The sequence below is a fragment of the Scyliorhinus torazame genome, chromosome 20, assembly GCF_047496885.1.
Source record: "Scyliorhinus torazame isolate Kashiwa2021f chromosome 20, sScyTor2.1, whole genome shotgun sequence".
Lineage (NCBI taxonomy): Eukaryota > Metazoa > Chordata > Chondrichthyes > Carcharhiniformes > Scyliorhinidae > Scyliorhinus > Scyliorhinus torazame.
In genome coordinates this window covers 102,248,345-102,392,523 of record NC_092726.1, presented here as the reverse complement: position 1 = coordinate 102,392,523, position 144,179 = coordinate 102,248,345, and positions in this window count along the sequence as shown.

The window sequence follows — 144,179 nt, the reverse complement described above, 5'->3', positions numbered from 1 at the left end:
AAATTCTGGTGGAGAGGAAACCCGAGACACTACAAGTGTAGAGTCTCCCACCCGCCCTCCTCCTCTACCTAATAATAAAACCCATTGGTGTGAGGTAAGTGCCATATTATATTATTATTATTTTTTAATTTAGTTGTTAGCCAGATCCTGGTTGAAAGTTAGAGGGAAGGCAGGGAAGGGAGTGCAACTTTCCTCCTGCAGGATGTTTGAGGTGAGGGATGCCGTTAGTGTCACTGCTGATTTTACCTGCGGGAAGTGCTGCCATCTCCAGCTCTTCCAAGACCGAGTAAGGGAACTGGAGCTGGAATTGGAAGAACTTCGGATCATTCGTGAGGCAGAGGGGGGTCATAGGTAGCTGCTTCAGGGAATTAGTTACAACAAAGATTGGAGATAGATGGTAACTGTTAGAGGGACTGGGAAGAAGAAGTCAGTGCAGGGATCCCCTGCGGTCGATCCCCTGAGTAACACGTATACCGCTTTGGATACTTGTGGGGGGGGGACTTACCAGGGGTAAGCCATGGGGTACGGGCCTCTGGCACGGAGTCTGTCCCTGTTGCTCAGAAGGGAAGGGGGAGAGGAGCAGAGCATTAGTAATTGTGGACTCGATAGTCAGGGGCACAGATAGGAGATTTTGTGGGAGCGTGAAAGACTCACGTTTGGTATGTTGCCTCCCAGGTGCAAGGGTACTTGATGTCTCGGATCGTGTTTTCCGGGTCCTTAAGGGGGAGGGGGAGCAGCCCCAAGTCGTGGTCCACATTGGCACTAACGACATAGGTAGGAAAGGGGACAAGGATGTCAGGCAGGCTTTCAGGGAGCTAGGATGGAAGCTCAGAACGAGAACAAACAGAGTTGTTATCTCTGGGTTGTTGCCCGTGCCACGTCATAATGAGATGAGGAATAGGGAGAGAGAGCAATTAAACACGTGGCGACAGGGATGGTGCAGGCGGGAGGGATTCAGATTTCTGGATAACTGGGGCTCTTTCTGGGGAAGGTGGGACCTCTACAGACAGGATGGTCTACATCTGAACCTGAGGGGCACAAAAGTCCTGGGGGGGGGGGAGATTTGTTAGTGCTCTTTGGGGGGGGGGGTTAAACTAATGCAGTAGGGGCATGGGAACCTGGATTGTAGTTTTAGGGTACGGGAGAATGAGAGTATAGAGGTCAGGAGCACAGATTTGACGTCGCAGGAGGGGTCCAGTGTTCAGGTAGGTGGTTTGAAGTGTGTCTACTTCAATGCCAGGAATGTACGAAATAAGGTAGGGGAACTGGCAGCATGGGTTGATACCTGGGACCACGATGTTGTGGCCATTTCGGAGACATGGATAGAGCAGGGACAGGAATGGATGTTGCAGGTTCCGGGGTTTAGGTGTTTCAGTACGCTCAGAGAAGGAGACAAAAGAGGGGAGGTGTGGCGCTGCTAGTCAAGAGCAGTATTACGGTGGCGGAGAGGATGCTAGATGGGGACTCATCTTCCGAGGTAGTATGGGCTGAGGTTAGAAACAGGAAAGGAGAGGTCACCCTGTTGGGAGTTTTCTATAGGCCTCCAAATAGTTCTATGGATGTAGAGGAAAGGATGGCGAGGATGATCCTGGATAAGAGCGATAGTAACAGGGTAGTTATTATGGGAGGCTTTAACTTTCCAAATATTGACTGGAAAAGATATAGTTCGAGTACATTAGATGGGTCGTTTTTTGTACAGTGTGTGCAGGAGGGTTTCCTGACACAATATGTTGACAGGCCAACAAGAGGCGAGGCCACGTTGGATTTGGTTTTGGGTAGTGAACCTGGCCAGGTGTTGGATTTGGAGGTAGGAGAGCACTTTGGGGACAGTGACCACAATTCGGTGACGTTTATGTGAGTGATGGAAAGGGATAAGTATACACCGCAGGGCAAGAGATATAGCTGGGGGAAGGGCAATTATGATGCCATTAGACGTGACTTGGGGGGGATAGGTTGGAGAAATAGGATGCAAGTGTTGGGTACACTGGATAAGTGGAGCTTGTTCAAGGATCAGCTACTGCGTGTTCTTGATAAGTACGTACCGGTCAGGCAGGGAGGAAGGCGTAGAGCGAGGGAACCGTGGTTTACCAAAGAAGTGGAATCTCTTGTTAAGAGGATGAAGGAGGTCTGTGTGATGATGAGGTGTGACGTTTCAGTTGGGGGCGATGGATAGTTTCAAGGTAGCGAGGAAGGATCTAAAGAGAGAGCTAAGACGAGCAAGGAGGGGACATGAGAAGTATTTGGCAGGTAGGATCAAGGAAAACCCAAAAGCTTTCTATAGGTATGTCAGGAATAAGCGAATGATTAGGGTAAGAGTAGGACCAGTCAAGGACAGGGATGGGAAATTGTGTGTGGAGTCTGAAGAGATAGGCGAGATACTAAATGAATATTTTTCGTCAGTATTCACTCAGGAAAAAGATAATGTTGTGGAGGAGAATGCTGAGCCCCAGGCTAATAGAATAGATGGCATTGAGGTACGTAGGGAAGAGGTGTTGGCAATTCTGGACAGGCTGAAAATAGATAAATCCCCGGGGCCTGATGGGATTTATCCTAGGATTCTCTGGGAGGCCAGGGAAGAGATTGCTGGACCTTTGGCTTTGATTTTTATGTCATAATTGGCTACAGGAATAGTGCCAGAGGACTGGAGGATAGCAAATGTGGTCCCTTCGTTCGAAAAGGGTAGCAGAGACAACCCCGGCAACTATAGACCGGTGAGACTCACGTCTGTAGTGGGTAAAGTCTTGGAGGGGATTATAAGAGACAAGATTTATAATCATCTAGAGAGGAATAATGTGATCAGGGATAGTCAGCATGGCTTTGTAAAGTATAGTTCATGCCTCACAAACCTTATCGAGTTCTTTGAGAAGGTGACTGAACAGGTAGAGCAGTTGATGTGGTGTATATGGATTTCAGTAAAGCGTTTGATAAGGTTTCCCACGGTAGGCTACTGCAGAAAATACGGAGGCTGGGGATTGAGGGTGATTTAGAGATGTGGATCAGAAATTGGCTAGCTGAAAGAAGTCAGAGGGTGGTGGTTGATGAGAAATGTTCAGAATGGAGTTCAGTTACAAGTGGTGTACCACAAGGATCTGTTCTGGGGCCGTTGCTGTTTGTCATTTTTATCAATGACCTAGAGGAAGGCGCAGAAGGGTGGGTGAGTAAATTTGCAGACGACGCTAAAGTCGGTGGTGTTGTCGACAGTGTGGAAGGATGTAGCAGGTTACAGAGGGACAGAGATAAGCGGCAGAGCTGGGCTGAGAGGTGGCAAATGGAGTTTAATGTAGAGAAGTGTGAGGTGATTCACTTTGGAAGAAATAACAGGAATGCGGAATATCTGGCTAATGGTAAAGTTCTTGGAAGTGTGGATGAGCAGAGGGATCTAGGTGTCCATATACATAGATCCCTGAAAGTTGCCACCCAGGTTGATAGGGTTGTGAAGAAGGCCTATGGAGTGTTGGCCTTTATTGGTAGAGGGATTGAATTCCGGAATCAGGAGGTCATGTTGCAGATGTACAAAACTCTGGTACGGCCGCATTTGGAGTATTGCGTACAGTTCTGGTCACCGCATTATAGGAAGGACGTGGAGGCTTTGGAGCGAGTGCAGAGGAGATTTACCAGGATGTTGCCTTGTATGGAGGAAAAATCTAATGAGGAAAGGCTGATGGACTGGAGGTTGTTTTCGGTGGAGAGAAGAAGGTTAAGAGGAGACTTAATAGAGGCATACAAAATGATCAGGGGGTTAGATAGGGTGGACAGTGAGAACCTTCTCCCGCGGATGGAAATGGCTGGCACGAGGGGACATAGCTTTAAACTGAGGGGCAATAGATATAGGACAGAGGTCAGAGGTAGGTTCTTTACGCAAAGAGTCGTGAGGCCGTGGAATGCCCTACCTGCAACAGTATTGAACTCGCCAGCATTGGGGGCATTTAAAAGTTTATTGGGTAAGCAGATGGATGATAATGGCATAGTGTAGGTTAGATGGCTTTTGTTTCGGTGCAACATCGTGGGCCGAAGGGCCTGTACTGCGCTGTATCGTTCTCTGTTTTATAAGCTGGAGTATGGTGAGAACAGTGGGCTCCTCTGGGGGAAGGAGATGGTTAATTGAAATTAAAACATAAGTTTTCGGTTGCTTTTACCACTTGATTTCAGCGCGGGTTGCGACTAACCACAGTTCTAATATTGGTTTACAGTGTCTATTTAGTTAATGTACAAATTCTGTTTCCATTGAAATCTGTGTACATTTGTGCAGGCCTCTGTCTGTGTGGAGGTTTTGCCTTCTCCCATTTCTGAATGGGTTTCCTCCGAGTTCTTTGGTTTTCTCCCACACTCCAAAAATGTGTAGGTTAGGTGGATTGGCAATGCTGTCTTGCCCCTTGCGGCACAGGTTCTGGTTTACGAGGATAGGAAGGCGTGGACGAGGGAGTTTTAATGGATAGAGTGGTCATTCGAAGGGTCGGTGAAGGGCGTGGATGAGGGAGTTTTAATGGATAGAGTGGTCATTCGAAGGGTCGGTGACTACTTGATGGGCCGATTGACATCCTTCTGCGCTGTAGGTATTCTATGATTCTATACTTACGTTGGTCGGCATTTAATTCATTAATTCACTTGCAAGAAACACGTGAAAGCTTGATGTAGAATGTGTTTGTGAAAAATGCGTTTTCTCACTGTTATGTTTTTACATCAAATACTGTAAATATTACTGCATCAATTTAGAATTTTAAATGTTCATGCATTTGAAAAACTAAAACAGAATAACACTTATTAGTTTGATCAATCAGTCAAACGAATCATTTATGTATAAATTGCCTTGATAGATATTTACGCATACCAACTTGTGACCACCTGTATCCATTGACCAATCTCCTCTGAAGTCGCGGCCTCAAAGAATTACTTGCATGTTGTTCTCACACCCAGAGCAATTATCGCCCCACTTGACCCGGAGACACTACACAAGTAAACTTACCAGTAATTCATTCTCAAAGTCGTTCGCCCTTGGCTGCCCAATAAATCAAATCACTAGGTTTATAAATGTTACCACAATTACTGTTTATTTAAAAGGAGAAATATAATGAAATGTGCAGCGAATACAACTGGTTAACTATTATCTAATTCCTAATATCCTACTTTAACTTGCCACCAAGCTCTACACACACACTGGATTCAAACAGAGATGGGTTGAAAGGGGCACAATTACAATAAAATGAAAGCTATTCGTTGTTTCAGATGATAGATTTTAACACGCCTCCCTACTCAGCAAGCTTTAAGGTTACACTTTCTGTTGGTAGACCGTAAATTTCTTCTCTGTAGCTTCCCTCATTCAGGGACTCTGTCGTATCAATTATCAGTACGCCCAGCTTTTCTAGAATGTATTAGAAAGTTCTGGTCTTTGTTTTTACAGCCTGCAATGGTTTTCTTGTTAGTTCAGAAATACAAAGCAGCTGTTCTGTAGGGAGTTGGCAGGCTCTTATCACTGTGCTAGCAGCATTAAAACTGAAAAGCCTCAGGACATTGAAAAGTATTCCAGTGGGGTTGGTACAATCACTAACTGTTACCGGGAAGAACACTGACATTTTTGGGCCATTTCACTTTCCACATTTTTGGGTGTTATTCGAGGCGCCATAAAAATTCACCCCAAGGAGGAGGAAACATGCAAAGCGAAGGGCAAAGCATCCATGGTTGACGAGGGAAGCCAAGGACAGCATAAAAGCAAATTAAAAAGCATAAAAAGTGGAGGGATTAGTGGGAAGCCAGAGGATTGGGAAGCATTTAAAAGCGAGCAGCCAAGAACTAAAAAGGCAATAAGGTGGGAGATCACGAAACATGAGTGCAAGCTAGATAGTAACATAAAATAAAATGTGAAGAGCTTTTTTCCAATATATAAAAGGAAAGATAGAGGCAAAAATAGACATTAGACCACTAGACAATGTGGCTGGAGAAATAATAATAGGAGACCAAGGAATGGCAGAGAAACTGAATGGTTACTTTGCACCAGTCTTCACGGTTGAAGACACCAGTGGAATGTCAGAGCTCCAGGAGAATGAGGGGGCAGAGGTGAGTGCAGCGGCAATCACCAAGGAGAAGATTCTGGGGAAACTGAAAGGTTTGAATGTGGATAAATCACCTGGACCGGATGGGCCACACCCCAGGGTGCTAAAAGCGATAGCTGAGGAGATTATGGAGGCATTGGTGGTGATCTTTCAGGAATCTCTGGAGTCAGGAAGAGTCTCTGGGGACTGAAAAGTGGCTAATGTAAGACCGCTGTTTAAGAAGGGAGGCAGGGAGAACACGGAAAACTATATGCCGGTTAGCCTGACTTCAGTCATTGGCTAGATTTTATAGCCCATTGTTAAAAATGAAATCGGCGAGTACTTGGAAGTACATGGTCAAATAGGATTGATTCAGCAGCGAATTTTCAAAGGGAGATCATGTCTTATACATCTGTTGGAGTTCTATGAGGAGGTAACAAGGACGTTAAAGAAAGCAGAGCCAGTAGACGTGATGTATTTAGATGTCCATAAGGCCTTGGACAAGATGCTGCATAGGAGACTGTAAAATAGTTAAGAGCCCATGTGGTTAAGTGTAAGATTCTGACATAGATAGAGAATTTACTCACTGGAATAACGAGTGGGGATAAAGGGGTATTTTCAATGAGTGCAGTTGGTGACTAATGATGTGCCGCAGCGGTCTGTACTGAGACCACAAACTTTCACAATATAGATGAATGATCTGGAAGAAGGAACTGAAGGCACTGTTGCTAACTTGGCAGATGATTCACAAATCTGTAGAGGGGCAGTTCGTATTGAGGAAGCAAGGGTTCTGCAGAAGTAATTGGATCTTCTGGGAGAGTGGGCAAATAAGTGGCAGATTGAATACAATGTGGAAAAATGTGAGGTTATGCATTTTGGAGGAGCAATGGAGGCATAAACTATTTTCTGATTGGGGAAATCCTTAGGAAATCAGAAGCACAAAGGGACTTTGGAGTTCTTGTTCATGATTGTCTCAAGATTAACGTGCAGGTTTGGTCAGCAGTTAGGAAGACAAATGTGATGTTAGCATTCATGTCGAGAAGGCTAGAATACAAGGCCAGGGATGTACTTTTCAGGCTATATAATACTCTGGCCAGAGCCTATTTGGAGTACTGTGAGCAGTTTACGGCCCGTACCTAAGGAAGGATGTGCTGGCTTTGGAAATGGTCGGGAGGAGATTCACAAGAATGATCACTCGAATGAATCCTTGTGTGGTATGCAAAAGATGCATCAAAAACACATATCCACCTAATCCATCCAAATAATTTACGTTTTCTTGCCAGTCTCTATATTGATAACTAGTAAGGCCTTAAATGCGTACAAAGCATCTACAATTAAATTATCCTTTCCGGAATGTGTTCAATTATAACATTGCACTGTTGTAATAATATGCTCCATCTGTATAATCCTGTGTTCCGGATAATAAATTTGTCTGCAAACGAACGTGCACTATCATAGAATCATAGAAGTTTACAGCATGGAAACAGGCCCTTCGGCCCAACCAGTCCATGCCGCCGAGTTTTTACCATTAAGCTAGTCCAGTTGCCCATAACCCTCTATACCCATCTTACCCATGTAACTATTGAAATGCTTTTTAAAAGACACAATTGTACCCGCCTCTTCTACCTCTGGCAGCACATTCCAGACACTCACTACCCTCTGAGTGAAGACATTGCCCCTCTGGGCCCTTCTGAATCTCTCCCCTCTCACCTTAAACCTATGCCCTCTAGTTTTAGACTCCCCTACCTTTGGGAAAATATGTTGACTATCTACCTTATCTATGCCCCTCATTATTTTATAGACCTCTATAAGGTCACCCCTAAGCCTCCTACGCTCCAGGGAAAAAAGTCCCAGTCTATCCAGCTTCTCCTTATAACTCAAACCATCAAGTCCCGGTAACATCCTAGTAAATCTTTTCTGCATTCTCTCTAGTTTAATAATATGACAGGATAGCTAGGATGAATACGTGGCTTGAGATATGGTGCAAGAGGGAGGGTTTCAAATTCCTGGGACATTGGAACCGGTTCTGGGGGAGGTGGGACCTGTACAAATCGGACGGTCTGCATCTGAGTGGGACAGGAACCAGTGGTCTCGGGGGGGGGGGGGGGGGGGGGTGTTTGCTAGTGCAGTTGGGGAGGGTTTAAACTAATGTGGCAGGGGGGATGGGAACCGATGTAGGAAGTCAGTGGGGACGGAAACAAAAGGCAGGAAGGGAGAGTGTGTAAAGCATGACCAGAGAAAGCAGGGCAGAGATCAAGGAGAGTCTACATTAAACTGAATTTATTTCAATGCAAGGAGCCTGACAGGCAAAGCGGGTGAACTTAGGGCATGGATGGGCACATGGGACTGGGATTTTATATCTATGACTGAAACATGGCTAAGGGAGGGGCATGACTGGCAGCTCAATGTTCCGGGGTACAGCTGCTATAGAAAGGATAGAACAGGAGGTAAGAGAGGTGGGGGAGTGGCGTTTTTGATTAGGGAGAACATCACGGCAGTACTTAGAGGGGATATATCCGAGGGTTCGCCCACTGAGTCTATATGGGTGGAACTAAAAAAATAAGAAGGAAGAGATCACATTGACTGTACTGCAGGCCCCCAAATAGACAGCGGGAAATTGAGGAGCAAATATGTAAGGAGATTACAGATAGCTGCAAGAAAAATAGGGTGGTAATAGTAGGGAAATTTAACTTTCCCAACATTGACTGGGACAGCCATAGCTTTAGGGGCTTGGATGGAGGGAAATGTGTTGAGTGTATTCAGGAGGAATTTCTCATTCAGTATGTGGATGGACCGACTAGAGAGGGGACAAAACTTGACCTCGTCTTGGGAAATAAGGAAGGGCAAGTGACAGAAGTGTTAGTGAGGGATCACTTTGGGACAAGTGACCATAACTCCATTAGTTTTAAGACAGCATGGAGAATGATAGGTCTGGCCCAAGAGTTAAAATTCTTAATTGGGGCAAGGCCAATTTTGATGGTATCAGACAGGAACTTTCAGAGGTAGATTGGGGGAGACTGATGGCAGGCAAAGTGACGGCTGGTAAATGGGAGGCTTTAAAAAATGTGTTAACCAGGGTTCAGGGCAAGCACATTCCCTTTAGAGTGAAGGGCAAGGCTGGTAGAAGTAGGGAACCCTGGATGACTCGAGATATTGAGACTCTGGTCAAAAAGAAGAAGGAGGCATATGACGTACATAAACAACTGGGATCAAGTGGATCCCTTGAAGAGTATAGAGATTGTCGAAATAGAGTTAAGAGGGAAATCAGGAGGGCAAAAAGGGGACATGAAATTGCTTTGGCAAATAATGCAAAGGAGAATCCAAAGAGCTTATACAGATACATAAAGGGGAAAAGAGTAACTAGGGACAGTGCAGGGCCTCTTAAGGATCAACAAGGACATCTATGTGCAGAGCCACAAGAGTTGGATGAGATCCTGAATGAATATTTCTCATCGGTATTCACGGTGGAGAAAGGCATGGATGTTAGGAAACTAAGGAAAATAAATAGTGATGTCTTGAGAAGTGTGCACATTACAGAGGAGGAGGTGCTGGAAGTCTTAAAGCGCATCAAGGTAGATAAATCCCCGGGACCTGATGAAATGTATCCCAGGATGTTGTGGGAGGCTGGGGAGGAAATTGCGAATCCCCTAACAGAGATATTTGAATCATCGGCAGCCACAGGTGAGGTGCCTAAAGATTGGAGAGTAGCGAATGCTGTGCCCTTGTTTAAGAAGGGCAGCAGGGAAAAGCCTGGGAACTACAGACCGGTGAGCCAAACGTCTTTAGTAGGTAAGTTGCTAGAAGGTAATCTGAGAGACAGGATCTACAAGCATTTAGAGAGGCAAGGACTGATTCGGGGCAGTCAGCATGGCTTTGTGCGTGGAAAATCATGTCTCACAAATTTGATTGAGTGTTTTGAGGGGGTGACCAAGAAGGTAGATGAGGGCATTGCAGTAGACGTTGTCTACATGGACTTTAGCAAAGCCTTTGACAAGGTCATATTTGTATCGCCTGTACAAACTAAGCTTTGTCTATTGTCATGTTCGATAGATAATTCAAAGTGCTGAAGGACAATGTTGGATTTGAGGAGTACCTTTCTGGCATGCAGTTAATTCCCTTTCGAAAAGCTCTCCTTTGGCTTCTCTATCACTTCCATCTGTGGCATTTTAAATGATCTATAAAAGTCTGGGGTAGCAAGCACCGGTTCGCACACAAACATCACCTTCAATCTGTCTCTGATTGTGTTTTCGGAATCCTTAAGGGGGGGGGGGGAGCAGCCCCAAGTCGTGGTCCAGATAGTTACCAACGAGATAGGTAGGAAAAGGGATAGGGATGTAAGGCAGGAATTCAGGGAGCTAGGGTGGAAACTTAGATTTAGGACAAACAGAGTTATTATCTCTGCGTTGTTATCCGTGCCACGTGCAAGCGAGTCGAGGAATAGGGAGAGAGAGGAGTTGAACACGTGGCTACAGGGATGGAGCAGGAGTGAGGGTTTCAGATTTCTGGATAATTGGGGCTTATTCTGGGGTCGGTGGGACCTCTACAAACGGGGTGGCCTACACCTGGACCAGAGGGGTGCAAATACCCTGGGGGAGGGGATTTGCTAATGCTCTTCGGGAGGGTTTAAACTAGTTCAGCAGGGGATGGGGAACCTGAATTGTAGCTCCAGTATACAGGAGGTTGAGAGTAGTCAGGTCATGGGTAAGGTTTCAAAGTTGCAGGAGTGTACCGGCAGGCAGGAAGGTGGTTAAAAGTGTGTCTTCTTCAATGCCAGGAGCATCGGGAATAAGGTGGGTGAACTTGCGGAATGGGCTGGTACCTGGGACTTCGATGTTGTGGACATTTCGGACACATGGATAGAGCAGGGAGAGGAATGGTTGTTGCTGGTGCCGGGGTTGAGATACTTCAGTAAGCTCAGGGAAGGTGGTAAAAGAGGGGGAGGGGTGGCATTGTTAGTCTAGGACAGTATTACGGTGGTAGAAAGGACGTCTGATGAGGACTCATCTACTGAGGTAGTATGGACTGAGGTTAGAATCAGGAAAGGAGAGGTCACCCTGTTCGGGGTTTTCTATTGGCAACCGAAAAGTTCCAGAGATGTAGAGGAAAGGATTGCAAAGATGATTCTGGAGAGGAGCGAAAGCAACAGGGTAGTTGTTATGGGGGACTGTAACTTTCCAAATATTGACTGGAAACGCTATAGTTCGAGTACTTTAGATGGGACTGTTTTTGTCCAATGTGTGCAGGTGGGTATCCTGACACAGTATGTAGATATGCCAACGAGAGGCGAGGCCATATTGGATTTGGTATTGGGTAATGAACTAGGACAGGTGATAGATTTGGAGGTAGGTGAGCTCTTTGGTGATAGTGACCACAATTCGATTACGATTACTTTAGTGATGGAAAGGGATATGTATATACCGCAGAGCAAGAGTTGTATCTGGTGGAAAGGCAATTATGATGCGATGAGGCGAGACTTAGAATGCATCGGATGGAGAGGAAAATTGCAGGAGATGCGCACAATGGAAATGTGGAGCTTGTTCAAGGAACAGCTATTGCGTGACCTTGATAAGTATGTACCTGTCAGGCAGGGAGGAAGTGGTCGAGCGAGGGAACCGTGGTTTACTAAAGCAGTCGAAACACTTGTCAAGAGGAAGAAGGAGGCTTATGTAAAGATGAGACAGGAAGGTTCAGTTAGGGCGCTCGAGAGTTACAAGTTAGCTAGGAAGGACCTAAAGCGAGAGCTAAGAAGAGCCGGGGGGGGGGGGGGGCATGAAAAGTATTTGGCAGGTAGGATCAAGGATAACCCTGAAGCTTTCTTCAGCTATGTCAGGAATAAAAGAATGACTAGGATAAGAGTAGGGCCAGTCAAGGACAGTAGCGGGAAGTTGTGCGTGGAGTGCGAGGAGATAGCAGAGGTGCCAAATGAATATTTTTCGTCAGTATTCACACAGCAAAAAGACAATTTGTCGAGGAGAATACTGAGATTCAGGCTACTAGACTAGAAGGGCTTGAGTTTCATAAGGAGGAGATGTTAGCATTTCTGGAAAGTGTGAAAATAGATAAGTCCCCTGGGCCGGATGGTATTTATCCTAGGATTCTCTGGGAAGCTAGGGAGGAGATTGCTGAGCCTTTGGCTTTGATCTTTAAGTCATCTTTGTCTACAGGAATAGTGCCAGAAGACTGGAGGCTAGCAAATGTTGTCCCCTTGTTCAAGAAGGGGAGTAGAGGCAACCCCGGCAAGTATAGACCAGTGAGCCTTGCCTCTGTTGTGGGCAAAGTCTTGGAATGGTTTATAAGAGATAGGATGTATAATCATCTGGAAAGGAAGTATTTAATTAGAGATAGTCAACACGGTTTTGTGAACGGTAGGTCGTGCCTCACAAACCTTATTGAGTTCTTTGAGAAGGTGACCAAACAGTTGGATGAGGATAAAGCAGTTGATGTGGTGTATATGCATTTCAGTAAAGCGTTTGATATGTTCCCCACGGTAGGCTACTGCAGAAAATACGGAGGCATGGGAGTCAGGAAGATTTCGCAGTTTGGATCAGAAATTGGCTAGCTGGAAGACGACAAAGGGTGGTGGTTGATGGGAAATGTTCAGCCTGGAGTCCGGCTATTAGTGGTGTACCACAAGGATCTGTTTTGGGGCCTGTGCTGTTTGTCATTTTTATAAATGACCTGTAGAAGGATGGGTGAGTAAATTTGCAGATGACACGAAAGTCGGTGGAGTTGTGGACAGTGCGGAAGGATGTTACAAGTTACAGAGAGACATAGATAAGCTGCAGCACTGGGCTGAGGGGTGGCAAATGGATTTTAATGCAGAAAAATTGGCTTTGCATGGAGTTTAATGCAGCACGATAGCCTTGTGGATAGCACAATTGCTTCACAGCTCCAGGGTCCCAGGTTCGATTCCGGCTTGGGTCACTGTCTGTGCGGAGTCTGCACATCCTCCCCGTGTGTGCGTGGGTTTCCTCCGGGTGCTTCGGTTTCCTCCCACAGTCCAAAGATGTGCAGGTTAGGTGGATTGGCCTGATAAATTGCCCTTAGGGTCCAAAATTGCCCTTAGTGTTGGGTGGGGTTACTGGGTTATGGGGATAGGGTGGCGGTGTTGACCTTGGGTAGGGTGCTCTTTCCAAGAGCTGGTGCAGACTCGAGGGGCCAAATGGCCTCCTTCTGCTCTGTAAATTCTATGAAGTGTGAGGTGATTCATTTTGGAAGGAATAACAGGAAGACAGAGTACTGGGCTAATGGTAAGATTCTTGGCAGAGTGGATGAGCCGAGAGATCTCGGTGTCCATGTACATAGATCCCTGAGAGTTGCCACCCAGGTTGAGAGGGTTGTTAAGAAGGCGTACGGTGTGTTAGCTTTAATTGGTAGAGGGATTGCGTTTCGGAGCTATGAGGTCATGTTGCAGCTGTACAAATCTCTGGTGCGGCCGCATTTGGAGTATTGCGTGTAATTCTGGTCATGGCAGAATAGGAAGGATGTGGAAGCATTGGAAAGGGTGCAGATGAGATTTACAGAATGTTGCCTGGTATGGAGGGAAGATCTTATGAGGAAAGGCTGAGGGACTTGAGGCTGTTTTCGTTAGAGAGAAGAAGATTAAGAGGTGACTTAATTGAGGCATACAAGATGATCAGAGGACTGGATAGGTGGACAGTGAGAGCCTCTTCCCTCGGATGGTGATGACTAGCACGAGGGAACATAGCTTTAAATTGAGGGGACATAGATATAAGACAGATGTCAGAGGTAGGTTCTTTACTCAGAGAGTAGTAAGAGCGTGGAATGCCCTGCCTGTAACAATAGTGGACTCGCCAACACTAAGGGCATTAACATGGTCATTGGATAGACATATGGACGATAAGGGAATAGTGTTGTTGGGCTTTAGAGTGGTTTCACTGGTCGGCGCAACATCGAGGGCCGAAGGGCCTGTACTGCGCTGTAATGTTATATGTTCTATGTTCTAAATCCTTTTTTCGGGACCTGCCCTAACCGGAGGGGTCATTGCACATGCCTTTGCTATTGCTCTCTATGATTCCTTTGAGTCATTTTTGAAAATTCCACCTCCCAACACTGTCATATCAACATATTTTCCTTCACTATGTCTCAGGACTCCTTCCACATTTCCTTGATTTATTACATGCCCGTCTATCGTGTTATACATTTGTTCAGAATTGTCTAATGATACCACAAGTACCATCATTGTCCCGTGGCTCAGAACCGTGGCACTCGCTGCCCCTTCCTCTAATTCTCTTCTCTCGGTTACCTCCTCATCCATTTTTTGCTGTAGCTCCGGGTTGTATTTATGAGCTAATATGCCTGATATTCCTGCTCCTAATTTCCCATTTCTGTGGCAAGGATTTACTTGCACATCCCCTTGGGCATTTATAAAGTCCCCTTCCACTAAGTGTACTTGCTTTCCTTCCACTTGCAATATTTTTATACTTTTCAAACAAAGAAACAAAGAACAAAGAAATGTACAGCACAGGAACAGGCCCTTCGGCCCTCCAAGCCCGTGCCGACCATGCTGCCCGACTAAACTACAATCTTCTACACTTCCTGGGCCCGTATCCCTCTATTCCCATCCTATTCATGTATTTGTCAAGATGCCCCTTAAATGTCACTATCGTCCCTGCTTTCACTTCCTCCTCCGGTAGCGAGTTCCAGGCACCCAATACCCTCTGCGTAAAAAACTTGCCTCGTACATCTACTGAAAACCTTGCCCCTCTCACATTAAACCTATGCCCCCTAGTAATTGACCCCTCTACTCTGGGGAAAAGCCTCTGACTATCCACTCTGTCTATGCCCCTCATCATTTTGTAGACCTCTATCAGGTCTCCCCTCAACCTCCTTCGTTCCAGTGAGAACAAACCGAGTTTATTCAACCTCTCCTCATCGATAATGCCCTCCATATCCTTCTGATAAATCTCTTCTGCACCCTGTCTAAAGCCTCCACGTCCTTCTGGTAGTGTGGCGACCAGAATTGAACACTATACTCCAAGTTTGGCCTAACTAAGGTTCTATACAGCTGCAACATGACTTGCCAATTCTTATACTCAATGCCCCGGCCAATGAAGGCAAACATGACGTATGCCTTCTTGACTATCTTCTCCACCTGTGTTGCCCCTTTCAATGACCTGTGGACCTGTACTCCTAGATCTCTTTGACTTTCAATACTCTTGAGGGTTCTACCATTCACTGTATATTCCCTACCTGCATTAGACCTTCCAAAATGCATTACCTCACATTTGTCCGGATTAAACTCCATCTGCCATCTCTCCGCCCAAGTCTCCAGACAATCTAAATCCTGCTGTATCCTCCGACAGTCCTCATCGCTATCCGCAATTCCACCAACCTTTGTGTCGTCTGCAAACTTACTAATCAGACCAGTTACATTTTCCGCCAAATCATTTATATATACTACAAAGAGCAAAGGTCCCAGCACTGATCCCTGTGGAACACCATTGGTCACAGCCCTCCTATTAGAAAAAGCATCCTTCCATTGCTACTCTCTGCCTTCTATGGCCTAGCCAGTTCTGTATCCACCTTGCCAGCTCACCCCTGATCCCGTGTGACTTCACCTTTTGTACTAATCTACCATGAGGTACCTTGTCAAAGGCCTTACTGAAGTCCATATAGACAACATCCACTGCCCTACCTGCATCAATCATCTTCGTGACCTCCTCGAAAAACTCTATCAAGTTAGTGAGACACGACCTTCCCTTCACAAAACCGTGCTGCCTCTCACTAATACGTCCATTTGCTTCCAAATGGGAGTAGATCCTGTCTCGAAGAATTCTCTCCAATAATTTCCCTACCACTGAAGTAAGGCTCACCGGCCTGTAGTTCCCGGGATTATCCTTGCTACCCTTCTGAAACAGAGGAACAACATTGGCTATTCTCCAGTCCTCCGGGACATCCCCTGAAGACAGCGACGATCCAAAGATTTGTGTCAAGGCCTCAGCAATTTCCTCTCCAGCTTCCTTCAGTATTCCGGGGTAGATCCCATCAAATCTGGTGCTGGTTAAAGAGGAAATTAACACAGTCGTGAGAAAGGATATTAGCTCTGACAACGTGTAATCTGTATGGGTAGAGTTGAGAAATACCAACGCATAAAAAACATTAGTGGGTGTCATATATAGACCCCCTAACTGCAGTGCTGAGGTTGGGAATTTCAGTGAGCAAACAATTAGATATCCATGGAACAAGGGAATATCGGTGATCATGGGTGATTTTAATCTTCACATAGATTGGGCAAATCAAAATAGCCACATGTCCGTGGAGGAGGAATTCCTGGAGTGTATACGGGATGCTCTTCTTGACCAATATGTGGAGGAGCCAAGTAGAGAGCAGGCCATCTTAGATTGCGTACTGTGTAATGAGAAGGGAACTGTTGCCAATCTGGCTGTACGAGACCCTTTGGGGATGAGCAACCATAACATGTTATAATTTTTAATCAGGATTGTGAGTGAAGCAGTTGATTCGGAGATTAGGTGGTTGAACCTTAATGAAGGGAACTATGAAGACGAGGCTTGAGTTAGCCTTGATGAATTGGGGAGAGCTACTTAAAGGGATGACAGTGGATAGGCAATGGCAAACATTCAAGGAACGCAAGGGGGAATTATAGCAACTCTTCATCCCTTTCTGGCACAAAAGCAAAGGAGGTAAGAGGACCAATCCATTGTTTACAAAGGAAATCAGAAATAGTATCCGATCCAAGGAAGAAGAATACAAATTGGCCAAGAAAAATAATAGGTCTGAGGATTGGGAGCAGTTTATAATTCAGCAAAGAATGACGAAGGGATGGATCAAGAAGGGGAAAGTACTGTCCGAAAGGAAGGTTGCAGGGAACACAAAGATTGATACGAAGACGTTCTGTGGATATGTGAAGAGAAAGAGATTCGTCAATAGACATGTAGGCCCCCTGCAGACAGGAACAGGGGAATGCACAATAAGGGACAAAGAAATGAGTGGGCAATTGAATACATACTTTGGATCTGTCTTCACAAAAGTGGACACACATGAGATACCAGAAATATTTGAGAATGCAAGGTTCATTGAGAGGGAAGAGCTGAAGGAGATCGGCATTAGTAGAGAAATGGTGCTGGGAAAATTGACAGGACTGACGGCGGATAAATCCCCAGGGCCTGAGAATCTGCATCCCAGAGTGCTTATGGAGGTGGCTCTGGAAATAGTGGATGCATTGGTGGTCATCTTCCGGGATACCATAAACTCTGGAACTGTCCCTGCGGATGGGAGGGTAGCTAACGTCTCTCTGATATTCAAAAAGGAAGGTGGCGAGAATGCAGGGAATTATAGTACAGTAAGCCTAACATCGAGAGTGAGGAAAATGTTCGAATCCATTATGAAGGCCTTTATAGCGGAACAAGGACAAATCAGTGGCAGGATCACTCACAGTCAGCATGGATTTATGAAGGGAACATCATGCTTGACAAATTTGTTGGAATTATTGGAAGATGTAACCAGTACAGTTGACAAGGTGTCGCCCGTCGATGTTGTATATTTGGACTATTAAAAGGCATAAGATATTGTTGTGCAAAATGAAAGGGCATGGATTTGGGGGAAACGTATTCAGGTGGCTAGAAAACTGGTTGGCAGAGAGGGAACAAAAAGTAGCGATTAATGGGTCATTTTCAAATTGGCAGGCAGTAATAAGTTGGATACCACAGGGATCGGTGCTGGGACCTCAGCTATTCACAATATATATTCATGATTTGAATGAGGGAACAAAATGTAACATCTGTGCTTGCAGATGATACAAAGTTAGGTGGGAGAGTGAATTGTGACGAGGATGCAGGGATCCTACAGCGTTCTCTGGGCAGGTTGAGCGAGTGGGCAAAGCAATGACAGATGCAGTATAATATGGATAATTGTGAGGCTATTCACTTTGGAAGCAAAAACAGGAGGGAGATTACTACATGAATAGTTGTAAATTTGGAGAGGGGGGGGGGTGCAGCGGGACCTGGGTGTCCCTGTGCACCATTCGCTGAAGGTAAGCGTGCGGGTGCTGCAGGCGTTAAAAATGCGAATGGTCTGTTGACCTTCATTGCGAGAGGTTTCGAGTATAGAAGCAGGGATGTGTTGCTGCGATTGGTGAGGCCGCACCTGGAGTCTTGTGTGCAGGTATTATCTCCTGCTATGAGGAAGGATGTTCTTGCTCTCGAGGCAGGGCAGATAATGTTTCCCAGATTGATTCCAAGGATGGCGGGACTGTCATATGAGGAGAGATTGAGTAGTTTGGGATTGTTCTCGCTGGAGTTCAGAAGAATGAGGGGGGATCTTATAGAGACTTATAAAATTCTAACAGGACTAGACACGGTAGATGCAGGGAAGGTGTTACCAAGGATTGGTGTGTCCCGAACCAGGGGTCACAGTCTGAGGATTCATGGTAAACCATTTCGGAAAGAGAGAAGGAGACATTTCTTCGCACAAAGAGTGGTGAGCCTGTGGAATTAATTGCCAAAGGATGTTGTTGATGCTAAATGGTTGAATATATACAAGAGGCGGCTGGATATATAACTTGGGGAGAATGGGATCAAAGGCTATGGGGAGAATGCAGGATTAAGCTATTGAGTGGGATGATCTGCCATGATCGTGATGAATGCGGAGTCGGCTCGAAGGACCATAATGCCTCCTCCTGCTCCTACCATGTATGTATCTATATATCTATGTATATGACACGTGATCGGCGCAGGCTTGGAGCGCCGAAGGGCCTGTTCCTGTGTTGTCTTGTTCTTTGTTCTTTTTGAACGCAAAATGCCGCCACAGCGCTAACTTGGTCCACTAACCCGGTACTCAGGTGAGTTTTTAAACCTTTTGATTTGCACGGAACTTCGTCAGTCTAGCAGAGGCAGGAGACATCGGCAGGCAATTTTAGGGTTGGTTAATGTTTTAAATTGATGGTGCTTAGCGTTTTTATATTTGTTAAAATGCAAATACAACGTAAGGAATATATATATATATATATGTGTGTATTTGTGTGTATATATGTATCGATGTCACAGAAGATGAATAATTATTTTCTTTAAACTTTGCTTTGGAATAAGTACGTTAATTCCATTTAAGGATCTATATTGGATGTGGTGATCACTCGGTAACGGATACGATTGTCCACCTAAGACACGAGCAAAGACCGTGTTCATGGACACTATGGTGGCACTCATGTCCTCCAAGCTGATTCAACGTTAAAGTACATGTGGATGTTTCAATGCATTTTAACCTGTGTTGCTTATGTACCTTCCTGATGAAATGTTAATCTTTAGAATCTTATAAGACCATAGACCATAAGGCGTTGGAGCAGAATTAGGCCACTTGCCCCATCAAGTCTGCTCTGCCATTCAATCATGGCTGATATTTTCTCACCCCATTCTCCTGCCTTCTCCCCATAACTCCTGATGCCCATATTAATCAAGAACTATCTACGTCTATCTTAAAGACACTCAGAACAACCTTCTGCAGCAAAGTGTTGCACAGATTCACCACCCTCTGGCTGAAGAAATTCCTTCTCATCTCTGTATTTAAGAATCGTCCCTTTAGTCTGCGATGGTGTCGTCTGGTTCTAGTTTTCCTCTAAGTGGACACATCCTCTCCACGTCCACTCTCTCCTGGCCTTGCAGTATCTTGTATGTTTCAATAGGATCCACCTTCATCCTTCTAAGCACCAACGAGTACAGACCCAGAGTCCTCAAACGTTCCTCATACGACAAGTTCTTCATTCCAGGAATTTTCATTACTTAGAATCTTCATGACTTAGAATCGCCGAATTATTGAATACCTACAGTGCAAAAGGTGGCCATTCGGCCCATCGAGTCCGCAACTTCCCTTTGAAAGAGCACTCCACTCAAGTCCATATGCCTGCCGTTGCCCAATAACCCATTAACCTATCATATACATCCCTGGTCACTAAGGGGCAATTTAGCATGGTCAAGCCACCCAAGCCACATATATTTTAACTGTTGACGGAAACCGGAGCATCCGGAGGAAACGCATGCAAACATGGTGAGAATATGGAAACTGCACAGTCAGTCATACAAAGTCAAAATTGAAACGGGGTTCCTGTCGCTGCGATGCAACAGTGCCAACCACTGTGACACCATGGCGCCCATTTTAACTGATTTAACACAGTTTTATGACTTAGTTGATACAAGCAAGCCTTCGGTAAGCTAATGTGAACTATTTGTCTAACAGGTATTGCAGCGAACCAATCACCCACTCCCAAGAGTGCACTGCCAAAGAACATCCCGAAATGATGTCAGAGGAGGGGGGTGTGCCTGTCCTCTGCGCCTCAGCAGCTGCTGTTTCGGATGTTGAGCTTGGAAATTAACAAGTGAAATGTCAAAACTCTCCCCTTCCCTCCCTCACTTTAACCACGCTTCGAGCTCTCTTTCCGACCTCATTTTCTCCCCTTCCCCCTCCCTCCCCTCTTCACTACCTCCCCTTCCTTCCCTCCCTGCCATAAATATACAACGTTTTGTGTTTCAGTGAGTAAATGTGCTTTATTGCAAGAAATTTGTAGAAGTTAAGGTACTTAATCGAATTATTCAGCTGATGAAGTTAAACCTCAAGCTAAGGGTTAACTGGAGTTAAACCTTTGTATTACAACATTATTGTTTTTAATAAATGTTTTGCATTGAAGTTTGCATGCTGACACATCTGAACCACACATTTAATTGAGATGATTATTAGTTAAAATATAATACAGTAAACAAGATAGAAACATATTTAACAAGGTGGCACACTGATTAGCACTGCGGCCACACAGCACCGAGGGACCCGTGTTTAATTTGAACCTTGGGCGATTGTGCAGTGTTTGCACATTCTCCTGTGACTGGCGGTTCCGGGAACCACAGAATGGAACCATAGTATTCCTACACTGCAAAATGAGGCCATTTGCTCCATCAGGTATACACCAACCCTCTCCAAGTACCTAACCTGGGACCACCCACTCACCCTATTCCAGGAACCTAACCTGCGCATTCCTGGACATTATGGGAAACTTAGCTTGACCAATCCACCGCACCTGTGGGAGGAAATCAGAGCACCGGGAGGAAACCCACGTAGACACGGGAGAACATGCAAACTGCACACAGCCAGTCGCAAAAGGCTGGAATTGGACAGAAGTCCCAATGGATGAAATGGCCTTCTTCCGCACTGCAATGATTCGATAAACACTAATGAACAAACAGTTAGATATTGCCAGGGAAGTTTGAGTAAAAAGCCGCGGGGCACTTTTAAAAACGCTTGACCAAATCTAAATGAAAACATTCACTCGTTTCTAAGCATGCAACTAGTAAAGTTAAATAATATTGTTCCGCAGATTGAAATAGTTTCACAGGTTTAAAACAAATAGTTAAATCTATGTTCGTGTATAAATAATCACCTTTAGTCATAAAAATTACTTTAAAAAAATCAACAACATTCTCAATGCCTGTTTACAAGAAAGAATGATGAACAACATGATTTAAAAGGTCTATATATCTTTTAAATACTGACAAATAGTTAGCTGTTACTCTCAATTTAAATCTATTGTTTCAATGACTGCCCTCCTTGGGCGTTCCCAAACTGGCTGCGTCCTAAAGGGGCGGGGCTGTCCCCCTCCTGCCCCGCGCTGGAGCTGCGCAGACCGGGAGCTGGAGGCCCTATGCTGCCGCATGGCAAGGAAGGTTGGACACAGCGTCACAGCGCAGGTGACTGCTTCCAGTTTATTTTTATAATTAGCGCACATGGATTCTCACCACCAGCAGGAGGTTACGGTCCATTGGCAGAGGATTCATGTTCTTTATCCCACCCACAGCGCATTTACGAGGGGGGGGGGGGGGGGGGGGGGGGGGGGGGCACTGCAGCTGGATTTCCCCCCCCCCCCCATCCCCCCATACCGACGCCCCAGTTTATCAGGAACACTGTCGGTGAAATTTGCCCCTTACGCCCCCAACCCACGTTTTATCAGGGACACTGTCGGTGAATTCTGTCCTTCATTCCTCCCTCCCCCTGCTTATCATGGACATTGTCGGTGAACTCTATCCTTCATCACAACCCCCCCCCCCCCCCCGTTTATCAGGGACACTTTCGGTGAGCTCTGATTTCCCCCCCCCCCCCCCCCCCGTTTATCAGGGACACTTTGGTGAACTCTGTCCCTCATCCCCCCCCCCCCGTTCATCAGGGACATTGTTGCTGAATTCTATCCCTCAGTTCACCCCGACCCGTTTGTTACGAACAGTGTCTGTGAACACTCACCGTCATTCCCCCCACCCACCACCCGTTTATGAAGGGCAAGGTGAATGACGAATAGTAGTTGTCACACAACCCACAGAACATTGTCCAAATACGTAAGAGCCAAGGCGAGGCTCTGTAGATACAAACAAAATAAGCACCATTATAGGAAGTAAAATGAGCAACATCTTCTTCGTACCATTGGTCTGTGGAATTCCCATCAGCAGTAAATTGTACAGGCCTGTCGGTGGGGAGGAAACAAGATAATCCTCTATTAGCACTAGAGTATATTTGTATGCCCTACTTACATGAAAATAATGTGTCCCATTTCCTGTCCCTCGGGTGATGACTTGTGAAACATATTGATCAGTTTTCAGAAAAGGTGGTGGTAGATTTATAGGAGGAGGATTCAGGTCCCGATGGTAAATTGGTTGTTACCTCCCTGAAAAGTTAGTCAATGGGTAACATGGAGACCTCCACCACTGAGCCTGCGTTATCACTCAGACAATGATTTTTTTCCGCCTGAATGTATTGGCTACCTGTCGAACTTGGGAAAAACGGGCGATGCTTTGAATAATGTGCCATTCTGCTGATTCAGAAATACAAAAAGCAACTGAATAAAAACATAGATCAAATAATGCAGAAACTGGTCAGAATATAGCGAAAAGCACAAAATATTAACGCATAAAAAAGTATAAATAAATCACTTTTCAACAAAATTAATCTATAGATGTTTCAAAGATTCGGGAAGGCACAAATTCGGCATAAAACCTCGACCACGAGGTCTTACTTTTAAGGAAATCAACATCTGAGCTCTAATCGCTCATTTACTCTCATTGGCTTCCAATTGCCAGTTGAAACCTCCTGATTCGTTCAAATGGACATCTCTACCTAGAGGATGATTTATTGATCAAACATTGGCAAATTCTTATGATTGACAGATGACTATCAAGGTTAGTTGAGGGTAATACCATGAGAATAAGTTTTTCACGCCGCTGCTGAACACAGACCTTGATGTAACGAATTGAATTGATGTATTTTGTTACTAAGTTCCCTAAAAACATGTCGTTTAATTTTTCAGAAACGATCATTGTCACATTATGCACCAGTCAATTATTCACATGGAACATTCTGTGAAACAATGTCTATACTCCTACAGACATGACACCAAAGTTCAATAGTTGAAACAATGACTGTGTTGCCACAATAATTGTCTTGGAAAATCATTTCACATTTTCACCCATGCATTCAATTAGTACCCAAACCCATGAATTAATCAATGAATCTATAAATCAAGAACATATCACAGGTACACTGTCGGTGAATTCTGTCCGTAATACACTCCCCTCCGCCCGCAAACCCCCCCCCCCCCCCCACTTTATCAGGGACACTGTCGGTGATTGCTGTTCTTCTTTCTCCAACCCCCGTCGATCAGGGACACTGTCGTTGAACTCTATCCCTCAACTCATTCTCCCAACCCCCTTTTCTCAGGGACACTGTCGCCGAACTGTCTCTCTCATCCCACCAACACCCATTTATCAAGGACACTGTTGGTGAACTGCGTCCATCACCCCTCACCCACCCACAACCCACCGTTTATCAGGTAAACTCTTTGAGTGGAGGGCATGATCTCAGGCTGCAATTTGTAAATGTGGGGGCAGTTATCAGAAGTTAATCCTATTCAGAATGAGAGTTCGTGGAACCTTTGCTGAAACTCTCTCATTCACTGACACATTCTAAATGTTTTCGTTGTTTTTCAATTCATGAAATTGCTGAGAAGGGAATTATCTTCATTTCACAAACTTGGCTGTGTGAATATGTTTGGAAACATCAAAATACTATTTCTGTCAGTGGATATATATTTTTTGAGATATCTTCCAGTCTTTTCCCCATTGTGGCTGTTGCTGTACCCCCTCTTCCTTCTCCTCTCCCGCCGGCAGGCCCGCTACAGTTCTCGCTGCGTCGGCTGCTACTCCTCTCGGAGTCATCCCTTGGCCACGCACACCTGGCCGTGCCTCCCACACGCACAGAAAATGCAAGATACCGACGACCAACTCTCCGGCAACGCAAGATGACTTCCGACTGTCTCTCCGGCAATGCAGGATGGGCGCCGACTATCTCCCCCGCAATGCAAGGTGGACCCCGACCGACTCCACGGCAACCAACATGGTCATGCCCTTCTCCCCTTGTAACGCAAAATGCCCCCCCCCCTCCCACTGATTCCCCTGGTCATGCAGGATGGCAAATCAGGGTGAGGCTGGCTGTTGATGGCCAGTTCCACCGCAAGTGGGGTGGGGGAGAGGGATGCCGTGTGTGTGTGTTTTCTTCTCAGGATTTAATGAATTGAAGAATTGGATTAAAGGGTAATTTCAGCGCATTCGTCAACTGCTGTCTGAACTGCGTCTGTGTCACGGCATTAATCGCAGTGTTTGTGCAGCAGCTCAGGCGCTGCAACATGAAGCCCAATTCCATAACGTAATAATCTAAAGTTATAGATTTATACCCCAGAAAAGCCATCCGGGTCCATATAGAATAAATCATTATCACTGACCATAACAGGATGAAATTGGCCGAGATAATAAACAGTAAAATTACGGATTTCCTACGACTCTCCATTTCTGGGTCTCTGGGACTCTCCCCACTGCTGAGAGCCCGTAGTCTCCTGCGGGCCCTGCTGCTCACAACAATGTGTCTGACAGTGAAAACATTGAACAGCAGAACCAGGACAAATGGAACACACGGGGTTAGAATGTAGTGAAAGAATTCGATTGTTCCCCAGACCGGAGAGTACTGAACATCCATTGTGGCTTCACAAAACCATGGGTTGTTCCCCAGCCGATAGTCACCTCTGAACATAAAATACCAGAAAATGTTCTTCAAACAGCTCAGCACAGTCACTGTTCCAAGAACCACAGCCGCCGTTTTGCCACTGCAATATTTACTTTTCAGTTTCGGACAACAAATGGCCACAAAACGATCAAATGTGAAAGTGACAGTGAACCAGACAGAACAGTCGGTGGCTGCATAAAGCAGGACGGCGTGACTATTACACACGGGGATGTCCCACAGGAACTGAAAACTTCCAGCATAAACAATAGGAATGTGTCTCAATATCAGGTCGAGTATAACGACCAGCAGATCCCCCACTGCCATGGCCACCAGGTACCAAGAGACACATTCGGACAGTCCACAGTTCTTTCTCTTCAGGATCACAATTGTGAGGAGGTTCAGTGAAAGGAAGGGAAATAAACAATGAAATTATACTTCAGGCTGGGGGAGACATTACCAGGTTGACGGAGGTAGTGCTGACAAAGACAAGAATATACACACAAATTAATACACAAATAGATACACACACATACAGACACTCACAGACACACAGTTACACAAAAACACACTCACAGACACAGGGAAATAAATACACACACTCACAGACATTCAGAGACACAAATATACACACTCACACACACACACACACAGACACAACCACTCACAGACACAGGGAAATAAATACACACACTCACAAACACACAGTGACACAAAAACACTCACAGGCACAGGGAAATACATACACAAACTCACAGAGATTCAGAAACACAAATACACACGCGCACACAGAGACACAACTACACACACTCACAGACACAGAGACACAAGGGCACAGTCGAGACCATAACACACACTCACAATCACAGAGTCACAAAAAACTGCACTCACGGGTACAAGTAGGGAACTCAGCGACACACTTGTAAAGACACATACAAATATTCACAAATACACAGAGACTGATAAACATAATCATTTGACAGAAACACTATTATACACACTCAGACTCAGAGACACATACATTCACACACAGAGAGAAACAGACGCAAATGAACACACACTCTCATACATTGAGACAGAAATACACACACTCAGAGAAACATAATGAGGTAAATATACCCACTTACAGACACAGGGACACAAATACACAACACTCACAGACAAATGTTAACAAAGACACAAATGCACACACTCACACACAGAGACACAACTACACACACTCACAGACACACAGTGACACAAATACACACTCACAGACACACAGTGACACAAAAACACACTCACAGACACAGGGAAATAAATACACACACTCACATACATTCAGAGACACAATTATACACACGCACACACACAGAGACACAACTACACACACTCACAAACACAGGGAAATAAATACACACACTCACAGACATTCAGAGACACAAATATACACACTCTCACACACAGAAACACAACTACACACACTCACAGACACACAGTGACACAGAAACACACTCACAGACACAGGGAAATAAATACACACACTCACAGACATTCAGAGACACAAATATGCACACTCACACACACAGAGACACAACTACACACACTCACAGACACAGGGAAATAAATACACACACTCACAGACATTCAGAGACACAAAAATACACACTCACACACACAGAGACACAACTACACACACTCACAGACACAGGGAAATAAATACACACACTCACAGACACAGTGACACAAAAAGCACTCATAGGCACAGGGAAATAAATACACAAACTCACAGAGATTCAGAAACACAAATACACACGCGCACACAGAGACACAACTACACACACTCACAGACACAGAGACACAAGGGCACAGTCGAGACCCATAACACACACTCACAATCACAGAGTCACAAATAAACGCAATCACGGATACAAGTACGGACTCAGAGACACACTTGCAAAGACACATACAAACACATTCACAAATACACAGAGACTGATAAACATAATCATTTGACAGAAACACTATTACACACACTCAGGCTCAGAGACACATACATTCACACACAGAGAGAAACAGAGAAGCAAATGAACACACACTCTCATACATTGAGACAGAAATGCACACACTCAGAGATACATAATGAGATAAATATACCCACTTACAGACACAGGGACACAAATACACAACACTCACAGACAAATGTTAACAAAGACACAAATGCACACACTCACAGACACACAAATATACAACACTCAAGACATATGGCAACACAGACTCAAGCACTCAGTCACAGACAAACAGACAGAACAACTAAGAGACACAAACACACGCACATGCACCTGGAAACATAACAGGCGCTCACTCATGAGATACAGAAATGCACTCACGCATGCAATCAAACAGACACACACGCCCACACCTAGGCAGGCAGACGCATACACATACAGACATGAGCTCTCACTCACACACCCGCATCCGCCACAAAGACTCACAAACTCTCTCACTCACACAAATGCGCAACCACACACACGCAGACAGACACATTCACAGACACACACACTCCCCCACTCGCACAAGCACACATATACAAACACACACGCACACTCCCCAACACACACATGCACACATACACATACGCATCCAGGGATCCACGCACATATATCCACACACTCACCTAAACACACACACACAGACGCAATGCACGTATAAATGTACGTGCACACACGCAAACACTCACCCACACACACAGAATACATACGCAAGCCCTGACATGCACACGCACATACCTGCACAACCCACCCACACAAACCCACTCAAATACACCCTCACACATACCTAGCGTATACACACGAATACGCTCATACTGAGAAACAGACATACCCACACACATATGCTCACAGGCCCTTCACACTTCGCCACAAACACTTACACGTACACAATGACACGCGCACATATACACCCACATTCACTCACACTCATCCACGTCCACCCACACGCAAAACCCCCCACACACAACCACACAAACAAACGCATCCTCACACACCCACACGCATCCACACACACCAAGGGCCACAATGCAAGATACCCACACGCACTCTGACACGCACACAAACTCCCACACGCACAAACTCCCACACGCATACACACAGTCCCAGAGGCAGAAAGCCACAAACGAAATTGTCATACACACCCATAAACACTCTCTCACACACATATAAATACACACACATAGTCACACACACTTAGATAATCACTCTCACACGGATACACGCACTCATACACATATAGTTACACAATCCCTACTAAATACTCTCCTACAAAACCACACGCTCACACACACTCACATGCACATTCACAGGCACCCACTTACTGACACACACCCAGACACACACTTGAACACAATCAGGCATACAGACCCACACCCAAAAACACACTCACCCACTTTCACACCCACAAACGCACCCACATAGACGCACGCACACTCATAAGCACATTCACACGAAATGCATCTACACACACATACTGTCACACACAAACACACCCACATGCACACACACAGCTCATGAACATACACACAAACATAAGCACACCCACACTAGCACCCACGCGCCCAGAGCCACACACATCGAGACACTGAGACAAACACATGCACAGAGACACGCACCCGTACACAAATTCACAAACACACGGAGACTCACAGGAACTCACATTCACCCATACGCAAATGACACACACATGCCCAGACGCACAGAAACTCATATACTCACATACGCCCACATACTCAAGACAACCACACACACACTCTGAAAAACACGCTCGGGCACCACGGTGGCGCAGTGGGTTAGCCCTGCTGCCTCACGGTGCCGGGGTTCCTGATTCGATCCGGCTCTGGGTCACTGTCCGTATGGTGTAGCACATTCTCCCCGTGTTTGTGTGGGTTACTCCTCCACAACCCACAAGATGTGTAGGATAGGTGGATTGGCCATGCTAAATTGTCCCTGAATTGAATAAATGATTTGGGGACTCTACTGTTATGAAAAAAATGAATTGCATGCTCACACGCATACACATCCTCCCACAGACAGACACACGCATGCTCACACTCACACATACTCACTCTCACACGAGCGCAGCATCACACACGTGCCCACACACAACCTCACACTCAGATACATACATACTTATCCAGACATGCTCAGATCCTCATTCTCACACGCGCACCCCGACCCACACACACCGCCTCACTCAAACCCTCAACCACACATTCCCCCACAGATCCACACATTCACACACACATATAAATACACACATACTCACCCACATGCACTCACACAGATCCAAACACAGCCACACACATCCTGCCCAAAAAACATACTCTCTCTCTCACACACGCACACGCGCTCTCATACACATACCCACACAGTCACTCTTAAAAAGATATACCCACCCACACTCAGATTCCAGCTCTCAGACGCACATATTCCCGGTACTGGTATTGAACCCGCGCTGTTTATATTACAGCTGGCTTGGAATGCAGCACAATGCCAGCAGCGCGGGTTCAATTCTGTACCGGCCTCTGCGAACAGGCGCGGGAATGTGGCGACTAGGGGCTTTTCACAGTAACTTCATTGATGTCTATTTGTGACAATAAGCGATTATTAATATTATTATTTTATGGACCCATACTTACCTTCTCACACAGGCTTCAAGGACAGTAACACATAGCCACACACACTCAATTGCACACCGACATACGCACGCACACACATTCACCCACATACGCTCACACACATCCAAACACACCTCCACACATATACCTCCACAAAAACACTCTGTCTCTCTCCAACACACACACAGGAACTCACAGACCAGCAACCACATTAAATCACCCACATACAGAAGCATAAACACATATTTTCTTGCGCACAACCGGACACACACACAGATTACCAACGCACACACACAGATTACCACACGCACACACACAGCCGCAATCACACTCACATACATACCAATGCACACACATTCGCACACACATGCTCAGAACCACGCAGACATATCCAAATATTCACACACTCACATACACACTGTTGAGAAAAATGAAAAGATGTCATTTGAAACATGAAGATGTGATGGAAAAATAAACCAAGAAACATGCGAAAAGATCCCATAAAAGTAAATGTAATGCAATGCTAAAATGAAACAGCAGAAGGCGCTCGAAGGGTTAACTGCAGACAAAGGTTCTTTAGAAAGCAGACAGCCATTATCACACAGGCCTTGAGATCAGGAAGCAGTTCATGCTGCAAATTAATATCTTTAGATCAACAAATTCTTATAAAAAATTAAGTTTTAAGTTAAATAAAGAGAATTAGTTTTATACCCTTTAATACAAGTTAATTGGTTTAGAAAGCAATTGATTGGAATTGTCAGAATCTTAATTTTGAATAATTTGAAACATTTAAAAATACAAGAAAATACAATGCTTTCAAAAGATAAGGGAATGAAAGGCTGGAATGCCCCCGAATAATTAACAAGGAAACCTCCCTTCCAGTAAACTGGCAGACCAAGGTCAGGTTTAAACGAAGGGCCTCTCATGATATTATGAGGACTTGATGTGGAATCACATGGGCAGAAAAAGTATTGCGATCAGGAGCAGAAGAAAATACTTTAGAACAATATCATGTAATCAGCAAAGCTGTTTTAAAGGTGTTATATATCCAAGATCGCCCACAGCCAGGCACTCATTATCAGCCTGCAGGGTGATTTCGGTACATGGGACTGACAGGAGACGAAAGCCGAGCAGAACCGCAGAACAACCGGGAGGGGACCAACAGATAAAGGAGAGATTGTCGAGGAGGCCCAGGAAGGTCTGATCAACCGACCAGGAGAATCCAGAAGCGATCTTTTTTTTTCTGTAAAGACAGTGATTTTATCTTTCAAAAGAAAAAATAAAATAGCTTAAAGTTGAAACCTGAAACAGTGGTTTATTACAAAAGTCTACTTTACATATCAAGCAACGCGGGACCCAGGATCGAGGCTACTAGGTGGTAAGTAGATAAAATTATTCTACAAAGATACGGTTTATCCGTGGAATAACTTGAAACAATAGTTTGACCTGAATAGCACCTGCTTACGTCTGTGTAGGAGTCGGGGAGTGTGAATCCCTGCCCACCATTTAGAATCTCTTGACCCTTGTTCCGTAAAGGGGAAACCTAAGAATTCTAAGAATCGTGGTGAGGTTTCAATACATGGTGCCCAAACGTGGTTCATTTTGAAAGTTGAATGTTTGTGGGACATCAGAACCCAGCGGGTTGTTTTGAATTACTCCATGGCACCCGGCGTGGAGGTCTAGAATATTAGAACTTTCTACGTAAAGCGAGGCTAGAATATTAGAAGTTTCTCGTTTCGCAAAGTGGGGGCTAGAATATTAGAAGTTTCTATTTAAGCAGAGTGGGGGCTCGAATATTAGAAGTTTCTAGTTGAGCAGAATGGGGGCTAGAATATCAGAAGTTTCTACGTAAAGAGAGGCTAGAATATTAGAAGTTTCTAGTTAAGCAGAGTGGCGGCTAGAATATTAAAAGTTTCTCGTTGAGCAGAGTGGGGGCTAGAATATTAGAAGTTTCTAGTTGAGCAGAGTGGGGGCTAGAATATTAGAAGTTTCTAGTTTCCAGATAACGGTTAGAATACTAGAAATTTCTAACCGGTACAAGGGCTGGAATATTAGACGTTTTTGGTCTATGTGTGAAGTGAGCTTTACCTACCGAGTTTAGTTCGGAAAGTCATGTGTGATTGACTTTTGGAAGGATACTCTGTGGACCGAGGGGACTGAAAACTCAGGTTGGGTGTGAAGATCAGTAGACTAGAAGATACTGACCCTGAGTAAAAGTCTGCGAGACATCTTAGTGACAGCACTAAAAATCTTGCATCCATTACTGGTAAAAGGAGGCCAAAAAATAAATCACCCTTAAAGTAAGGCAGATTGGGAGGAAATCCTCGAGGAATAGGGACGCCTAGAATCCATTAGAGAACTAATAACCAATCGACCCTTAACTAAAACAGGAAGAAAGTGCCTTAGTTAGCCTTGGGTAGGGCCCAGAAAGGGTACTTGTCCTAAAATTCAGATTGCAACTGAAAGAGATAACCAGGAGCAGAAGTTAGAAATCCAAAAAATAGCAACTAAACTTATCCTCTTGCCCTGGAGTACGGACGAGAGAAATGATATAATGAGGCGAGAGTGGAAAAGATTAAAAGAGGCAAAAAACTCCTGGATAAGAGAGACTTATCAGAAGGGAGGGGTCTCAATTTTTGTTCAAATACCTAAAGCCCTGCAACAAAGAGATCCAATCGGGATCCTTAAAACACTTTGTAAATTTGCAAATGAAAATCAAGCGATACCACTAATTGTGAGCCGAGACAAACAGAACCAAGCAGCTGCTCGAGTTTGGGTCAGCACAGGGCAGAAGTTAGGTTAGGAGACTGAAGAATGGAGACCATTGTCCGCTATATTGAGTTTTCTTTGCAAATTCAATCTTTTATTTGCAGTTTGTTGGGAGGAATGAAAGTAGAATGCTTTGAATTCATTTCGTTTGAGTGGAGATTTCAGTGGTGAATGAGTGTATGTGTGTTTGATAAGGATTTGTGAATTTACTTTGGTGTTTCTAGTTTTAAAATGTTGTATTTTTAACGAGTTTCAAATTTATTATAAGTTATAAACGGCAGGTAGAAATGTGATCAGTATTATAAGGTGGTAAATTAGTATGTTCAGAACTAAATTGGTCTTAGCATAAACACAAAGAGAAGTTTTACTCGCGAGCAGTCAGAGCTCGGTGCAGGAAATGACTTTAAAACTAACACGTTGAAATTGACACGGCACAGCTTCACCAGGGTCCTAGTGCCGAAAATTCACAAGACAGTCACGAGTAGGGAACATGATGTTTAGAATTTTAAATGCATTGTAAAAGGAGCTTTAGGGAATAAAGATGTCAGACCAGAAGTTAGATTAGGAGAATTACTTGCAGTATCAGGAAATGGAAATCTGATGGCAGGGAAAGATTTAATAAAAATAGGTTTGGAAAAATTAGGATATTAAAACCAATTGATAACACCGAGGAAGTTTGGGTTAAACTACCAACTAAAACCACGGGGAAAGTAATCAGTGAAGCTGTCAAAGGTAAAGACAAGATCATTCAGAATTTAGGTGAATATACAGTTGAATTATAGACGCATGGCGTCTGGAGCAGCAGCAATATCCGAAATGTATCAGGGTAAGTTTCGACCTGATTGGACCACTGAGAGAGCAAAAGAGGAGGAATTTGAGATTCTTCGAATCTCACTCAGGGGGGCAATGATAGAAGGAGGAGGCTTAACAGGCCTTAATCGTATGATGTACGTAAATGATCAGAAAAAGAAACCAGTTAAGAAAGAAAAAAGAAAGAGATGGTGGCAAAGAAAATCCGGAAGTCCTGGAGACGGCACTTCTGGAAAATCCAAACAAGAATAGAAAGATACAAACTAAGAAATATGGCCCTCTCCAACCTTGGCCTGTTCTTTTGATTTTGCAGATAGAAAAAATAATACAGATTCATTTGTTTGGACGGAGAATGAGGACTACACTCAAGAGCAAAATAAGGATCAAGTTTGAAGAAGGAACGGATGAAGCTAGGACTAGGAGTAGGCGTGATTGGTTAAAATGAGGGGCGACAATATTAATAGGGGTTACAGTAGTTAGTTTGGGAATATTGGTCTGGCTAATCACCATGGGAAAATCAAGTGAAGTAATGGTAATGGAAAAATAGACACCAGATTGAATCACATATAACATATAATAAAAATAAGAATAAACAAGTGTTTAAATATAACGGAAGAAATTATTGATTTCCAGGACATGCAGAAGGTGGGGCTCAACAGCAGTATGTTAGAATCAAGCAACAGTGTCAGTAACAACATGGCCAGTAGAGTGTGGGGAGCGCTGACAAGCAGTCTTGGATACGTACTAAACCTATCAGACCGGTTAAAGATTTTTCGACAGCATTCGGGTAAAACGAATGATACTCAATGGGACCCCGAGAAAGGGCAAGTTAAGAAAGGAAATACATTGCACAACAAAACCACAGATAGGAGAATGAAACAAAATAGATGGAAGAAATGCCAGAAACCACCAATAAAGGGAAGTTTACGTGAATTTAAAAATAATCTCACAGGGTGGAACATTAGTGATGTATGGGTGAAGGAAGGAAGAATTGAGTTAACTAAAGTGAAAACATGCCCAGAACAGGTATAGGTAAAGGAAATAATGGATAGATTAGAAGGCCGGAACGAAGTCACTATAACAAGGAATGTAACATTAATAGATCGGGGGACATGTTATGAAGTAATAAGCGAAGATGAAGTCACACAACTATTTGGCTTAAATAGTCCTTATCCTCATAACAAAAACAATAATAATAATGATAAACGTTCAGATAACCAGATGAAAACCTGGTGGACAGATTTAAAGGAGATGTGGAGGAACGGATTACATGGCATTGCCTCTGCTCCCATGTTAACAAGAGAACCAGTGTGGTTGGTAATCAGACCAGAGGAGAAGAGAAAAGTAAAAATAGCACTGAAGATTTCATTTCCATGGGTACATTAAGAGAGGAATGGGGGTTAGCTATAGATTGGGACCAAAAAACTCCCGGACAAACAGCAAGTATAGAAGGAATTATTGGCAGTAGAGAGAAATTAAAAGTAAGTAGAGTAGGAATATTTTATAGTGAAGGATGGAACGTGGACATGGATAAAGTTAAGGAGATAGAAAAAGGGATGATGAGAAAAATAATGGAATTATGGCATGGTAGACAAAAGAAAGATGTTACTAACGGATGGAAGGGTTTGGCCACCCATTCAGAAGATGCTGAAGGAGAATGGACCGCGTAAAGAACAATGTGTCGGTAGTAGTCTCTCAGAAAGGGCAACGACTTGCGATGCTTCTGAAAGAAAATACAACTGTACTGAGCAGTTGCACAAAGAAACAATGGAAAGGTATCGAGTGAGACAAAGAGTAGCAGGAGGATTTAGTCAACTTGAGACCTATGAAGGAAGTCTAGGCAAAGCCTATACATTTATTGGATTTATTGAAGGAGAACTGATTAAAATAGTAGAAAAACCAACAACGTGGACGCCTGAATATACATTGATATTAGCAAAATGGTTTGGTGACATCTATATCAAATAATTGATTAAAACTAGCGACACCATTAAGAGTGAGACTATCGAGACGGAGATACCGCTGGAACAGAGAAATTAAAATTGCATCAAGGGCTGTGGACACAGGATATAGGGCCGCTGTTTCAATCCCGTGGGCAAAAACCAAAAAAGGATACAAATTTGTAGGAATATTTTGTAAATGGAGAGAACCTAACAAGAAGATTGAATTTGAGCGATGTACATGGGGAAATATGAAGAGGATGAAAGGCAGTAGTCAGGCAAAACCAGTCTGTTTAAAAAGGGAACAGCCTGAAACAGGGCCAAATCTGATGAAACAAGTAACAGCCAGATATGAGTCGAGCAAACAGGAAGATGGAATAGCCACTTGGTATTTGGATAGAAACGTAGGGTCAGGAATAGTGTGTCAGGTAGACGACAACGAAATGTTAATGGAAGGATGGAAAGATTTCAAGGAAGAAGAATGGTGTAAGGGAGGAACTTGGAATAGGAAAAGCTCAACTAAAACAGTTAACACTTGTGTATCAGGAATAGAACATCTCCCATACTACCCCAGCTGGAGTAATTTGGGAAAAGATTTGGTAGATGTAGGTTTAAAAATTATGGAAACAGTTAAAATAGCAATTAAAGTTATAGCAAGTCCATTTACATGGTTTTGGACTATGTTAACCTGGATTCTAAACAATTGGTACTTGTTTGTATCAATAGCAGGGGGAATAATAGTTGCAGCATTGCTGTGGAAATTGGGAATTTTAAAATTATGTCAAAACTTATGTTGCAAATGTTGCAAAAAAATCGCTCGGCGGAAAGAAAAAAATGATAAAACTGGCTAAATATCTAAGAGATTTGAGATATCAAATTATCACCGAGCAGTGAGACATCCGGTCACACATCATTGGCTGGACGTGTGTCCATGACATCAAGGGATGGATGATCTGCAGTCTCAATGGGACACATGCTACGCAGTGAAATTATTAAGTGTCTCGGCGGATAACGGCGACTGACGAGGCACCAACATGCTTAATGACAATAGCTTAAGAACATTTAGCAATAGCAGCTTGATGGCGCAACGGGAACTTTGTATCAAAACTTTCTTTTTCTAACTAACTGTTTATATTATAACCAATGCAGCATACAATTTTGCATTAAAGAACTGTAATTACTAAGAAAGAAATGTTGTGTATGTTATTAAAGACTGTTATATAATAGACAGGGAGAGAAGGGGAAAGTATCACTATGTTTATTTTTTAATAACCAGAGGGAGTTAGGACAGTTTGGATCGGGAGGTGATTAATTGATTAGGAAGGAATGTTAGACAAATAAGTATGTAATTGCAATTGGGTTAGGGTCTGAATAGCATGAAATTATACTAAGCTATAAGTCATGATAAAGACAGCGTGTGATTTGTGAATGGAAGTTGCTAAGTTTCTAGACAATTGCAGCAAAACAAAATCTAACAGGGTTGCGTACGACAGGTGGCAAGACTTAGCATAACATGGACCAGCACGAGAATTTCAGTGATGATGTAGATGAAGGTGTGTGTGACGGTCCAGAAATTGATTGGCAATTACATGGGGTAAGGATATTTCTAAACTGTGTGAATATTTTAATAAAAGGGAGTAAATAAAAGTATACTTTTGATAGTTAGTTTAGTGTGTGTGTTAAAAACGTACCTGATCACAAGGTCACGAATAACAATGATGTTGTTAACATACCATGGGTATTTTGCATGTTTTGTAAACAAATGCAGAGTTTTATAAAGCACTTGAATAAAGCCTATAAGGAGTGTGTCACTATTATATTATTTTGACTATTGTTAAGATTGTGATAATTGCTAAAAATGTTTCATGATATAACACACGTGCTACTCCTGGGGTTAAGAGATGAACACAATGTTAAGATGAGACTTATTTTGTTGGCTTTGTATTTGAAAACAGGCGGAACTCGAGGTTTGTCTGGAAAAGGACAAGGTGATGGGTCGAAGTATGGAGAGAGGGATTGATTGGGTTCTACCGTGTAATAATGAATGTATTAAATGTACCTGTATATGTAATAGAGGCAGGGTTGTAACCGCTCTCCGCTAGTTATGTAGCAAATGTTTTAATGGCAAATATACGCTGCATATTATAAGGGAATTGTTAACGGAAAAAAGGGATCTGAAGGAAACATGGCAAACAGTTATCATCTTTTGTACTCCAAAGGGTGTCAGACGTAATTGGTTCAGAATGATGATAGAAGTCAATGAGAGAAAGTTAGGACAAGAAGCAAGAGTGGTAAAACCTTTTAAAGCAATGAGGCAAGGGAAAAAGTGGATGATTCATGATATAGTGATTCACGATACTAATGAAATACGGAAAGCACTTTGGATGGAGAGAGAATTGGACACTAGACTGCCAGTGATAGACAAAATACCTTTTTGGTTACTGATGGACTGAGTGGCGTGCTGTTTCTAAGGGACACGAGAAAGCGTCTACGGTGCTGCCACCCCAAGATGCGAAAATGCTTTGGAGGTGTTAGGACACACGGGATTAGCTATTGTGTTACCTTTCTGGACAACCACCAGTATGGTTAGCGGTGATTAAATTAAGGACAACATGTTTGTCGACACTGGAAAGAGCAATGGATTAATTTGAACGTCGTTTTTAAACAGGACATGAACATATGGACAATAATGATCTGGGATGTAAGACAGTAAGAAATGATTAAGGGGAAGAGAATTAAAGAAGAATAGGGTCATGTTTCAAATACCAAGAGGGGGCGTTCAGAAAAATGCAAAGATGTAATTTGAAACATGAAGGTCTGATGGAAAACATTCCCAAGAAACATGAGAAAAAGCAGAGTAACAGAAAAGATCCCATTAAAGTAAATGTAATGAAATGCGAAAACGAAATAGCAGCAGGCGCTCGAAGGCTTAACTGAAGACAAAGGTTCTTTGGAAAGCAGACAGCCATTATCACACAGGCCTTGAGATAAGGAAGCAGTTCATGCTGCAAATTAATATCTTTAGTTCAAGATATTCGTGTCAAAAATTAAGTTTTAAGTTAAATAAAGAGAATGAGTTTTATACCCTTTAGTAGAACCCTTTAGCGAGCAATTGATTGGAATTGTCAGAATCTCAATTTTGAATAATTTGAAACATTTAACAATACAAGAAAATACAATATTTTCAAAAGATAAGGGAATGAAAAGCTGGAATGCCCCAGAATAATTAACAAGGAAACCTCCCTTCCAGTAAGCCGGCAGACCAAGGTCAGGTTTACACGAAGGCCCTCTCATGATATTATGAAAACTTGGTGTGGAATCACATGGACAGAAAAGTATTTCGATCAGGAGCAGAAGAAAACACTTTAGAATAATGTCATGTAATCAGCAAAGTTGTTTTAAAGGTGATATATATCCTAGATCGCCCCCAGCCAGGCACTCACTCTCAGCCTGCAGGGTGATTTCGGTACATGGGACTGACAGGAGACGAAAGCCGAGCAGAACCGCAGAACAACCGGGAGCAGGCCAACAGATAAAGGAGAGATTGTCGAGGAGGCCCAGGAAGGTCTGATCAACCAACCAGGAGAATCCAGAAGCAAGATCTTTTTACTTTTCTGTAAAGACAGTGATTTTATCTTTTAAAAGAAAAAATAAAGTAGCTTAAAGTTTAAATCTGAAACAGTGGTTTATTACAAAGGTCTACTTTACTTATCTAGCAAAGGGAAAACCTAAGAATTCTAAGAATAGTGGTGAGGTTTAAATACAACACACACACACACACACACACTCATTTCTGTCTCCAAGACATTCCTTATTGTCCTGTGCTTTTTTCGCAAACGTCCTGACTTCTTGTTCCAATCACACTGCTCAAAAAGTGATTCATTCCTCAGTACCATCTCCAATCAGGATCAATTTTCAGCCTTATTTACAGTCTATCAGACTGTCAATCCTTACTCCCTGCCGTCCCAGCTGAATCGATTTACATGTATAGTAAGTGAATTTCAGTATGTGATGTCAGTGCAGTGTCATCAGCAAACCAAAACTCATTAACAGGGACGTGACACACTTTGATCTTGCTGTGCAGTGTTCCTAGGTTGAATAGATTGTTGTCGGCTCTGTCATATGGGTGGATAACGTCATTTGATTTGTCAAACGTGTACAATAGCAGCATGTAGAACAATATGTGACGGAGAGTGAGCTCCAAGTCACAGCCCTGACTTACCCCGTTCCTGGTGGTGGAAGTCTCCGGCGATGCTGCATTGTCACTGACGAAATTGTGTAAGTCCCTGTGGAAAGAAGAACTGACGCCAAGTGTCCAGGCGGAAGACTTTTTCCCGCAGGAGTTTAAAGAGTCTGACTCTGCTAACAAAGTCGAAGGCTTTGGCGAGGTCTATGGACACAATGTGGAGAGCTCTGTGCTGATGACGGAAATTCCCCTGTAACTGTCGACGTGAGGAAACCATATCGGCACATGGCTGTTGGGTGAGCAGGGATGGGAACTGAATGTTCCAGGGTATTCAGTATTTAGAAAGGAGAGGCATTAAAAAAAACATGGTGACGTGGCACTGCTCTTTAAAGAGGAAATTGACACAATAGTGAGAAAGGATATTAGCTCTGACGATTTGGTGTCTACATGTGTGGAGTTGAGAAATGCCAAGGGGCAAATAACATCAGCGGGTGTCTATATAGACGCCCAAACTGCAGTGGTGATGTTAGGAATGGCATAAAACACGAAATTAGAGATGCATGTATCAAGGGACGATCAGTATTCATGGGCGATTTTCATTTGCATATAGACTGGGCAAATCAAATTAGCCACAATGCCGCTGACGAGAAATTCCGGGAGTGTATATGGGATGGTGTCTTGACCAATATGTGAAGGAACCACCTCGAGAGCAGGCCATCTTCGACTGAGTGCAGGAAAACGAGAAGGGAGTCATTGCCAATCTGGCTGTACGAGACCCCTTGGGGATGAGCAACGATAATATGATAAAAACATTTATCAAGATGGATAGTGAAGTAGTCGATTCGGAGACTAGAGCCCTGAATCTTAAAAAACGGAACAATGACGTTATGAGGCCTGAGTAGGCCTTGATAGATTGGGTAGAGTTCCTCAAAGGGATTACAGTGGCTAGACAATGGAAAACATTCGAGGGAAGCATGGAGAAACTGCAGCAACTGTTTACTCCTGTCTGGCACAAAAGCGAAATGCTGGAAATTAGAAAGAGCTTCCGATCCTAGGAAGAAGCATATAGATTGGCCAAGTAAAATAATAGGTCTGAGGATTGGGAATTGTTTAGAAATCAGCAAGGAATGATCAAGGAATTGATGAAGAAGGGGAAATTACAGTAATAAAATGAGCTTGCAGGGAACACATCTAAGAGTTTCTATAGATACTTGAAGAGAAAAAGATTCGTAAAGACAAGTGTCGGCCCTCGACAGAAGCAGTGGAATGTATAATAAGCGCAAAATACATGGCTGAGCAATTGAATACATACTTTGGTTCTGTCTTCACAAAAGAGGACACAAATCAGATATCCGGAAATGCTGGAAAATTAAAGGTTTAGTGAGAGTGAAGAACTGAGGGAGATCAATATTAGTAGAGAATTGGTGCTGGGAAAATTGATGGTATTGAAGGCGGATCAATCCCAAGGTCTGATAATACGCATCCAAGAGTGCTTAAGGAGGTGGCTCTGTAACTGCTGAGTGCATTGGAGGTCAATTTCCGGGATTCAATATACTCTTGATCTCTCCCAGCAGATTGGAGAGTAGCTCACGTCAGCCCAATATTCAAAAAAATGACCTGGAGAAAAAACATGGAAATAGACCAGGAATCCTAACATCGGGAGTGGGAAAACTTCTTGAATCCGTTCGCAAGGACTTCATAGCGACACATTTAGAAAGCAGTGGCAGGATCAGTCAGAGTCAGCATGGATTTATGAAGGGGAAAGCATGCTTGATAAATCTGTTGGAATTCTTTGAAGATGTAACTACTACAGTTCATAAGGGGGAGCCAGTCGATGTGGTATATTTGCGCTTTCAGAAGACGTTTGACAAAATCCGACGTCAGATTATTGTGCTGGATTAAAGCGCATGGGATTTTGGAAAGTCTTTGAAGGTGGATAGACAACTGGTTGGCAGGCTGGAAACAAAGAGTCGGCATTAATGGGTCATTTTCAAATTGGAAGGCGCAAACTAGTAGGGTGCCACAGGGATAGGTGTTTGGACCCCAGCTATGCACAAAACTTATTAATGCTTTGGATGAGGGAACAAATTGTAACATCTCAAAGTTTGCAAATGATACCAAGTTAGGTGGGAGGGTGAATTGTGACGAGGATGCAGGGATCCTACAGCATGATCTGGACAGGTCGGGGGCATGAGCAAATCAATGAAAGATGCAGTATAATCTGCATAAATGTGAGCTTATTCACTTTGGAAGCAAAAACAGGAAGGCAGATGCCTACCTGAATTGTTGTAAATTGGGAGAGAGTAGTGTGCAGAGGAACCTGGGCGTCCTTGTGCACAAGTTGCTGAAGGTAAGCATGCAGGTGCCGTAGCCGGCAAAGAAGGCAAATGGTATGTTGGCCTTCATTGCGAGAGGTTTCGAGTACAGGAACAGGGATCAGTTGTTGCAGTAATACAGGGCCATGATGAGCCCACACCTAAAATATTGTGCGCAGTTTTAGCCATTGAATATATTCAAAAGGTGGCTCGATATAGCACTTGGGGCGAATGGGCTCAAAGGTTATGGGGAGAAAGCAGGATTGGGCTGGTGAGTTAGATGACCTGCGATGATCGTGATGAATGGTGGAGCTGGCTCGACGAGCCAGAAGGCCTCCTCCTGCTCCTTTCTTCTGCGCATCTATATAACTATCCATCTGCCAACTCTGAGTCCGCACTTAGACTCAGGGTAGATGTGTGATATCAGGATAGGCCATCTGGTCAGATTAACCGAGCAAAGACCTACCCCCACAATAACGAAAAAGGAGATAGAGTCATGGCGAGAATCACAGAGTCACGCGGCACAGAAACAGGCCCTTCGGCCCACAAAGTGTAAGCTGACCATAAGATGTCTTGGTAATTGTTCCAGTCGGTGCCATCTGCTTTTTTTTGAACACAGTGACCATGTTTACATCACTGGCGTCTTGAATCATCAATCTTTCCTCCAAACAGCGACACCAATGTGATTTGAAATGCCGCAGTAATTCTGGAATTCCACTGTTGATGAGCTCGGATGGAATTCCATCATATCCTGTGATTTCCCATTGGAAAGATGGCCAATGGTCCTTTTGAGCACAATGATGCCCACCAACCCCTTTAGAGGGAAGTATGGCAGGGCGATGAGAGGGTCTTCAGTCACAACGTTCGCCGTGTTTGAGGTAGTTCTGCACTCACCAATAAATCTGATTGCTCCGTTCAATGATGATGACCTCTTCAAAGGGCTGATTAGTTACTGTTTGACCCATATGGTCCTTGATTCGCTCACACATCTCTATAAACCCAAAGGATTCCGCAGCATATCTGTTGTTGTTGGGAAGGTTTTTCGTTCCTTTCTTCTTTTAGATTTTAGAGTACCCAATTCACTTTTTTCCAATTAAGGGGCAATTTGGCCTGGCCAATCCACCTGCCCTGCACATCCTTTGGTTTGTGGGGGCGAAACCACGCAAACACGGGAAGAATGTTCATACTCCACTCGGACAGGGACCCTGAGCCGAGATCGAACCTGGTACCTCGGCACCGTGAGGTAGCATTGCTAACCACTACAAAACTGTGCTGCCCTTTGTTGCGATGTTTTAACGAGTATTGATTGGTGCATTGCGAAGTAATTTGCTGAGACTTCTTTTTCATACCTCTGAACAAAAGACCATAAGAACTAGGAACAGGAGTCGGCCACCTGGCCCCTCGAGCCTGCTCCGCCATTTAATGAGATCATGGCTGATCTTTGTGGACTCAGCTCCACTCTCCGCCCCGTACACCATATCCCCGAATCCCTTTATTCTTTAGAAAGATGTCTATCTTTTTCTTAAAAACGTTTAAAGAAGGAGCCTCAACTGCTTCACTGGGCATGGAATTCCAGAGATTCACAACCCTCTGGGTGAACAAGTTCCTCCTAAACTCCGTCCTAAATGTACTTCCCCTTATTTTGAGGCGTTGCCCCCTAGTTCTGCTTTCCCCGACCAGTGGAATCAACCTGCCCACATCTATCCGATCTATTCCCTTCATAATTTTATATGTTTCAATAAGATCCCCCCGCATCCTTCTAAACTCCAATGAGTACATGCCCAGTCTACTCAACCTCTCGTCATAATCTAATCCCTTCAACTTTGGGATCAACCTAGTGAATCTCCTCAGCACTCCCTCCAGTGCCAATATGCCCTTTCTCAGGTACGGAGACCAAAACTGAACACAATACTCCAGATGCGGCCTCACCAACACCCTATACATTTGCAGCATAACCTCCCTAGTCTTGAACACCATCCCTCTAGCAACGAAAGACAAAATTCAATCAGCCTTCTTAATCACCTGTTGCACCTGCACACCAACTTTTTGCGACTCGTGCACCAGTACACCCAGGTCCCTCTGCACAGCAGCATGTTTTAACATCTTACCGTTTAAATAATAATCCATTCTGCTGTTATTCCTCCCAAAATGGATCGCCTCACACTTGGGAACATTGAATTTCATCTGCCAGACCCTAGCCCATTCACCTAACCTATCCAAATCCTTCTGCAGACCTCTGGTATCATCTGCAGTTTTTGCTTTAACACCCATCTTAGTGTCGTCTGCAAACTTTGACACATTGCACTTGGTCCCCAACTCCAAATCATCATGTAAAATGTGAACAACTGCGGGCCCAACACTGATCCTTGAGGGACCCCACTAGTTACAGGTTGCCAACCAGAGAAACACCCATTTATCCCCACACTCGGCTTTCTGTTAGTTAATCAATCCTCTACCCATGCTACCATTTTACCCTCAATGCCATGCATCTTTAGTTTATGCAGCAACCTTTTGTGTGGCACCTTGTCAAAATCTTTCTGGAAATCCAGATATACCACATCCATTGGCTCCCCGTTATCTACTGCACTGGTAACGTCCTCAAAAAGTTCTACCAAATTAGTCAGACACGACCTACCCTTTGTGAACCCATGCTGCGTCTACCCAATGGGCCAATTTCCCTCCAGGTGCCCAGCTATTTCCTCCTTAATGATAGATTCCAGCATTTTCCCTACAACCGAAGTTAAGCTTACCGACCTCTAATTACCCGCTTTCTGCCGAACTCCTTTTTTAAACAGTAGTTTCACGTTTGCTACTTTCCACTCCTCTGGGACCACCCCAGAGTCTAGTGAATTTTGATAAATTATCACTAGTGCGTTTACAATTTCCCTAGCCATCTCTTTTAACACTCTGGGATGCATCCCATCAGGAGACTTGTCTACCTTTAGCCCCATTAGCTTGCCCAATACTGCCTCCTTAGTGATTACAATCATCTCAAGGTCCTCACCTATCATATCTTTATTTCCATCAGTCACTGGCATGTTATTTGTGTCCTCCACTGTGACGACTGACCCAAAAAACCTGTTCAGCTCCTCAGCCATTTCCCCGTGTCCTATTATTAAATCTCCCTTCTCATCTTCCAAAGGACGAAGATTTACCTTAGCCACTCTTTTTTGGCTTATATATTTGCAGAAGCTTTTACTATCTGCTTTTATGTTCTGAGCCAGTTTACTTTCATAGTCTACCTTACTCTTCTTTATAGCTTTTTTAGTAGCTTTCTGTTGTCCCCTAAAGTCATCCCAGTCCTCTAGTCTCCCACTAATTTTTGCCACTTTGTATGTTTTTTCCTTCAATTTGATACTCTCTCTCACCTCCTTAGATATCCACGGTCGATTTTTCCTCTTTCTACCGTCTTTCTTTTTTGTCGGTATGAACCTTTTCTGAACACTGTGAAAGATCGCTCGGAGGGTTCTCCACTGTTCCTCAACTGCTTCACCATGAAGTCTTTGCTCCCAGTCTACCTTAGCTAGTTCTTCTCTCATCCCATTGTAATCGCCTTTGTTTAAGCACAAAACACTAGTGTTTGATTTGACCTTGTCATCCTCCAACTGTATTTTAAATTCCACCATATTGTGGTCGCTCCTTCCAAGAGGATCCCGAACTATGAGATCATTAATCAATCCTCCCTCATTACACAAGACCAGATCTAGGACCGCTTGTTCCCTTGTAGGTTCCATTCCGTACTGTTCCAGGAAATTATCCCGGGCACATTCTATAAACTCCTCCTCAAGGCTGCCTTTACCAACCTGGTTAAACCAATCGATATGCAGATTAAAATCTCCCATGATAACCGCTGTACCATTTCTACATGCATCCGTTATTTCTTTGCTTATTGCCTGCCGTACCATCCTGTTGCTTTTGGTGGCCTATAGACTACTCCTATCAGTGACCTTTTCGCCTTACTATTCTTGATTTGCACCCAAATTGATTCAGCCTTGTCGTCCATTGAACCAATATCATCCCTTACTATTGCCCGGATGCCATCCTCAAATAACAGAGCTACACGACCTCCCTTACCATCCACTCTGTCCTTTCGTATAGTCTGATAGCCTTGGATATTTAACTCCCAGTCGTGACCAACTTTTAACCATGTTTCAGTAATGGCCACTAAATCATAGTCATTCACGATGATTTGCACCATCAACTCATTTACCTTATTTCGTATACTATGAGCATTCAGGTAAAGTACACTTATGCTGTTTTTTATGTCTTTGTTATGAATCCTAACACCTTGATCAGGACATTTTCGCAAATTAGAACATAGAACATTGAACAATACAGCGCAGTACCGGCCCTTCGGCCCACGATGTTGCACCGAAACAAAAGCCATCTAACCTACACTATGCCATTATCATCCATATGTTTATCCAATAAACTTTTAAATGCCCTCAATGTTGGCGAGTTCACTACTGTAGCAGGTAGGGCATTCCATGGCCTCACTACTCTTTGCGTAAAGAACCTACCTCTGACCTCTGTCCTATATCTATTACCCCTCAGTTTAAAGTTATGTCCCCTCGTGCCAGCCATTTCCATTCGCGGGAGAAGGCTCTCACTGTCCACCCTATCCAACCCCCTGATCATTTTGTATGCCTCTATTAAGTCTCCTCTTAACCTTCTTCTCTCCAACGAAAACAACCTCAATCCATCAGCCTTTCCTCATAAGATTTTCCCTCCATACCAGGCAACATCCTGGTAAATCTCCTCTGCACCCGCTCCAAAGCCTCCACATCCTTCCTGTAATGCGGTGACCAGAACTGTACGCAATACTCCAAATGCGGCCGTACCAGAGTTCTGTACAGCTGCAACATGACCTCCCGACTCCGGAACTCAATCCCTCTACCAATAAAGGCCAACACTCCATAGGCCTTCTTCACAACCCTATCAACCTGGGTGGCAACTTTCAGGGATCTATGTACATGGACACCTAGATCCCTCGAATCATCCACACTTTCAAGAACTTTACCATTAGCCAAATATTCTGCATTCCTGTTATTCCTTCCAAAGTGAATCACCGCACACTTCTCTACATTAAACTCCATTTGCCACCACTCAGCCCAGCTCTGCAGCTTATCTATATCCCTCTGTAACCTGCTACATCCTTCCACACTATCGACAACACCACCGACTTTAGTACCATCTGCAAATTTACTCACCCACCCTTCTGCACCTTCCTCTAGGTCATTGATAAAAATAACAAACAGCAACGGCCCCAGAACAGATCCTTGTGGTACTCCACTTGTGACTGTACTCCATTCTGAACATTTCCCATCAACCACCACCCTCTGTCTTCTTTCAGCTAGCCAATTTCTGATCCACATCTCTAAATCACCCTCAATCCCCAGCCTCCGTATTTTCTGCAATAGCCTACCGTGGGGAACCTTATCAAACGCTTTGCTGAAATCCATATACACCACATCAACTGCTCTACCCTCATCTACCTGTTCAGTCACCTTCTCAAAGAAATTATTTTTCCTCTTACCCTTTCTCCTAATTTTCCTTGTCTTTGAACCCATATCTCTACATAATAACTTGTCACGTAAACTGCTGCCTTGATCTCCATTAACCATTTTACTGTCCATAGCTTTACACTTCCCTCCCCCCCCCCCCCCCCCCCACAACTTGTTGTTTAAAGTCTATGTGACCAACCTATTTATCCTATTCGCTAGAACACTGGTCCCAGAATGGTTCAGGTGAAGACCGTCCCAATGGTACAATTCCCTTCTGCCCCAGTACTGATGCCAATGCCCCATGAAATGGAATCCCTCTTTCCCGCACCACTCCTTTAGCCACGTGTTAACTTCCCTAATTTTCTCAACCCTATCCCAATTGGCATGTGGCTCGGGTAGTAATCCAGAGATTATAACCCTGGAGGACCTGTTCATTAATTTAGTCCCTAGTGTTTGATAATCTCCAATCAGGTCCGCTTTCCTAGCCTTACCTATGTTGTTAGTCCCAACGTGGACCACAACAACTGGATCCTCACCCTCCCTCTCCAAAATCCTTTCAAGCCGATCAGAGATGTCCCTCACCCTGGCACCGGGCAGGCAACACACCATGCGGGACTCTCGATCTGGCTTACAAAGGATGCCATCAATTCCCCTAATTATAGAATCTCCTACAACTACCACTTGTCTTCTTGCTTCCTCCTCTTGAATGGCTTCCTGGACCACGGTGCAGTGGTCAGTCAACGCATCCTCCCTACAGCCCTCTTCCTCATTCACACAGGGAGCAAGTACCTCATATCTGTTCGACAAGGTCAAGAGCTGAGGCTCCTCAACTCCTAAACTCAGGATCTCTCTACCTGCCTCCCTTGCAGTCACACCATTCTGTCCCTGAGCACTGTCCGAATTAACAGTACTTATTCTACCGGGTGTGACTGCCGCCTGAAACAAAGCATCCAGGTAATTTGCCCCCTCCCTGATGTGCCGCAGTGTGTGCAGCTCGGTCTGCAGCTCATCAATTCTGAGCCGAAGTTCCTCGAGCAGCCAACACTTGCTGCAGATGTGGTCACTGGCGGTCTCAATGGGATCCACCAGTTCCATCATCATACAGCAACAGCACATCACCTGTCCAGCCATATTCAATTAGTTAATTAATTTAAATAATAATTTTTTAAAAAATGTTTTTTATATAACCTCAAGGATAAACCCGAACACCAACAAAAACACAGCCCTCTCTCGCCTCTCACCCGAACTCAGTCACTCACCTAATCTCAGTTGCACTCTGTTCCAATCAGCACTCCGTGTCTAAAGGCATTCCTGCCACACCTTTTGTGCACTAACCTCTCCCAGCACTGTCCCGGATCTCTCCTCCCGCGCTTTCTAAATCTCCCGGCTCTCTCCTCCCGCGCTGTTTTCACTGTCCGGGCTCTCTCTCCTCCCGCGCTGTTTTCACTGTCCCGGCTCTCTCTCCTCCCGCGCTGTTTTCACTGTCCCGGCTCTATCTCCTCCCGCGCTGTTTTCGCTGTCCCGGCTGTCTCTCCTCCCGCGCTGTTTTCGCTGTCCCGGCTCTCTCTCCTCCCGCGCTGTTTTCACTGTCCCGGCACACTCAGCTCCCGCGCTGTTTTCACTGACCCGGCTCACTCACCTCCCGCGCTGTTTTCAATGTCCCGGCTCTCTCTGCTCTCGCGCTGTTTTCACTGTCCCGGTTCTCTCTCCTCCCGCGCTGTTTTCACTGTCCCGGCTCTCTCTCCTCCCGCGCTGTTTTCACTGTCCCGGCTCACTCACCCCTCGCGCTGTTTTCGCTGTCCCGGCTCACTCACCTCCCGCGCTGTTTTCACTGTCCCCGCTCTCTCTCCTCCCGCGCTGTTTTCACTGTCCTGGCTCACTCAGCTCCCGCGCTGTTTTCAATGTCCTGGCTCACTCAGCTCCCGCGCTGTTTTCACTGTCCCGGCTCTCTCTGCTCTCGCGCTGTTTTCAATGTCCCGGCTCTCTCTCCTCCCGCGCTGTTTTCACTGTCCCGGCTCTCTCTCCTCCCGCGCTGTTTTCACTGTCCTGGCTCACTCAGCTCCCGCGCTGTTTTCAATGTCCTGGCTCACTCTCCTCCCGCGCTGTTTTCACTGTCCCGGTTCTCTCTGCTCTCGCGCTGTTTTCAATGTCCCGGCTCTCTCTCCTCCCGCGCTGTTTTCAATGTCCCGGCTCTCTCTGCTCTCGCGCTGTTTTCGCTGTCCCGGCTCACTCACCTCCCGCGCTGTTTTCAATGTCCCTGCTCTCTCTGCTCTCGCGCTGTTTCACTGTCCCGGCTCTCTCTTCTCCCGCGCTGTTTTCACTGTCCCGGCTCTCTCTCCTCCCGCGCTGTTTTCAATCCCCGGCTCTCTCTCTCCTCCCGCGCTGTTTTCACTGTCCCGGCTCTCTCTCCTCCCGCGCTGTTTTCACTGTCCCGGCTCTCTCTCCTCCCGCGCTGTTTTCAATGTCCCGGCTCTCTCTCCTCCCGCGCTGTTTTCAATGTCCCGGCTCACTCACCCCTCGCGCTGTTTTCGCTGTCCCGGCCCACTCACCTCCCGCGCTGTTTTCGCTGTCCCGGCTCTCTCCTCCCGCGCTGTTTTCACTGTCCCGGCTCTCTCTCCTCCCGCGCTGTTTTCACTGTCCCGGCTCTCTCCTCCCGCGCTGTTTTCAATCCCCGGCTCTCTCTCTCCTCCCGCGCTGTTTTCACTGTCCCGGCTCTCTCTCCTCCCGCGCTGTTTTCAATGTCCCGGCTCTCTCTCCTCCCGCGCTGTTTTCACTGTCCCGGCTCTCTCTCCTCCCGCGCTGTTTTCAATCCCCGGCTCTCTCTCTCCTTCCGCGCTGTTTTCACTGTCCCGGCTCTCTCTCCTCCCGCGCTGTTTTCCCTGTCCCGGCTCTCTCTCCTCTCGCGCTGTTTTCACTGTCCCGGCTCTCTCTCCTCCCGCGCTGTTTTCACTGTCCTGGCTCACTCAGCTCCCGCGCTGTTTTCACTGTCCCGGCTCTCTCTCCTCCCGCGCTGTTTTCGCTGTCCCGGCTCACTCACCTCCCGCGCTGTTTTCACTGTCCCGGCTCTCTCCTCCCGCGCTGTTTTCACTGTCCCGGCTCACTCAGCTCCCGCGCTGTTTTCACTGTCCCGGCTCTCTCTCCTCCCGCGCTGTTTTCAATGTCCCGGCTCTCTCTCCTCCCGCGCTGTTTTCAATGTCCCGGCTCACTCACCCCTCGCGCTGTTTTCGCTGTCCCGGCCCACTCACCTCCCGCGCTGTTTTCGCTGTCCCGGCTCTCTCTCTCCTCCCGCGCTGTTTTCACTGTCCCGGCTCTCTCTCCTCCCGCGCTGTTTTCACTGTCCCGGCTCTCTCCTCCCGCGCTGTTTTCAATCCCCGGCTCTCTCTCTCCTCCCGCGCTGTTTTCACTGTCCCGGCTCTCTCTCCTCCCGCGCTGTTTTCAATGTCCCGGCTCTCTCTCCTCCCGCGCTGTTTTCACTGTCCCGGCTCTCTCTCCTCCCGCGCTGTTTTCAATCCCCGGCTCTCTCTCTCCTTCCGCGCTGTTTTCACTGTCCCGGCTCTCTCTCCTCCCGCGCTGTTTTCCCTGTCCCGGCTCTCTCTCCTCTCGCGCTGTTTTCAATGTCCCCGCTCTCTCTCCTCCCGCGCTGTTTTCAATGTCCCGGCTCACTCACCCCTCGTGCTGTTTTCACCGTCCCGGCTCACTCACCTCCCGCGCTGTTTTCACTGTCCCGGCTCTCTCTCCTCCCGCGTTGTTTTCGCTGTCCCGGCTCACTCACCTCCCGCGCTGTTTTCACTGTCCCGGCTCTCTCCTCCCGCGCTGTTTTCACTGTCCCGGCTCACTCAGCTCCCGCGCTGTTTTCACTGTCCCGGCTCACTCAGCTCCCGCGCTGTTTTCAATGTCCTGGCTCACTCAGCTCCCGCGCTGTTTTCACTGTCCCGGCTCTCTCTCCTCTCGCGCTGTTTTCAATGTCCCGGTTCACTCACCTCCCGCGCTATTTTCACTGCCCCGGCTCTCTCTCCTACCGCTCTGTTTTCACTGTCCCGGCTCTCTCTCCTCCCGCGCTGTTTTCAATGTCCCGGCTCTCTCTGCTCTCGCGCTGTTTTCGCTGTCCCGGCTCACTCACCTCCCGCGCTGTTTTCGCTGTCTTGGCTCTCTCTCCTCCCGCGCTGTTTTCGCTGTCCCGGCTCTCTCTCCTCCCGCGCTGTTTTCGCTGTCCCGGCTCTCTCTCCTCCCGCGCTGTTTTCGCTGTCCCGGCTCTCTCCTCCCGCGCTTTTTAAATCTCGCAGTCCTCTCCTCCCGCGCTGAAAAAATATCTGCAATTTGCTGGGGTCGTGTTTTTGGTTAATAGGGCCGCTCCTCTTGGTTATAGTAACTGGTCCCATTTCAGTTCAACATTACTGAAATCTGTCAGCATTCCTCGGACCTCGTTTCCAGTACGCAATGAGGGTAGAGTTATAAATGGTGTTGTGTACATAATCCCACTTTGACACCAGACTCTGTCCTTCGGCATTGTCAGAAAGACTCTTGGGGATGACCGTCGTCCTTTCGGACTCCATGGAATGATAAGTGCTGACTGGAGGATGAGGTACTTCTTAGAGTTTCCTTGGCTGAAGCCTGACCTTGCTCCACACCAGGGAGTGGTCAGTATCACAGTGAGCGCTGTAATAGCTACAAGTGACGAGGGCACTGCTGAGGAATCTGTGCCTGGTAATGATGTCCAGCTGGGGTGTGGGGAGTGATCTGAGATGTCTCCAGGATACCGTGTGGCATGACCTGGTTTAGACGTAGCCTTTCCTCACGGATTCTCCACTGTAACGGCCGAACTCCAGCAACCGCTGTCAACTTACGAACATCTTACTGATTCCCCGCTGCACTGTGCACGTTGCCAAGTTGTGTCGCGGAAACCCACACTTGGGGTGAAGATCCCGAGACAGTCCAGTCAATAAGAGCTGGGAATTCTTCTGGTAGTGGCATTAAATGTGTCTCAGCATTGATCCTTCACATCTGGGTGTAATTGTTGGGACATAGATACAGATCAGGATAACTGGACTCTGTCTTGATTACAAGTGACGATTTAGAAATCGCTTTGAGATTTCTATGGAGGTTCACTCATCCCGATTCGAGTAATTTGTTTTGCAGTGAAACCGGCTGAATTCCCATTTGTTACCTTAGGATTTTCCGCTGTCACGAGAATGTGTCGTGTTTCCCTTTACGGGATACGCATTGTCCGGCTCATGTTTCTTAGATTCAGTAATGACCAAATTGAGCCTTGTAAATATATTATCAGCAGCTGTCTTGTATACATCAACAACCTGCAGAAGGTAATTGGTCAGGCCAGGACACAGGGTCCGTATTTCAGCTAGTGATGTTTTTGTAGAGTTTGTCTTGCCTGGTGCACAGATTAACAACCTGTCTGTTAAGAGAGGCTTCCTGAGCTTCAGTAATCAATTGAAACATGTAGGCCGCCATGAGCTGAAGGATTGGGGACTATGGACGGTAGCTGATACATTCTCCCACTGGCAACGGCAACCCCTGGTGTTCTGGCTCTGTGCCAATTGTGCCAGTGTTTTTAACCGACACATGCTTCTTGCTGCGTTGTGCCATCGGGAACCACAGAGCTGGAGTGACCTCTCCAGGGTACAGGCCTGTGTAGCCACCTGGGTTGGCCACTTCCCGACTTAAAATGGAGATCCGCAAAGGATGCAGGGAAATTCAGCCAACGCAGGAGAAACATGCAGGCGCAAAGTTTCCTGCGTATTAGAACTTGCAGAAACCCAGACAGCACTGAAAGTAACAACCGTCTGCATATTAATTAGCGATCCCCGGGAACAATTGGAAAATGTAAGGTAAACAAGGCCAAGCCAGACTCCTCGGCGCCAGCAGGAGCCAAGACAAAGAAAGGCTAACGAACTCTTAGGAACCACCCAGCGATCAGGGACCAGCTCCAGTATTGGAGAAATCGAGCCAGGTGATCAGAACGCAGTCCAGTCACTTGGAACCAGGTACGGGGTCCGCCCCGAACGGCACGAAGCCACTGGGGACTATAAAATAGAGTCCCCAAGTTCAAATCGTCCTTCTTGGCAGGGTCACTCAGCAGCTCGAAACAACCCTTGACAGCGACCTGCCTAGCCGCCGCATCAAATAAGTAAGTCTCCAGTCAACGCACGCTACGCGACAGGCGCACCCCGCCATCAGTCTATACCAGCTTTGAAGCCTGCAGAACTCAGAATCGAACGAAAGGCCTGACCTGGTGGGCCAGTTCCGAAGTTAAGTTTAGGTCTTTAGTGATAGAGATAGTCTAGTAAGTAGAGTTTATGCATGAGTAGTGATTGACTGTGTATAATAAATGTGTTTTGATTTGAAACTTATGAACTGGTGTATTGAGTTATTGATCAGCACTTGAACCTGAACCTCGTGACTGGATCATAAAGATACCTGGCGACTCAGAGCAAAGGTTATCGAAACAGAGCAAATTAAATAAAGACACAGCAGAGCAACATTTAAGAGTCAACCAAAGTTAACAACACCTGGGTAAATAGTCTGGAGAATCTGAGTAGCCCAAGCATCAGTATCTCTCTCTGGCCATAGCTAGTATTGTTCACAGGAAAGGGCGAAATCAGTGCTGTTTGGTACCAGCTCTGATGCAGAGCTTGTCAGAAAGCTACCTGAAAGATATCAAATGGCCACCGACAGGAATTCGCTCCGGACTTTCTGTCAGGAATTTAATCACTCTCGCTTACCTCCCGAGACTCCCACAAGGCAGTGTGATTATTCTCCTGTAGCTGGGGTCTGGCTCGAGGATACCGTGTCGTAACTACATGTCACTGGGACAGCAATGCACATGTCAGAGTGCAAGCCCTCCTCCGACTCCTCTGTAACTCAGCCTGGGTCTGGGAGATGCCCAGTTTAGGAAAGTCACCACTGGGATCTACTAAACGGGATTTATTGATGAGGAGACACCGCACTGACGGGAGAGGCTCCCAGGCTCACACCTCCTGCTGCAATAGTTAGACTGTTAGCCAGTGGGAGCTGGAAGCGGTGACAACGACACTGACACTGACACACTGAACACAGCACATCAGCCGGAGAGAACAATCCTCCACATTGTTACACGGCAACAGTGTGGGAGGAGGCCATTCAGCCCCTCGAGTCTATTACACCAGAGCAGGAGGAGGTCATTCAGCCCCTCGAGTCTATTACACCAGAGCAGGAGGAGGCCATTCAGTCCATCGAGTCTGTTACACCAGAGCAGGAGGAGGCCATTCAGCACCTCGAGTCTATTACACCAGAGCAGGAGGAGGCCATTCAGTCCATCGAGTCTGTTACACCAGAGCAGGAGGAGGCCATTCAGTCCATCGAGTCTGTTACACCAGAGCAGGAGGAGGCCATTCAGTCCATCGAGTCTGTTACACCAGAGCAGTAGGAGGCCATTCAGTCCATGGAGTCTGTTACACCAGAGCAGGAGGAGGCCATTCAGCCCCTAGAGTCTATTACACAAGTAGAGGAGTGGGAAGCCATTCAGTCCTTTGAGTCGATTGCACAAAAAAAGAGAAGTATGTGGCCAATCAGTCCGTCGAGCCTGTTACGGTGGAACACTTATGGGAGTTAGAGGCCATTCAGTGCCTAGAGTCTGTCACTCCAGACCAGTACGGGAGAAAGCCATTCAGACCCTCCACCGTGTTAAACCTGATCTGAAGAAGGTCGAGTGAGGCCCTCCAATCTATTGCACCAGAAGAGGATGAGGAGACGGAAATTCAGTCCGTCGAGTTTGTTACATCAGAGCGTAAGGTCGAGGGCATTGAATCCACAAGTCAAATAAGACAGAAGAGTTGGAGGAACAGGTGTCCTCAATCCTCCAATGTTTTACTCCAGAACAGTATGGGAGTAGGCCATTCAGTCCCTCGAGCCTGTGACACCACAACAGGAGGAGGAGGAGGGGTATACCAGAACAGTTGTAGGATGAGGCAATTGAGTTCCTCGAGTCTGTTATACCGGAACAGGAAGGGGAGGCCAGTCAGTCTTTCCAGTCTTACAGCTGAAGAGGAGGACGGGGAAACAACTGAGAAGTCGAGCCTGTTATCCAGGGGCTGTGGCGATGATATGGTGTGTCCATGCCGCTGGCTAGGACACCGAGTCGGTCAATGAAGAGGAGATTACAGCATCACGTGCGCGTCAGCCCAGCCGCACACGTTGCCCAGCCCCTGTGCCTTCCCGGGTCCCATATCCCACCATCCTCATCGTGCTCCACATCATCCTCATCGTAGTTCATGGCGTTCATCCTCCTCCTCCAGCAGGTCGCCCCACTGCTGAGCTATGTACTGGAGGATGCAGCTGACCACCCGATGTGGGCTATTCAAATAGCGCAATGCTACAGGGCCCCTCCAGAGCGATCATGCAACTGAACTGCATCTTCAGGAACTGACGTCCGCTCAATGACGTTCATGGTGCTGCGTGGACGTCATTGTAGTGGGTCTCATTGTTGTGGCCTCCTATTATGCGTCATCAGCTACAGCCGCAGAGGATATCCCCGTCACCCAGGAGCTAACCCAGCAGTCGGGGAAGCGCCTTGAAAAGGTCAGGAAACGTCGGGTCTGCCTGGATGAATGCAACGTGCTCACTGCCCGCGTATCTGGCGCAGCCGTGCATGTTGTGCTTGTGATGGTCCCACACCAGCAGCACGTTCAGCGAGTGGCACCCCTTTTGTTGTGAAGATTGGCCTGTCGATGCCGGTGCTTGTAGGACACATGCATGCCGGCGATCACGATGGTGGCGATCTCCGCTGCCCGGGCATAGTGGAGGGCTCAGTTCACATTGAAATGGATGCAATGTGCCGACTGGTCATATAGGGCCTCCGGATCAGCGCGGCTGATTTGGACACTGAGCTCTGTGAGGTTCCAGACAGATCTAACCACTGTGTAAATCATGCTGCCCTTTAACCCTCCCCATTTCCAGGCAGTGCCACGTGCGCAATGATCTGTCAGATATGTCACACTTTCCTCATGCTCCGCCGGAGTTTTCAACTGCGTCCCCAGTCGAGCAGGTCCTAGAATTACAGGCACTGCAGGTACACGCGATGACACATGCGGCGCTTGTTCCCTCCTCCTATTCGGCCAGTTGGGCGCTTGCTCTCCTCCCTCACTGGCTGGCTCCTGTTGATCGGGGGCAGGCGCTGCTGCGGCAGGATTCTCCCCGAGCAGCCTCAGTGCACGCGAAGCGGCTCTGGTGACTATAATGAAGGCGACCATTCCTGGCAGGTTTCCGAAGTACAACGCATGATTAAGACGGAAGTAAGAAATGTTAGAATAGTACATATCCCCGTGGCAAACCAGGTCCAAAAGCTCCCGATCTGCATTGCAGACATTGCCCCGCATGGCCTCTCCCCCGTTCTCCGCACCCACCCCCTGCCATTCCGCCTGACAGTCTGCCCTCCGCTCGCATAGTGCCATTGTTGCCCGGCGCTGTGGGGGCCTCTGGTACTGGCAAGCGTCCTTGCTCCCAGGGGTACCATTGGCTGCCGCTACGATACCAGTGGTCTACTGAGGCTACTGCAGGGGCTGCAGGGGTGAAGGAGCTACTGAGGGTGCTGCGCTTGTGTGAGCGACGTGGTGCCCATCCAGAGAGTGGCAGCAGTTTGCGGTGGGATATGGGGGGGGGGGGTGGAAGTTAGCACGATGGATGGTGAGGGATGTGGGTAGAGGGATGGAGGGTTGGAGCTGGTGAGTGAAGGATGTGATGCAGGATTGTGGGGTCGGTGCAACCATGCAGTCTGTGTCAGGCCGCACAACCGTGTTAGTGGGGTGAGTTACAACATTGCTGCCTCCCAGCCCGCGGCAATGTCGATCAATGTCTGGATACCCTGGTCCCACCCTGTCACCATCGGCTGAGGCTCCCGTGTCTGATAGACGTCCCCCACCTGCCAATCTTGCCTGTGGCAGACTAGGCAGCCCAACGTCGCGGCCCTGCATGCCCTACCTCCTCTCTCCCTCATCGGCCATGGCGCCTGTTTGCCGATTTTTGAGACCACAAACGTCACGACTGATTCTCCGCCCAATCGCCTTTCCCGATGTTTGCGTTTGCCGAGAATGCGGGTTTGGGACAGGCAGAGTATGGATTGCCAGGCGGTGTTTCAGCTATTGTTATTCAACGTCAGCAAACAGAAACCTTTGGGGGAAATGGAGAGAGTGTGGGGAAGTCATAGGAACAAAATCACGGAGGGATGTGATCAGTTGAGTGAGAGGTTAAGGCTTTGCATAAATAAAGAAAATGAGTCGGGATGGTGTTGTTAGCTGAAGACAATATTAGAGCAACAAAGTGAGAGAGAATATTGGCTCAGAACATCTAGAAGTGCAATCAGTCTCGTTGGAACCAAATGGCAACAAGGAGTGGAAAATATGAGTGGGGGTTGTCTGTAGACTCAAGCAGTAGTAGGAAGAGAGGATATGGGATGAAACAGAACATTCGAGATGCAGGTAACAAGTGTGCGATAGTAACAATGGGTAACTTTACTCTCCATATAGTTTATGCTAACAAAACTAGTAACACAATTGTGACAGATTTATTCCTCAAGCGTCACATGATTTTAGACTGTTGAGGAATAAACTGGGCAACATTATATACAAGAGTGTTGTTTTTAAAAAAAAATTGTTGACAGTATGTGGGTTTCGCTGGATTGGCCAACATTTTTTGCTCATCCCTAGTTGGCTGACACAAAGTAATGGTGAGCTACCTTTTGGAAACGCTGCAGTCCCTGAGTTGCATGTACACGCACCTTGCTGGGGGAGGGAGTGCCATCATTTTGTCCCAGGGACATTGAAGGAAAAGCGATATATTTCAAAGCCAGGGTAGACTTGGAGGAGAATCTCCAGGTGATGGAGTCCCCAGGTGTCTGCTGTTCTTGACCTTCTATCTGATCGTTGTGGGATTGTAAGCTGCTGTCTGAGGAACCTTGGTGAGTTACAGCAGTGCATCTTGTGGATGGTACACTTGCCTGCCACTGTTGGCCGGTGGTGGACTTTAAATGATTGTGGAAGCGGTGTTATTCAAGCGGGCTGCTTTGTCCTGGATGGTATCGAGCTTCCTGAGTGTTGTTGGAGCTGCTCTCATCCCGCAAGTGGAGATTATTTCATTACACTTCTGACTTGTGCCTTGTGGACAAGCTTTGTGACGCGGTGCCTGGGGGGGGGGGGGGGGGGGGGGGGGCGGGGGGCGGGGGGGGGGAGGGTTGGCGGTGTGTGTCAGTTGGTAAGTTCCTCGACGTAGGATTCCGAGCCATAGGTCTTATCTGGTACCCATAGCATTAACGTGACTAGTCCAGTTCAGTTTCTGATCAATGTTGTGCATTCCCTCTGGGAAGTCGTCGTCCCCCCCCCCCCCCCACCCCCCCCCCCAACCGATAAATGCTGGTGGAGAGGAAACCCGATACACTACACGTGTAGTGTCTCCCACCCGCCCTCCTCCTCCAACCTAATAATAAGACCCATTGGTGTGAGGTAAGTGCCATATTATATTATTATTATATTATTAGCATTGTGCAGGTCAAGGTTCGGAGGTGGAGGAGCAGTCTCTGTCAGCGAGAGAAACTGAGAACATCTAAGACACTCAGAAGGTAAGAAGGTAAGTAAGTGATTTTTACTCATTTTTACTTTTATACCTTTTTCAAATTGTGTGTGTCGGGTGGAAACTGAAGTGACATCACAGAAAAGCTGTGGCCAGAGTGGCTGGTTGGGATTCTACACTAAATTTTTTAAAAAATTGAGTATTTGGTAACTAATTAAACATAATAACTTAAATATAATTTAGAGGGATATCTAAGCCAGAGATCGGAGAGTACTATAGTTAGCTATCGCATTTCTATTAGAAATCTAGTGCTAGGAAACAGATAGTTGACAGTAACTTTGAAATTTAAAAAAATATATTTTTTAAAAATTTTAAAAAATTAATTTTAATTTTAATTAATTGACGCAATGTCAGTTAGAGGGGTGCTGTGCTCTGACTGTGAGATGTGGCAGGTCCGCGAGGCTTCCAGCGTCCCGGATGGCTTCATCTGCAGAAAGTGCACCCAACTGGAGCTCCTCACAGACCGCATGGTTCGGTTGGAGCAGCAATTGGATGCACTTAGGAGTATGCAGGTGGCGGAAAGCGTCATAGATCGCAGTTATGTAAATGTGGTCACACCAAAGGTGCAGGCAGAGAAATGGGTGACCACCAGAAAGGGCAGGCAGTCAGTGCAGGAATCCCCTGTGGTTGTCCCCCTCTCGAACAGATACACCCCTTTGGATACTGTCGGGGGGGGGGGGGGGGGGGGATAGCCTATCAGGGGAAAACAGCAGCAGCCAGAGCAGTGGCACCACGACTGGCTCTGATGTTCAGAAGGGAGGGTCAAAGCGCAGAAGAGTAATAGTAATAGGGGAATCTATAGTCAGGGGCACAGATAGGCGCTTCTCTGGACGTGAAAGAGACTCCAGGATGGTATGTTGCCTCCCTGGTGCCAGGGTCCAGGATGTCTCCGAACGGGTAGAGGGCATTCTGAAGGGGGAGGGCAAACAGGCAGAGGTCGTTGTACATATTGGTACTAACGACATAGGCAGGAAGGGGCATGAGGTCCTGCAGCAGGAGTTCCGGGAGCTAGGCAGAAAGTTAAAAGACAGGACCTCGAGGGTTGTAATCTCGGGATTACTCCCTGTGCCACGTGCCAGTGAGGCTAGAAATAGGAAGATAGAGCAGCTAAACACGTGGCTAAACAGCTGGTGTAGGAGGGAGGGTTTCCATTATCTGGACACCTGGTAGCTCTTCCGGGGCAGGTGTGACCTGTATAAGAAGGACGGGTTGCATCTAAACCGGAGAGGCATAAATATCCTGGCCGCGAGGTTTGCTAGTGTCACACGGGAGGGTTTAAACTAGTATGGCAGGGGGGTGGGCACGGGAGCAATAGGTCAGAGGGTGAGAGCATTGAGGGAGAACTAGGGAATAGGGACAGTGTGGCTCTGAGGCAGAGCAGACAGGGAGAAGTTGCTGAACATGGCGGGTCTGGTGGCCTGAAGTGCATATGTTTTAATGCAAGGAGTATTACGGGTAAGGCAGATGAACTTAGAGCTTGGATTAGTACCTGGAACTATGATGCTGTTGCCATTACAGAGACCTGGTTGAGGGAAGGGCAGGATTGGCAGCTAAACGTTCCAGGATTTAGATGTTTCAGGCGTGATAGAGGGGGATGTAAAAGGGGAGGCGGAGTTGTGCTACTTGTTCGGGAGAATATCACAGCTGTACTGCGAGAGGACACCACAGAGGGCAGTGAGTCTATATGGGTAGAGATCAGGAATAAGAAGGGTGCAGTCACAATGTTGGGGGTATACTACAGGCCTCCCAACAGCGAGGGGGAGATAGAGGCGCAGATAGGTAGACAGATTTTGGAAAAGAGTAAAAACAACAGGGTTGTGGTGATGGGAGTCTTCAACTTCCCCAATATTGACTGGGACTCACTTAGTGCCAGGGGCTTAGACGGGGCGGAGTTTGTAAGGAGCATCCAGCAGGGCTTCTTAAAACAATATTTAGACAGTCCAACTAGGGAAGGGGCGGTGCTGGACCTGGTATTGGGGAATGAGCCCGGCCAGGTGGTAGATGTTTCAGTAGTGGAGCATTTCGGTAACAGTGACCACAATTCAGTAAGTTTTAAAGTACTGGTGGACAAGGATAAGAGTGGTCCGAGGATGAATGTGCTAAATTGGGGGAAGGCTAATTATAACAATATTAGGCGGGAACTGAAGAACATAGACTGGGGGCGGATGTTGGAGGGCAAATCAACATCTGACATGTGGGAGGCTTTCAAGTGGCAGTTGAAAGGAATACAGGACCGGCATGTTCCTGTGAGGAAGAAAGATAAATACGGCAATTTTCGGGAACCTTGGATGACGAGTGATATTGTAGGCCTCGGCAAAAAGAAAAAGGAGGCATTTGTCAGGGCTAAAAGGCTGGGAACAGAAGAAGCCTGCGTGGAATATAAGGAAAGTAGGAAGGAACTTAAGCAAGGCGTCAGGAGGGCTAGAATGGGTCACGAAAAGTCATTGGCAAATAGGGTTAAGGAAAATCCCAAGGCTTTTTACATGTACATAAAAACCAAGAGGGTAGCCAGGGAAAGGGTTGGCCCACTGAAGGATTGGCAAGGGAATCTATGTGTGGAGCCAGAGGAAATGGGCGAGGTACTAAATGAATACTTTGCATCAGTATTCACCAAAAGAAGGAATTGGTAGATGTTGAGTCTGGAGAAGGGGGTGTAGATAGCCTGGGTCACATTGTGATCCACAAAGACGAGGTGTTGGGTGTCTTAAAACGTATTAAGGTAGATAAGTCCCCAGGGCCTGATGGGATTTACCCCAGAATACTGAAGGAGGCTAGAGAGGAAATTGCTGAGGCCTTGACAGAAATCTTTGGATCCTCGCTGTCTTCAGGAGATATCCCGGAGGACTGGAGAATAGCCAATGTTGTTCCTCTGTTTAAGAAGGGTAGCAAGGATAATCCCGGGAACTACAGGCCGGTGAGCCTTTCTTCAGTGGTAGGGAAATTACTGGAGTGAATTCTTCGAGACAGGATCTACTCCCATTTGGAAGCAAATGGACGTATTAGTGAGAGGCAGCACGGTTTTGTGAAGGGCAGGTCGTGTCTCACTAACTTGATAGAGTTTTTCGAGGAGGTCACTAAGATGATTGATGCAGGTAGTGCAGTAGATGTTGTCTATATGGACTTCAGTAAGGCCTTTGACAAGGTCCCTCATGGTAGACTAGTACAAAAGGTGAAGTCACACGGGATCAGGGGTGATCTGGCAAGGTGGATACAGAACTGGCTAGGCCATAGAAGGCAGAGAGTAGCAATGGAGGGATGCTTTTCTAATTCGAGGGCTGTGACCAGTGGTGTTCCACAGGGATCAGTGCTGGGACCTTTGCTCTTTGTAGTATATATAAATGATTTGGAGGAAAATGTAACTGGTCTGATTAGTAAGTTTGCAGACGACACAAAGGTTGGTGGAATTGCGGATAGCGATGAGGACTGTCGGAGGATACATGCATTTTGGAAGGTCTAATGCAGGTAGGGAATATACAGTGAATGGTAGAACCCTCAAGAGTGTTGAAAGTCAAAGAGATCTAGGAGTACAGGTCCACAGGTCATTGAAAGGGGCAACACAGGTGGAGAAGGTAGTCAAGAAGGCATATGGCATGCTTGCCTTCATTGACCGGGGCATTGAGTATAAGAATTGGCAAGTCATGTTGCAGCTGTATCGAACCTTAGTTAGGCCACACTTGGAGTATAGTGTTCAATTCTGGTCGCCACACTACCAGAAGGATGTGGAGGCTTTAGAGAGGGCGCAGAAGAGATTTACCAGAATGTTGCCTGGTATGGAGGGCATTAGCTATGAGGAGCGGTTGAATAAACTAGGTTTGTTCTCACTGGAACGAAGGAGGTTGAGGGGAGACCTGATAGAGGCATACAAAATTATGAGGGGCATAAACAGAGTGGATAGTCAGAGGCTTTTCCCCAGGGTAGAGGGATCAATTACTAGGGGGCATAGGTTTAAGGTGAGAGGGGCAAGGTTTAGAGTAGATGTACGAGGCAAGTTTTTTACGCAGAGGGTAGTGGGTGCCTGGAACTCGCTACCGGAGGAGGTAGTGGAAGCAGGGACGATAGGGACATTTAAGGGGCATCTTGACAAATATATGAATAGGATGGGAATAGAAGGATACGGACCCAGGAAGTGTAGAAGATTGTAGTTTAGTCGGGCAGCATGGTCGGCACGGGCTTGGTGGGCCGAAGGGCCTGTTCCTGTGCTGTACATTTCTTTGTTCTTTGTTAATTCCAGATGTTGTTTGTGGGGGATTCAGCGATGGTAATGTGGTTGGAAAGCAAGGAGCGACGGTTAGACACGTTTACCGAACGTGTCTGGTACTTGCGTGGTGCGAATGTAACTTGCCACCTATCAGTGCAAGCTTGGATCTTTTCCAGGTCTTACTGCATTAGGACATGGACTGCTCCATTACCTGAGGTGTCGTGAGTGGTGCTGAACATTGTGCAGTCATCCGAAAAATCATCCCACTTCTGTCCTGATGATGGAAGGGAGGTCATTGATGATGCAGTTGTAGATGGCTGGGCCTAGCACACTACCCTAAGGAACTGATGCAGTGATGTCCGGGAGTTGAGGTGCTTGACCTCCAACCAGCAGAGTTATCTTCATTTGTGCCAAGTATGACCAATCAGAGAAGAGCTTTCCCCTGAATCCCAGTGACTGTAATATTTCTTGATCCAATAAGCAGTCAGTTTCTGCCTTGATGTCAAGGTCAGATTCTTGTTCTCAGTGACCTCGCAATCAGCGTCACAGTGAAGCAGTCTGGAGTTTAAAATGTGTGACCTACTGGAAGGCGAGATGAACTGAGAAACAGCCCAAATTCTTGCAAGTCAGGGCCATTATAATAAAGCAACACAACTGAACACAGTAGGGTTAGGGAAATAACGTTCGCGTAAGGGAGGTAAGTTAATGATAGTCTGATATGAACATAATTTTCTGTTAAAAAAGAGCAAACAAAGGGCCTGAGGTAGTCATGGCAGGGGAGCTGTCATCCGTTATAGGCTCCTCCTGTACTATGTGGTGAATCGTGGAAGATACAGTTGTCTCTGGTGACCACGTGTACATGAAGTGTGTCCAACTGCGGCTACTGGATAACCGCATTTCAGAACTGGAATCATATAATCATAGAATTTACACTGCATCAGGAGGCCTTTCGGATCATCGAGTCTGCACCGGCCCTTACAAAGAGCACCCTACTGAAGCCCACGTGTCTACAGTATTCACATAACCCAGTAACTCCCACTTAGCATTTTTTGAACACTAAGGGCAATTTAGCATGGCCAAATCACCTAACCCGCACATCTTTGGACTGTGGGAGGAAACTGGAGCCCCCGGAGGAGCCCCACGCAGACACGGGGAGAGCATGCCGACTCCGCACAGAGAGTGACACCGCTGGGAATTGGAGCTGGGACCCTGGAGCTATGAACCAACTGTGCTAACAACTGTGCTACTGTGCTGCCCATCATTATCAGCTGGAGCAGAGCGTGGATTCACTGTGAAGCACCCGTGATGCTGGGCAACTCATGAATAGCCGTGCAGTGAGGTGGGCACACAACAGGTGGGGATTGAAAGGCAGAAAGGGTGACCACGAGATAGAGTAGAGGAAGGCAGGTAGTGCAGATGTTCACTGTGCCAACCATCTTTCCCACAGATATACGTTTTAGATACTGTCAGGTGGAAAGCAGCCGCAGCCTGGGTGTGTCTGCTGCACCCGAGGGGAGGGGGAAGAATGGCAGGACTATAGTGCTCGGGGATTCAATTGTAAGGGGAACAGGCAGGCGGTATATAATGTAACATACAGTGCAGAAGGAGGTCATTCGGCCTTTCGAGTCTGCACCGACCCACTTAAGCCCTCACTTCCACCTCATCCCCGTAAACCAATGTGACAAGTGTCCTTGTAGGGAGATTTGTTACTGCTGTTATAGATGATTGATAGCGCAGTTGGGGAGGAATTCAACTAACTTGTCAACGGACTGGGCCCCTGAGAGGTTCAGCAGAGACAGATGTACATCCAAAATTATAAGAAAGCTCATGTGAGTCAAGGCGGCAGAGATTGTTAAGTCCCAATGGGCTTTGTCAAGGTAGAATAGTATTTTTATTTTACTGTCAGTGATTTGAAACCTGACGGTATAATCATAGAATATAGAAGATACAGTGCAGAAGGAGGCCATTCGGCCCATCGATTCTGAACCTATCCAATTAACCCACTTAAGCCCTCACTTCCACCCTCTCCCCGTAAACCAATAACCCCTGCTAACCTTTTTTTTTGAACACTAAGTGCAATTTATCATGGCCAATCCACCTCACCTGCACGTCTTTGAACTGGTAGGAAACCGGAGCACACGGAGGAAACCCACGCAGACACGGGTAGAACGTGCAGACTCCGCACAGAAGTGACCCGGCCGGAAATCGAACCTGGGACCCAGACACAAATAACATGCCAGTGACTGATGGAAATTAGGCTATGACAGGTGAGGACCTTGAGAGGATTGTTATCACTAAGGAGATAGTGATGGGCAAGCTAATGGGGCTAAAGGTAGACAAGTCTCCTGGACCCGATGAAATGCATCCCAGAGTGCTAAAAGAGATGGCTAGGGAAATTGTAAATGCACTAGTGATAATTTACCAAAATTCTCTAGACTCTGGGGTCGTCCCGGCGGATTGGAACAAAGCAAACGTGACACCGCTGTTTAAAAAAGGAGGTAGGCAGAAAGCGGGTAATTATAGGCCAGTGAGCTTAACTTCGGTAGTAGGGAAGGTGCTGGAATCTATCATCAAGGAAGAAATACCGAGGCATCTGGATGGGAATTGTCCCATTGGGCAGACGCAGCATGTGTTCATAAAAGGCGGGTCGTGCCGAACCAATTTAGTGGAATTTTCTGAGGACGTTACCAGTGCAATAGATAACGGGGAGTCAATGGATGTGGGATATCTGGGTTTCCAGAAAGCCTTTGACAATGTACCACACAGAAGGTTGCTGCATGAGATAAAGATGCATGGCATTAAGGGGAAAGAAGTAGCACGGATAGAGGATTGGTGAATTAATATAAAACAAATCGTGGGGATTAATGGGTGTTTCTCTGGTTGGCACACAGTAGCTAGTGGTGTCCCTCAGGGATTAGTGTTGGGCCCACAATTGTTCACAATTTACGTAGATGATTGGGAGTTGGGGACCAAGGGCAATGTGTCCAAGTTTACAGACGACGCTAAGATGAGTGGTAAAGCAAAAAGTGCAGAGAAAACTGTAAGTCTGCAGAGGGATTTGGATAGGCTAAGTGACAGGGCTAGGGTCTGGCAGATGGAATACAATGTTGACAAATGTGAGGTTATCCATTTTGGTAGGAATAACAGAAAAAGCGATTATTATTTAAATGATAAAATATTAAAACATGCTGCTGTGCAGAGAGACCTGAGTGTGCTAGTCCATGAGTCGCAAAAAGGTGGTTTCCAGGTGGAACAGGTGATTAAGAAGGCAAATTGAATTTTGTCCTTCATTGCTAGAGGGATGTAGTTTAAGACTAGGGAGGTTATGCTGCAATTGTATAAGGTGCTAGTGAGGCCACACCTGGAGTATTGTGTCCAGTTTTGGTGTCCTTACTTGAGAAAGGACGTACTGGCACTGGAGGCTGTGCAGAGGAGATTCACTAGGTTAATCCCACAGCTGAACGGGTTGGATTACGAGGAGTGGTTGAGCAGACTGGGACTGTATTCGTTGGAATGTAGAAGGTTGAGGGGGGGATCATATAGAAACATATAAAATTATGAAGGGAATAGATAGGATAGATGCGGGCAGGTTGTTTCCACTGGCGGGTGAAAGCAGAACGAGGGGGCATAGCCTCAAAATAAGGGGATGTAAGTTTAGGACTGAGCTTAGGAGGAACGTCTTCACCCAATTGGTGTGCATCTGTGGAATTCATAGCCCAGTGAAGCAGTTGAGGCTCCTTCATTAAATGTTTTTAAGATAAAGATAGATCGTTTTTTGAAGAATAAAGGGATTAAGGGTTATGGCGCTCGGGCCGGAAAGTGGAGCTGAGTCCACAAAAGTTCCGCCATGATCTCATTGAATGGGGAGCAAGCTCGAGGGGCCAGATACTCCTGCTCCTAGTTCATATGCTCTTATGTTCTTATGAAGCACGGTAGCATTGTGGATAGCACAATTGCTTCACAGCTCCAGGGTCCCAGGTTCGATTTTCGGCTTGGGTCACTGTCTGTGCGGAGTCTGCACGTTCTCCCCGTGTGTGCATGGGTTTTCTCCGGGTGCTCCGGTTTCCTCCCACAGTCCAAAGATGTGCAGGTTAGGTGGATTGGTCATGCTAAATTTCCCTTAGTGTCCAAAATTGCCCTGAGTGTTGTGTGGGGTTACTGGGATATGGGGATAGGGTGGAGGTGTGGGCTTGGGTAGGGTGCACTCTCAAAGAGCCAGTGCAGACTCGATGGGCCTTCTGCACTGTAGTTTCTATGATTAGTATAAACGGTCGGCACAACATCGAAGGTCCTGTTCTGTTCTGTACTGTTCTATGTTCTCTTTTCTTTGTTCTAATGTAAAAGGGCGATGGTTCGATTCTCTCTTATTTGAGGTGCTTAAGGCCTGGCCCTTGTCTATCATATAATTTACTTTGCCGAAATGAAATGAAATGAAATGAAATGAAAATCGCTTATTGTCACAAGTAGGCTTAAAATGAAGTTACTGTGAAAAGCCCCTAATCGCCAAATTCCGGCGCCTATTCGGGGAAGCTGTTACGGGAATTGAACCGTGCTGCTGGCTGCCTTGGTCTGCTTTCAAAGCCAACGATTTAGCCCTGTGCTAAAAGGAGGCCATTCTGCCCATCGAGTCTGCACCGGCTCTTTGAGAGAGCACCGTACCCAAGCCCACACCTCCACCCTATTCCCATAACCCAATAACCCAGAGAACGAGTAAGAGAGAACCTGTTTTCCTGCGACTTGCCACAGTGGCCGCAAAGAGGAGTTGATTCAGCCTGAATCCCCAATCGTGGAGCGGGACTGACATGAAAATGGTCGCTCTGGAAAAGCTCTGTTCTCACCGGATACATGGCGCTTGTGTGTGAGGCAGACAGAGTAGTGGGACTGCCAGAATCCAATGGAACGCGCAGCAACATTAAATTCATTCGATTGAGTATATTCGGGAATTGGGGGAATTTGTCCGTCCATTTCTTTCAGCTTGCGGACCCACCCGCAGACTCACTCTCAGTCATTTCTCTCCATATTTACTCTTCGAATAAAACGTGAAAAATGTGATTTGTCCTGATTTGAATTGGGAGGTTAGGGACGGTCCGGGTTTAATAGAGACGCAGGATATTCAGATTGGCTATGTCACTTGATGGTTGCTTCTGGGACATTACTCTGAACGGTAACAAGTCATCATTAACGTAACGACTTCCTTAATGTTGCTGAGGTCCTGGAATTGAATTTCGAAGTGTGAGGCTTGTAAAGTATTGTTGTCATCTCCGAATATCTTCTGTGCTGAAAGATGAACGATACATTGGACATTTAATTAACATGTTGGTGAAGTGGTTGTGCTCCGTCGGGAGGAGAGGGTTCTGTGGGTTGGGGGTGCGTGTGGGGGGTGCTGCTACCTGTGAGGTTGCGTGTGTGATGGAACTTTGATTTAGGTCAATGAGTTATCTAAAGTGTAATAGCATTCCCGCACTCCACCCCCTCAACCCCACCCACACATGCGCTACCTGATTTAAAGAGGGAAAGGTTCTGGCTAAGATTATTCAAACAATAAGGCGTGTTCCACGCTTTTGAAGCATAAACAGGTACGGGTTATGAGAAGTTAGCTTTCTCTGCGCCCAGACCGACAGAACATATCATCATTTGGTTGCATATGATACACACAAGGTGGATGTAACAAAACTCACATAGCTAATACATGTTTCACTTTTCGCATGAATCACACACGAGAGGAAATTCACGTGTTGAATGCATTGTGTCTGTCACTGGGCTTATTTAGTGACTCATTCTGCATTTATTATGTTCACATCCTCCACCTCATCTTTTCTTTGGCTATAATGTGGCATTCCGTTTAACTCTGTACTTCTTTCTGGTGGTGTCTTTCTGTGTAAAATTCGGAGGAACCATTGACATATTTGGAGTTGACAGACTCTGTATGTTGTTGGTTCAGATCAAAGCTTACGATCAAAATTGAAAAAAAAGTCGAAATCTGTTCATAATATTATATTCTTTTTAATCAGTTATATATTCAGTATTTAATATAATGTATTATTTTATAAAGAGGAATATACACCACATTTTTCAACTGCTTCCTGAAATTGCTCTGTGTGACGGCATATATACAAGTGTTTGTACAGCAGCTTAGGAGCTGCAGCATGAAACCTATTTCCAATACAAAAACGGGCATAAATCCATAAATATCCGCCATATTAAATATTCTCCACCACATAGAATACGCCATGAATATGGACCATAAGACGACGAAATTCCCGGAGACCGCAAATAGTAAAATTATGGATTTTCTTCGACTCCCCATCTCTGGGTCTTTGTGACTGTTGACGTTGCTTGCATTTCGCAGTCTTCTGCGTGCTCTACTGCTCACTAAAATGTGCCGGACGGTTAAAACATTGAGGAGTAAAATCAGAACAAATGGGAGTCCTGGCGTCAGAATATTATGCACTAACTCAATGGCGCCCCAAAACCGTGAGATCTTAATTCTGGTACTCATGTAACAAAACCATGGGCTGTTGTTCAGCCTGTACCAAGCTGTCAGCATAAAATACCAGGGGATGTCCTTTAAAGTGCTCAGAATCGCAACTGTTCCCAAGACCCAGGCCGCCGTTTTATCGGTGCAGTATCCACTTCTCACCTTCTGACAACAAATGACAATGAATCGATCAAAGGTGAAAGCGACGGTGAACCAGACAGAGGAGTCACTAACCGCATAAAGCAAAGCAGCGTGAATGTTGCACACTGGAATTAACTTCACACTTATTAACTGATACGCAATTGGAATCTGCCTCAATATCAGGTCCAGGAAAACTACCAATAGATCTGCCGTTGCCATGGCCACCAGGTAGCAAGTAGTTGAACTGGATAGTCCACATTTTCCCCGAGATAATATCACAATCGTCACTACGTTAACTGTGAGGATAAATAATATAATTAAGAGAAACAGTGACAATGTACAATGTCAACAAAGGAGGCGGGGAGAACGAGTGTGTGTTCAATTTCTTGATTGCCGAGAGTGCGTTGATGGAAATTACCGTACATCCCGTGAAAAGCGTTTTGATATAATCTTTGTGCAGTATTGATAAACAAACTGATTCCCCCATCTTCCTTGCAACGTCTTAAAAGGAAATGGGAAGGGTCAATAAAATGTGAAAAATCCGTGATAATCAAGATGAATAATGAAGTACACATGTACATCAAAATATGAATTAGAAGTGCCCAGTAAATATGCTTATCAGCGTCATTACTGCTTGTTCGCCAGTCCCTGGCCATAACTCGGTCATGAGATGGTATCGTGCAGATGTATTCTGGGTGAGAATTTTAAACTATTTCATTCGAAATTACTCTAAAGCTCCAAGTGTGGCAGAGCTGGTGAGCAGCTGAGTAAATTAATCCTGCTGACAATTTAGAATTGGGTATAGCAGTGCATGAGTAGCATCAGATGAAAGATCAAAAAAGGAAAAATAGTCAATGGGAACGGTGAGCCAAATATGAGAATGCGTGATTGCACGTCCAGGCAATATGAGACATTGATGAGGCAGAACATAAGAAACAGAATGATCGGCAAATAATTAGTGTCTAGAACCTGGAGCCTCTATCGCCATCCTATCGCTGTTTGGAATGAAGTTCACCTTTATGCCCAGTTCCCATTTTTCTTGCATGGAGACTGGAATTATCTAATTCTAAATAAACTAAATGTTGGAAAATCTATCAATTCTCGGGGCAATTGTCCCAAAGGTTCGCAACCCTTTCGTGCAGAAGTGTGATTGCATCTAACACATGAATAATTGACTATTGACTTGAGTACCTGACTCTCTGAAGTGTACTACATACGTTCAGGCAATATTAATTCTGCTTGTCTACCCAGTCAAACTCCTTCAAAATCCAGTGCTGCAATCTGATCACCTCTCGGTTCTTTAGAAACTGTAGACAAAATAAAACCCCACAGTATGTATTACTTCACAATCCGTCAGCGCGCATAACCCAGGAGCCTAATTAATGACTTGCTCCAATAAAAGCATGATCTATCTCAGATATGGAGATTGTAACATCGCACATTTTTGCAGGTAGTAACGCAGTGAATTACCGTCACGTAGTTGATACATCATCGTTTTGTTCTCCACTCGACTTGCAATTTCACTTCCTACTCGTTCATTCACCAGCACGCTAACTCAAGAAGATTACAGGCCGCTCAATCTGGTTTCTTCGGTGGGCATATAATTATAATTAATTATGAGAGACACGATAAACTGTCACGGAGAAAGCAGGGGTTTATCAGCGATAACCAAATTGAAATATGTCAACTCAGTCGATCTTATTCTGGAAGTAACCACGAGGTATGATGAGGCTGGTGTAGAGAACTTTGTCTATGTCTATTTTCATAAAGGTCACAGATGTGAAACCGGATAAAATATGACTCTCCAGGGGCAGAACGGTGGCGCAGTGGTGAGCACTGCTGCTTCACCGCGCAGAGGTCCCAGGTTCCGTCTCTGGGTCACTCTCCGTCTGCAGTTTGCACATTAGAATATAGAACATATAGTACAGCACAATACAGGCCCTTCGGCCCACGATGTAGTACCGACCATTTATCCTAATCTAAGATCAACCTAACCCACACCCCTTCAATGTACTGCTGTCCGTGTATCTGGGCGGGAGTCGCTGAAATGTCCCTAATGACTCTGACTTCATCCCCTCCGCTGGCAGTGCATTTCACGCACTCACCACTCTCTGTGTAAAGAACCTACCTCTGACATTCCTCGTCTACTTTCCTCCATTCATCGTAAACTATGTCCCTAGTGACAGACATTTCCGCCCTGGTGTAAAGTCTCTGGGGATCAACTCTATCCATGCCTCCCATCACCTTGTTTACCTCTATCATGTACCTCCATTCCTTCTTCTCTCCAGTTGGAAAATCCCTAGCTCCCTCAACCTTTATTCATAAGACAGTCCCTCCAGTCCAAGCGGCATCCTGGTAAATCTTCCCTACACCCTCTCCAAAGCATCCACATCCTTCCCATAATGAGTAGTCCAGAACTCTTACCAATATTCCAAGTGTGGTCTAACCAGGATCCTAAGCTGCAGCAAAACCTCGCGGCTCTTAAACACAATCCCCCTGTTAATGAAGGCCAACACACCATACGCTTTCTTAACAATCCTATCAACAAGGCTGGTAACGTTGATGGATCCATATATGTGAACCCCAAGATCCCTCTGTTCCACCACACTTCCCAGAATCCTGCCTTTTAACCCTGTATTCAGAATTCAAATTCGACTTTCCAAAATGAATCACTTCACATTCATCGAGACTGAACTCCATCTGCCACTTTTCACCCCGGCTCTACTTCTTGTCCATGTCATGCTGTGACCTACAACAGCCCGCGACCCTATCTAAAACTCCACCAAACTTCGTGACACCGGCAAATTACTAATGCACTCTTCCACTTCCTCATCCAAGTCATTTATAAAAACCACAAAGAGCAGAGGTACAAGAACAGATCCCTGCGGGACACCACGGGTCAGCAACCTCCAGGCGGAATACGTTCCACCCACTACCACTCGCTGTCTTATTTTGGCCTGCCAATTCTCTCTCCCGACAGCAACATTTCCCTCTATCCCATGCCCCCTAAACTTCTCAATGAGTCTACCATGGGGAACATCCTCAAATGCCTTACTGAAATCCATATACAGCACATCCACTGCCGGATCATCATCTATGCGTCTCTTCACATTCTCGAATATTTCAATGAGGCTTGTGAGGCATGAACTTCCCCTCACAAAGCCATGCTGACTATCTTTAATCAAACTATGTTTTTCTAAAAAATCATAAATCGTATCCCTTAGAATCCTTTCCAATATTTCCCTCACCACAGACGTAAGGCTGACTGGTCTGTAATTCCCCTGGAATTCCTTATTCCCTTTCTTGAACACGGGAACAACATTCGCCTCCCTCCAATCATCCGGCACTACTCCAGTGGACATTGAGGACGCAAAGACCATCTCCAACATCCTCCCTCGCTTCCGGTAGTCACCGTGGGTAAACCCCGTCAGGCCCAGGGGACTTATCTATCCTGATGCTTTTCAAAATTTCCAGCACTCCCTCCTTCTTAATATAAACCTGTTCGAGTCTATTAACCTGGTTCACACGGTTCTCAGACGCAACAAATTCCCTCTCTCTAGTGATTACTGAATCAAAATATTAATGTAGGGCCTCCACTACCTACACAGACTCTCGGCACAAGTTCCCTCCCTTATCCCTGATCGGCCCTACTCTCAATCCGATCACCCTAAATGTCAAATGCCTTGGGATTCTCCCTAATCCTTCCCGCTAGGACACTTTCATGCCCCATTCTAGCTCTCCTAAGTCCATTTTTCAGTTCCTCCCTGACTACCTTGTAACCCTCTGGAGCCGAGTCAGATCCTTGCTTCTTCAATCTTATGTAGGCTTCCTTCTTCCTCTTGGCTAGAAGGTGCACATCCCCTATCATCCAAGACTCCTTCACCTTACCATTCCTTCCTTGTCTCAGTGGGGCAAAACTATCCAGCACTCGCAGCATGTGCTCCTTAAACAATCCCCAAATGCACAAAACGTTTGTGCATTTTCTCGAAACAACTGCTCCTAATTTATGCTCCTCGGCTCCTGTCTAATAGCAGTAAAATTTCCCCTCCCCTAATTGAATACCTTCCCATATTGTCTGTTCTTATCCCTCGCCATGACTACGGTAAAGGTTAAGTTGCGGTCATTGTCACCGAAATGCTCTCCACTGAGACATCTGACACGTGGCCTGGGTCGTTGCAATGCACCAAATCCAATATGGCCTCCCCCCTAGTCCACCTATCTACATATTGAGTCGGGAATCATTCCTGTGCACACCTGGCAAAATCTGCTCCATCCAAACCATTTGAAGTAAGGAAGTTCCAGTCAATATTAGGGAAGTTGAAGTCACCCGTGACAACAACTCTGTTACTTCTGCACCATTCCAGGATCTGCCTCCCAATCTGTTCCTCCATCTCTCTGCTGCTTTTAGGGCGGGGGGGGGGGGGGGTCTATAGAAACCTCCCAACAAAGTGACTGCTCCTTTCATGTTTCTGACTTCCACCCATACTGACTCAGTGGACACATCCTCGTCGACGAACTCCTTTTCTGCAGCTGCGCTGCACTCCCTAATTAACAGTGCCACTCCCCCTTCGCTTTTAACTCTCTCCCTATTCTTTTTAAAACATCTAAACCCCGGAACACCGAGCAACCAATACTGCCCCTGTGAAATCCATGTCTCCGTAATGGCCACAACATCGTATTTACAAATAATGTTCCATGGCCTAAGTTCATCTCCCTTATTGCTGACACTCCTTACATTGAAACAGGCGCACTTTTAACCCATTCCACTGAGTGCAACTTTGCCCTATAAACTGTCTATCCTCCCTCACAGACTCGCTGCATACTATTCCTGCCTGATCCCCTGCTACTCTGTTTTCTGATCCGCAGATCTGGATCCCATCCCTCTGCCAAACTAATATATACCCTTCCGAAGAGCTCTAGCAAACCTCCCACCCAGGATATTGGTGCCTCTCCGGTTTAGGTGCAACCCGTCCTTCGTGTTAAGATCCCACCTTCCCCAGAAGGTATCCCAATGGTCCACATGTCTGAAGCCTTCCCTCCTGCACCAGCCATTTAGCCACGTGCTCAGCTCTCAGTTCCTGGCCTCAGTTCACGTGGCACCGGACGCAATCCTGAGATTACTACTCTGCTTGTCTTGCTCTTTAGCTTCCAACACAACTCCCTAAAGTCACTTTTTATATCCTCATTCCTTTTCTTAGCTAGATTGTTGGTGCTTAACTGGGCCACCATTTCTGGTTGGTCCCCGTCTCCCTTAAGGATACTATAGACTCGATCCGAGACATCCCTCTACCTGGCACCCGAGAGGCAACATACCTTTCGAGAGTCTCGTTCGCGAACATAGAATATCCTGTCCGTTCCTCTAATCATTCAGTCTCCTATCACAATTGCTTTTCTATTCCCCTTCCCTTCTGAGCCACAGAGCTAGGCTCAGCGCCAGACACTTGGACGCTAGGGCCTTGCCCTCGTAGGTTTACTCCCCCAATCAGCAACCAAAACTGTATACGTACTTTGAAGGGGAACGGTCACGAGGGATCCCTGCACTGTCAGCCCGTTCTTTTTCCTTCCCTTGACTGTAACCCAGCGACTTTTGTCCTGAAACTTGGGCGTGGCTACGTTCCGGTAACTCCTCTCGATCACCCCCTCTGCCCCCCCCCCCCCCCCGAAGTTCATTCAGCTCCAGCTCCACTTCCCTGACGTGGTCTCTCAGGAGCTGGAGTTGGGTGCACTTCCCGCAGGTGTGGTCAGCGGGGTCACCGGTGGTATCCCTCACCACCCACATCCTACAGGAGAAGCATTGAACTGCCCTATCAGCATTCCCTCTGATCAGAATTCCCAGATATTTAAAGGGGAAAAAACGATTAAACACCCGTTAGGCCCTTAAAAAATATATATATATATACATATATGTATATATATACTGCTGCTATTCAACCAAGTGAGCCCTCTAAAATTTGTGATTCTGCTAAATGATACAAGTACAGCTTGCTGCCCCCACCCCGAAAAAAAATCCCACAATTCTTACCTTACAATGCACTTGCCCTCTGAACCAACTGGAACTCCGCCCTCCGACGCAGCTCCCAGTAAACTCCCGGCTCCCTTCACGCTCTTGGAGGAAATGTCGGAAATGAAATGAAAGGAGCACTTTGCATCCTCCTCACCTAATTCGCTCAGTCACCAAACTCTCTGTTTAGCACTCTAATGCAGCGCAAATTCATCATTCCAGTGCAGTCAAATTCAGCACTGGAAGATGACTCACCTTTATACTGTCTGACTCTAGCTTGTGAAAACTGGCTTAATCCAATTATCCATTAAAACAAGCTGCAGCTGCAGGTAGAGCCCCCCCCCCCCCCCTCCCCCTTCCCCCGTGTTTCAGGCGCACAACCCAATGATGTGCAGGACAGGACAATTGGCCACGTTAATATGCCCCTTAATTGGAAAAAAATGCATTGGGTACTATTAATTTTTTAAAAAGTGAATCCCCGTGGTCTACAAGGAGAGTCAGCGGCCTGGATCGAAACTTTGGTCAGTTGACAGAAAATAAGTTTCAATTATTTATTTTGAAAATAGAAATGACAATCTGTTTCCAACGGCGTTCCATGGGATTCCGTACTCGCATGCTGTCTGTCTGTCCATACATTCATCATTTACAATCACATATGGGGTGCATGGTTGGAACAGTTCTAGATGATACAAATTTGCCCATGCCGTTTCTGGCGAAGAAGATAGCTGTTGACTCCAGAATTATATCGACAAATTGGTTGAGTGTGTGGAAAATTGACACATGGAATGTAATCCGTACAATTTGAGTGCTGATGCGTGTGCGGTGATTGCTCGATAAACGGGAGAATATTGAGAGGAGTAAAGGATTTGGAATGCATAATCCAAGGTCCAGGAAAGTGATAGCACTGGAATATAAACTAGCAAACACGTCAGATGGAATGTTTCCCATCATTGAACGAGGTATTAAAGACGATAGGAATGATGCAATGTCATATCTGTAAAACACACTGGTTGCCAAAAATGGAAATTTGTGCACAGATCACAACATCATAGATGGTCGGCATTGCTCTGGAGAAAGAAAATATGAGTTTCACACGAATGTTGTCAGGGTTCAAAATGACACCGAAGTGGAATGAATAGCAAAATGGATGTTTGTTTTCCTCATTCGCCCAGCATACATCTCTATCATTCTCCGAATTCGTTATTGTTGGCGATTTCTTTTTGATTTCCGGAAAAAGCGGTGGATCTTCTGTGACAACTGAATGATAACTGAACGTGAGAAGTCCAGTTCACCTTGATCGTTGGCTCTATTGTTGAGAATTGAAGGTCTAAAGCTAAATGGAATAGCCAGGGCGTGTAATAAAGTAGCAATGGTGAGATTTCAATAAGTATTTATACTAAGCGAAAATAACTCGAACCAGGAAAATCATAGAAGATGACAATATTACGTGCACCATCGCAACACACATTAATTAGCTCCAAACTAAAGAGGCCGAACAGCTGATGATCGCGGACAAGAATTCGTATTAATGCAGTGAATTCCACTCAATAACTGATAACTTTCAATTAAACTCAAGTGACTACTGTGCATAATCAGTTAAAATCAGTGTTAAATGTGGCAGCGAGAGTAAGAGGCATAGGCATGTTCTCCAGTAGACTTTTCCGACCTCCGCAATATTATTTTGTCAAAGGTAACAGCAGAAATCCGTTCCATGCCTAGGGTTATATGTAAACATTACTGACTCAAAGTGCGGACTATTATTTATCCAAACCACCCAGAAAATGAACTTAAGGAACAAGCGAAGGAAGAATTTCGACCTGCTGGCTGGAGGTGAATCACAATTCAAAATTCACTGTAAATGTCTGCCGGATGCGTTCCCATTAGTCAGTGATGTATCCTGCAAAATAATTAACCCATATATCGGATAATAATTTTTTTGGTAGTTTGTTTGTCATTTACAACATCGACAGAGACCATTCGGCCCATCGTGTCTGCACCGGCTGCCAAAAGACCAACCCGGGTAGTCCCATTCTCCAGCCCTATCTATGTCGCCCTGTCAATTCATTACTTTCAAATATATACCCAGCTCTCTTTTGAAACGTCCTATGGAATCCACCTCCATCACAGTCCCAGGCATAACATTCCAAACCCCAACAACTCTGAGTAAAGAAGTGTTTCCTTATCTACCTCCGATCTCTCTAGCTGACCACATTGAAATTGTTAACCCGAGTCACTGACATTCCAACAGGTGGAGATAAAATATTCTTATTTTCATAGAATTTACAGTGCAGAGGGAGGCCATTCAGCCCATCGAGTCTGCACCGGCTCTTGGAAAGAGCACTCCACCGAAGGTCAACACCTCCACCCTATCCCCATAACCCCACCCAACACGAAGGGCAATTTTGGACACGAAGGGCAATTTATCATGGCCAATCCACCTAACCTGCACATCTTTGGACTGTGGGAGGAACCCGGAGCACCCGGAAGAAACCCACACACGGGAAGGATTTGCAGACTCTGCACAGACAGTGACCCAAGCCGGAATCGAACCTGGGGTTCTGGAGCTGTGAAGCAATTGTGCTATTCACAATGCTACCGTGCTGCCCTACCATTTACCCTATCAAAATGTTCAGAATTTAGAACAGCTCAATAACGTCGCCCCTTAATCGTCTCTGCTCCAAAGGGAACAAGTCCAATTTCTCCGATGTTTTAATGTATCGAAAAGGAAGCTATAATCCTTATTAGCAACATGCCTGGTCACTTTCAGAAGATTTTCATTTTTGAACTCAGAGGTTCCTCTGCACCTGCACACCCTCAAAGTTGTAACATTCAGACTACGTTTTCGCACCATGTTTTTCGACCAAAATGATTACCTCACATTTTGCTCCATTGAAGTTCACCAGCCAGGTACCTGCCCATTTGGCCAACTTATCAATGTCTCTCTGAAGTCGCTCAGCGTCAACCTCACAATTAACTATCATCCCTAGCTTAGCAGCATTTGCAAATGTAGAGGTTTTGCCGTCAACACACACTTCTGAATCATTTATGTAAATAAAAAAAGATGGGGTCCAAACACTGCGCACTGGGGAACACCACCCTCAACTCGGCTGTAGTCTGTGAAATGGCCATCGATACCGACTCTCTATTTCCAATCTCAGCCAACTTCTAATCCATGCTACCAAGGACCCATCAATCCAAGCTTTTTAATGTGTTCATCAACCTGTCATGTGGGTCTATATCAAATACATTCTGAATGTCTAAATGTACAACATCCATTACCTTCATGCATTGCCTGCGTCACCTCGTCACATTTTCATTTTGAGTTGTCCGACACGGCCTGCCCTTGTCAAAGCTTTCTTAACTGTCTAATATTAAGTTATTGTTACCTAAATGTATATTTATCTCATACGGTAGTACGGATCCATCTATTTTCCCATGATTGATGTCATGCTGACAGATCTGTAGCTTCCTGCATTATCCTTTGCCGATGTCCTAATCTAGAGCGTCGCATTTCCAATATTCCAGTGCACCGGGACTAATCCTGTGTTCAGAGATGTCAGGAAAATGTCTGTCAATGGCGCCGCGTATCTTCCCTTAAATCGCTCAGCAATCTCGGATGTAGCACAGTCTAGCTTCCCTCTTCTCTACCTGGAGTGCTACCAGCCATTTTAGAAACGTTTATTTGTCCATCACGATGTTGCTCAACGCCCACATTGTCACCACATTCTAATTCAGTAAAGACGGAAGCAAAATACTCATTTAGCAACACTGCCATGCCCTCCGTTTCAGTGGGCAGTTGACCTCACTTGTCCCTTATGGGTCCCACTCTGTCCGTCACCAATCTTTTACATTTAATATTCGTGAAGAGCATTGTGCTATTTGTTTTAGCACAGCCTTTCAGATAATTCACAGTGCAGAAGAAGGCCATTCGGCCTATCGAGTCTGCAGCGGCCCTTGGCAAGAGCACCCCATTTAAGCCCATATTTCCAACCTTACCCAGTAACCCCACCTAACCCTTTAATTTATTTGGACACTAAGGGCAATTTAGCATGGCAAATCCACCTAACCTGCACATTTTTGGACTGTGGGCGCAAACCTAGGCACCAGGAGGAAATCCACGCAGTGACGGGGAGAATGTACAGACTCCGCAGAGACACTGACCCAAGCCGGTAATCGAACCTGGAGCTGTGAAGCAACTGTGCTAACCACTATGCCACCATGCTGCCCTTTCCGCATCCTTCCTCTTAGCCTTCCTTATTCCAATCTCAGACTCTCATCTTCACTTGAGATTCTTTTCCAGATTTCTACTGCTATTATTATTCTGGCAGACATCATATGCCTCATTTATCTTCCTCATTTTATCATCAATATCCTTAAGCATCCAAGGTACTCCAGCTTTGGATATCACGTATTTATTTATTTTTGGTTACGTAGCTAGCGAGCACATCTATTAATCTCTCCTTTGAAAGACTCCCGTTTTGATCCACGGGTTTATTCAAAAAAAATGCGTATCCAATCAACCTCCTCCAGTTTTACATTTAAACCCATAATATTTGCTTCATTCCAGTCTGGGATATTAATTAGTGACTGTTTTTTTTATCCTTTTCCAATATAATGTTGAATTGAATTATATCATGGCCGCTACTTCCCAACGGCTCCTCCACTCTGACGTTCTCCAACTGCCCTGCCTCATTTCAGAGCCTGCGAATCTGGCCTGCGAAATCCTACCAACTGTCCTGGTTTGGTACAATTTACACCTCTTTAACCTGGGGTTACCCCATCTCTGGATCTGTAAAGATTTAATCACCTGCTAATGCTCGCATTCCAAGCATTGTTTGGTATCTTTGAATTTGTCTATATATGTGTTTCTGGAACAGACCTCTTCATTCACCTGAGGAAGGAGCAGCGCTCCGAAAGCTAGTGACATCGAAACAAACCTGTTGGACTTTAACCTGGTGTTGTAAGACTTCGTACTCATTTCAGAGGGACAGACCCAGCACAGCTTTCTATTTGGTAGTACTGGAAATACACTGTTCCAGAAAGTTCTCCTGCACACAATATTGGAATTTCCCCCCTTCCGTGCCTCATACTCTACCGAGCTACCCGCTTCCCCGCCTATCTTAGCGTTATTTAAATCCCCAACAATCAGAACTCTACTTACCCTGCATGTTTCTATAATCTGCCTACAAATGCCCTGTTTCCCTTTCTCCCGTCCATTTGCAAGTCTATTGTAAATACTAAAGATGGTTGCCGCTCCCTTCCTGTTTCTCACCTCCAACCATATATATTCTGATTCAGGAACTGCATTTCGTTCAAGAGCAATGATACTATCTTTGACCAACACTGATGCACCTCCTCCTTTTTTACCAACCCTCTTCCTATTAAAATCTTTATAACCCGGGATGTTAAGTATCCAGCCTTGTTCCGGTTTGAGCCATAATTATGTCACTGCTGCTATGTCATATGCCGTGAGATCAATTTCTGCTCATATTTTCCTAATTTTGTTCACTATAAACCGTGCATGTACATACACACAATGTTAACCTGCCCTTATCAGTTTCATTGCCCTATCGAAGGCGACGATTTTTTGTTCTCTTTCAGCTCAAGCGTTGTCACTCCTTTTCCCTATTCCTCATCGTCTCTCGTTTTCCCTCACTGGGAGATCTAAAATTATGCCCTTCAGTCAACCCCTGCCTTACAAATTTAAATCCACCCCCACTACATTATTTATTGATATAAATGGTCAATGCAGCAAGAAGTCATTAGCAAAGTCTTTATAGAATCGTACAATCATAGAAAAGTTACCGCACAGAGAGAAGCCATTCGGCCTACATTGACCATTGCAGTTTGAGGATACCCAGGTGCCCTTTCCAATCCCACCATCCTGAGCCCCGCCGTAGCTCTGTAGCTTAGAGTATTAAAGGTGCAGATCCAGTAACCTTGTAGAAGAAATTCGGCTCCCTGCCTCCACCACCAACTCGGCAGCAAATTACCAGACTCCCACTACTCTCTCCGCAAAAACGTTTTTCTACATGTTCCCTCGGCACCCGTTGCCACTTATCTTGAATCTATGTCCCCTCTGTTTCAAGGAATATAACCTATGCAATCTCTCCTCGTAGTTACAATTTTCGATCCCTGGCAACATTCGTGTAAACGTCCTCTGCAGTCTCTCCAGCTCAATAATGTGGCGACCAGAACCTCACACACTATTCCAGTTGTGGCCTCATCTGCAGAGTGTTTTATGCAATTCCAGTATAAAATCCTTGCTTTAATATTCTATACATCTACCAATGAAGGCGGGCATTCCATATGATTTCTTCAGCACCGTGTGTATTTCAACTGCTGCCTTCGTGAACCTGTGTACTTTTACGCCAATATTTCACACTTCATATACCCGTTTTATTGACTTTCCATTTATTCTGTACTCCCTACAACTGTCTGACATCTCCAAATGCGTCACCACACACTTCTCGGTTTTAAATAGCATCTGGCACTTAATCATCGACTCCTCGAACCCATCTATATCATTCTGGAGATTATCGCTACCTGCTACACTGTCCACCACTCGGCCAAACTTTGTGTCATCTAGTAATTTGCGAATCGTCCACCGCCGTTCACGTCCAAATCAGTAACATATAACACATACAGTGAGTGTCTCAACGCCGAGCCTTGTTGGACACCACTTGAAACAATTTTCCAATTGAAAGGGCAGGCATCGACCTATACATTTTATATCTTGTCACGAAGCCAACGTTTTAACCAGTTAGCCACGTTGCCCGATATCCCATGAGCCTTCACATTCAAAACCAACCTGCCATGTAGGGTAGACACACGCTGATCCATTCAGTGTAGCGCGCGTGCAGCCCCGGACATCTAAGGGCATCACAGACCTGTTATTGCTCAATCTCGTGTGATGTGGGCCTTTGTCAAACGCCTTGCTAAAATCCTTGTAACCATATCTCCTGCACTAACTTCATCAACCCGGTTTGTCACTTCTTCAAAGAATTCGATCAAATTCGTGAGGCAAGCGGGCAGCACGGTAGCACACGTGGCTAGCACTGTGGCTTCACAGCGCCAGGGTCCCAGGTTCGATTCCATGCTGGGTCACTGTCTGTGCGGAGTCTGCACGTTCTCCCCGTGTGTGCGTGGGTTTCCTCCGGGTGCTCCGGTTTCCTCCCACAGTCCAAAGACGTGCAGGTTAGGTGGATTGGCCGTGATAAATGCCCTTAGTGTCCAATAAAGGTTGTAGGAGTTATTGGGTTATGGGGATAGGATGGAAGTGAGGGCTTAAGTGAGTCGGTGCAGACTCGATGGGCCAAATGGCCTCCTTCTGTAAAGTACGTTCTATGTTCTCAGACCTTTCTTTAACTCGTCCAAGCCTTTTGATGTGACAGTTAATCTTCTCTCAGAATTGGTTTTGCTAATTTGCACACGGCTCACTTAAGACTCTCTGTCCTATAATTGTTTCGCATTTTCTTTAATCCCTTTTTGAACAATGGAGCCCAGTTTGCTTTTTTCAGCCTTCAGGTATCGCCCATGTTTCTAGTGCGGTTTGTAAACTCACCCTCAGAGCATCTGCTATCTCTATCCTGACCACCTTCCTGACCAGGCTTTTCCCCAGGGTCGAGGGGTCAATTACTAGGCGGCATAGGTTTCGGGTGAGAGGGGAAAGGTTTAGAGTAGATGGACGAGGCAAGTTTTTTACACAGAGGGTAGTGTGTGCCTGGAACTCGCTGCCGGAGGAGGTGGTGGAAGCAGGGACGATAGTGAGATTTAAGGTCCATCTTGACAAATACATGAATAGGATGGCAATAGAGGGATACGGACCCAGGAAGTGTAGAAGAATGTAGTTTAGTCGGGCAGCACGGTCGGCACGGGCTTGGAGGGCCGAAGGGCCTGTTCCTGTGCTGTACATTTCTTTGTTCTTTTGTAGCCTCGGAAACAATCCATCTGGCCCTGGAGATTTATTTCCTTTCAAGCATCTGAATTATTCGTGGACTTCCTCTCCCTTTATGATTATCCCGTATACTATATCGCAGCGTTCCTACTGGAACATTATGTATGCATCATTCATTTCCTTTCTAGACATGCAAACAAAATAGCATTTAAAACCATTCCCACAGCATTCACAATCGGCACACAAGATCCCCATTCATCTCGGATGGTTCGCATTTTTTCCTGAACTAGCCGTTTTACCATTGCATTGGTAAAACATCTTGGGGTTTGCATTTCTCAATTAGTTAACATCAAACCGTTTCGTCTATTTGGGGAATGAATAGAAGTTTCTGATCTCACTTTTACCATCTCACATATAGAAACCAATGGAGAGACGCTGGCCCAATGAATGCACTCCGAACAGGAAAGTTTGAATATGAGAGAGTCGCATATGGACATCGTACAATATTCTGTGACACACATGAAGAAAGAGGATACATTTGAAAAGAATATAAGAACTAGGAGCAGGAGTAGGCCATCTGGCCCCTCGAGCCTGCTCCACCATTCAATGATATCATGGCTGATCTTTTGTGGACTCAACTCCACTTTCCGGCCCGAACACCATAACCCTTAATCCCTTTATTCTTCAAAAAACTATCTATTTTTATCTTAAAAACATTTAATGAAGGAGCCTCTACTGCTTCACTGGGCAAGGAATTCCATAGATTCACAACCCTTTGGGTGAAGAAGTTCCTCCTAAACTCAGTCCTAAATCTACTTCCCGTTATTTTGGGGCTATACCCCTAGTTCTGCTTTCACCCGCCAGTGGGAACCCGCATCTATCCTATCTATTCCCTTCATAATCTTATATGTTTCTATAAGATCCCCACTCATCCTTCTAAATTCCAACGAGTATAGTCCCAGTCTACTCAACCTCTCCTCGTAATCCAAACCGTTCAGCTCTGGGATTAACCTACTAAATCTCCTCTGCATACCATCCAGTGCCAGTCCGTGCTTTCTCAAGTAAGGAGACCAAAACTGAACACAATACTCCAGGTGTGGCCTCATTAACACCGTACACTATTGCAGCATAACCTCCCTAGTCTTTATCTCCATTCCTCTAGCAGTGAAGGACAAAATTACATTTGCCTTCTTAATCACCTGTTGCACCTGTAAACCAACTTTTTGCGCCTCATGCACTAGCTCACCCAGGACTCTCTACACAGCAGCATGTTTTAGTATTTTATCAGTTAAATAAGAATTCATTTTGCTGTTATTCCTACCAAAATGGATAACCTCACATTTGTCAACATTGTATTGCATCTGCCAGACACTAGCCCATTCACTTAGCTTATTTAATTCCCTCTGCAGACCTCCAGTATCCTCTGCACTTTTTGCTTTACCACTATTCTTAGTGTCGGCCGCAAACTTGGACACATTGCCCTTGGTCCCCAATTCCAAATCATCTATGTAAATTGTGAACAGTTGTGGGCCAAACACTGATTCCTGAGGGACACCACTAGCTACTGATTGCCAACCAGAGAAACACCCATTAATCCACACTCTTTGTTTTCTATTAATTAACCAATCATCTATCCATGCTACTACCTTCCCTTTAACACCATTCATCTTTATCTTATGCAGCAACCTTTTGTGTGGCACCTTGTCAAAGGCTTTCTGTAAATCCAGATATACCACATCCATTGGCTCGCCGTTATCTACCGCACTGTTAATGTCCTCAAACAATTCCACTAAATTAGTTAGGCACGACCTGCCCTTTATGAACCCATGCTGCGTCTGCCCAATGGGACAATTTCCATCCAGATGCCGCGCTATTTCTTCCTTGATGATAGATTCCAGCATCTTCCCTACTAACGAAGTTAAGCTCACTGGCATATAATTGCCCGCTTTCTGTCTACCTCCTTTTTTAAAACAGTGGTGTCACGTTTGGTAATTTCCAATCCGCCGGGACCACCACAGAGCCTAGTGAATTTTGGTCAATTATCACTAGTGCATTTGCAATTTCCTAGCCATCCCTTTTAGCACTCTGGGATGCATTCCATCATGTCCAGGAGACTTGTCTACCTTTAGCCCCATCAGCTTGCCCACCACTACCACCTTGGGGATAACAATCCTCTCAAGGTCTTCACCTGTCATAGCCTCATTTCCATCAATCACTGGCATGTTATTTGTGTCTTCCACTGTGAAGACCGACCCAAAAAACCTATTCAGTTCCTCAGCCATTTCCTCATCTCCCATTATTAAGTTTCGCTTCTCATCCTCTAAAGGACCAATATTTACCTTAGCCACTCTTTTTTTATATATATATATGTAGACACGTTTACTATCTGTTTTTATATTCTGAGCAAGTTTACTCTCATAATCCATCTTACTCTTCTTTATAGCTTTTTTTAGTAGCTTTCTGTTGCCCCCTAAAGATTTCCCAGTCCTCTAGTCTCCCACTGATCTTTGCTACTTTGTATGTTTTTTCCTTCAATTTGATACTCTCCCTTATTTCCTTAGATATCCACGGTCAATTTTCCCTCTTTTTACCGTCCTTCCTTTTTGTTGGTATAAACCTTTGCTGAGCACTGTGAAAAATCACTTGGAAGGTTCTCCACTGGTCCTGAACTGTTTCACCATAAAGTCTTTGCTCCCAGTCTACCTTAGCTAGTTCTTCTCTCATCCCATTGTAATCTCCGTTGCTTCAGCACAAAACACGAATGCTTGATTTTACCTTCTCAACCTCCACCTGTATGTTAAATTCCACCATACTGTAATCGCTCCTTCTGAGATGATTGCTAACTATGAGATCCTGAATCAATACCGTCTCATTACACAGCACCAGATCTAGGACCGCTTGTTCCCTCGTAGGTTCCATTACATACTGTTCTAAAAAACTATCGCGGATACATTCTATAAACTCCTCCTCAAGGCTGCCTTGACCGACGTGGTTAAACCAATCGACATGTAAAATAAAATCCCGCATGATAACTGCTGTAACATTTCTTCATGCATCAGTTATTTCTTTGTTTATTGCCTGCCCCACCATAATGTTATTATTTGGTGACCTACAGACTACTCCTATCAATGACTTTTTCGCCTTACTATTGCTTATTTCCACCCAAATGGAGTCAACCTTATCCTCCATAGCACCGATGTCATCCCTTACTGTTGCCCGGATGTAATCCTTAAATAACAGAGCTACACTGTTACCATCTACTCTGTCCTTCCGAATAGTTTGAGACCCTCGGATATTTATCTCCCAGTCGTGACCATCCTTGAACCATATTTCAGTAATGGCCACCAAATCATAGGCATTCACGATGATTTGCGCCATCAACTCATTTACTTTATTCCGAATACTACGAGCATTCAGGTCAAGTACACTTATGTTGGCTTTTTTACCTCTGCTTTGAATCTTAACACCTCGATCAGTGACCTCTCCTAAGTTATATTTCCTCTTACCCTTTCTCCTAATTTTCCTTGTCGTTGAAAGCTACTCCATCATAGGAAAAACACAGTTTCACATTAATCGGAATATAAACAATTAATAGCTGACGGTAGCAACATACCAGAGACCCCGACAAAAGCCAGGATTGGATAGTATATCTTTTCTATCTCATGGATTACTGCGAATACCAAAAACACGTCCATTCCTTTACTCACTGTCGAGCTTCTGCTCCCTGTTTGTGACGAGCGCGATCGTCTCACTCACACTACAGGTCAACAAACGAACTATCGTCTCTTATTAATGGATGAGATGAATGATGCAACCCTCAAGTGAGACACGAGAAACCCAAGGAGACTGACATTAATTAAATGCACTGAACAAACAGGTTCAGTTAACCCCTTTCACTTTGGGATTTTGATGTAAGTAAATATACTGTAAATCTTCTGTTACCGTTATTTGATATTTGGACCTAATGTTTCACAAACTTAATAATAATAATAAAAATAATAATAGCTTATTGTCACAAGTAGGCTTCAATGAAGTTACTGTGGAAAGCCTCTAATTTGTTTCCAATTCTCGTCTCTGTCATATTATACATGATTCATAATTACGTAATTACAAGCACTGCATAGGAAGCAAGAGCGATGCATCGTGGCATTTTTTCGATCCACACACATATCCTCAAAGCTCTTGACTCTGATGAACTCAAATATTTAAATTGAGTGGATACAGGCAATCCTACATTGGGGCCTGCCCAAGTTGGTCATGCGTTCAAGCTCACAGGCTCTGAATTTTTCCAACAGAATGTATTCACCCTGAACATAGAACATAGAACATTACAGCGCAGTACAGGCCCTTGGGCCCCCGATGTTGCGTCGACTTGTGAAACCATTCTAAAGCCCATCTACACTATTCCCATATCGTCCAAATGTCTATCCAATGACCATTTGAATGCCCTTAGTGTTAGCGAGTCCACTACTGTTGCAGGCATGGCATTCCACGCCCTTTCTACTCTGTGAGTAAAGAACCTACCTCTGACATCTGTCTTATATCTATCTCTCCTCAATTTAAAGGTATGTCCCATCGTGCTAGACATAACTATCGAGGAAAAGGGCTCTCACTGTCCACCCTATCCAATCGTCAGGTCATCTTTTATGCCTCAATTAAGTCACCTCTTAACCTTCTTCTCTCTAACGAAAACAGCCTCAAGTCCCTCAGCCTTTCCTCATAAGATCTTCCGTCCATACCAGACAACATTCTGGTAAATCTCCTCTGCACCCTTTCCAATGCTTCCACATCCTTCCTATAATGTGGCGACCAGAATTGCACGCAATACTCCCAATGCGGCCGCACCAGAGTTTTGTACAGCTGCAACATGACCTCATGGCTCCGAAACGAATTCCCTCTACCAATAAAAGCTAATACACCGTACGCCTTCTTAAGAACCCTCTCAACCTGGGTGGCAACTTTCAGGGATCTATGTACATGGACACCGAGATCTCTCTGCTCATCCACACTGCCAAGAATGTTACCATTAGTCCAGTACCCTGTCTTCCTGTTACTCCTTCCAAAATTAATCACCACACACTTTTATGCATTAAAATCCATTTGCCACCTCTCAGCCCAGCGCTGCAGCTTATGTATGTCCCTCTGTAACTTGTAACATCCTTCCGCACTGCCCACAACTCCACCGACTTTAGTGTCATCTGCAAATTTACTCACTCATCTTTCTACGGCCTCCTCCAGATCATTTATTAAAATGACAAACAGCAGTGGCCCCAAAACAGATCCTTGTGGTACACGACTAGTAACTGGACTCCAGTCTGAACATTTCCCATCAATTGCCACCCTTTGTCTTCTTCCAGCTAGCCAATTTCTGATCCAAACTGCTAAATCACCCTGAATCCCATGCCTTCGTATTTTCCGCAGTAGCAGACCGTGGGGAATCTTATTAAACGCTTTACTGAAAATCATATACACCACATCAACTGCTTTACCCTCTTCCACCTGTTTGGTCACCTTCTCAAAGAACTCAATAAGGTTTGTGAGGTGCGACCTGCCCTTCACAAAACCGTGCTGACTATCTCTAATCAAATTATTCCTTTCCAGGTGATTATACAGCCTATCTCTTATAAACCTTTCCAAGATTTTGCCCACAACAGAAGTAAGGCTTACTGGTCATAATTACCGAGGTTGTCTCTACTCTCCTTCTTGAACAACGGGACAATATTGGCTATCCTCCAGTCTTCTGGCACTGTTCCTGAAAAACAAAGATGACTTAAAGATCAAAGCCAAAGGCTCAGCAATCTCCTCCCTAGCTTCCAAGCGAATCCTAGGATAAATCCCATCTGGCCCAGGTGACATATCTATTTTCACAATTTCCATAATTGCTACCACCTCCTCCTTATGAACGTCAACCCCTTCTAGTCTAGTAGCCTGAATCTCAGTATTCTCCTCGACAACATTGTCTTTTTCCTGTGTGAATACTGATGAAAAATATTCATTTAGCAGCACTCCTATCTCCTCGGACTCCGCACAACTTCCCACTACTGTCCTTGACTGGCCCTACTCTTACCCTAGTCATTCGTGTATTCCTGACATATCTACAGAAAGCCTTCGGGGTATCCTTGATCTTACCTACCAAAGACTTCTCATGTCCCCTGCTGGCTCTTCTTAGCTCTCCCTTTAGGTCCTTCCTAGCTAACTTGTAACTCTCGAGCGCCATAACTGAACCTTCATGTTTCATCTTTACATAAGTCTCCTTCTTCCTCTTGACAAGTGTTTCGACTGCTTTAGTAAACCATGGTTGCCTTGCTCGACCACTTCCTCCCTGCCTGACACGTAAATACTTATCAAGGACACGCAGTGGCTGTTCCTTGAACAAGCTTCACATTTCCATTGTGCCCATCCCCTGCAGTTTTCGTCTCCCTCCGACGCATCCTATATCTAGCATCATCGCATCATAATTGCCTTCCCCAGATATAACTCTTTCCCTGCGGTATATACCTATCCCTTTCCATCATTAAAGTAAACGTAATGGAATTGTGGTCACGATCACCAAAGTGCTCACCTACCTCCAATTCTAACACCTGTCCTGGTTCATTACCCAGTACCAATTCCAGTATGGCCTCGCCTCTCGTTGGCCGATTTACATACTGTGTCAGGAAACCCTCCTTCACACCTTGGACAAAAACGGACCTGTCTAAAGTCCTCGAACTGTAGCGTTTCCAGTCAATATTTGTTGGGAAGTTCAAGTCCCCCATAACAACTACTCTGTTGCTTTCGCTGCTATTCAGAATCAGCTTTGCAATCCTTTCTTCTACATCTCTGGAACTTTTCGGAGGCCCACAGAAAACCCCTAACAGGGTGTCCTCGCCTTTCCTGTTTCTATCCTCAGCCCATGCTACCTCAGTAGACGTGTCCTTGACGAATGTGATACAAAATAGTTACTTTAGAGATATTAGTTACTGTAATGTAGTGATAGGCCAGTCTCATCCTGGTGAGTTCACAGACAAAGGATTTCAGACCGCATGGCAAAGCAAAGGAAGAGCTGTGTCCAGCTACGGAGGGGAAAAGGATGCTGGGTAATAGGGGCCAGAGGAAGGGATTGGAAGTGAGCCAATTAGAGTGTATGGATAGGTCAGGACGGGTATAGGACGACCTATGGGAATCATGCATGTGAAACTTGATGCCATTTGTGTTATTAGTAGAGATCCCTTTGTCCTAATGACTCACTTGATTCCGGAGGTGTACGAAGCAAGATGTGCTTTTTACTTGCTGTGAATTGAGAAAGACTTGCAAGTCAAATAAAATAACTAATGCTGTACCTGCAAATCCATCTCGACTTTTATTGAGGCCAGACTGACGGGTAAAGAAATTTGGGATTTGTCCCGGAAACCCGGGATTTCTCAAGACGGTTCTGAACAACTGCGAATTCAGAATTAGACTGATTATGAACAGGAGGATGGGAAAAAGGGGCCCACAATGTACAGCTGGAAAATGACCACGCATTGATTTTTCCCTTCTTCTTATCGTCTGATTTGTCTGGTCACTCGCGGTTGGTACGGAAAGATCGTCTGACCGTTTGTGTGGGCAGCGCATTTACTGACGGAAATCTGCGTGGGCATAAGGCGGGCCTGCAGTAAGTCATTAACTAAACCCCGGTGGGCTATTTGACCACACATAATCATGTCAGTTTGTTCTGACGAAATATCACTCAAATCGTCCCATTTTGTAGTAGTTTCCTGAATCAAGGCTAAACAGTCGTGGCCAGGTGCGTCTTCATGGACAGGGGGACCACTAAGAAAACAGGCTGGATTGATAGTGGTGCAGTGTTTAAATGTCAGACGTGGATTGTTCAAAAGGTATATCTCATACCTATTCTGGCGAGCTGCGGTAAGATGATGAGTCAGCAGTTGCCTCAGTCGTGCGATGACCGAGTGGGAGCTATACACAGTAATATCCTGTTGGAGAGTGAGAGCATGTAACGGCTGTGCGATGGCATTGATTGAACCTAAATCCTGTACTAATCAGTACTGGTCTGGCTTGGCTCGTTTAGGCACAGCACGTATGGGGGTGTTATATTCTGATTGGCAAGAGACCAAAATACCCTGTTGCAACAGCTCTCGGATTAATTTGTCTATAGACGGGGCTGCAGTCGAGTGTTAATCGTTTCACGGCCCTCAAAATGTTTTATGGCAGTACCGTCTGACGTGACGTGAAATGCGTACTCTGTTGGATCTGAATGATCCACTGACCTCCTTACCATAGGTCCCAGATCCCTGGCATGGTACTGGTCGTGGACCTGACGTGTAATATGAGGGCTTACCGAAGCTGACTGTGGCCATAAATGTGGTGATATTGTAACAAAATCGGCTGTACCTTCTTTTCCCGTGACTGTGGCTGTAACCTTGACTGGCCATTCGGTCCCAATTAATGACAGGTATTTGTCCTCCAACTCCCTGTTTTGTATGTTCTGTCATAAGCCAGGTTAACGTGATGCAGTGAATGTTCAATATCTAATGTCCACCACTGGGGGGGGGGGGGGGTGATAGAAATACAGCACTGTTGTCTCATCCTCCATGATTGGACCGTTACCCCCTCGTCTCCGCACTCTAGCTGTAGCTGGAAGATACACAGTAAATCTCGGGCCAACAAGTTACAGTCCAATCCAGTAGTCACCACAGACTGATGATCTGCAGACATATTCTCGTAAGTGACTGTCACAGGTTCAGAAATAGGATACTCACACACCTGTCCTTGGAACCCCGACAATTGCTGCGTGTGGTCGGATAATGGTAGTCGAAGTTCTGATTGCACAGAAGACATGGCTGCTCCAGTGTCGTTTACAAATGAGTGATGTTGATATCCTGATTGGAGAGTCCTTATGACTAAATTAGCTAGTCAATCCTGTGTTGGGAAAGGGTTTGCCTGGGAGAAGTCAGTGTATCTCGTCTGTCCTCCCCTTGGTGGGTACCCCCTCCTTTGGGTCGGGTAGTCTCCTTCTGCTGCCTGTCTTTTAAAGGTGCATTCATATTGCCAGTGATCTGCACGGCCGCAATTAAAACATGCATTGCTCCCTCTATATCTGCCCCGTCCTCTTCTCCCATGTAGACCAATGGCCCCTCAAAGGGGCCGGCGGTTGTAAAGCTGTTGGTGCATACGGTGGGCCATAAAACGGAGCTGAGGGTCCCTTTGGGTGGGTTTGATATCCTCCCCCTCGCTGATCCACCCACCCAAAGTCACAATATTGGGGCTCCAGCTGGTAAGCTAACGTTTCTGCCGATTGTTGGGGTCTCAGATCATCCTTTTTCATTACATACTCAGTCTTAATCTTTGTAACTGAGCCTCCTTCCTGGCCTACACCCGCCTTTCAATAAAATCTGACTGCCCTTGCCATCTGGGAAGGGACGTTCTCTGTCCAATGCATGTTATTACATTTCACAGCAGTAGCCACGGAAGGTGGTAGGCAATGCATTAACATAGCACAATATTGAGGGGAATTCTGACCATTATCATATGGCAAATCGCCTGACTGCCCACGGTAGATTTCATTAAAACGTTCCAGAAATTCCTCCGACTCTTCAATCTTTTTAGGTTTGAGGTCTAAGATAGCAGAAATATTTATGGGCTTTTGAAATGTGCTATTCAACGCATTCAGGATTTGTGTCCGTCTATCGTCGTCCGACGCATTGGCTTGCTGATGTGCGGCGTGGCTAGCATAATCCAAGTGATTAAGATGATTGCGGTACTCTGCTGGGGTTAAAACCTGCTGGACTATGGCCCGGAGGTCCCTAGAATCAGCTTGATAAATTGAGATGGTAGTTCTCAAGTAATCCACGAGAACAGCAGGAGATTTTTTTCTGTCTGGGATTGTAGCCATAATAGCCATCATCTCACTGGTCTCCATGGGAAATAAACGTCTATCGTGGGCTGGGCCCCGGCGGTCACCGCGTCAGGGTTTGTTATTTTCCTAATCGGCAACTGTCACTGCGTCTCACCAGGGGGTACTCTAGCTATTTCCTCTGGCTCTTCCAAGACTTCGACGTCCCTCCCTGTCACCAGAGGGAGCTCCTTCTCCTCAGAACCATCTCTTTCTTCTCCCTTTGTTCTCGGAGTTTTCTGTTCCCCCTTCTCGGTCTGAAGGGATTTAGGTGGTATGCTTGATTGTTTCTGGATAGGATCTGGCCCTTCTCTCGCTGTCCGAGATCGGGTCCTAGAGTTAATTGGGCTTGTGGAACAGAGCCCCCCTTCTCTCTCAGACAGTGAAGATGGTACCAAAGGGGCTGGAGGGGCTGGCATAATTTGAATCTGGGGAGCAGTGACTGGATATAAATTATTATACTCTGGTGGTTCTGGAATTAGTGCAGACTGTGCAACAGGTGCAGTCGGAATCCTAGCCGATGTGGTCAAATTGTCCAATTCGTCATATTCTGTCAATTCAAGGCCAGTCATTGAACTACGTAGCCCATCTTTTGTTTGACCCGAGCCTTCCCTGTCTTTACTTGCCCGTTTTTTTGAATGCACACTCGTTTTTCAAGCCCTGTAATGTTTTTTTTTGTTACCCCCTTCACTAATTGGAATTCCCATTTTAAGGGCATTTTCTTGCCAACTTGATAACATGATCTTATCCCTCTCATGTTGACAATATTGTCTCCATAATCTGATTAACTCTTTAGCTTTCATACTTTGGCTCTTTCTTTTTTATTATTACATATTTTTATTTTTTATTTGCTTATTTATGACCAATGGCAATTTTTGCTCCTTGGCAAAATTATTGAAAAGGTTCTACCAGTGTTCTTTTAAAACTTAAAATGTTTGAAAATGCAAATTGAATTACTGCAACCTGCAAACTTAGCTCTGATCTCAACTCAGAACTAAATTTACGATTTGCTTAACACAAATTGTCTAACTTTTACCACTTAATTAATTCTTTATCTTAACAATTTTCTTTCAGCAAGTTTTTCTTACATTCACAAAATGCTGGCTGCTATCAATGAGCGAGCAGTTAGCTGCTGTGATTTATACCGGAGCAACGTCAACTGTCTTTTCCAGATTTACAATTTTTAAAATGGTGTCAGTGAGTTTCTTTAAGTTTCTGTTAATTCACAAATAAAATGAGATTGACATTATTTCAAGTAAGTAAAACTTAATATTCTGGCAATTTCAATCAATTGCTTTCGAAAAAAATAAACTTTTATCAAAGAGGTGGAGAAACCCACTGGTTTCCTTGAATTAATTCAAAACGTAACTTTGCTGGAGTTCACTGACTCGAAAGAAAGGTGTGCGATTACACCACAGGCTGCCTGTTAACTCAAGCTGCTGTTAACCCTTTGAGAGACTTCTTCTTTAACTAACATGCAGAAACCAGTTTCTTTTAAAATTTATCGTTTCTCGCCACTTCAGTCCAAGGACACAATTTTAGATTAATCAACTATAGATTTAAAACACTCATTGAACTGAACCCTCATCCTGAGGTCACATCAGTTATTCAAAACACTCACATATGGAATTGAACCATCTTTAGATTTAAAAACACTCATTGAACTGAACCCTCATCCTGAGGTCCCATCAGTTATTCAATACACTCATAGAACTGAACCGTCTCCCGATGACGCATCAATTCATCAACAACTCAACGAACCCAAAACTGAACTATCAATTATGATATCTCATCAGTTTAATTTTCTAATCCCCAGACTGACCTTTGATTTCGTCGAGATGATCTTTCCGTACCAACCGCGAGTGACCAGACTAATCAGACGACAAGAAGATGGGGAAAAGCAATGCGCGGTGATTTTCCAGCTTTACATTGTGGGCCCCTTTTTCCACTCTCCCTCCGTCCATAATCAGTCTAATTCTGAATTTGCAGCTGGCCAATGACCATCTTGAGAAATCCCGGGTTTCCGGCACCAAATCACAAATCAAAATTTCTTTACCCGTCAGTCTGGCCTCAATAAAAGTCGAGATGAATTTGGAGGTACAGCATTAGTTATTTTATTTGACTTGCTAGTCTGATTCATTTCACAGAGGCGCAGGACACATAACTAACCTTCTAGACCCTTGGAAAACGAATGAAGAAGGAGAGAAAGGGATTTCTGCAAATACATTCAAATGGCATCAAGTTTCACAGACACGATTCCCATAGGTCATCCTATATCCCTCCTGACCTGGCCATACATCCTAATTGGCTCACTTCCAATCCCTTCCTCTGGCCCCCTGTGGCCCAGCATCCTTTTCTCCTCCTTTGCTGGACACTCCTCCCCTTTGCTTTGTCATGCGTTCTGAAATCCTTTGTCTGTGAACTCACCAGAATGAGACTGGCCTATCTCTACATTACAGTAACTGATATCTCTAAAACAGTTATTTTATATCACATTCATCACAGCGACCTACTTTATGTTGAGATCGCAACAGTTATAAGGCAAAGCTCCATCTCAAGGGTACTGTTCAGAGAGAAAGAATGCTCTGCAGATCGAATTTTCCACGCTATCCTGTCGAACTGGAGGCAAAAGGAAACTTGTGACATCTTATGTGGAATGGTTTCCACGACGAGTGTCAGCACAGAGAGTGTGTCAACATTGGGCATTTTCCATGGCAATTCGCTCTTGATTGTGCAGACTTTCTAAGAACATGCACATAAGAACGACACTGACTTCCTCATCCATTTCAGCTTCTGCATCAAAAACTTGATCATGTTTATCGAACATGGTTTGCAATTCATATATTCGTGAGGATTGACTTGTATTAAAGCATTTGCCCCAAGCAAGCAATGCAGTTGTATTTGAGCAAGACCTCGTGAATGTTCAGCATCAGTAACCCACGCGGTCTGGCTGAATTCAGTGTTTACTCATCTACTAAAAACCAATATATGCAGCCATTGTGAAGCCTACAGTCAGTCACAACTCACACAAGCAATCTAGATTGAAATGTTGTAGTTCCTCCTTCCACTATTCCCCATTTTGCTTTTATCAGCAATCCATAGATCCCAGGACGGCGCATTGTTCCTCTTCATCATGGTACACACTGGATTGCAAGTGGTTAACTGAACCTGTTTGTTCCATGACTGGAATTAATGTCGGTCACTCTGGAACCCAACTGTGTCACTGGAGAGATACCCACTCCTTTAAACATGTTGATTAATGAGGGGTAGATCAGAATCTGAAACCAACAGATGAGTATTTTACAACATCGGGTGAGAATCCGAGAATAGCCGAATGAATGTTACAGCAATGAATCAGAGTCAGAGTAACATTCATTGGACTGTGACAGAAATGTCTGTGAATTTGAATATATCAGCTTTGGAATGTTAAAGCAGCCGACAGAGCATTATCCGTGGCTCTTTTCTGTCTATTTTCATTTTACGAAAGGGTGCCCGGCGTCATGGCGGTTCGAGTGCATACTGAAAGTTATTCAGGCTGGTTACTATCCATTCCTCGCCATCGTGGCTGTACCCAGTCAGTACTTCTACCGTTTATAAATGTTAAGCACGATGTTTGACTGCGTTATTTTATTGTCTTCGATTTTAGATACAGTGCATGCATTGGATTCAGTTTTCCTCACAATCTATGTTCACATGGTCAGTGATTCCAATCCTTTCCTGGTCAGTAGCTGAGGTGGCCGCTTTGTCCCAGAATTGACATGAAATTCACTATCCTCTCAATCATTAGTGCTGCTAACGACTCTCTCCATAATTTCAGCATTGCATTAAAACAATCTAAATGCTTCATCATGTTAAATCCTCTACAAAATGATCTGTTCATATTTTCTGCGTAAGACGAACATTCCAACATTCAGCAGTCTGCCCTTGTAACTGCACCACCCCTCATCCATGGAACCATTTGAGCAGAGATGTGCTCTCTGCAAATACGATGCATGTTAAGCTATCGTACCCAGTATTTGACACACATGTATTAAACATAGAAAATAGGTGCCGGTTAGGCCATTCGGTCCTTTGAGCCTGCACCACGATTCAGTATGATCATGGCTGATCATGCAAATTCAGTATCCCACTCCTGCTTTCTCTCCATACCCCTTGATTCCTTTATCCTCAAGGGCAACATCCAGATCCCACTTAAATGATTCCAATTAACTGGCCCCAACAGCTTTCCGTCGCAGAGAATTCCACAGGTTCACAATTCTCTGAGAGAGGATGTTGATCCTCATTCCAATCCTGAATGGCTTACCACGGATTCCTAGGCTGAGAACCCTAGTTCTGGAGATCCCCAACATCGGGAACATTCTTCCCGCATCTTCTCTGTCCAGTTCCATCTGGATTTTATGTTTCCATGATATCCCCTCTTTTTATTCTAATCTCCAGTGAGTACAAGCCCAGTCGATCCAGTCTTTCTTCATATGCCAGTCCTGCCATCCCGGGAATTAGTCTGGTGAACCTTGGCTGGACACCCACAATAGCAAGAGTGCCCTTCCTCAAACTAGGAGACCAGAACTGCACACGTTCATGCCTTCAAAACGAAAGGCAGCGCATTCACCCAACGTCAGGCACTCTGTCCCCCAGCTATCCATTCCATCGCTCTGTCTGAAAGCGATCTGGGGATCACACAATCTGATTCTAGGTGTCCCATTTGTCATCCAAATGAGCTTCCACCACGTAAGCTGGTTATCACCATTTCCGTCTATTTCCTGCTCTGTAAGCTCGCTCATCTTTACTTTCCCCTGTCTCAGCTCATTTGTTGTTTGAAACCACGGCAATAGATTTGTTACTTCTAGACTTGATATTCTAAATCTCTCGTGTCTTAACACCCACGTAATATCTTTCAAAATATCAGGCTTATACAAAATGTTAGTGCCTGTGTCGCAATCCGCCCACATTCCCTATCGCCTAAGCTGTTGCTGATATGCTGTGTTCCCTGGTCAAGTCACGGGGTCGGAGCATTTGGAAGCACAAAAGAGGCCCTTCAGTCCAATGTGTCTGCGCCGGCCTTCAGGAACATCTCAGGTCCTGTGACATAGCTTTGCAAATTATGCTGTTTAAAGTGTTCATCGAATCGTTTCATGAAAGTTGTGACAGTTCCAGCCTCGACAGTTTCATGCGGTGAGTTCCAGATTTCCACCGCCCTCTTCGTGATGTATGTTTTTCAAGATCCACTCTGAATGTTCTTTATTTAACGGCCTTCTCTTCGCTGTTTGTAAAATCATACATTTTCCTGGAATTTGCGATGTTACAGATTATACTTCCAACTTTCAGGTGTACATCGTTAATGTTTACTCCAAAGAGTAGGGGAGGCAGCGCTCATTCCTGAAGTAGATGACTGGTTATCGGCTTCCAGTCGTATAAACAGTGTCCGCCCATCACTCTCTGTTCAAGCCCAATGAGCCAATTTTGTATCTCGTAGTCAAATTGCCCTGGATCCCAGGTGTTTTTACCTTGCTGATCACAGTCGCCTGCGAGAACGTGTTCAAACTCTCACTGAAATACATCACCAGCACTGCCTTGCTAAATATACCGCGACTCGAAAAAATCAATCAAATTTGCACGACATGATCTCCATATGACAAAGTAATGCTCCAACATCTTCAGCATAAACTTCATCTGCTTATTTTGAAGTTACACCGGATGGCGTCAGGATTAGGTTCCTCGGGATAATTCGGGCGGGGCATAGTGGAGCTAATTTTGGCAAAGGTTCCAGTTTTAGGAGAACTCGTTAGTGGCAACTGAACAAAGCTGGAGCTGCAGTCTGTACTTGGTGGAAAGGAATGCGGAAGGTGCAGCGAAGGCGCCGGCAGTGACATTCAAACCAACACTCTGGAATCGGAGCTGGAGAGGAATGGAACTTGGAGGTGCCAAGTTAGGAGCCCTGGAGAGGCAGTGAGCTGCAGTTCTGGCAGTGGAGATGGCGTTAACTTTTCAGCAAATGTGTGAGTTCGGCTATTTTATTTGGTACTGGAGACTGTGTGGTCCAGGGAGAGATAGGTTAGGAACGCTTGGCGCATGGATATGGCATTTGGATTGAGGAAGATGTTATGCAGTAAGGAAGGACCCATATTAATGGATTGATTGTTTGCCGGGGATGACACGGGGAGCTCAATTGCTGGAACCGGGATGGGAAATGTAGGTGTTAGCAGGCGAGTTGGAGAAGGTAGAATACAGTAGTGTGATTTACAACAGCAGAAGTGAAAGGTGTGGACAAATAACATCAACTGAGGCAAAACAAATCAGATAAAAAGAACAAAACGATATTTCTTTAATTTGAACAACAACCTCAATGGGCATGTCTTCAACCTCACATAAAATTTGTGTGCAAGTTCAGATTCTTAGTAAAGGTTTATCCAGGGTTCAATCTGGTAAGGTGGTAGAACACGTCGAGCCATTTCCCAACGTGTCAGCCTCTGGACCAATATTCAGCATCTATGCCTAGGCCTGAGTGTGCAACCTGGGGTCAAACGTTGATGCGTCATCGCAGCCACGCTATTCTCCAGCTTCCTCTGAGCAGCCCTCAACCCCATCGCTAGGAAGCTCCCCGCTGGAGTGGAGTAAACCTACCGGACAGGCGTGAAATATTGACCCTGCGACGCCTCCAGGCCAGAGCGAAGGCCACCACAACATTTGTCATCGGGCGGCAGTACGCACACGTCGCCTATGTATGTGCACACTCAGAGACCGAACTACAAATCATTGTCGCCGTTTTCTCCAAGGCCTATGAGAGAATAGGCCTCAGACTAAACATCTGAAAAACAAAGCTTCTCTGCCAGCCCGCTCCGACCACGGTGATCCATTGTGAACCGCCAGATAATATGGGTAATTCTCCACACCTCGGGAGCCTCTTCTCATCGTGAGCAAATATCGATGATGAAATCCAGCTTCGACACCAGTGTGAAAGCACACTCTTCGGACGCCAGGGGAACAACGTCATCGAAGGCCAAGGCCTCAGATCCAACTCGCGTACCTGACATTGCCCATATGCCCGACAGAAGACGTCCTAAGCAATTGCTCTACTCCAAGCTTTGCAAAAGCAAACAATTGCTCCAAGTTCAGGGGGAACGCGACAAAGACACTCAGAAGGTCTCCCTAAATAAATGTAACATCCCATGGACACATGTAATCGCCGATATTACAACCCACAAGCCGGGGATGAAGCATCCACAAATGCGCCAATCACCACGAGTGTCACAGAGAGGTGCACACAGAGGCCATGCTTAAAAAGTGGAAGGAGAGAACTGAATCCAGAGCATTCCACCCACCCAACTCATTAAACACCAGCCGCCAAACCTGTGGTACAGTGTCTGGATCCAGCACTGGACTATTCCGCCACAGCAGAATCCTAGTCACTGGAGGCAAGCAAATCATCCTCGACTCTAAAGGACAGCCCAAAAAGAAGAAGGCAACGAAGCGGTTTGGAGATTAGCAACCTTCAAACCAGGGAAGGAAACAATGAGGTGAGGAATATGATGTGTATTTGGCAGCCATTTTCAACATCATCCCCTTTGCCGTGTAATGAGCCACGCTTTACCCGCATGACGGTAATTTCTGTTTGTTCCTTCAGGTCAAACTATTCCAATCCACCGCATGATCTTCACCCTTTGACATCACAATTGGTACTTCAGCAAACCGATCATTTTGCTTCCAGCCTGATTCATAAAAATCATGTTTTTTTCTCTTTCACAGAGTTAATGTAGTGGCAATGGTGATCCTGTCCCGGGGGAAATGTGGCCTTTGCAAATGTGTCACATACTACCTCATCGGCATGGCAGCGGCGGATCTATCGGTTGTTATATTCGATCTCATATTGAGACACATTCCAATCGTATTTCGGGACCAATTTGAGTTCGTGCTTCACATCCCCATGTGTAATATCCACTCCGCCCTGCTTTATGCAACCACTGACTGTTCTGTCTGGTTAACCGTTACTTTCACTTTCGATCGATATGTAGCCATTGGCTGCAAGGGGCTGAAACAAAAGTACTGCACTGAAAAAACGGCGGCTGTTGTTCTGGGAACAGTTACTTTTTTGAGCTGTTCAATTGATATTTACTGGTATTTCATTCTGGCAGGTCCGTATTGGAGGGGAAACCAACCCTGGTTTTGTCATGTACCCATCAAGGACATGCTTTCTGTGGTCTGGGGAACAATTGAGTTCCTTCATTACATTTTAACACCTGGGGTTCCATTTGTCCTGATTATGCTGCTTAATGTTTTCACCCTCAGACACTTTTTAGTGTCCAACAGAGACCGCAAGAGACTCCGAGCTCACAGCTGTGGAGAGAGTACCAGAGACCCAGAGGTGGCAAATCGAAGAAAACCAATGATTTTACTCTTTGTCATCTCGGCCAATTTCATTATCTTATGGTCTTTCATTATGCTTTTTTCAATAAGGACACGAATGTATTAATGCAGTGGAGAGATATAGAGGACTGTGGGAAGGGTGTTATTTGTACTGGATTGACCGGGGAAATCAGGAGATAGGTTCGTCGCTGGATAAAAGCAAATTACTGCGGATGCTGGAATATGAAACGAAAGAGAAAATGCTGGAAAATCTCAGCAGGCCTGGCAACATCTGCAGGGAGAGAAAAGAGCTAACGTTTTCGAGTTCGATGACGCTTTGACAAAGAGCGGACATATTGAGAAATATTGTCAGAAAGTTGCAGGGGTGGAGTCGAGACTGCAGAGCATTCTCTCTCCCTCTCGACCTCCAGCACCGTGAAGAACAAGGCCCGCAGCTACAAGGGAGGTGCACCACATGCAAATCCATCTCAGAAGCACATAACGGCCTAATTTGAAATGTCATTTCTATCAGTGCACTATTGCATTGTCAAAATCAGAGAACTCCCTTTGTAAAAGCTGTAGATGCAGCTACACCACATTGGCTGAAGTGTCTGAAGAGAGAGATTAACACATCGCCATGTAATGGGTATTTACAGATGGACAACAATTATTGGACAGCGGTGCAAAATAACAAAAATAAACAAATAAGCCTCACCATGTGTGATGTATTGATGCACCAGCTACAGTGGGGCAGCCGGCGATATGTCTGTTGCAGCATGGGGACGTGCATCTATGCCATCTGGAGTGGCAGAGTGGGAAGTGATTACCAGGTATCCTTGAGCAGGGTTTCTGATATCACAGCTATCGTGCAGGAGGCGTGTAAGACGATTCTGTAGGTGCACTGGGGTTGATATACCCAGTAAATCATGCAATAGAGTGCAATAAAGCAGGAAGAGTAGCGTCGGGGAAGTGGTCAGCAATGTTAGATGGATAACATTATCACGAACATTCAGGAGCGATGTAGTAAACCAGGAAAACTGTCTCAACAGCTGAAACAGCTACGCTGGGGAGGGATTATGATGTGCCTTAAACAACAAAACGGGGATAAAACGCAGGAAAAGCATGAAAGGAAGATGTCGACAATGGAAAGGTTGTGTGGAAGAACTATTACCAAATATATGGGCAGGGGAATACGATATGCTACCTGAATAGCGGGAATGACGGCACATCGAAGTAATTGGGAAGGAGGACATCATCCCAGAAAACTGTGGACCGTGATGATACACCAAATTATTTTGATGTCTGGGGTGATGTCCAAGGTGCACAGGGAAATGGGTCTACATACCACGTGCATCAGGATAAGCGTGTGGTGTATCAAGCACACCTGCAGGAAGGCGTGATGTAATAGAATATTGAAAATACAGCACAGAACAGGCCCATCGGCCCACGATGTTGTGCTGAACTTTTGTCCCAGGTTAAGAACAAATTAAACTACACCCCATCATTCTACCGTAATCCATGTACCTATCCAATAGCCGCTTGAAGGTCCCGAATGTTTCCGACTCAACTACTGCTACAGGCAGTGCATTCCATGCCCCCACTACACTCTGAGTAAAGAACCTGCCTCTGACATCCCCCCTATATCTTCCACATTTCACCTTAAATGTATACCCCCTTGTAAAGGTTTGGTCTACCCGGGGAATACGTCTCTGACTACCTACTCTATCTATTCCCCTGATCGTCTTATCAAGTCATCCCTCAACCTTCCCCGTTCTAATGAGAAAATGCCGAGCACCCTCAACCTTTCCTCGTAAGACCGACTCTCCATTCCAGGCAACAGCCTGGTAAATCTCCTTTGCACCTTTTTCCAAAGCTTCCACATCCTTCCGAAAATGAGGTGACCAGGATTGCACACAGTATTCCAAATGTGGCCTTACCAAGGTTTTGGACAGCTGCATCATCACGTCACGGCTCTTAAATTCAATCCCTCTGTTAATGAACGCAAGCACACCATAGGCCTTCTTCACAGCTCTATCCACTTGAGTGGCAACTTTCAAAGATCTATGAACATAGACCCCAAGATCTCTCTGCTACCCCACATTGCCAAGAACCCTACTGTTAACCCTGCATTCCGCATTCATATTTGCCAATCCAAAATGGACAACCTCACACTTTTCAGGGTTAAGCACCATCTGCCACTTCTCAGCCCAGCTCTGCATCCTATCTATGTCTCTTTGCAGCCGACAACAGTCCTCCTCACTAACCAAAGCCCCACAAATCTTCGTATCGTCTGCAAATATCCTGACCCACCCTTCACCTTCCTCATCCAAGTCATTAATGAAAATCACAAACAGCAGAGGACCCAGAACTGATCCCTGTTGTACGCCACTGGGAACTGGGCTCCAGGCTGAATATTTGCCATCGACCACCACTCTCTGACTTCTACCGGTGCGCCAGTTCGTTATCCAACTGGCCAAATTTCCCACTATCCCATGCCTCCTTACATTTTGCATAAGCCTACCATGGGAGCCTTATCAAATGCCTTACTAATATTCATGTACACTACATCCACTGCTTCACCTTCATCCACGTGCTTGGTCACCTCCTCAAAGAATTCAATAAGACTTGTGTGGCTAGACCTACCCCTCATAAATCCGTGCTGACTATCCCTAATCAAGCAGTGTCTTTCCAGATGCTCAGAAATCCTATCCCTCAGCACCGTTTCCATTACCTTGCCTGCTACGAAGTAAGAGTAACTGGCCTGTTATTCCCAGGTTTATCCCTATTCCCTCTTTTGAACAGGGGCAAGACATTCGCCACTCTCCAATCCTCTGGTACCACCCCTGCTCACAGTTGGGACGAACAGATCTTTGCCAACAGCTCTGCAATTTCATCTCTTGCTTCCCATAGAATCGCTGGATCTATCCCGTCAGGCCCAGGGACTTGTCTGTCCTCAGGTTTTTCAAAATGCCCAACACATCTTCCTTTATAGCAAGTTTCTCCTCGAGCTTACCAGTCTGTTTCACACTGTCCTCTCCAACAATATGGCCCCTCTCATTCGTAAATACTGACTAAATGTACTCGTTCAAGACCTCTCCAATCTCTTCAGACTCAATACACAATCTCCCGCTACTGTCCTTGATCGGACCTACCCTCGCTCTAGTCATATTCCTCACATATGTGTAAAAGGCCTTGGGTTGTTCCTTGATCCGACTCGCCAAAGATTGTTAATGTCCTCTCGTAGCTCTCCATATCCCTTTATTCACTTCCCTCCTGGCTATCTTGTATCTCTCCAGCGCCCTGTCTGAATCTTGTTCCCTCAGCCTTACATAAGTCTGCTTCTTCCTCCTAACAAGGTATTCAACCTCTCTTGTCAACTATGGTTCCCTCAGTCGACCATCTCTTCATTGCCTGACAGGTACATACATATCAAGGACACGTAGTATTTGTTCCTTGAACAAGTTCCACATTTCATTCGTGTCTTTCCCTGACAGTCTATGTTCGCAACTTATGCACTTCTGTTCTTGTCTGACAGCATTGTATTTACCCATCCCTCAATTGTTAACGTTGCCCTGTTGCACGCACCTATCCCTCTCCATTACGAAAGTGAAAGTCACAGAATTGTGGTCACTATCTCCAAATGCTCCCCCACTAACAAATCTATCGCTTTCCCTAGTTTATTACCAAGTACCAAATCCAACATGGCCTCCCCTCTGGTCGGACAATCTACATACTTCGTTAGAAAATATTCCTGGACACTCTGCACAAGCACCACCCCATTCAAACTAATTGATCTAAAGAGTTTCCACTCAATAATTGGGAAGTTGAAGTCACCCATGACTACTAGCCTGTGACTGCTGCACCTTTCCAAAATCTGTTTCCCAATCTGTTCATCCACATCTCTGCTGCTATTGGGGGCCTATAGACAACTCCCAACAGGGTTACTGCTACTTTCCTATTTCTGACATCAACCCATACTACCTCAGTTGGCAGATCCTCCTCAAACTACCTTTCTGAAGCTGTTATACTATCTCTAATTAACAATGCCACCCCCACCTCTTTTACCACCCTCCCTAATTTTATTGAAACATCTATAACGAGGAACCTCCAAAAATCATTTATGTCCCTTTTCTATCCAGGTCTCCGTGATAGAACATAGAACATTACAGCGCAGTACAGGCCCTTCGGCCCTCGATGTTGCGCAGACAAGTGAAACCACTCTAAAGCCCATCTACACTATTCCCTTATCGTCCATATGTCTATACAATGATCATTTGAATGCCCTTAGCGTTGGCGAGTCCTTTACTGTTGCAGGCAGGCCATTCCACGCTCTTACTACTCATGAGTAAAGAACCTCCCTCTCACATCTGTCCTATATCTATCTCCCCTCAATTTAAAGCTATGTCCCCTCGTTCTAGACATCACCATCCGAGGAAAAGGCTCTCACTGTCCACCCTATCCAATCCTCTGATCATCTTGTATGCCTCAATTAAGTCAACTCTTAACCTTCTTCTCTCTAACGAAAACAGCCTCAAGTCCCTCACCCTTTCCTCAGAAGATCTTCCCTCCATACCAGGCAACATTCTGGTAAATCTCCTCTGCACCCTTTCCAATCCTTCCACATCCTTCCTATAATGCGGCGACCAGAATTGCACGCAATACTCCAAATTCGGCCGCACCAGAGTTTTGTACAGCTGCAACATGACCTCATGGCTCCGAAATTCAATCCCTCTACCAATAAGAGCTAACACACCGTACGCCTTCTTAACAACCCTATCAACCTGGCTGGCAACTTTCAAGGATCTATGTGATGGCCACCACATCGTCGTCCCAATTACCGATCCATGCCTTATGTTCACCCACCTTATTCCTGATGCTTCTTGCGTTGAAGTATAAACACTTCAACCCATTTCCGTGCCTGCAACTATTCTCCTTTGTCATTGATACCTTCCCCACTGCCTCACTACACGCTTTGACATCCTGAACATCGGCTAACTTAGTTGCTTGACTACAAATCCGGTTCCCAATCATCTTTGTGACCTCCTCGAAAAACTCTATCAAGTTAAACTGCCAAATTAGTTTAAACATTCCCGAAGAGTACTCGTAAACCTCCGTCCCAGGATATTGGTGACCCTCTGGTTCAGATGCAACCCGTCCTGCTTGTACAGGTCCCACCTTCCCCAGAATGCGCTCCAATTATCCAAATACTTGAAGCCCTCCCTCCTATACATTCCTGCAGCCATGTGTTCAAATGCACTCTCTCCCTATTCCTAGCCTCGCTATCACGTGGCACCGGCAACAAACCAGAGATGCCAACTCTGTCTGTCCTGGCTTTTAACTTCCAACCTACCTCCCTAAACTCGTTTATTACTTCCACATCCCTTTTCCTACCTACGTCGTCGGTACCAGTGCGCACCACGACTTCTGGCTGTTCACCCTCCCCCTTAAGGATCCTGAAGACACAATCCGAGACGTCATGGACCCTGGCACCCTGGAGGCAACAAACCATCCGAGAGCCTCTCCCGTGCCCACTAGGTGTACCAGGTTCACTGCGAATTGAGATGATTAGCCCGGTCCAGTAGGATGTTCTGCCAGGTATCCTGAATGAATTGTGTGATATACAAGGTCCAATGAGGAATGTCATCATATATCCGACGCAGTGGAGGAATCGGGTGAAATGCCAAATACACTGCAGAATGGGTGAACATAGCAGGTGGACGAGTGAAATGATTGACATAAATTGTACGCGAGAACATGGTGATTCAACACAGAACATAGCACGTAGACATAGAACATTGAACATACAATGCAGAAGGAGGCCATTTAGCCATTCGAGTCTGTACCGACCCACTTAAACCCTCAGTTCCACCCTATTCCCGTAAACCAATAATACCCCCACATTTTTGGACACTAAGGACAATTTAGCATGACCAATCCACCCAATCTGCACGTATTTGGACTGCGGAAGGAAATCGGATCACCTGGGAAACCCATGCAGACACGGGGAGAACGTGCAGGCTCCGCACAGACATTGAGCTAAACCGGGAATCAAACCGGGGCCCTGGCGCTTTGAAGCCACAGTGCTATCCACTGTGCTAACGTGTTGCCCTCACAATGTATATTGGTGATGCGATGATATACTAGTTAAACAGGGGAATGGGGTTGCATCATAGGTAAATTGGATGATACACAAGGTCCATCTGGATAATGTAACGTAATTGAAGTTAATCCCAGGGAACATTTGTGATATTTCTGAAAGCCATGTCTTACTAGGTTGAAATTGCCTGCACTGAAGGTTCAGTGTGTTCTACCTGATTGTCACGCAGTTGTCTGAAGTATCAGGTAACCAAGGGGATAGATAGAAACACCAGGTTGATACACATGCATATTGACCCGGAAGGCATCATGGGAAAAAGTTCACTGACGAACCTTAAAGAAGCTAACAAGAAAACTGAAGCTCTGTGTACAATGGATTATCATGAGAACCAGGGCCAATAACATCGCGAGTAACACCCTTGTTTGGAACAGGGAGGACAGGCTCGAAAGACGTCTGAAATAGGGATGGATTGTTTGTTAAACGGTATAAAATATAGTACAGCGAGATTTATCCAGCGATAACCCGGGATCACCACAGTGGTTAGAACTGCTGCTTCACTGCGCCAGGGTCCCAGTTCTATTCCTGACTTGAGTCACTGTCTGTGCGGGGTCTGCATGTTCTCCCTGTGTCTGCGTGGATTTCCTCCGCGTGCTACGGTTTCCTCCCACAAGTCCCGAAAGAAGTGCCTGTGAGGCAATTTGGACATTCTGAATGCTCCCTCAGTGTACTCGAACAGGCGCCATATTTGGCGACTGGGCGATTTTCACAGTAACTTCTTTGCAGCCCACTTGGGCCAATATTTTTTTTTTAAATTATAGCGCCCAATTATTTTTTTCCATTTAAGGGGCAAATTAGTGTGGCCAATCCACCTAACCTCACATTTTTGGGTTGTGGGCGTGAAACCCACGCAGACACGGGGAAAATGTGCAAACTCAACACAGACAGTCACCATGAGCCGGGAACGAACCTGTGTCTTCAGCGCCTTAGGCAGCAAACTTGTGGCAATAATAAAGATTATTATTATTTGGCCTGACTTTCAAAGCTCATCAGCTCGTGGCCTTCTGAGTGAACGTAGCCAAGCTCTCTCAAATGGGAAGTGTCAGTCTTGAAAGTTATGTTGCTGTTTAAATAAACACATCGTGGTAGTCTTGTTGAAGTCTTAGAGAAATAATAAAAGCTGCATGTAAAAGGAAACCAACCTGACTGTGAGTATTCAATTCCGTTAGGATTCCTCAGTTGCTGCAAGCAGAGGCACAGCAAGGTACCCCGGCACCTGGAGTGATATACTTTGTAAGAGAAGCATTGCATGAATCCGATGACTGGTGAGCCTGTTACACCAGACAGCTGAATGGTGGAGTATGAATTAGCTGGTACCCATAAGGAGGAGACCACTTCCAGATGCACCATTTGGACTTGTAGGCATGTACACCCGAGGAGCGGAAAATTACGAATTTCAACGTCAGACGGTTTCCGATATCATGTAGCCAGGGGTGCTCGCGGCTGATATAACAGCTTCATGAGCGAGGTGAAAAATGCTTCAGTTGCAGAGAAAGATGGTGCAATGCTATCAGGGAAAGGCAACAAAAGGGGGCCAAGGTAACATTCTGGACCCTTCAGCTTGAAGCACAGGCGGTGGATATAGTAACTTGGGAAATCATAGAATCACAGAATCATATAATTTACAGTGCAGGAGGAGGCCATTCGGCGAATCGAGTCTGCAAATGAGAGTCCCTTGGAAAGAGAACCACCTTAAGCTGGGGTCGAGCGACGTGTACTACAGGAACGGGGCATCTGGTCTGAGGAAGAATCAAGTATTTTCGGAAGTGTGTGGCTGGCACCGAGAATCGCCAGAAGAGATAAAATCTGAGGATGAGAAAGTGGAAGTTATTGAAACTGTGTGCTTGCAGTAAGTGGGGAGAGATGAAGGGTGATGGAAGGAGTTGTGGTATTGAGTGAGCTTGACGTACACAGTTGTGGATAGTCCGTGCTGTGAAATGGAGATCGCTCTATCGGTGAATGCAAAGGACATGTCAGAGGCGACACAAACGCAGGAAAATGATGGTATAATTAAAAACAAAGCAAATATAACCTTTAGGAAATGGCGCCGGTGACTTCATCAATTTTCCAAGGAATCGAAGAAGGATTGGAAAACAGAATGGAGCTGGATTCTGCGTTACCCAGGCGCGTGATTCTCCGTGGAGCGTCAATCCCTGGCACCAGAATTCTATATCCCTCAGCTTGTTGATGTGATCTGTCATGTATACGTGCAGAAAATGAAAGAGGGTAGCCAGGGAAAGGGTTGGCCCATCGACCGACAGGCGACGGAATCTATGTGTGGAGCCAGAGGAGATGGGCAAGGTACTAAATGACTACTTTGCATCAGAATTCACCAAAGAGAAGGAATTGGTGGATGTTGAGTCTGGGGAAGGGTGTGTAGATAGCCTGGGTCACATTGAGATCCAAAAAGATGAGATATTCGGCGTCTGGAAAAATATTAAGGTAGATAGGTCCCCAGGGCCTGATGGGATCTACCCCAGAATACTGAAGGAGGCTGGAAAGGAAATTGCTGAGGCCTTGGCAGAAATCTTGGGATCCTCACTGTCTTCACGTGATGTCCCGGAGGACTGGCGAATAGCTAATGTTGTTCCTTTGTTTAAGAAGGGTAGCATGGATAATACAGGGAACTACAGTGAGCCTTACGTCAGTGGTAGGGAAATTACAGGAGATAATTCTTCGAGACAGGATCTACTCCCATTTGGAAGCAAGTGGACGTATTAGCGAGAGGCAGCATGGTTTTGTGAAGGGGAGGTCGTGTCTCACTAACTTGATAGAGTTTTTCGAGGAGGTCACAAAGATGATTGATGTTGGTAGGACAGTGGATCTTTTCTCTATGGACTTCAGTAAGGCCTTTGACAAGGTCCCTCATGGCAGACTAGTACAAAAGGTGAAGTCACACGGGATCAGGGGTGAGCTGGCAAGATGGATACAGAACTGGCTAGGTCATAGAAGGCAGAGAGTAGCAATGGAAGAGTGCTTTTCTGATTGGAGGGCTGTGACGAGTGATGTTCCGCAGGGATCAGTGCTGGGAACTTTGCGTTAGTAGTAAATATAAATGATTTGGTGAAAATGTAACTGGTCTGATTAGTAAGTTTGCAGACGACATAAAGGTTGGTGGAATTGCAGATAGCGATGAGGAACTGTCAGAGGATACAGCAGGATTTAGATCGTTTGGAGACTTGGGCAGAAACATGGCAGGTGGAGTTTAATCCGCACAGTTGTGAGGTAATGCATTTTGGAACGACAGATGCAGGTAGGGAATATACCGCGAATGGTAGAACAATCAAGAGTATTGACAGTCAGAGAGATCTAGGTGTACAGGTCCACAGGACACTGAAAGGGGCAACATAGGTGGAGAGGGTAGTCAAGAAGTCATACGGCATGCCTGCGTTCATTGGCCGGGGCATTGAGTATAAAAATTGGCAAGTCATGTTGCAGCTGTATAGATGCTTAGTTAAGCCACACTTGGAGTATAGTGTTAAATTCATCTATGTAAATTGTGAACACTTGTGGGCCCAACACTGCTCCCTGAGGGACACCACGAGCTACTGATTGCCAACCAGAGAAACACCCAATAATCCCCACTCTTTGCTTTCTATTAATTAACCAATCCTCTATCCATGCTACTACTTTCCCCTTAATGCCATGCATCTTTATCTTATGCAACAACCTTTTGTGTGGCACCTTGTCAAAGGTTTTCTGGAAATCCAGATATACCACATGCATTGGCTCCCCGTTATCTACCGCACTGTTAATGTCCTCAAAATATTCCACTAAATTAGTTAGGCACGACCTGCCCTTTATGAACACATGCTGCGTCTGTCCAATGGGACAATTTCCATCCAAATGCCTCGCTATTTCTTCCTTGATGATAGATTCCAGCATCTTCCCTACTACCGAAGTTACGCTCACTGGCCGCTAATTAACCGCTTCCTGCCTACCCCCTTTTTTAAACAGTGGTGTCACGTTTGCTAATTTCCAATCCGCCGTGACCACCCCAGAGTCTAGTGCATTTTGGTAAATTATCACTAGTGCATTTGCAATTTCCCTAGCCATCTCTTTTAGCACTCTGGGATGCATTCCATCAGGTCCAGGAGACTTGTCTACCTTTAGCCCCATTAGCTTGCCCATCACTACCTCCTTGGTGATAACAATCCACTCAAGGTCCTCACCTGTCATAGCCTCATTTCCACCAGTCACTGGCATGTTATTTGTGTCTTCCACTGTGAAGACCGTCCCAAAAAACCTGTTCAGTTCCTCAGCCATTTCCTCATCTCCCATTATTAAATCTCCCTTCTCATCATCTAAAGGACCAATATTTACCTTAGCCACTCTTTTTTGTTTTATGTAGGGTAAGGCAGTGGGGTTTGTTAAAGTTGTAAAGGAAAGCCCAAGGGAAGCCAATGAGGTGCAAACGATTGAACAGCCTGTTCAAGAGGTAATTGATAAGAAGGTGCCAGATGTCTTTAAAGAATTTACTTGTGTGGGTAACGTTTACTCATCTGTATCAGGAGGAGCAGGTGGAGAATGAAGCGGGTATTTTTAGTTCAGGAAAATTGGCGGAGTTACAACAGAAAGATATAGAAATAAAACGGATGTATCAGAAAGCATACACGGAAGAGGAATCTGAGTGTATACCAGAGTGTTATTACCGTAAAAGTAATGGTTGATGAGAAAATGGAGACCTTTACACATGCCTGCCGATGAAAAGTGGGCACAAGTTCATCAAGCAGTATTGCCGATAGGGTACAGAAAGGAGTTGTTGCGTGTAGCACATGAGGGGCATGTGAGAGGTCATTTGGAAATAAGAAAAAGTTAAGCTAAAATCCAGAAACATTTTGATTGGCGTGGACTACATAAAGATGTAGGTACATTTTGTCAATCATGTCACACATGTTAAGTGATAGGGAAACCTCAAGCTGTGATAAAACCAGCGCCCTTAACACCATTCCAGTATTTGAGGAACCTTTTACAACGGTCCTAATTGATTGCGTAGGACCACTTCCTAAAACGAAAAGTGGGAATCAATATCTTTTGACTATAATGAATGTTTCTGCTAGGTTTCCAGAGGCCATTCCAGTACGTAATATTACAGCTAAAAGATTGTGGAGGACTTACTTAAATTCTTTACTAGATATGAACTACCCACAGAAATACAATCGGATCAAGGATCAAATTTTACCTCAGGGTTATTCAAAGAAGTTCTGGATAGCTTTGGAATAAAGCAATTTAAATCAACTGCGCACCATCCAGAATCGCAGGGAGCGTTAGAGAGGGGGCATCAGACATGAAAGACAATGTTGACGGCTTATTGTCAAGATTATCCAGAGGATTGGAATAAAGGAATTCCATTCGTGCTGCTTGCAATTAGGAATGCACCTAATGAGTCAACTGACAATATTGAATTGTTTACCTGTCAGTCTGGCCTCAATAAAACTCGAGATGGATTTGTAGGCATAGTGTTATTTATTTTTAACCAACTTGCAAGTCTGACTCGCTTCACAGAGGCGCAGAACACATAAACTGTCTCCTGGAGCTACGGAACCGAGTGCTATATAAGACAAAGGAATCTCTACAAATACATTCAAATGGCATCAAGGTTCACATACAGATTCCCATAGGCCATCCTACACACACCCTGAGCTGGCCATATATCCTGATTGGCTCACTTTTCATTCCTTAACCCTGGGCCTCTTGTTACCCAGCATCATTTTCCCATCCTCCACCAGACACGCGTCCCCACTTCCTTGCCATGCTTCCCCACTTCCTTGCCATGCTTTCTGAAATCCTTTGTCTGTAAACTCACTACTATTAGACTGATCACATCCACATTAGTGTATCTAATATTTGAACTAACTATTTGATATCACATTCGATTTTTCAATTCATCATTCGCTCCTTTTATCATTTCATGATAACCTATCTGTCCAACCCGTAGCTGTGGCCCCTCATCTAAGAAGATTCGTCGCTGCATTTCCAATTCCTGTTGTAGCACCCCGTCATCCGCAGTACGCTCGTGGATCCGAACAGCCAAGACTCTACGGTCGTCTATTCGTTCCAGTGCACCCATCATTTTACCCATCACGCATTTAAGGATGGCCAGGCCCACAAAGATGCAGCCGAGTGCACCTGCTAAATACATGGCCATATTTATCAACCAGTCCTTACAACCTCCAAATCCCCAGTTACTCCAAGAGCCAGGATCCTGCATTCCGTCCTGCTGATCCCGTATGCGATCCATACATTTAGTGATGTTAGCGGTTAGGTCTTGAACTCCCATGATACACTTGCCCTGCAATAAGGCGCATACCCTACCCTCACGGGCCAGATGATAGTCAAGAGCCTACTGGATCTGCAGTGCAAACAACCGCAGCTGAGACAATTCCTTAGTTATTGCCCCAAGGGCTAGCAAGGTTTCGTTTCCCAGGATGGTAAGGCAACAAATAAAATGATTCCTCTCGCTAACCGCAAAGGAACCCCCCACACCTCCAAGTGTCAATACTCTCAGAATTCACCACCCGGCTGTGTGGCCCCGGTTGGGTGCTAGAACCTGAAGTTGTTTCCAGTTCACGCAGAATTCAGCTGAGACTGCCCGGCATGCTAACTGATTATGCAGCATCCACGCTGAGGGGCAGGGGACTGTGGTAGGGACTGTAGTCCCGATAGCAATTTGGTGGGGAAATGGGGGTAACAAAACATTGGTCGCTGTGCCATTAAAAAAGTAGTATCCTTGCTCCGTGTGCAGGCTAGCATCACAATCAGTATATCGGTTGCGTAAGGATCCCCCAGTAGCCCAGTTTATCCAACGTTGAAATGCCCATTCGGGCCGCCTAGCAATGCGGAAAGCCCGAGTCCCAACAGTGATATGAGAGACATTCGCCCAGCCGCAAAGGAGCTGGAGGACGGTGTTCACTTGAACGCAGGTGGTGTTGTAACAGACGCAGTGGCCAGACGCCTGAGTGATATGACACCTCCTGTCCGTACAGGTGGGGAACAGACATGTTATATTCGTTTCCACCTCTACCAGCAAACAGCCGTATCCTTCACTGCTGAAACAATTCTCATACGACCGGGAGTCCCTATTGGGAGTGACGTGGCTAGGTATGTACGCCCGTTGCAGGTTGCAGCCTATCATACTGTGAGTGGGAATTATCCCGAGGAAGGGGAAGGCAAATAGCCGGTGGTGCTGAACACGGATCGTAAGGAAGAGTGACTTGCTCGGGCGGTGGCTCGGAATGCTGACAATGAACCACCGTTTGGGGAGTGCCCCAAAGCGGTGAAACAGAAAATAACGTCGACACCGCTGCGGGGTTCGGGTAGCAGACAACCCGTCCGTGGCCATACAAGCGGTGGTAAATCTGGTAGAGGAGATTCATACTACCCGGGTTTACCTCAGTCTGGGCCCTAAATGAATTATCTCCTGATAACCTACGTTCTAGTTGTGCTCCCCTCCTTACACGCCCCGTCCTCTCTCTAGTCCCCCTGTCTCTCTCACAACTCCTTCCTACCCTCTCCTCACGGTCTAACTTTACCTTTGTGGCACCAATCGTAACACATCCAAAATCGAACTTAAATGTACTCCAAAAACAAGGTAATGTCCATGCAATGTTCCCTTCCCATCGCCGGGACCGGTGCAATTGCTTCATGAGTCCTGCATTGTCCGTTAATCGGATGACCTTCCACGGATCGATACCCTGCCCTCTTACATGGGGGCAGCGAAGAACGTCACCTCGGCATAAGTGAAATGTCCTTGTAGTTTGGTTGGGGTAACAGATGGAGATGATATTTCCCTTTTCCATTTCTGCCGCCGATGTTACTCCAAGCGAGGCGAGGCCGAAGAGGCGGTGCGTAGCCACCCCATCATGCTCCACACCAGAAAAATAGCGCTGGGGAAGGACGGCAGGTTAGTAACCGGCCTTTTTACAGTAGTGGAGATGGACCCAATATACAGTGGTGGAGGTGGGCCCAAGCACTCCGCCCCTCCACTTTAACTGCAGTGGGAGTGGTCAGAGGAACTTGGAAGGGCCCCTCCATCGCGGCTCCGACCCCTTCCTAGTCCAATTTTTGACCATGACATAACTACAGGGCTGGACTGAAAGTGAGCTAGGTAATGGGGGCGGTGGCTCGTGAGCCGCGCTGACCTTGCCGTGGAGCTTCTTGAGGACCTTAGTGAGGGCTAGAACATAGGTGGTCATTTCTTCAGTCATATGGTGAAACTGAACCAGTCTGGGAACATGCAGGCTCCAGGGAGTTCTAACAGGCCTGCCACAAAGAATCTCAGCAGGAGAGAGCCGGGCCGGTCACGCAGGTGTAATGCGCAGCTGGAAGAGGGCAACGGGGAGCAACTTAAGCCATGTCAGTCCCGTGTCTGCTCTTAATTTAGCCAATTTAGTTTTGGGGGTCTGATTGTGTCTCTCAAACAACCCGGCCGCCTGCGGTCTGTAAGAACAGTGTAACTGCTGGCGTATGCCCAACTGCGAGGAAAACTCCTTGTTAATCTGTCCAGTGAAATGAGGCCCGTTATCAGAACTTAACTGAGCTGGCATACCGTACCGGGGAATGATTTCCCGCATCAAAACTTTAACCACAGTAGCAGCTTTATTATCGGTAGTCGGATACCCCTCGACCCATCTGCTGAACACATCCACAATGACCAAAACGTATTTATCACATTGACACCTTTCCAACTCACTGTAGTCCATTTGGAGCGTCTCAAAGGGACCACCTGGCAACAGGGTTTGCCCCATACCACAAGGGATACCTTTGCCAGTGTTCTATTGCTAACAAATCAAAAACCGATTACTGATACTCTGGGCCAACAACTGCATTTTAGGGTGCCACCAAGTGTCCAGCAACGAATTACTAGTCCCCCGATCCCCACAATGAGTTGCAAAATGTACACATTCGATGACCCATCAAGCCAGTGCATCAGACATACAAGTCTGATGTGCAGGCGTGGTCCATAAAGAGCAAAATAATCATATATACAACCTAACCGTTTCCACATTTGTTTATCACTCTCAAGAGCGTCCTCCTGTAACCTTATGACGTCCTGGATGGTTGGCATTGGCTTGTCAGAAGCAGACCTATTTATAGCAGATCGTTTAGTCTGATTTAACATTTTAGGCACCATCACTTGCTGAATTTGCGCGGCTCTCCGCGCTGCACAATCTGCTTGTTCATTACCAACGTCAACTGGGGTCTTGCCGTTTGTGTGGGCAGCGCATTTAATGACGGAAATCTGCATGGGCATGAGGAGGGCCTGCAGTAGGTCATTAACTAAACCCCGGTGGGGCATTTACGTGCCGGCCGAGGTAAAGAATCCCCTATTCTTCCAGTGCTGTCCGAAGTCATGAACTATCTCGAAAGCGTATCGGGAGTCAGTGTAAATATTTACCCGGCGATCTACCCCAAGTATACATGCACGGGTAAGGGCAAAAAGTTCGGCTTGTTGGGCTGAATAGTGTCTGAAAAGCGGCCGCTTCTAGGATCAGACCATCCTGATCTACGAGTGCGTAGCCGGACAGTCTCCGGCCAGTGGGGCTTACTAATGCACTGCCATCAACAGACATAATCATGTCAGGTTGTTCTAACGGAATATCACTCAGATCGTCCCTTATTGTGGTAGTTTCCTGAATCAAGGCTAAACAGTCGTGACCAGGTGCGTCTTCATGGACAGGGGGACCGCTGAGAAAACAGGCTGGATTGATAGTGCTACTGTATTTAAATGTCAGACGTGGATTGTTCGAAAGGTATATCTCATACCTATTCTGACGAGCTGCAGTAAGATGCTGAGTCTGCAGTTGCCCCAATAGTGCGATGACCGATTGGGAGCTGTACACCGTAATATCCTGTTGGAGAGTGATATTGGCAGCAGCCTGCAAACTATTGTATATCGCTGCCAAGATCTGGGTGCAAACAGGGTGGCCCAACGCCACTGGGTCGAGTTTGGAAGAGTAATATGCTACGGGCCGGTGCTTGTCCCCATGTTGCTGGGTGAGTACCGCTGTTGAACATCCTTCCAGAACTGTACAGTAGATCTGGAACGGTCGGTCGTACAAGGGCCTCCGGAGGCCGGTGCTTGTAACAAGGCCTGCTTCCGGCAATGGAAGGCTTCGAGTGCCTCGGTGGTGAGAGTAAAATTCGCCCCTTCACTAGTGTAAGGCGGCAGCAACTTTGTATAGACAGCGATGTTTGGTATCCACTGCCGACAATAATTCACCATAACCAGCCAATGACGGACCTCCTTTGCTGTGGTAGGGGCGGGGAATTGGCATATCGGTTCAATCCTACTGGGTTCGAGGCTTCTCTCTGTGGCTGTAAGCAAAACTCCTAAGAACTTAACATTTCTCTGAGCCACCAAGACCTTTGATTGTGAGACAACATAACCCAACGAGGATAGGTGGTTTAATAATTGGATCACAACATCCCTATTACTGGGCTCTTCAGGACTTGCTACCAATATGTCATCTACATACTGCACTAGAGTGGAACCATGTTCCAATGTCAAGGCCTGGAGTTGGGTCTGCAGACATCTGGGGACGAGCGTAGGTGAGTTGACGAACCCCTGTGGCAGTCGGGTCCAGGTATACTGCTGTCCATTTTAAGTGAAGGCAAACAAATATTGGCTTTCAGATGCGAGAGGGAGGGCAAAGAAGGCGTGCTGAAGGTCAATTATGGCGATGACCCGGGCTCGAGCTGGAATTTGAGCCAGTATGTGGGCAGGATTAGGGACGAGAGCATGTAACGGCTGTGCGATGGCATTGATTGAACGTAAATCCTGTACTAATCGGTACTGGTCTGCTTTGGCTGGTTTAGGCACAGAAAGTATGGGGGTGTTACATTCTGATTGGCAAGGGACCAAAACACCCTGTTGCAACAGCTCTCGGATAAATTTGTCTATAGACGGGGCAGCTTCGGGTTTCAGGGGGTATTGCCGAATGGAAGGCAGCTTTACATGGTCTTTTATCGTTACCTTAATAGGTGAAACATTTGTCTTTCCCACTTGTGATGGGTATTCCGCCCTGACCTGTGGATTGACATATCCCAGACCATCACGTCCCGTGATGCTGCAGTCGAGTGTTAATCGTTTCAGGGACCTCAAAATATTTTATGGAAGTGCCGTCTGGCGTGACTTGAAGTGCGTACTCTGTTGGATCTGAATGATCCACTGCCCTCCTTACCATAGGCCCCAGATCCTTGGCATGGTACTGTTCGTGGACCTGACGTGTAATATGAGGGCCTACAGAAGCTGACTGTGGCCATAAATGTGGAGGTATTGTAAAAAAATCGGCTGTACCTTCTTTTCCCGTGACTGTGGCTGTAACCTTGGCTGGCCATTCGGTCCCAATTAACGGCCGCTATTTGTCCTCCAACTCTCTGTTTTGTCCGGTTCTCTCATAGGCCAGGGTAACGTGTTACAGTGAATGTTCAATGTCTAACGTCCACCACTGGTGGGTGATAGAAATATACCACTGTTGTCTTATCCTCCATGATTGAACCGTTACCCCTTCGTTTCCGCACTCTAGCTGCAGCTGGAAGATACACAGTAAATCTCGGGCCAACAAGTTACAGTCCAATCCAGTAGACACCACAAACTGATGATCCGCACTTATTCTCGTAAGTGACTGTCACAGGTTCAGAAATAGGATACTCACACATCTGTCCTTGGAACCCCGACAAATGCTGCGTGTGGTCGGACAGTGGTAGTCGAAGTTCTGATTGCACCGAAGACATGGCTGCTCCAGTGTCGATTACAAATGAGTGATGTTGATCTCCTATCTGCAGTGAAATAATAGGTTCCCTGTCCGAATTGAGAGTCCTTATGACTAAATTAGCTATTCAATCTGTGTTGGGAAAGGGTTTGCCTGGGAGAAGTCAGTGCATCTCGGCTGTCCTACCCTTGGTGGATACGCCCTCCTTTAGGTCGGGTTGTCTCCTTCTCCTGCCCATCTTTTAAAGGGGCATTCCTGTTACCAGTGATCTGCACGGCCGCAATTAAACGTGCATTGTTCCCTCTATAGCTGCCCCGTCCTCTTTTCCCAGTAGACCAATGGCCATTCAGAGGGGGCGGCAGTTGTGAAGCTGTTCGCGCATACGGTGGGCCATAAAGAGGAGCTGAGGGTCCATTTGGGTGGGTTTGATATCCTCCCCTTAGCTGATCCACCTACCCAAGGTCACAATATTGGGGTTCCAGCTAGTAAGCCACCGTTTCTGCCGCTGGTTGGGGTCTCAGATCATCCTTTTTCATTATATAATCAGTCTTAATCTTTGTAACTGAGCCTCCTTCCAGGCCTACACCCGCCTTCCAATAAAATCTGAATTCCCTGGCCATCTGAGAAGGGTCATTCTCTGTCCAATTCATGTTACGACATTTCACGGCAGTAGCCACGGAAGGTGGGAGGCAATGCATTAACATAGCACAATATTGAGGGGAATTCTGACCATTTTGATATGGCAAGTCACCTGACTGCCCACAGTAGATTTCATTAAAACGTTCCAGAAATTCCTCTGGCTCTTCAGTCTTTTTAGGTTTGACAGCAGAAATGTTTATGGGCTTTTGAAATGTGACATTCAACGCATTCAGAATTTGTGCCCATCTATCATCGTCCAAAGCATGGCCTTGCTGAAGTGCGGCGTGGCTAGCAGAATTCAAGTGATTGAGATGATTGCGGTGCTCTGTTGGGGTTAAAACCAGCTGGACTAGGGCCCAGAGGTCCCTTGAATCAGCTTGATAAACTGAGATGGTAGTTCTCAGATAATCCACGAAATCAGCAGGAGATTTCCTCCTGTCTGGGATTGCAGCAAGAATAGCCATCATCTCACTGGGTCTCCATGGGAAATAAACGTTTATCGTGGGCTGGGCGGCCGCCGTTACAGCGGCAGGTTTTAGTATTTTCCGAATCGGCAACTATCTCAAAGTCTCACTAGGGGGCGCTCTAGCCGATTCCTCTGGCTCTTCAAAGACTTCGACGTCCTTCCCTGCCACTAGGGAGAGCTCCAGCTCCTCAGAACCATTCCCACCCTCTTTGGTTGTTCTCATACTTTTCTGTCCTTCCATATCGGTCTGAAGGGATCCAGGTGGTATGCGTGATTGTTTCTGGATAGGATCAGGCCCCTCTCTCACTGTCCGAGATCGGTTCCTAAAGCTAATTGGGCTTGTTGAACAGAGCTCCCCTTGTCTAACAGACAGTGAAGATGCTGTAATCGGACCCAAGCTATCAACCGAAGGGGCTGTAGAGGCTGGCATGATTTGAATCTGGGGAGCAGTGACTGGATATATATGATGATACCCTGGTGGTTCCGGAAATAGTGCAGACAATGCTACGGTGCACTCGGGACTCTAGCCGACATGGTCCAATTTTCGAAGTCCTCATCTGCTTCTGTCATTGCAAGACCAGCCATTGAACTACGTAGCCCATTTTTTTTTCGAGTCCACCCTCTCTTCACTTGCGCGTTTTTTGAATGCATACTCCTTTTTCAAGATCTCCAGAGTTTTCTGGTTCCCCTATTTTATAGGGGAATTCCCAGTATAACGGCATTTTCTTCCCAACTGGATAACATGATCTTATCTCTTTCCTCTTGACAATATTGTCTCCATAATCCAATTAATTATTTTGCTTTCATACTTTGGCTCTTTTTCCAGATTTTCCCCTGAACTTTCTTAATGATGTCCAGGTCTTTAGTGCCCCCTAGTGGCCATTCGTCACCCAATTTCTTCCTTAAGGTTGCTGACATTTTCCATAATCTCTCGCTTTTTCTGGATAAATATCACATAATATTTGCAATGGCGTGCCTGGATCATTCGTGTTATCCAAGCAATTCCCCATAATCTCAAACTAGTCCTCAAGACTGCGTTTTTTCGCCACTACAGTCCAAGGATACAATTTTAGCTTAATCTACTATAGTTTCCAAAACACTCACACGTGGAAGTAAATCAATTCTAAAACACACACACCTGGAATTAAACCATCAGCCGATGTCCCATCAACTCCAAAACTACACACATATGGAATTAAACCATCAATTTCAATGTCTCATCAATCCCAAAACTACACACATATGGAATTAAACCATCAATTTCGATGTCCCATTAATCACAATACACACATATGAAATTAAACCATCAATTTTGATGTCCCATCAATTCCAAAACTAACCCAAACCCAACCATCAATTATGAAATCCTATCAGTTAAATTTTCTAATCCCCAGACTGACCTTTGGTTTCGTCGAGAAGATCTTTCCGTACCAACCATGAGTGACCAGACCAATCAGGCCATAAGAAGAGGGGAAAATCAATGCGCGGTCATTTTCCAGCTACACATTGTGGGCCCTTTTCCACTTTCCTTGTCCAAAATCAGTCTAATTCTGATTTTGCAGTTGGCCGGTAACCATCTTGAGAAATCCCGGGTTTCGGCACCAAATGACAAATGTTGAATTATTTACCCGTCAGTCTGGTCGCAATAAAACTCGAGATGGATTTGTAGGCATCGTATTATTTACTTTTAAACAACTTGCAAGTCTTACTTGCTTCACAAAAACCCAGAACAAAAGCTACCTCCAGGGTCTTCCGAATCGAGTGCTATTGGAGACAAAGGAATCTCTACAAATACGTTCAAATTGCATCAAGTTTCACATACACGATTCCTATACGTCATCCTATACCCCTCCTGACCTGGCCATACATCCTAATTGGCTCACTTCTCATTCCTTAACCCTGGCCTCTTGTTACCCAGCATCCTTTTCTCCTCCACTACCAGACACCCCTCCCCCTTCCTTGCCATGCTTTCTGAAATCCTTTGTCTGCGAATTCACTAGAATTAGACCGGCCTACATATACATTACTGTAACTAATATATTTAGACTAACTATTTTATATCACATTCGTCAGGAACAAAACAAATCAAATGAAACACTCTTTGTAAGGTCAATGAATCGACAGCACAAATAGATGCAAATGGGTATGATTTGGAAGGGATCACCTAGAAATGATGAGAACAAAAAAAAGTATGGCACAGGAACAGGCCATTTAGCACTCTGGGTCTGTACAGGTCATGATACCAACGTTTACCAAAACCCTCAGTATTTATTTATGCCATATCCCTCTTTCCCCATTCTATCCATGTTTTTGCAAGTTGACTTTTGAACGCCGTTAATGTTTTTGCTTTCATAACCTCCCCTGACAAGGAGTTCCAGGCACTCACCGCCATCTGAGTAAAACACTTACGTCGCACATGTCCTCTACACTTTGCCCTACGGACGCCCATGGTGCCTGACCCGTCCACCATGGGAAAGAGTGCCTGCCCATCCACTCTATCGTTGCCCCTCATAATACTGTCGACCTCTATCAAGTCACCCCTCAACCTCCGTCTTTCTAATGAAAAGTCTATTCAGGATCTCCGAATAGCTAAGACCATGCAGACCAGGCCAAATCCTGGTAAACCTCCTCTGCACCCTGTCCAAAGTCTCCACATCTTTCTGTAATGTGGATTCCAGAATTGTGCGCAATGTTCCAAGTGCGGCCTGACCAAGGTTCTATCTATGGCTTGCTCGTTTTTATACTAAATGCCACGTCCAGTGAAGGCAAGCATTCCGTATGATTTCTTCACTACATTGTCCACTTTTGTTGCCACTTTTAGAGGTCTGTGGATCTGTATCCCCAGATCTCTCTGACTTTCTATATTCCTAAGAGTTTTGCTATTTCCTGTATATCGCCACTCTATGTTAGACCTACCAAAATGCAGTAATTCGCATTTATCCTGATTCAAATCCCTATCCAAGTCTCCAATACGCCCTGTTGTATTTTCTGAAAACCCTCAACACTCTCTGCCACTCCAACAAACTTGGTGTCATCCACAAACTTACTAATCAGACCAGCTAAAATTTCGTCCAAATTGTTCATATATACTCTAAACAACAGAGGCCCCAGCACAGTTCCCTGCGGAACACCGCGGGTCATTGCCTTCTATTCAGAAAAACAACCCTTTCACTGCTACCTTCTGCCGTCCGTGACCGAGCCAGTTCTGTATCCATCTTATCATCTCACCTCAGATCCCGTGTGACTTCACCTTTTGTAACAGTCTGCCATGAGGCACTTGGTCATAGAATCATAGAATCATAGAAGTTTACAGCATGGAAACAGGCCCTTCGGCCCAACCAGTCCATGCCACCCAGTTTTTACCATTAAGCTAGTCCCAGTTGCCCGCACTTGGCCCATAACCCTCTATACCCATCTTACGCATGTAACTATCTAAATGCTTTTTAAAAGACACAATTGTACCCGCCTCTACTACTACCTCTGGCAGCCCATTCCAGACACTCACTACCCTCTGAGTGAAGAAATTGCCCATCTGGGCCCTTCTGAATCTCTCCCCTCTCACCTTAAACCTATGCCCTCTAGTTTTAGACTCCCTACCTTTGGGAAAAGATGTTGACTATCTACCTTATCTATGCCCCTCATTATTTTATAGACGTGTATAAGATCACCCCTAAGCCTCCTACGCTCCAGGGAAAAAAGTCCCAGTCTATCCAGCCTCTCCTGATAACTCAAACCATCAACTCCCGGCAACATCCTAGTAAATATTTTCTGCACTCTTTCTAGTTTAATAAAATCCTTTCTATAATAGGGTGACCAGAACTGCACACAGTATTCCAAGTGTGGCCGTACCAATGTCTTGTACAACTTCAACAAGACGTCCCAACTCCTGTATTCAATGTTCTGACCAATGAAACCAAGCATGCCGAATGCCTTCTTCACCACCCTGTCCACCTGCGACTCCACCTTCAAGGAGCTATGAACCTGTACTCCTAGATCTCTTTGTTCTATAACTCTCCCCAACGCCATACCATTAACTGAGTAGGTCCTGGTCTCATTCGATCTGCCAAAATGCATCACCTCACATTTATTTAAATTAAACTCCATCTGCCATTCGTCGGCCCACTGGCCTAATTGATCAAGATCCCGTTGCAATCCTAGATAACCTTCTTCACTATCCACTGTGCCACCAATCTTGGTGTCATCTGCAAACTTACTAACCATGCCTCCTAAATTCTCATCCAAATCATTAATATAAATCACAAATAACAGTGGACCCAGCACCGATCCCTGAGGTCACAGGCCTCCAGTTTGAAAAACAACCCTCTACAAATACCCTCTGTCTTCTGTCGTCCAGCCAATTTTGAATCCAATTGGCAACCTCACCCTGGATCCCGTGAGCTTTAACCTTCTGCAACAACCTACCATGCGGTACCTTGTCAAAGGCTTTGCTAAAGTCCATGTAGACAACGTCTACTGCACTGCGCTCATCTACCTTCTTGGTCACCCCCTCAAAAAACTCAATCAAATTTGTGAGACATGATTTTCCACGCACAAAGCCATGCTGACTGCCCCGAATCAGTTATTGCCTCTCTGAATGCTTGTAGATCCTGTCTCTCAGAATACCTTCTAGCAACCTACCTTCTACAGACGTTAGGCTCACCGGTCTGTAGTTCCCAGCCTTTTCCCTGCTGCCCTTCTTAAACAAGGGCACAACATTCGCCACTCTCCAATCTTCAGGCACCTCACCTGTGGCTGCCGATGATTCAAATATCTGTTAGTGGACCCACAATTTCCTCATTAGCCTCCCACAACATCCTGGGATACATTTCATCAGGTCCCGGGGATTTATCTACCTTGATGCGCTTTAAGACTTCCAGCACCTCCTCCTCTGTAATATGCACACTTCTCAAGAAATCACTATTTATTTCCCTTAGTTTCCTAACATCCATGCCTTTCTCCACCGTGAATACCGATGAGAAATATTCATTCAGGATCTCACCCAACTCTTGTGGCTCTGCACATAGATGTCCTTGTTGATCCTTAAGAGGCCCTACTCTGTCCCTAGTTACTCTTTTCCCCTTTATGTATCTGTAGAATCTCTTTGGATTCTCCCTTGCATTATTTGCCAAAGCAATTTCATGTCCCCTTTTTGCCCTCCTGATTTCCCTCTTAACTCTATTTCGACAATCTCTATACTCTTCAAGGGATCCACTTGATCCCAGTTGCTGATGTACGTCGTATGCCTCCTTCTTCTTTTTGACCAGAGTCTCAATATCTCGAGTCATCCAGGGTTCCCTACTTCTACCAGCCTTGCCCTTCACTCTAAAGGGAATGTGCTTACCCTGCACCCTGGTTAACACATTTTTAAAAGCCTCCCATTTACCAGCCGTCCCTTTGCCTGCCAACAGTCTCCCCCAATCTACCTCTGCAAGTTCCTGTCTGATACCATCAAAATTGGCCTTGCCCCAATTAAGAATTTTAACTCTTGGGCCAGACCTATCATTCTCCATAGCTATCTTAAAACTAATGGAGTTATGGTCACTTGTCCCAAAGTGATCCCTCACTAGCACTTCTGTCACTTGCCCTTCCTTATTTCCCAAGACGAGGTCAAGTTTTGCCCCCTCTCTAGTCGGTCCATCCACATACTGAATGAGAAATTCCTCCTGAATACACTCAACAAATTTCCCGCCATCCAAGCCCCTAATGCTATGGCTGTCCCAGTCAATGTTGGGAAAGTTAAAGTCCCCTACTACTACCACCCTATTATTCTTGCAGCTATCTGTAATCTCCTCACAGATTTGCTCCTCAATTTCCCGCTGACTATTTGGGGGCCTGTAGTACAGTCCTACCAAGGTGATCTCTCCCTTCTTATTTTTCAGTTCCACCCATATAGACTCAGTGGGCGAACCCTCGGATATATCCCCTCTAAGTACTCCCGTGATGTTCTCCCTAATCAAAAACGCCATTCCCCCTCCTCTCTTACCTCCTGTTCTATCCTTTCTATAGCATCTGTACCCCGGAACATTGAGCTGCCAGTCCTGTCCCTCCCTTAGCCATGTTTCAGTCATAGCTATAATATCCCAGTCCCATGTGCCCGTCCATGCCCTGAGTTCATCCGCTTTGCCCGTCAGGCCCCTTGCATTGAAATAAATGCAGTTTAATGTAGACCTTCCTTGCTCTCTGCCCTGCTTTCTCTGGTCATGCTTTACACACTCTCCCTTCCTGCCTTTTGTTTCTGTCCCCACTGACTTCCTACATCGGTTCCCATCCCCCTGGCACATTAGTTTAAACCCTCCCCAACTGCACTAGCAAACACACCCCCGAGAATATTGGTTCCGGTCCCACCCAGATGCAGACCGCTCGATTTGTACAGGTCCCACCTGGGACCTCGGCATCTTGAGGTGGTAATGCTAATCACTGCGCCACCGTGCTGTCCTTTGTCAAAGGTTTTACTGTAATCCATGAAAACAACATCCACCGCCCTCCCCTCATCAATCATCTTTGTCACCTCCTCAAAAATACTGGACCAAGTTAGTGAGGCACGAAGTCCCCGTCACAAAACCATGCTGTCTATCGCAACTGAGCCCATTTCTTACCAAATGGGGATCAATTCTCTCTCTGAAAATACAGTAGAAATGATTTTTTTAAATAAATTTAAAGTGCCCAATATATTTTTTTCCAATTAATCGGCATTTTAGCATGGCCATCCACCTACCCTGCAATCGTTTGGTTTTCGGGGCAAAACCCACTTAACACGAGACGTATGTGCGAACTCCACACAGACAGTGGCCCAGGGCCGGCATCGAACCTGGGACTTCGGCATCTTGAGGCGGTAATGCTAATCACTGCGCCACCGTGCTGTCGTTTTTTCAAAGGATTTACTGTAATCCATGAAATCAACATCCACCGCCCTCCCTCATCAATCATCTTTGTCACCTCCTCAGAAATACTGGACCAAGTTAGTGAGGCACGAAGTCCCCGTCACAAAACCATGCTGTCTCTCGCAAATGAGTCCATTTCTTACCAAATGGGGATCAATTCTCTCTCTGAAAATACAGTAGAAAAATTACCTACTGCCGTCGCGAGGCTCACCGGCCTATAAACTCCTGGATTATCGCTACTGCCTTTCTTAAACTGTGGTACCTTGTCAGCTGTTCTCCGGTCCTGTGGTATCCTACCTGTGGCCAATGAGGACACAAAGATGTCAGTTCAGGCCCTAGCAATTTCCTCCCTTGCTTCCCTCAGTTTTCTGGCGTAAGCCCCATCCGGCCAAGGAGACGTATCGTCATTAATATATTTTAAAACACCCAATTCTTCCTCCTTTTTGATTTGAACATGACCCAGACGATCCACACACCCTACCCAAGAATCGTCTTCCACTAAGTCCTTTTCTTTGGTGAACACTGATGAAAAGTACTCACTTAGTACCCTTCACGTCCTCTGGTTCAACATATAGATACCCCCACTCACCTTAAGTGGTCCAATTCTTTCGCTGGTCACCCTCTTGTTTTTTACGTACGAATAAGATACTTTGGGATTCACCTTAATCTTCCTGCCAAGGAGATTCATGGTCCTTCCACAGCCATCCTAATTTTCCTCTTAATCAACTTCCTACTTTCTTTACACTCCTCTATAAAGCATCGAGGTTTTCATCACAAAAAATTCCCTTCAGCCAATAGCGTCTGTGTCCTGTACAAAGCAACCACCCAAGAATGTTACTGGATTCGGTGCGATGTTTCATACAATCATAGAATTTACTGTGCAGAAAGAGGCCATTCGGCACATCGAGTCTGCACCGGCCTTGGAAAGAGCACGCTACCCAGTACCACGCCTTCACCCTAGCCCCGTAACCCAGTAACCCCACCATACCATTTTGGATATTATGGGCAACTTAGAATGGCCAATACACCTAACCTGCACATCTTTGAACTGTGGGAGGAAAGCACAGCTTCCGGAGAATAAAATCCATGCTGACACGGGGAGAACGTCAAGACTCCGCACAGACAGTGACCCAAGCCGGGAATCGAACCTGGGCCTGGAGCTGTGAAAGAACAGTACTGACCACTGTATACCATGCCGACCTAATATTTGAACCGGATCAATAATCGTTCTGTCAAACTAACGGTTTTCTATCCATCCAGATGCTGAATTTCACTGTTTATTTTGCTTCCCTCCAGCTACTGTACAACGATTGTGACCCTGACACAGCGGAAGTGTGGGCTCTCCAGATGTGTCATTCGCTACCTGCTGGCCATGGCAGCAGCAGTTCTACTGGTCATTATTATCGATCTAATATTCAGACACATGCCGATTGTTTACTGGCAGCAGTTTAATTTCCTGTGGTCTATCCGTGTGTGTAATATCCATGCTGTCTTTCTTTATGCAGCTACGGACTGTCCTGTCTGGTTTACTGTGTCTTTCACCTTTGATCGATTTGTGGTCATTTGTTGCCAGAAGCTGAAGAATAAATATTGCACTGAGAAAGTGGCTGCTGTGATTCTCGGAACCGTGGCTGTGCTGAGCTGTTTGAAATTTTCTTTTTGATATTTCATGTTGTCAGACTCGTACTCTATTACAAACAAACCCATCTTTTGTATTATAACATTCTCCACTCAATTATCTCCTGTTTGGATAGCCATCGAGTTTCTGCATCACATTGTGACCCCGTGTGTCCCACGCGCCCTGATTCCGTTGGTTAATGTTGCAGCCATCATACACATAGTGGTGAGCAGTAAAGCCCGCAGCCGACTTCGGGAAAACAATGCTGCGAAGAGTTCCAGAGACCCAGAGATAGAGAGTCGAACAAAATCAATCATATTGCTGTTCGTTATCTCGTTGGATTTCATCCTGTTGTGGACAGTTTTAATCGTTTATTCTACATGGAGACGGACATGTCATTTATAAGATGATTCTGCGTGGATGAGTGATATTGTTCTGGAAATTGGCTTCATGTTGCAGCTCCTGAGCTGCTGCAGAAACACGTGTATTTATGCCGTGACCCAAAGCATTTTCAGGGAGCAGTTGATGAATGTACTAATATATCCATTTGTTTCGATTTTTCGATGTATTCAGAGATGTGCAGAAATGAATGATTGACAATTTGGAGCAATTAATTTCTTGTTTCAATTTTCCCATCGGAGTCTTTGGGAGACAGCGGACCGAAAGTACTCCCATGGGAAAAATCGGTGGGGAGGGGGGCGCACTGTCACTCTCCCAACATTAGCACGGTGGATCCTATGACTCTGGTGTCAGAGAGATTGGGGGAGACTGTGGCTTTCGCTGAACAGCAAAACATGTTACTCCTATCGTGACAGCTATGGTAAAAGTCAGGGAAAGTGGTAATTACTTACAATGATAATGAGGGGCAGGGTCTGCTACACCGGGGACGTAGCGGACGTTCGAGGCCCCACTGTTAGCTGAGGGGTTGGCGGATACTCTGATTAGGGTAACAGAGCCACGAGGCACTCATGCTCTGGTAGCGGAGCTATCTTTACTTAATGGTGGATACCGTGCCTTCTTCAACCTTCCAATTCTGATGTCAGCAATCTCCCTCGCCTGCGGTCAAATTTTCGAGTGCAGATGAAGGTGAAATCTTCCCCATTGACCCGAACCCCATTAGCGCCAGGAACTTTAAATAGCTCGGGATGTCATTACAGGTACTGTCTGAATTTTCTGACACACCAAATCGCTGGGGGAGCGGGAGATGTCACAGGCAAATTGTAGTATGAGGATCTCTGCAATCCACTCAACGAGAGGTTTTTAAAACACACAGACAGACCGGAAACGTACACTCAGCGGTAAATGCGGGTGGGAATGATCTGTCGCTGCCACAGTAGAGAGCCGTGTATCCTCTCAATCCAGTGTCAGAGCGAATGGCGGAGCTGTGGCCACACCAGGAGAAGATGAGTCGTTTACACAGTGCCGAGAGCCAAGTTGTGATTTGTCAGTGACACTTCAGCAGCGATTTTATATAGCATGAACAAACGTTGAGTGAGGGTGAAACATTTTGTGGATATAAAATACAAAGTGCAGAAAGAAGGGGTAGAAAATAGAACATAGAACATACAGCTGCATAGCACAGTACATGCCCATCGGCCCACGATGTTGTGCCGAACTAGTCTGAAACTAAGATCAAATCAACATACTGCCAATCATTCTAGTGCGCGCCATGTGCCTATCTAATCACCACATCAAATTTCGTAAAGTGTCCGACTCCACTGCCATAGCTGGGAGGGCATTCGCCGCCCCAATCACTCTCTTAATAAATAACCTACCTCTGGCATCCCTCCTATATCTTCCACCATGAACCTTATAGTTGTACTCCCTTGTTACAGCTACATCCACCCGAGGAAAAAGTCGCAGAACGTCCAATCTATCTATACCTCTCATCATCTTACACACCTCAATCAAGTCACCTCTCATCCTCCTTCGCTCCAATGAGAAAAGCCATAGCTCTCTCAACCTTTCCTCATAAGACCTACCCTCCAATCCAGGCAGCATCCTGGTAAATCTCCTTTGCACCCTTTCCAATACTTGCAGATCCATCCTATAATGAGGTGAACAGAACTGCACACAATGCTACAAATGTGGTTTAACCAATGTCTTGTACAGTTGCAGCAAAACCTCACGGCTCTTAAACTCATTCCCCCTGTTAATAAATGCAAATGCACTGTCGGCTTTCTTGACGGCTCTATCCACTTGGGTGGAAACATTCCGAGGTCTATGGACATGAATTTCGAGATCTCCCTGCTCCTCCACATTCTTCAGAAGCCTGCCGTTAACCCTCTATGGCCTCTCCCCGGTGTAATCACTTCCACTCCTCACTACTGTACTGGAATGTCATCCAGGATGTTTTGAGCTCAAGTCCTGGTGTATAACTTGAACGTACAGCCCTCTGGAAAAGAGAAGAAGGCCGTGGCGTCAAGTCGATCTCCAGGTAGAACATTCCATGCACATAGATTAACATCGTTGCCAGGGCCTCGGGCAAAGGGTTCTGTGTACAAACCTTGCCACAATTTACTTAAAATGTAGCACATGGTAAAATGAGTCAAAAAAATGAGGGGCTGGCTTAGCACAGGGCTAAATCGCTGGCTTTGAAAGCAAATAAAGGCAGGCCAGCAGCACGGTACAATTCCCATACCAGCCTCCCCTAACAGGAGCCGGAATGTGGCGACTAGGGGCTTTTCACAGTAACTTCATTTGAAGCCTACTAGTGACGATAAGCGATTTTCATTCATTCCAAAAAAGATCCTGTAGATGTTTACACTTGTGATTGATCATGACGTCAATCCGATCGCAAAACTGCTTCAATTAGTTACACACAAGTGTATACGATGATTCCCGGAATAAAACGCCTTGACAAATAAAGAACAGATCAAGTGCACTGATTGCGATCTTACACTAGCTTGAGTCGGTTTTGCCAGCTTTATCCGGCGGAAATTAACCGAATTAAGAATTTTACATGTAAATTACATCAAACGCTAATTGTCCAGTGACGATGTTCAATGCCGTGTATTAAACATCACCAAGGAAGCTGGTACATTATTGGAATAATGAGTGCGGCTCTGCTCTGCTCATTGAGCGTGTTTCAGGCGGATCTTCAAATTTCACTCAGGATTTTGGGTGTCCAGGCACCGACAGTCAGTTCTATTGTTGGCTCCTGACTGTGGCAGCAATTATTGAAGAGAACTACTAACCAAGAGATAACAGTTTATTCCAGTTGTGTCATTGAGACAGGAAAAATTGTTAAAATAGTTTAATAAAGTCAGAATTATTACCTCGATACTATTGTATGGAGGTTCGGCTTTATCTTTTCATTCATGATCGAGTTTGAAATGGTAACAGCTCTCTCCTTTCCTCTCTTCTTTATAATGCTGAAAGAGACACAGAGGAACTGGAAGACAGAAGAATCATAGAGTTGAGGATGAGAGTGGGGAGGAGAATGAGAGACAGAAGAGAGCATATAAATTCCAGACCATCTCTAAGAGGGCCGCAGAGATCAATGCAATCAATCAAACTTTCTGATATCAAACATGACTGGAAATCGCTGAGAATGATCTGTTCTATTCCGCAGGATAATTAATGTCATCAGCGACCACCATGTGTTCTGCTGACACATGTCACAGAGCAGTTTCAGCCTCTGTTCCCTGACATCATCTTCTGAAAGCTGATAGAAAACGGAATATTTTTTCGAGTTATATTTTCTGGAGACATATTAATGACCACATATGAACGACAAAACATCAAACATCTTATTTACACCAAGAAATACTCACCATTGATCCATGACCTCTGAACGACATCAGATCCTTGCTGTTTTCGTGACTGATAGATGATAATTCCGGCCACGTTGGGAAACTCGTACATACATTAGAACAAAACATAACACTATTTTCCATGCGCGGGTATGTACATTTCCTTCCAATTCATGGATGTCACGATTTTCTTCCTTTGTTTCACGACACACTTGTGTGTGGGAGGAACGCAATGTGACAGTTTTGGTATGTTTCAAATAGGGTCATGACAGTTTGCATGTAAAGTGTGAACCTTGATGATATCCAACATACTTTGAGAAGTTCTTACTGGGCGAATAGATGATATTCCTCTGTATCGGCTATCACCGTTGTGCTGTTGGCTCTTGAGGGAAATGCTTTGACCCATTTGTTGAAAGTAGCAATGACTGCTGGCAGATTGTTTTGTAACCTCCTCCCTCCCACCACTCAACATAGCACAAGTTCATCCGCAAAATAAATTTGGAAATTCGACCAGGGCCCCTCCATGCGCCTGGAATATCTGAGATCTCCTTTATGATCGTCAATGTCCTTCCCGGCACCTATCAAACACTTTTCAATATAATGCTTTATATATTTATCAAAACATGCCTCCAACATAAGTTTTTCATTCTTTCCACAGTTCTTGCTGTTCTTTCTCGATCCCATTCCTCAATAAATTGATTAATTACCCAGTTACAATCTATGGTTGGCAACACGTATCTTTCCACCTCGAATACCTTGGCGGTCCCTGATGTTTAATTTGTTTTTCGACGTCTTCAATGATGACGAGAATGAGTTCGAATGGGTTTCAAAACAAATTGTTCCTTTGGAATTGAATAAGACCCTCACTTCGAATCTGACGCACCGGGGCAGCAAACTGGCCTCTTGCTTAGCAAACAAACCTGCATTTCAATTGCCTGCCAGCGAGGGTCTATGGCGAATCTTTACATGAATTACCCCATATTGTTCTTCGGCGTTCTCGATTACATATTTTACTAAGGTGGTTGACAGGAGGGACTGTTCATCGATTAACACAAATCCTCCAGTTTTACTTATCCGCAAAAAGTCAGTCAGTTCATTAGAAACATACATGCTATCTGAAAAAATAGCATGCAGTTGCGGGGGTGGGGGGTGTTCCGAGTAGGAGACTGCAAATGTTACTGCTGTTCACCAGGCACTCTGAGCGCTCATGGGGTAGGTTCAATGTTCTTGCCTCTAACACCTGCCCTTGACTGTTTACCATATGATTACCTCATTCGAAATTCCCTCACTCCATCCTCAATCGAGGATCCCTCTATTAGATGTGTTAGTGGGTGTTTGTGTCTGTCTGTTGCTCTCTGGTTTCTACCGGGCTATTGGGCACTACCCCTACCTCCCTGTTTTATTTTGGCAGATTTAGTCCACTGGGACAGGGTGCTGCCACACACTGACAGTCCAGCGCTTCCCCGCTATTACTGATTTCTGCAAGGAAAGTGAGTGTAATACGTCTGTTAACAGGAATGTTCTTCCTTTGTAACGTTAACATTCATCCGGCTTTGTGATCCTGACTAAGAATTCCATCTCTTATGCATCCGCCCAAAAATAATTATTGGAGGGGAGACGGTACTGCTGAAATAGTGAGTGGATTAGTGCTAATTACATGGGTAATCAATTGGACTGCCCAGGAAGCTGCCAGTATGTGGCATTCAAATGTGGAAAATGTCTGTTGTGTCGGACATATGAGTCAGAGATACTAGCGTCCATCGCCGCAATCGGAATGTCAAAAGGTAATTCTGGATTCGGTTTGTATGGCTGGCGCCTGAATCAATGTATTTTTAGTTCACGAATGGCCTATGTGAACAGCTCAGTCCCCATCCAAGGGGAGTTCTTTTTTATTAGATCTGATAACGGTGAAGCTTTTTGTTCCAAAACTGTCCATGTCGTTTCAGCAATACCGTAACAATCCTAAAAACGAATTGTAAGAATTTTAAATCGAGGGTAACGGGAATTGGCAGGTGGTCTAAAGCCTTTTCCTTTCCATCTCTCGATTCGTCCAGGTCACCATAGCGCCTTAGTTGGAGACCCGTCTTCTCATAATACAAGCGTTTTGGGTTAACGTTCTGGCCCAGGATGGCGAGCAGGCCTAGCAAATCATCGAGGATATCTCAGTGTTCCTCTCTCGTCATATCTTGGAGAATAAGGGGAATTTGTATTGGGGTTCCTTTCATAAGGAAACTGACCAATATCTATTACTGATATCTAAAACAGTAACATTTCGTGCTTGCGTTTGTCGTTATATTAATATCTCGGGACTGCTCACCACCGTGGGGCAGGCCAAAGCGGTTGCTTGCTTCAATATTCGGTAGTCGATACTTAGGGGCCAAGTTGCATCCGGCATCTTTACTGACCAGATAGGTGAATCATTTGCTGAGACTACGGGAAGTAGGACTCCCTGCCCCACTTATCCGGTAATTACTTTCGGCACATTTTCTTCTGACAGCGTGGGGAACGCATATTATTTCTGAGGTTGATTCCAGCCCCTCTATAGCAACCTCTAGACCATAGAACATTACAGCGCAGTACAGGCCCTTCGGCGTTTAATGTTGCGCTGACCTGTGAAACCACTCTAAAGCCTATCTACACTATTCCCTTATCATCCATATCTTTATCCAATGACCATTTAAATGCCCTTAATGTTGGTCAGTGCACTACTGATGCAGGCAGGGCATTCCACGCCCTTACTACTCTCTGAGTAAAGAACCTACCTCTGACCTCTGTCCTATATCTATTGTCCCTCAATTTAAAGCTATGTCCCCTCGTGCTAGCCATCACCATCCGAGGAAAAGGGCTCTCACTGACCACCCTATCTAATCCTCTGATCATCTTGTATGCCTCAATTATGTCACCTCTTAACCTTCTTCTCTCTAACGAAAACAGCCTTACGTTCCTCAGCCTTTCCTCATAAGATCTTCGCTCCATATCAGGCAACATCCTGGTAAATCTACTCTGCACCCTTCCCAATCCTTCCACATCCTTCCTATAATGCGGCGACCAGAAGTGCACGCAATACTCCAAATGCGGCCGCACGAGAGCTTTGTACAGCTGCAACATAACCTCATGGCTCCGAAACTCAATCCCTCTACCAATAAAAGCTATCACACCGTACGCCTTCTTAACAATCCTCTCAACCTGGGTGGCAACTTTCAGGGATCTATCTACATGGAACGAAGTCTTACAACACCAGGTTAAAGTCCAACAGGTTTGTTTCGATGTCACTAGCTTTCAGAGCGCTGCTCCTTCCTCAGGTGAATGAAGAGGTCTGTTCCAGAAACACATATATAGACAAATTCACACCGCTTGAGACAATTCACACCTCTTTAACCTGGGGTCACCCCATCTCTGGATCTGTAAAGATTTAATCACCTGCTAATGCTCGCATTCCTAGCATTGTTTGGCATCTTTGAATTTGTCTATATATGTGTTTATGGAACAGACCTCTTCATTCACCTGAGGAAGGAGCAGCGCTCCGAAAGCTAGTGACATCGAAACAAACCTGTTGGACTTTAACCTGGTGTTGAAAGACTTCGTACTGTGCTCACCCCAGTCCAACGCCGGCATCTCCACATCATATCTACATGGACACCGCGATCTGTCTGCTCATCCACACTACCAAGGATTTTACCATTAGCCCAGTACTCTGTCTTCCTGTTACTCCTTCCAAAATCAATTACCTCACCCTTTTCTGCATTAAACTCCAATTGCCACCTCTCAGCCGAGCTCTGCAGCTTATCTATGTCCCTCTGAAACCTGCACCAACGTTCCGCACTGTCCACAACTCACCGATTTTAGTGTAATCTGCAAATTTACTGAGCTATCCTTATACGCTCTCCTCCAGGTCATTTATAAAAATGACAAACAGCAGGGGCCCCAAAACAGATCCTTGTGGTACATCACTAGTAACTGAACTCCAGGCTGAACATTTCCCATCAACCACCACCCTCTGACAATATGCCGCTATCAGATTTGAGTTGGGCTGAAACCGGCTCTCGAATCCAGAGTTCATGTTGCACTAATGGACCCCCTGACATGTTGTATTTCTGAACGCATAGTTTGCACACGGTACACATTTGGTCCAAGCATTTTCACACACAGATCGGGGATGATGTCTTTAACTCTCCATCAATTGGTCAAGCAATACAATTTGCTATGTCAAAGGATGAACTAAACGTTTACATTCGCTCGAAGCCTCGGATGTGTTCCGTCCTCGGGAAGAAGCAGTCAAGATAGCAGAATGGAAAATCAATATGACTTCCAGTTTAAACTCTACAGGGTCAGTTTCTCCACCTTGTCACATGTGGCCGTTGAAACCGCTCAACATGATTTCCCTTTGATTGCGCCATTCAATTCGGGGTGAGCTGCTGGGGTTAAATGTGGTCGTGACCTCCAGTATCACTCGCATTTGACTGGATGCCTCCTCCCCAACCGCTCCCTAGCAGGCGACCTGTATTCTCACATTTGACGCTGCAGAACCACTCTGCAAAGGCCTGACACCGTCATTGATTACACAGCGGAGCGGGGGTAGGTGAGTCAGGAGCATGCGCCCCTGAAAATGACAGAGATTATTCTTTCCTGCCTTTTGGTGCATCCGAGCTCCGCCAGGCCCGTCCGATGGTTGGAGAGTTTTCTCTGCACCTGGTGCATAATGTTTAGGTTCGCAAGATTCTCGGAAAGTAGTGACAGAGTGGGTCACAATTATAACACCGGCCGGTTGACGCTAGTCTTGGTCTGGTCGGTAGCGCGGGATGTGCCCTGTTTCTGGGTTCACCATGTCTCTTATCTGGAACGGGTCTCTCGTGATAAGGAGGGGAATGTAGCTTCATTCGTATCTATCTGTGCCCACCGTCATTTTCCCAGATTGCCCAGTGTCCCTGAGTTCGAGCAACAGCATTTTGCCATTTGGGGGGATTCCCGTGGCCTGAGTTTCCCATCGTTGTGCTCGGATTAAACGGTGGAGGATCCATGTCGCAAGTGTGTGTTGAATCGGGAGGATCAACAGATTCCCAAGCTTTTTGGCCACCTTGGGCTGCATGTGAGACGAACGCATTAATCAATCTGGTATCATTTGTGGTGCACATGTCTTGTCAGAACAAATAATTTTGTTTAGAGTTTTGATCTCTCGAAACTCATCACAGTTTTGATTACAGAGATTGCTACAATTATTCTCCTTTCGTGTTCATCTTGTTCAATGTACAAACCTCAATTCCTCGGCGTCACTCTGATATTCAGGGCTGATTGTTTGATTTTAGTCAATGTCTGATGCAAATCCTGTCTCATTGAAAATAGTTAACTGCACCTGCTTTTTCACTGCTCTGGTTGTTATTATTCCCTGAAGGACATTAGTGAACCAGCTGGGTTTTTACAACAATCGAAAATGGTTTCATGGTCATCGTTCGGAATTTATTCCTTGATATTTATTGGATTCAATCTCTCCAAATACCCTGGTTGCATTCAAACACAAGACCCCAGAACAATACCCTGGGTCCCTGAATTACGACTAACTGCTTTTTTCAGATAATGGTAATCGGATCAGGCTCCGTGGACCCAAATTGTTTCCCTTGGGGGATTCCACTTTCTTTAAAATGAGACTCCTTTCAAGGTGCGCTTCCATTGTCTCTTCGACAGCATCGCTTTGGCAACTGAAAGAGATCAGCGGCTCCAGAGGGTGCGAGGGGAGAGATTGAAATCTGACATTCACAAGCTGGCATGTTACAACAATGGCTGTGAATGTGAGAACAATGGATTGGAATGATACAACAATGTTTCCGAATCTGACAACAGTGGGTAGGAATGTTCCATCAATGGGTGAGAATCTGAAAACAATCGTAGTTGATCATAATCTGAGAACAAAATACTGGAATGTTCCAACAGTAAACAGGGGTTTATTCGCCGCGCTTTACCAACTTTCTACATTGTATAAATGGATGTCATTGGAAAAACGGATCTTTTGGACACTCCAAGTTATTCAGGCGGGTTACTATCCCTTCCTTGCTGGTTTCGGTGTCCCTGGTAAGAAACTTTATGTCTTTATTGCTCCAATCCATTGTTAACCACGGTATTTTGCTGTCATTTATATTTGGATGTGAAAATGCATTTTGTCAAGTTCAATCTGAAACACCTTTACCTCTCCGTCAATGTAACTTCACTGACCTGTCCAATGTCTGAGCCTTAAGAAAAGATAGTTCACAATCTGTGCAATTGCTTTCACGTTGAGGTGATTCCCGTACCCACATCATCTCCAGTACCAAATCTCTATTATATCACCTGCAAAATATCACTTCCCCAATTCTATCTTCGAAAACTCCTCACATATTGTCAACAAGTCTCTTTATTACAGTAGGACTCGAGAGCTCCAATGTAATAAGCGAAACACTTCAGATTACCAAACATTGCAGCGCACAGAACATCCATGCCTCTGTAATTTGAACTGCAAATCACAGAACATCAGTTCAATCACCATTCTGATGCATGATGTGGACATGCCGCCGTTGGACTGGGGCGGGCACAGAAGAAATCTTATACCAGAGTAAAGTCCAACAGGTTTGTCTCGAATCACTAGCTTTCGGAGCGCAGTTCCTTCCTCTGGTCCTTTCTCACCTGATGAAGGAGCTGTGGGCCGAAAGATAGTGATTCGAAACAAACCGGTTGGACTTTAACCTGGTGTTGTAAGACTTCATTCTGATGCAAGCAGACGCACATGTATTCCCTTTCGCGCTGCTCATTGACTTTTTCCATATTTCTGTAACATCTATCCACTGACGGCTGTTCCTAATCCCTTTTTGAAGTTAATGTACAGATATATGTATCTCTTCTTTGTCGCAATCTCTGGCGCTCTCTGTCACCAGGAGCCTGCGCTGAGACTATTACGTGATGGACGAGAATGCTTTCGAGCTGGGTAAAAAACAGTGAGTTCAAGTGGTGAGTTCTAACGGGTTAAAAGGGGGTTACTAGTAATTAAACTGACCTTCAATTGAAAGCTACATCAGCCCTCAAATCGTGTAATTGAAAGCTACTCGTTTGGCGAGTTGAATTCCTGAAACAGGATGCGGCTGAGTTACACTCGACTGTATCTGTTGGATTGTGCAACTGGTTTAATTCTGTTTCCAGAGCATGGGATTTTGAGGCCACCAAACAGGGAAGCCAGTCAGTATTGTTTGTCTGCACTGTGAGTGCTACTTGGCAGGACGAGTGTGCTTTATAGTTGGGTGGAAAATACGGAGTTGGGTGAAATTGGCAGACGGTGAAACGGAAATATCGGACGCAGAGCTGAGCAGGAAATTATCGAACAGACCCTGGCAATGTAGAGGGGTGTCATGATTCACTGACAGTGTTCCGACTTGGGGGACGGGGTAGGGGGAGGGGGTGTGAAGAGTTTTATCACAGGAAGATGTGATTTTCTTGGCGAATAAGGAATCTGTCCAAATTTTAAAATCCATTTTACATTTCCTGGTATAAATTGTGTTCATATTGAGGTAATGGGGGAATATGAAAAATGTTTTAAAAGTGATAAAAATTAAAATATAATTTAAAAACCTAGAGCTTCAGGGGCGCGTGGTGTGTTCTTCCGGCATCATGTAACAGCTGATGGGCCCCATTGTGGTTCCTAGTGACCACATCTGTAGTAAGTGTTGGTTGCTCGAGGAACTGCGGCTGAGGTTTGATGAGTTGGATTCTGAGCTTCAGACGTTGCAACAGATCAGGGAGGGGGAGAGGTACCGAGACGCTGTGTTTCAGGAGGCAGACACATCACCTAGGCACACTACCTTGAATTCAGCCAGCGGTCAGGGACAGACAGGAGCGTGTGGCTGCTATTGAGGCAGGTCGAAAGTATCGAACTTCAGGCACGTAGGTGTCTCAGCTCTTGACTTTGTCCAACAGATACGAGATACTTGCTCAATTGTTGATGGGAACAAGGACTGTAGGGAGGATGAGTTAGCTGACCACTGTTCCGTGGTATGGAGTCCAAAGATGTGCAGGTTAGCTGGATTGGCCATGATAAATTGCCCTTAGAACCAACATTGTCCTTAGTGTTGGGTGGGGTTACTGGGTTATGGGGATAGGGTGGAGGTGTTGACCTTGGGTAGGGTGCTCTGTCCAAGAGCCGGTGCAGACTAGATGGGCCGAGTGGCCTCCTTCTGCACTGTAAATTCTATGATGATTCAAGCGGGTAAGCAAAAAGACAAGTGGTAGCAGTAGTGGATTCAATGATTAGGGAGACAAAGAGCATCCTTTATAAGCAGGACCAACAGTTTCACATGGTATGTTGGCTACCCGGTGGCAGGGCGAGGGACATCTCTAACTGGCGTGAAGTTATATTGGAGTGGGAGGGGGATGATCCAGTTTTAGTGGCCCACATTGGGCCAGACAACATAGTAAAGACAAGGAAAGAGGACCTGTTTGTGAATGATCATGAACTAAGCACAAAAGAATCGAACAGGTCCTCAAGGATTATAATCTCTGGATTACTACCCGAGGCATCTGCAAACGGGCACAGGAATGAGAAAATTAGGGAGGTAAACACGCGGCTAAACGAGCGGTGCTGGTGGCGTGCCATTTCATGCGGCACTGGCATCAGTATGTTGACAAGACGGATATGTTCCGTTGGATGGCGTCCACCTGAATTGGACTGGGAACATTGTTCCCGCGGGAAGGAGAAAATAGGGTGGTCACAAGGACTTTCAACTAGCAAATAGGGAGAAGGGAATGGTAAAACTACAAGATGTATAATGGTTAATGAGAACCAGAACAGCAGGTCAGCATGTGATGAGAAGGTAGAGATTAATAGAATAACAGTCGGGGCTAGTCTATCCGCTGCGAAGGCGGAAGGACACGGGGAAAAAGTGTAAGGTGACTGGGGGAGTGAAATTTGTGGATGAGGCACATTGTTACCAGAGATTAATGAAGGAGGTCAGAATGTGTGAAAAGCATAGAGCGCAAGAAAATCGTCCAAGCGAAAGACAAAGCAGTCGGACATATTTGGAAACCTTGTACCTGAATGCACGCAGTTTTCGGAATAAGGTCAATGAGCTGACAGCATAAATAGATACAAAAGGGTATGATTTGGCGGGGATCACTGAAACATGGTTGCAGGAGGACCGTGACTGGGAGTTAAATGTCCACGGGTACTCAGTATTCCGAAAGGACATACAGAATGGAACAGGAGGTGGTGTTGCTGTATTGGATAAAGATGACATCACGGTTGTATTTAGAAATACTATTGGTACAAATGGACAAGATGCTTATTTGATTTGGGAGGAAACAAAACAAAATCAAAGGAAACACTCTTTGTAAGGTCAATCAATCGACAGCACAACTGGATACAAATGGGTATCATTTGGAAGGGGTCACCTAGAAATGATTAGAACAAAGAACAAAGAACAATACGGCACAGGAACAGGCCATTCGGCCCTCGAAGCCTGTACCGGTCATGATACCGACATTTACCAAAACACTCTGTACTTCCTTGTGCCCTATCCCTCTATACCCATCCTATCGATGTTTTTGAAAGTTGTCTTTTGAACGCCGTTAATGTATTTGCTTTCAAAACGTCCCCTGACAACGCGCTCCAGGCACTCACCACCATCTGCGTAAAAATCCTGCTTCGCACATATCCTCTGAACGTTGCCCCACGGACCTTAAACCTATGTCCCATGGTGCCTGTCCCGTCCACCATGGGAAAGAGTGCCTGCCCATCCACTCTATCTATGCCCCTCATAATATTGTAGACCTCTATCAGGTCACCCCTCGACCTCCGTCTTTCTAATGAAAACAGTCTATTCACCATCTCCGCATAGCGAAGATCCTCCAGACCAGGAAAAATCCCGGTAAGCCTCCTCTGCACCCTGTCCAAAATCTCCATACTCTTCTGTAATGTGGCATCCAGAATTGTGCGCAATATTCCAATTGCGGCCTCACCAAGGTTCTATCCATGACTTACTATTTTTTATACTAAATGCCACGTCCAATGAAGGCAAGCATTCTGTATGATTTCTTCACTACGTTGTCCACCTGTATTGCCACTTTCAAAGATCTCTGGATGGATGCTCAGATCTCTCCGATTTTCTATATTCCGTTTTGCTATTTACTGCATATTTCCACTCTATGTTAGATCTACCAAAAATACATTAATTCGCATTTATCCTGAATAAAACACATTTACCATTTCTCTATAAAAGTCTCCAATCTATATATGTCCTGCTCTATCCTCTGACAATCCTCAAAACTATCTGCCACTCCACCAAACTTGGTGTCATCCACAAACTTACTAATCAGACCAGCTACATTTTCCACCAAATGGTTCAAATTAACTCCAAACAACAGAGGCCCCAGCACAGTTCCCAGTGGAACACCGCGGGCCATTGCCTTCCATTCAGAAAATAACCCTTTCACTGCTACCCTCTGTCATCCATGACCGAGCCAGTTCTGTATCCATCTTACCACCTGACCTCAGATCCCGTGTTACTTCACCTTTTGCACCAGTCTGCCATGCGGCACTTGGTCAAATGTTCTTTATAATAAATGTTTTAAACGCAATACGCTTGTTTTCCAATTAAGCGTTAATTTAGCATGGCCAATCCACCTACCTTGCACATCTGTTGGTTTTGGGGGCAAAACCCATGCAAACACGGGAGGTATGTGAGAACTCCACACAAACAGTGGCGCAGAGCCGAGATCAAACCTGGGACCTCGGCATCGTAAGGCGGTAATGCTAATCACTGTGCCACCATGCTGTCCTTTGTCAAAGGTTTTACTGAAATTCATGAAAACGATATCCACCTCATGAATCATCTTTGACACCACCTCAAAAATACTCGATCAAATTAGTGACGCATGACCACTCCTTCACAAAACCATGCTGTCTATCGCAAATGAGCCCATTTCGTTCCATATGGGGATCAATCCTGTCCCTGAAAATACTGTCCAATAATTTACCTACTGCCGACGCGAGGCTCAACGCCGTATAATGTCCTTCAATATCGCTGCTGCCTTTCTTAAATAGAGGTACCACGTCAGCTATTCTCCACCCCTGTGGATTCTCACCTGTGGTCAATGAGGACACAAAGATGTCAGTTAAGGCCCCAGCTATTTCCTCCCTTGCT